This window comes from Petromyzon marinus, unplaced genomic scaffold (genome assembly GCF_048934315.1).
Source record: "Petromyzon marinus isolate PM22_M1 ecotype Great Lakes invasive population unplaced genomic scaffold, UKy_Petmar_22M1.pri1.0 PM_G_Scaffold_10, whole genome shotgun sequence".
In the NCBI taxonomy this organism is placed as follows: domain Eukaryota; kingdom Metazoa; phylum Chordata; class Hyperoartia; order Petromyzontiformes; family Petromyzontidae; genus Petromyzon; species Petromyzon marinus.
Window position 1 is genome coordinate 4,440,776 of NW_027422651.1, and position 144,179 is coordinate 4,584,954.

Here is a 144,179-nt window from a genome sequence, read left to right on the forward strand (position 1 = left end):
ACTTAGGCTTATTAAATAGGCATATTTCAGCAACTTAGGCTTATTAAATAGGCTCATTCAGCAACTTAGGCTTATTAAATAGGCTTATTTCAGCAACTTAGACTTATGAAATAGGCCTATTAAATAGGCTTATTAAATAGGCTTATTTCAGCAACTTAGACTTATTAAATAGGCCTATTAAATAGGCTTATTAAATAGGCTTATTTCAGCAAGTTAGGCTTATTAAATAGGCTTATTAAATAGGCTTATTTCAGCAATTTAGGCTTATTAAATAGGCTTATTTCAGCAACTTAGACTTATTAAATAGCCTTATTTCAGCAACTTACGCTTATTAAATAGGCTTATTTCAGCAACTTAGGCTTATTAAATAGCCTAATTAAGTAGGCTTATTTCAGCAACTTGGGCTTATTAAATAGGCCTATTTCAGCAACTTACGCTGATTAAAAAGGCTTATTTCAGCAACTTAGACTTATTAAATAGGCCTATTAAATAGGCTTAATAAATAGGCTTATTTCAGCAACTTAGACTTATTAAATAGGCCTATTAAATAGGCTTATTAAATAGACTTATTAAATAGGCTCATTAAATACTTATTAAATAGGCTTATTAAATAGGCTTATTAAATAGACTTATTAAATAGGCTCAATAAATAGGCATATTAAATAGGCTCAATAAATAGGCTCAATAAATAGGCTCATTAAATAGGCTTATTAAATAGGCTTATTAAATAGACTTATTAAATAGGCTTATTAAATAGGCTCAATAAATAGGCTTATTAAATAGGCTCAATAAATAGGCTTATTAAATAGGCTCAATAAATAGGCTTATTAAATAGGCTCAATAAATAGGCTTATTAAATAGGCTCATTAAATACTTATTAAATAGGCTTATTAAATAGACTTATTAAATAGACGTATTAAATAGGCTTATTAAATAGGCTTATTAAATAGGCTTAATAAATAGGCTTATTAAATAGACTTATTAAATAGCCTCATTAAATAGGCTTATTTTAGCAACTTAGGCTTATTAAATAGGTTTATTTCAGCAACTTAGACTTATTAAAGAGTCTTATTTAATAGGCTTATTTCAGCAACTTAGGCTTATCAAAAATAAGCTTATTTCAGCAACTTATGCTTATTAAATAGCCATATTAAACAGGTTTATTTCAGCAACTTAGGCTTATTAAATATCATTTTTAAATAGGTTTATTTCAGCAAACTTAGACTTATTAATTATACCTTTTTAAATAGGCTTAGTTCAGAAACTTATGCTTATTAAATAGGCTTATTTCAGCAACTTAGGCTCATTAAGTAGCCTTATTAAATAGGCTTATTTCAGCAAATTACGCTTATTAAATAGGCTTATTTCAGCAACTTAGGCTTATTAAATAGCCTAATTAAGTAGGCTTATTTCAGCAACTTGGGCTTATTAAATAGGCTTATTTCAGCAACTTACGCTGATTAAAAAGGCTTATTTCAGCAACTTAGACTTATTAAATAGCCTTATTTCAGCAACTTAGACTCATTAAATAGGCTTATTTCAGCAACTTATGCTTATTAAATAGGCTTATTTCAGGAACTTAGACTTATTAAATAACCTTATTTCAGCAACTTAGGCTTATTAAATCGGCTTATTTCAGCAACTTAGACTTATTAAATAGCCTTATTTCAGCAACTTACGCTTATTAAATAGGCTTATTTCAGCAACTTAGGCTTATTAAATAGGCCTATTAAAAAGGCTTATTAAATATGCTTATTTCAGCAACTTAGACTTATTAAATAGGCCTATCAAATAGGCTTATTAAATAGGCTTATTTCAGCAACTTAGGCTCATTAAATAGCCTTATTAAATAGGCTTATTAAATAGACTTATTAAATAGGCTAATTAAATACTTATTAAATAGGCTTATTAAATAGACTTATTAAATAGGCTCAATAAATAGGCTTATTAAATAGGCTTATTAAATAGGCTCAATAAATAGGCGTATTAAATAGGCTTATTAAATAGGCTTATTAAATAGACTTATTAAATAGGCTTATTAAATAGGCTCAATAAATAGGCTTATTAAATAGGCTCAATAAATAGGCTTATTAAATTATCTCAATAAATAGGCTTATTAAATAGGCTCAATAAATAGGCATATTAAATAGGCTCATTAAATACTTATTAAATAGGCTTATTAAATAGACTTATTAAATAGACTTATTAAATAGGTTTATTAAATAGGCTTATTAAATAGGCTTATTAAAAAGGCTTATTAAATAGACTTATTAAATAGGCTCATTAAATACTTATTAAATATGTTTATTAAATAGGCGTATTAAATAGGCTTATTAAATAGGCTTATTAAATAGGCTTAATAAATAGGCTTATTAAATAGACTTATTAAATAGCCTCATTAAATAGGCTTATTATAGCAACTTAGGCTTATTAAATAGGTTTATTTCAGCAACTTAGACTTATTAAATAGCCTTATTAAATAGGCTTATTTCAGCAACTTAGGCTTATTAAATAAGCTTATTTCAGCAACTTATGCTTATTAATTTGCCTTATTAAACAGGTTTATTTCAGCAACTTAGGCTTATTAAATTGCATTTTTAAATAGGTTTATTTCAGCGACTTAGACTTATTAAATATACCTTTTTAAATAGGCTTAGTTCAGAAACTTATGCTTATTAAATAGGCTTATTTCAGCAACTTAGGCTCAATAAGTAGCCTTATTAAATAGGCTTATTTCAGCAACTTAGGCTTATTAAATAGCCTTATTTCAGCAACTTAGGCTTATTAAATAGCCTTATTTCAGCAACTTAGACTTATTAAATAGGCTTCTTCAGCAACTTAGGCTTATTAAATAGCCTTATTAAATAGGCTTATTTCAGCAACTTAGACTTATTAAATAGGTTTATTCAGCAACTTAGGCTTATTAAATAGGCTCATTTAGCAACTTAGGCTTATTAAATAGGCTTATTTCAGCAACTTAGACTTATTAAATAGGCCTATTAAATAGGCTTATTAAATAGGCTTATTTCAGCAACTTAGACTTATTAAATAGGCCTATTAAATAGGCTTATTAAATAGGCTTATTAAATAGGCTTATTTCAGCAACTTAGGCTTAGTAGTTAGGCTTATTAAATAGGCTTATTTCAGCAACTTAGGCTTATTAAATAGGCTTATTTCAGCAACTTAGACTTATTAAATAGCCTTATTTCAGCAAATTACGCTTATTAAATAGGCTTATTTCAGCAACTTAGGCTTATTAAATAGCCTAATTAAGTAGGCTTATTTCAGCAACTTGGGCTTATTAAATAGGCTTATTTCAGCAACTTACGCTGATTAAAAAGGCTTATTTCAGCAACTTAGACTTATTAAATAGCCTTATTTCAGCAACTTAGACTCATTAAATAGGCTTATTTCAGCAACTTATGCTTATTAAATAGGCTTATTTCAGGAACTTAGACTTATTAAATAGCCTTATTTCAGCAACTTAGGCTTATTAAATCGGCTTATTTCAGCAACTTAGACTTATTAAATAGGTTTATTCAGCAACTTAGGCTTATTAAATAGGCTCATTTAGCAACTTAGGCTTATTAAATAGGCTTATTTCAGCAACTTAGACTTATTAAATAGGCCTATTAAATAGGCTTATTAAATAGGCTTATTTCAGCAACTTAGACTTATTAAATAGGCCTATTAAATAGGCTTATTAAATAGGCTTATTAAATAGGCTTATTTCAGCAACTTAGGCTTAGTAAATAGGCTTATTAAATAGGCTTATTTCAGCAACTTAGGCTTATTAAATAGGCTTATTTCATCAACTTAGACTTATTAAATAGCCTTATTTCAGCAAATTACGCTTATTAAATAGGCTTATTTCAGCAACTTAGGCTTATTAAATAGCCTAATTAAGTAGGCTTATTTCAGCAACTTGGGCTTATTAAATAGGCTTATTTCAGCAACTTACGCTGATTAAAAAGGCTTATTTCAGCAACTTAGACTTATTAAATAGCCTTATTTCAGCAACTTAGACTCATTAAATAGGCTTATTTCAGCAACTTAAGCTTATTAAATAGGCTTATTTCAGGAACTTAGACTTATTAAATAGCCTTATTTCAGCAACTTAGGCTTATTAAATAGGCTTATTTCAGCAACTTAGGCTTATTAAATAGGCTTATTCAGCAACTTAGGCTTATTAAATAGGCTTATTTCAGCAACTTAGGCTTATTAAATAGGCTCATTCAGAAACTTAGGCTTATTAAATAGGCTTATTTCAGCAACTTAGACTTATTAAATAGGCCTATTAAATAGGCTTATTAAATAGACTTATTCAATAGGCTCATTAAATACTTATTAAATAGGCTTATTAAATAGGCTTATTAAATAGACTTATTAAATAGGCTCAATAAATAGGCTTATTAAGTAGGCTTATTAAATAGGCTCAATAGATAGGCTTATTAAATAGGCTTATTAAATAGGCTTATTAAATAGACTTATTAAATAGGCTCAATAAATAGGCTTATTAAATAGGCTCAATAAATAGGCTTATTAAATAGGCTCAATAAATAGGATTATTAAATAGGCTCAATAAATAGGCTTATTAAATAGGCTCATTAAATACTTATTAAATAGGCTTATTAAATAGACTTATTAAATAGGCTTATTAAATAGGCTTATAAAATAAGCTTATTAAAAAGGCTTATTAAATAGACTTATTAAATAGGCTCATTAAATACTTATTAAATAGTTTTCTTAAATAGGCGTATTAAATAGGCTTATTAAATGGGCTTATTAAATAGGCTTATAAAATAAACTTATTAAATAGCCTCATTAAATAGGCTTATTTTAGCAACTTAGGCTTATTAAATAGGCTTATTTCAGCAACTTAGACTTATTAAATAGCCTTATTTCAGCAACTTAGGCTTATTAAATAGGCTTATTCAGCAACTTAGTCTTATTAAATAGGTTTATTCAGGAACTTAGGCTTATTAAATAAGCTTATTCAGCAACTTAGGCTTATTAAATAGGCTTATTTCAGCAACTTAGGCTTATTAAATTGGCTCATTCAGAAACTTAGGCTTATTAAATAGGCTTATTTCAGCAACTTAGACTTATTAAATAGGCCTATCAAATAGGCTTATTAAATAGGCTTATTTCAGCAACTTAGGCTCATTAAATAGCTTTATTAAATAGGCTTATTAAATAAACTTATTAAATAGGCTCATTAAATACTTATTAAATAGGCTTATTAAATAGACTTATTAAATAGGCTCAATAAATAGGCTTATTAAATAGGCTTATTAAATAGGCTCAATAAATAGGCGTATTAAAGAGGCTTATTAAATAGGCTTATTAAATAGACTTATTACATAGGCTTATTAAATAGGCTCAATAAATAGGCTTATTAAATAGGCTCAATAAATAGGCTTATTAAATAGGCTCAATAAGTAGGCTTATTAAATAGGCTCAATAAATAGGCTTATTAAATAGGCTCATTAAATACTTATTAAATAGGCTTATTAAATAGACTTATTAAATAGACTTATTAAATAGGCTTATTAAATAGGCTTATTAAATAGGCTTATTAAAAAGGCTTATTAAATAGACTTATTAAATAGGCTCATTAAATACTTATTAAATATGTTTATTAAATAGGCGTATTAAATAGGCTTATTAAATAGGCTTATTAAATAGGCTTAATAAATAGGCTTATTAAATAGACTGATTAAATAGCCTCATTAAATAGGCTTATTTTAGCAACTTAGGCTTATTAAATAGGTTTATTTCAGCAACTTAGACTTATTAAATAGCCTTATTAAATAGGCTTATTTCAGCAACTTAGGCTTATTAAATAAGCTTATTTCAGCAACTTATGCTTATTAAATAGCCTAATTAAACAGGTTTATTTCAGCAACTTAGGCTTATTAAATAGCATTTTTAAATAGGTTTATTTCAACGACTTAGACTTATTAAATATACCTTTTTAAATAGGCTTAGTTCAGAAACTTATGCTTATTAAATAGGCTTATTTCAGCAACTTAGGCTCATTAAGTAGCCTTATTAAATAGGCTTATTTCAGCAACTTAGGCTTATTAAATAGGCTTATTTCAGCAACTTAAACTTATTAAATAGCCTTGTTTCAGCAACTTAGACTTATTAAATAGGTTTATTCAGCAACTTAGGCTTATTAAATAGGCTTATTCAGCAACTTAGGCTTATTAAATAGGCATATTTCAGCAACTTAGGCTTATTAAATAGGCTCATTCAGCAACTTAGGCTTATTAAATAGGCTTATTTCAGCAACTTAGACTTATGAAATAGGCCTATTAAATAGGCTTATTAAATAGGCTTATTTCAGCAACTTAGACTTATTAAATAGGCCTATTAAATAGGCTTATTAAATAGGCTTATTTCAGCAAGTTAGGCTTATTAAATAGGCTTATTAAATAGGCTTATTTCAGCAATTTAGGCTTATTAAATAGGCTTATTTCAGCAACTTAGACTTATTAAATAGCCTTATTTCAGCAACTTACGCTTATTAAATAGGCTTATTTCAGCAACTTAGGCTTATTAAATAGCCTAATTAAGTAGGCTTATTTCAGCAACTTGGGCTTATTAAATAGGCCTATTTCAGCAACTTACGCTGATTAAAAAGGCTTATTTCAGCAACTTAGACTTATTAAATAGGCCTATTAAATAGGCTTAATAAATAGGCTTATTTCAGCAACTTAGACTTATTAAATAGGCCTATTAAATAGGCTTATTAAATAGACTTATTAAATAGGCTCATTAAATACTTATTAAATAGGCTTATTAAATAGGCTTATTAAATAGACTTATTAAATAGGCTCAATAAATAGGCATATTAAATAGGCTCAATAAATAGGCTCAATAAATAGGCTCATTAAATAGGCTTATTAAATAGGCTTATTAAATAGACTTATTAAATAGGCTTATTAAATAGGCTCAATAAATAGGCTTATTAAATAGGCTCAATAAATAGGCTTATTAAATAGGCTCAATAAATAGGCTTATTAAATAGGCTCAATAAATAGGCTTATTAAATAGGCTCATTAAATACTTATTAAATAGGCTTATTAAATAGACTTATTAAATAGACGTATTAAATAGGCTTATTAAATAGGCTTATTAAATAGGCTTAATAAATAGGCTTATTAAATAGACTTATTAAATAGCCTCATTAAATAGGCTTATTTTAGCAACTTAGGCTTATTAAATAGGTTTATTTCAGCAACTTAGACTTATTAAAGAGTCTTATTTAATAGGCTTATTTCAGCAACTTAGGCTTATCAAAAATAAGCTTATTTCAGCAACTTATGCTTATTAAATAGCCATATTAAACAGGTTTATTTCAGCAACTTAGGCTTATTAAATATCATTTTTAAATAGGTTTATTTCAGCAAACTTAGACTTATTAATTATACCTTTTTAAATAGGCTTAGTTCAGAAACTTATGCTTATTAAATAGGCTTATTTCAGCAACTTAGGCTCATTAAGTAGCCTTATTAAATAGGCTTATTTCAGCAAATTACGCTTATTAAATAGGCTTATTTCAGCAACTTAGGCTTATTAAATAGCCTAATTAAGTAGGCTTATTTCAGCAACTTGGGCTTATTAAATAGGCTTATTTCAGCAACTTACGCTGATTAAAAAGGCTTATTTCAGCAACTTAGACTTATTAAATAGCCTTATTTCAGCAACTTAGACTCATTAAATAGGCTTATTTCAGCAACTTATGCTTATTAAATAGGCTTATTTCAGGAACTTAGACTTATTAAATAACCTTATTTCAGCAACTTAGGCTTATTAAATCGGCTTATTTCAGCAACTTAGACTTATTAAATAGGTTTATTCAGCAACTTAGGCTTATTAAATAGGCTCATTTAGCAACTTAGGCTTATTAAATAGGCTTATTTCAGCAACTTAGACTTATTAAATAGGCCTATTAAATAGGCTTATTAAATAGGCTTATTTCAGCAACTTAGACTTATTAAATAGGCCTATTAAATAGGCTTATTAAATAGGCTTATTAAATAGGCTTATTTCAGCAACTTAGGCTTAGTAAATAGGCTTATTAAATAGGCTTATTTCAGCAACTTAGGCTTATTAAATAGGCTTATTTCATCAACTTAGACTTATTAAATAGCCTTATTTCAGCAAATTACGCTTATTAAATAGGCTTATTTCAGCAACTTAGGCTTATTAAATAGCCTAATTAAGTAGGCTTATTTCAGCAACTTGGGCTTATTAAATAGGCTTATTTCAGCAACTTACGCTGATTAAAAAGGCTTATTTCAGCAACTTAGACTTATTAAATAGCCTTATTTCAGCAACTTAGACTCATTAAATAGGCTTATTTCAGCAACTTAAGCTTATTAAATAGGCTTATTTCAGGAACTTAGACTTATTAAATAGCCTTATTTCAGCAACTTAGGCTTATTAAATAGGCTTATTTCAGCAACTTAGGCTTATTAAATAGGCTTATTCAGCAACTTAGGCTTATTAAATAGGCTTATTTCAGCAACTTAGGCTTATTAAATAGGCTCATTCAGAAACTTAGGCTTATTAAATAGGCTTATTTCAGCAACTTAGACTTATTAAATAGGCCTATTAAATAGGCTTATTAAATAGACTTATTAAATAGGCTCATTAAATACTTATTAAATAGGCTTATTAAATAGGCTTATTAAATAGACTTATTAAATAGGCTCAATAAATAGGCTTATTAAGTAGGCTTATTAAATAGGCTCAATAGATAGGCTTATTAAATAGGCTTATTAAATAGGCTTATTAAATAGACTTATTAAATAGGCTCAATAAATAGGCTTATTAAATAGGCTCAATAAATAGGCTTATTAAATAGGCTCAATAAATAGGATTATTAAATAGGCTCAATAAATAGGCTTATTAAATAGGCTCATTAAATACTTATTAAATAGGCTTATTAAATAGACTTATTAAATAGGCTTATTAAATAGGCTTATAAAATAAGCTTATTAAAAAGGCTTATTAAATAGACTTATTAAATAGGCTCATTAAATACTTATTAAATAGTTTTCTTAAATAGGCGTATTAAATAGGCTTATTAAATGGGCTTATTAAATAGGCTTATAAAATAAACGTATTAAATAGCCTCATTAAATAGGCTTATTTTAGCAACTTAGGCTTATTAAATAGGCTTATTTCAGCAACTTAGACTTATTAAATAGCCTTATTTCAGCAACTTAGGCTTATTAAATAGGCTTATTCAGCAACTTAGTCTTATTAAATAGGTTTATTCAGGAACTTAGGCTTATTAAATAGGCTTATTCAGCAACTTAGGCTTATTAAATAGGCTTATTTCAGCAACTTAGGCTTATTAAATTGGCTCATTCAGAAACTTAGGCTTATTAAATAGGCTTATTTCAGCAACTTAGACTTATTAAATAGGCCTATCAAATAGGCTTATTAATTAGGCTTATTTCAGCAACTTAGGCTCATTAAATAGCTTTATTAAATAGGCTTATTAAATAAACTTATTAAATAGGCTCATTAAATACTTATTAAATAGGCTTATTAAATAGACTTATTAAATAGGCTCAATAAATAGGCTTATTAAATAGGCTTATTAAATAGGCTCAATAAATAGGCGTATTAAAGAGGCTTATTAAATAGGCTTATTAAATAGACTTATTACATAGGCTTATTAAATAGGCTCAATAAATAGGCTTATTAAATAGGCTCAATAAATAGGCTTATTAAATAGGCTCAATAAGTAGGCTTATTAAATAGGCTCAATAAATAGGCTTATTAAATAGGCTCATTAAATACTTATTAAATAGGCTTATTAAATAGACTTATTAAATAGACTTATTAAATAGGCTTATTAAATAGGCTTATTAAATAGGCTTATTAAAAAGGCTTATTAAATAGACTTATTAAATAGGCTCATTAAATACTTATTAAATATGTTTATTAAATAGTCGTATTAAATAGGCTTATTAAATAGGCTTATTAAATAGGCTTAATAAATAGGCTTATTAAATAGACTGATTAAATAGCCTCATTAAATAGGCTTATTTTAGCAACTTAGGCTTATTAAATAGGTTTATTTCAGCAACTTAGACTTATTAAATAGCCTTATTAAATAGGCTTATTTCAGCAACTTAGGCTTATTAAATAAGCTTATTTCAGCAACTTATGCTTATTAAATAGCCTAATTAAACAGGTTTATTTCAGCAACTTAGGCTTATTAAATAGCATTTTTAAATAGGTTTATTTCAACGACTTAGACTTATTAAATATACCTTTTTAAATAGGCTTAGTTCAGAAACTTATGCTTATTAAATAGGCTTATTTCAGCAACTTAGGCTCATTAAGTAGCCTTATTAAATAGGCTTATTTCAGCAACTTAGGCTTATTAAATAGGCTTATTTCAGCAACTTAAACTTATTAAATAGCCTTGTTTCAGCAACTTAGACTTATTAAATAGGTTTATTCAGCAACTTAGGCTTATTAAATAGGCTTATTCAGCAACTTAGGCTTATTAAATAGGCATATTTCAGCAACTTAGGCTTATTAAATAGGCTCATTCAGCAACTTAGGCTTATTAAATAGGCTTATTTCAGCAACTTAGACTTATGAAATAGGCCTATTAAATAGGCTTATTAAATAGGCTTATTTCAGCAACTTAGACTTATTAAATAGGCCTATTAAATAGGCTTATTAAATAGGCTTATTTCAGCAAGTTAGGCTTATTAAATAGGCTTATTAAATAGGCTTATTTCAGCAATTTAGGCTTATTAAATAGGCTTATTTCAGCAACTTAGACTTATTAAATAGCCTTATTTCAGCAACTTACGCTTATTAAATAGGCTTATTTCAGCAACTTAGGCTTATTAAATAGCCTAATTAAGTAGGCTTATTTCAGCAACTTGGGCTTATTAAATAGGCCTATTTCAGCAACTTACGCTGATTAAAAAGGCTTATTTCAGCAACTTAGACTTATTAAATAGGCCTATTAAATAGGCTTAATAAATAGGCTTATTTCAGCAACTTAGACTTATTAAATAGGCCTATTAAATAGGCTTATTAAATAGACTTATTAAATAGGCTCATTAAATACTTATTAAATAGGCTTATTAAATAGGCTTATTAAATAGACTTATTAAATAGGCTCAATAAATAGGCATATTAAATAGGCTCAATAAATAGGCTCAATAAATAGGCTCATTAAATAGGCTTATTAAATAGGCTTATTAAATAGACTTATTAAATAGGCTTATTAAATAGGCTCAATAAATAGGCTTATTAAATAGGCTCAATAAATAGGCTTATTAAATAGGCTCAATAAATAGGCTTATTAAATAGGCTCAATAAATAGGCTTATTAAATAGGCTCATTAAATACTTATTAAATAGGCTTATTAAATAGACTTATTAAATAGACGTATTAAATAGGCTTATTAAATAGGCTTATTAAATAGGCTTAATAAATAGGCTTATTAAATAGACTTATTAAATAGCCTCATTAAATAGGCTTATTTTAGCAACTTAGGCTTATTAAATAGGTTTATTTCAGTAACTTAGACTTATTAAAGAGTCTTATTTAATAGGCTTATTTCAGCAACGTAGGCTTATCAAAAATAAGCTTATTTCAGCAACTTATGCTTATTAAATAGCCATATTAAACAGGTTTATTTCAGCAACTTAGGCTTATTAAATAGCATTTTTAAATAGGTTTATTTCAGCAACTTAGACTTATTAATTATACCTTTTTAAATAGGCTTAGTTCAGAAACTTATGCTTATTAAATAGGCTTATTTCAGCAACTTAGGCTCATTAAGTAGCCTTATTAAATAGGCTTATTTCAGCAACTTAGGCTTATTAAATAGGCTTATTTCAGCAACTTAAACTTATTAAATAGCCTTGTTTCAGCAACTTAGACTTATTAAATAGGTTTATTCAGCAACTTAGGCTTATTAAATAGGCTTATTCAGCAACTTAGGCTTATTAAATAGGCATATTTCAGCAACTTAGGCTTATTAAATAGGCTCATTCAGCAACTTAGGCTTATTAAATAGGCTTATTTCAGCAACTTAGACTTATGAAATAGGCCTATTAAATAGGCTTATTAAATAGGCTTATTTCAGCAACTTAGACTTATTAAATAGGCCTATTAAATAGGCTTATTAAATAGGCTTATTTCAGCAAGTTAGGCTTATTAAATAGGCTTATTAAATAGGCTTATTTCAGCAATTTAGGCTTATTAAATAGGCTTATTTCAGCAACTTAGACTTATTAAATAGCCTTATTTCAGCAACTTACGCTTATTAAATAGGCTTATTTCAGCAACTTAGGCTTATTAAATAGCCTAATTAAGTAGGCTTATTTCAGCAACTTGGGCTTATTAAATAGGCATATTTCAGCAACTTACGCTGATTAAAAAGGCTTATTTCAGCAACTTAAACTTATTAAATAGCCTTGTTTCAGCAACTTAGACTTATTAAATAGGTTTATTCAGCAACTTAGGCTTATTAAATAGGCTTATTCAGCAACTTAGGCTTATTAAATAGGCATATTTCAGCAACTTAGGCTTATTAAATAGGCTCATTCAGCAACTTAGGCTTATTAAATAGGCTTATTTCAGCAACTTAGAATTATGAAATAGGCCTATTAAATAGGCTTATTAAATAGGCTTATTTCAGCAACTTAGACTTATTAAATAGGCCTATTAAATAGGCTTATTAAATAGGCTTATTTCAGCAAGTTAGGCTTATTAAATAGGCTTATTAAATAGGCTTATTTCAGCAATTTAGGCTTATTAAATAGGCTTATTTCAGCAACTTAGACTTATTAAATAGCCTTATTTCAGCAACTTACGCTTATTAAATAGGCTTATTTCAGCAACTTAGGCTTATTAAATAGCCTAATTAAGTAGGCTTATTTCAGCAACTTGGGCTTATTAAATAGGCCTATTTCAGCAACTTACGCTGATTAAAAAGGCTTATTTCAGCAACTTAGACTTATTAAATAGGCCTATTAAATAGGCTTAATAAATAGGCTTATTTCAGCAACTTAGACTTATTAAATAGGCCTATTAAATAGGCTTATTAAATAGACTTATTAAATAGGCTCATTAAATACTTATTAAATAGGCTTATTAAATAGGCTTATTAAATAGACTTATTAAATAGGCTCAATAAATAGGCATATTAAATAGGCTCAATAAATAGGCTCAATAAATAGGCTCATTAAATAGGCTTATTAAATAGGCTTATTAAATAGACTTATTAAATAGGCTTATTAAATAGGCTCAATAAATAGGCTTATTAAATAGGCTCAATAAATAGGCTTATTAAATAGGCTCAATAAATAGGCTTATTAAATAGGCTCAATAAATAGGCTTATTAAATAGGCTCATTAAATACTTATTAAATAGGCTTATTAAATAGACTTATTAAATAGACGTATTAAATAGGCTTATTAAATAGGCTTATTAAATAGGCTTAATAAATAGGCTTATTAAATAGACTTATTAAATAGCCTCATTAAATAGGCTTATTTTAGCAACTTAGGCTTATTAAATAGGTTTATTTCAGCAACTTAGACTTATTAAAGAGTCTTATTTAATAGGCTTATTTCAGCAACTTAGGCTTATCAAAAATAAGCTTATTTCAGCAACTTATGCTTATTAAATAGCCATATTAAACAGGTTTATTTCAGCAACTTAGGCTTATTAAATAGCATTTTTAAATAGGTTTATTTCAGCAACTTAGACTTATTAATTATACCTTTTTAAATAGGCTTAGTTCAGAAACTTATGCTTATTAAATAGGCTTATTTCAGCAACTTAGGCTCATTAAGTAGCCTTATTAAATAGGCTTATTTCAGCAACTTAGGCGTATTAAATAGGCTTATTTCAGCAACTTAAACTTATTAAATAGCCTTGTTTCAGCAACTTAGACTTATTAAATAGGTTTATTCAGCAACTTAGGCTTATTAAATAGGCTTATTCAGCAACTTAGGCTTATTAAATAGGCATATTTCAGCAACTTAGGCTTATTAAATAGGCTCATTCAGCAACTTAGGCTTATTAAATAGGCTTATTTCAGCAACTTAGACTTATGAAATAGGCCTATTAAATAGGCTTATTAAATAGGCTTATTTCAGCAACTTAGACTTATTAAATAGGCCTATTAAATAGGCTTATTAAATAGGCTTATTTCAGCAAGTTAGGCTTATTAAATAGGCTTATTAAATAGGCTTATTTCAGCAATTTAGGCTTATTAAATAGGCTTATTTCAGCAACTTAGACTTATTAAATAGCCTTATTTCAGCAACTTACGCTTATTAAATAGGCTTATTTCAGCAACTTAGGCTTATTAAATAGCCTAATTAAGTAGGCTTATTTCAGCAACTTGGGCTTATTAAATAGGCATATTTCAGCAACTTACGCTGATTAAAAAGGCTTATTTCAGCAACTTAGACTTATTAAATAGGCCTATTAAATAGGCTTAATAAATAGGCTTATTTCAGCAACTTAGACTTATTAAATAGGCCTATTAAATAGGCTTATTAAATAGACTTATTAAATAGGCTCATTAAATACTTATTAAATAGGCTTATTAAATAGGCTTATTAAATAGACTTATTAAATAGGCTCAATAAATAGGCATATTAAATAGGCTCAATAAATAGGCTCAATAAATAGGCTCATTAAATAGGCTTATTAAATAGGCTTATTAAATAGACTTATTAAATAGGCTTATTAAATAGGCTCAATAAATAGGCTTATTAAATAGGCTCAATAAATAGGCTTATTAAATAGGCTCAATAAATAGGCTTATTAAATAGGCTCAATAAATAGGCTTATTAAATAGGCTCATTAAATACTTATTAAATAGGCTTATTAAATAGACTTATTAAATAGACGTATTAAATAGGCTTATTAAATAGGCTTATTAAATAGGCTTAATAAATAGGCTTATTAAATAGACTTATTAAATAGCCTCATTAAATAGGCTTATTTTAGCAACTTAGGCTTATTAAATAGGTTTATTTCAGCAACTTAGACTTATTAAAGAGTCTTATTTAATAGGCTTATTTCAGCAACTTAGGCTTATCAAAAATAAGCTTATTTCAGCAACTTATGCTTATTAAATAGCCATATTAAACAGGTTTATTTCAGCAACTTAGGCTTATTAAATAGCATTTTTAAATAGGTTTATTTCAGCAACTTAGACTTATTAATTATACCTTTTTAAATAGGCTTAGTTCAGAAACTTATGCTTATTAAATAGGCTTATTTCAGCAACTTAGGCTCATTAAGTAGCCTTATTAAATAGGCTTATTTCAGCAACTTAGGCTTATTAAATAGGCTTATTTCAGCAACTTAAACTCATTAAATAGCCTTGTTTCAGCAACTTAGACTTATTAAATAGGTTTATTCAGCAACTTAGGCTTATTAAATAGGCTTATTCAGCAACTTAGGATTATTAAATAGGCATATTTCAGCAACTTAGGCTTATTAAATAGGCTCATTCAGCAACTTAGGCTTATTAAATAGGCTTATTTCAGCAACTTAGACTTATGAAATAGGCCTATTAAATAGGCTTATTAAATAGGCTTATTTCAGCAACTTAGACTTATTAAATAGGCCTATTAAATAGGCTTATTTCAGCAAGTTAGGCTTATTAAATAGGCTTATTTCAGCAATTTAGGCTTATTAAATAGGCTTATTTCAGCAACTTAGACTTATTAAATAGCCTTATTTCAGCAACTTACGCTTATTAAATAGGTTTATTTCAGCAACTTAGACTTATTAAAGAGTCTTATTTAATAGGCTTATTTCAGCAACTTAGGCTTATCAAAAATAAGCTTATTTCAGCAACTTATGCTTATTAAATAGCCATATTAAACAGGTTTATTTCAGCAACTTAGGCTTATTAAATAGCATTTTTAAATAGGTTTATTTCAGCAACTTAGACTTATTAATTATACCTTATTAAATAGTCTTATTTCAGCAACTTAGGCTCATTAAATAGCCTTATTAAATAGGCTTATTAAATAGACTTATTAAATAGACGTATTAAATAGGCTTATTAAATAGGCTTATTAAATAGGCTTAATAAATAGGCTTATTAAATAGACTTATTAAATAGCCTCATTAAATAGGCTTATTTTAGCAACTTAGGCTTATTAAATAGGTTTATTTCAGTAACTTAGACTTATTAAAGAGTCTTATTTAATAGGCTTATTTCAGCAACTTAGGCTTATCAAAAATAAGCTTATTTCAGCAACTTATGCTTATTAAATAGCCATATTAAACAGGTTTATTTCAGCAACTTAGGCTTATTAAATAGCATTTTTAAATAGGTTTATTTCAGCAACTTAGACTTATTAATTATACCTTTTTAAATAGGCTTAGTTCAGAAACTTATGCTTATTAAATAGGCTTATTTCAGCAACTTAGGCTCATTAAGTAGCCTTATTAAATAGGCTTATTTCAGCAACTTAGGCTTATTAAATAGGCTTATTTCAGCAACTTAAACTTATTAAATAGCCTTGTTTCAGCAACTTAGACTTATTAAATAGGTTTATTCAGCAACTTAGGCTTATTAAATAGGCTTATTCAGCAACTTAGGCTTATTAAATAGGCATATTTCAGCAACTTAGGCTTATTAAATAGGCTCATTCAGCAACTTAGGCTTATTAAATAGGCTTATTTCAGCAACTTAGACTTATGAAATAGGCCTATTAAATAGGCTTATTAAATAGGCTTATTTCAGCAACTTAGACTTATTAAATAGGCCTATTAAATAGGCTTATTAAATAGGCTTATTTCAGCAAGTTAGGCTTATTAAATAGGCTTATTAAATAGGCTTATTTCAGCAATTTAGGCTTATTAAATAGGCTTATTTCAGCAACTTAGACTTATTAAATAGCCTTATTTCAGCAACTTACGCTTATTAAATAGGCTTATTTCAGCAACTTAGGCTTATTAAATAGCCTAATTAAGTAGGCTTATTTCAGCAACTTGGGCTTATTAAATAGGCATATTTCAGCAACTTACGCTGATTAAAAAGGCTTATTTCAGCAACTTAAACTTATTAAATAGCCTTGTTTCAGCAACTTAGACTTATTAAATAGGTTTATTCAGCAACTTAGGCTTATTAAATAGGCTTATTCAGCAACTTAGGCTTATTAAATAGGCATATTTCAGCAACTTAGGCTTATTAAATAGGCTCATTCAGCAACTTAGGCTTATTAAATAGGCTTATTTCAGCAACTTAGAATTATGAAATAGGCCTATTAAATAGGCTTATTAAATAGGCTTATTTCAGCAACTTAGACTTATTAAATAGGCCTATTAAATAGGCTTATTAAATAGGCTTATTTCAGCAAGTTAGGCTTATTAAATAGGCTTATTAAATAGGCTTATTTCAGCAATTTAGGCTTATTAAATAGGCTTATTTCAGCAACTTAGACTTATTAAATAGCCTTATTTCAGCAACTTACGCTTATTAAATAGGCTTATTTCAGCAACTTAGGCTTATTAAATAGCCTAATTAAGTAGGCTTATTTCAGCAACTTGGGCTTATTAAATAGGCCTATTTCAGCAACTTACGCTGATTAAAAAGGCTTATTTCAGCAACTTAGACTTATTAAATAGGCCTATTAAATAGGCTTAATAAATAGGCTTATTTCAGCAACTTAGACTTATTAAATAGGCCTATTAAATAGGCTTATTAAATAGACTTATTAAATAGGCTCATTAAATACTTATTAAATAGGCTTATTAAATAGGCTTATTAAATAGACTTATTAAATAGGCTCAATAAATAGGCATATTAAATAGGCTCAATAAATAGGCTCAATAAATAGGCTCATTAAATAGGCTTATTAAATAGGCTTATTAAATAGACTTATTAAATAGGCTTATTAAATAGGCTCAATAAATAGGCTTATTAAATAGGCTCAATAAATAGGCTTATTAAATAGGCTCAATAAATAGGCTTATTAAATAGGCTCAATAAATAGGCTTATTAAATAGGCTCATTAAATACTTATTAAATAGGCTTATTAAATAGACTTATTAAATAGACGTATTAAATAGGCTTATTAAATAGGCTTATTAAATAGGCTTAATAAATAGGCTTATTAAATAGACTTATTAAATAGCCTCATTAAATAGGCTTATTTTAGCAACTTAGGCTTATTAAATAGGTTTATTTCAGCAACTTAGACTTATTAAAGAGTCTTATTTAATAGGCTTATTTCAGCAACTTAGGCTTATCAAAAATAAGCTTATTTCAGCAACTTATGCTTATTAAATAGCCATATTAAACAGGTTTATTTCAGCAACTTAGGCTTATTAAATAGCATTTTTAAATAGGTTTATTTCAGCAACTTAGACTTATTAATTATACCTTTTTAAATAGGCTTAGTTCAGAAACTTATGCTTATTAAATAGGCTTATTTCAGCAACTTAGGCTCATTAAGTAGCCTTATTAAATAGGCTTATTTCAGCAACTTAGGCGTATTAAATAGGCTTATTTCAGCAACTTAAACTTATTAAATAGCCTTGTTTCAGCAACTTAGACTTATTAAATAGGTTTATTCAGCAACTTAGGCTTATTAAATAGGCTTATTCAGCAACTTAGGCTTATTAAATAGGCATATTTCAGCAACTTAGGCTTATTAAATAGGCTCATTCAGCAACTTAGGCTTATTAAATAGGCTTATTTCAGCAACTTAGACTTATGAAATAGGCCTATTAAATAGGCTTATTAAATAGGCTTATTTCAGCAACTTAGACTTATTAAATAGGCCTATTAAATAGGCTTATTAAATAGGCTTATTTCAGCAAGTTAGGCTTATTAAATAGGCTTATTAAATAGGCTTATTTCAGCAATTTAGGCTTATTAAATAGGCTTATTTCAGCAACTTAGACTTATTAAATAGCCTTATTTCAGCAACTTACGCTTATTAAATAGGCTTATTTCAGCAACTTAGGCTTATTAAATAGCCTAATTAAGTAGGCTTATTTCAGCAACTTGGGCTTATTAAATAGGCATATTTCAGCAACTTACGCTGATTAAAAAGGCTTATTTCAGCAACTTAGACTTATTAAATAGGCCTATTAAATAGGCTTAATAAATAGGCTTATTTCAGCAACTTAGACTTATTAAATAGGCCTATTAAATAGGCTTATTAAATAGACTTATTAAATAGGCTCATTAAATACTTATTAAATAGGCTTATTAAATAGGCTTATTAAATAGACTTATTAAATAGGCTCAATAAATAGGCATATTAAATAGGCTCAATAAATAGGCTCAATAAATAGGCTCATTAAATAGGCTTATTAAATAGGCTTATTAAATAGACTTATTAAATAGGCTTATTAAATAGGCTCAATAAATAGGCTTATTAAATAGGCTCAATAAATAGGCTTATTAAATAGGCTCAATAAATAGGCTTATTAAATAGGCTCAATAAATAGGCTTATTAAATAGGCTCATTAAATACTTATTAAATAGGCTTATTAAATAGACTTATTAAATAGACGTATTAAATAGGCTTATTAAATAGGCTTATTAAATAGGCTTAATAAATAGGCTTATTAAATAGACTTATTAAATAGCCTCATTAAATAGGCTTATTTTAGCAACTTAGGCTTATTAAATAGGTTTATTTCAGCAACTTAGACTTATTAAAGAGTCTTATTTAATAGGCTTATTTCAGCAACTTAGGCTTATCAAAAATAAGCTTATTTCAGCAACTTATGCTTATTAAATAGCCATATTAAACAGGTTTATTTCAGCAACTTAGGCTTATTAAATAGCATTTTTAAATAGGTTTATTTCAGCAACTTAGACTTATTAATTATACCTTTTTAAATAGGCTTAGTTCAGAAACTTATGCTTATTAAATAGGCTTATTTCAGCAACTTAGGCTCATTAAGTAGCCTTATTAAATAGGCTTATTTCAGCAACTTAGGCTTATTAAATAGGCTTATTTCAGCAACTTAAACTCATTAAATAGCCTTGTTTCAGCAACTTAGACTTATTAAATAGGTTTATTCAGCAACTTAGGCTTATTAAATAGGCTTATTCAGCAACTTAGGATTATTAAATAGGCATATTTCAGCAACTTAGGCTTATTAAATAGGCTCATTCAGCAACTTAGGCTTATTAAATAGGCTTATTTCAGCAACTTAGACTTATGAAATAGGCCTATTAAATAGGCTTATTAAATAGGCTTATTTCAGCAACTTAGACTTATTAAATAGGCCTATTAAATAGGCTTATTTCAGCAAGTTAGGCTTATTAAATAGGCTTATTTCAGCAATTTAGGCTTATTAAATAGGCTTATTTCAGCAACTTAGACTTATTAAATAGCCTTATTTCAGCAACTTACGCTTATTAAATAGGTTTATTTCAGCAACTTAGACTTATTAAAGAGTCTTATTTAATAGGCTTATTTCAGCAACTTAGGCTTATCAAAAATAAGCTTATTTCAGCAACTTATGCTTATTAAATAGCCATATTAAACAGGTTTATTTCAGCAACTTAGGCTTATTAAATAGCATTTTTAAATAGGTTTATTTCAGCAACTTAGACTTATTAATTATACCTTTTTAAATAGGCTTAGTTCAGAAACTTATGCTTATTAAATAGGCTTATTTCAGCAACTTAGGCTCATTAAGTAGCCTTATTAAATAGGCTTATTTCAGCAACTTAGGCTTATTAAATAGGCTTATTTCAGCAACTTAAACTTATTAAATAGCCTTGTTTCAGCAACTTAGACTTATTAAATAGGTTTATTCAGCAACTTAGGCTTATTAAATAGGCTTATTCAGCAACTTAGGCTTATTAAATAGGCATATTTCAGCAACTTAGGCTTATTAAATAGGCTCATTCAGCAACTTAGGCTTATTAAATAGGCTTATTTCAGCAACTTAGACTTATGAAATAGGCCTATTAAATAGGCTTATTAAATAGGCTTATTTCAGCAACTTAGACTTATTAAATAGGCCTATTAAATAGGCTTATTAAATAGGCTTATTTCAGCAAGTTAGGCTTATTAAATAGGCTTATTAAATAGGCTTATTTCAGCAATTTAGGCTTATTAAATAGGCTTATTTCAGCAACTTAGACTTATTAAATAGCCTTATTTCAGCAACTTACGCTTATTAAATAGGCTTATTTCAGCAACTTAGGCTTATTAAATAGCCTAATTAAGTAGGCTTATTTCAGCAACTTGGGCTTATTAAATAGGCATATTTCAGCAACTTACGCTGATTAAAAAGGCTTATTTCAGCAACTTAAACTTATTAAATAGCCTTGTTTCAGCAACTTAGACTTATTAAATAGGTTTATTCAGCAACTTAGGCTTATTAAATAGGCTTATTCAGCAACTTAGGCTTATTAAATAGGCATATTTCAGCAACTTAGGCTTATTAAATAGGCTCATTCAGCAACTTAGGCTTATTAAATAGGCTTATTTCAGCAACTTAGAATTATGAAATAGGCCTATTAAATAGGCTTATTAAATAGGCTTATTTCAGCAACTTAGACTTATTAAATAGGCCTATTAAATAGGCTTATTAAATAGGCTTATTTCAGCAAGTTAGGCTTATTAAATAGGCTTATTAAATAGGCTTATTTCAGCAATTTAGGCTTATTAAATAGGCTTATTTCAGCAACTTAGACTTATTAAATAGCCTTATTTCAGCAACTTACGCTTATTAAATAGGCTTATTTCAGCAACTTAGGCTTATTAAATAGCCTAATTAAGTAGGCTTATTTCAGCAACTTGGGCTTATTAAATAGGCCTATTTCAGCAACTTACGCTGATTAAAAAGGCTTATTTCAGCAACTTAGACTTATTAAATAGGCCTATTAAATAGGCTTAATAAATAGGCTTATTTCAGCAACTTAGACTTATTAAATAGGCCTATTAAATAGGCTTATTAAATAGACTTATTAAATAGGCTCATTAAATACTTATTAAATAGGCTTATTAAATAGGCTTATTAAATAGACTTATTAAATAGGCTCAATAAATAGGCATATTAAATAGGCTCAATAAATAGGCTCAATAAATAGGCTCATTAAATAGGCTTATTAAATAGGCTTATTAAATAGACTTATTAAATAGGCTTATTAAATAGGCTCAATAAATAGGCTTATTAAATAGGCTCAATAAATAGGCTTATTAAATAGGCTCAATAAATAGGCTTATTAAATAGGCTCAATAAATAGGCTTATTAAATAGGCTCATTAAATACTTATTAAATAGGCTTATTAAATAGACTTATTAAATAGACGTATTAAATAGGCTTATTAAATAGGCTTATTAAATAGGCTTAATAAATAGGCTTATTAAATAGACTTATTAAATAGCCTCATTAAATAGGCTTATTTTAGCAACTTAGGCTTATTAAATAGGTTTATTTCAGCAACTTAGACTTATTAAAGAGTCTTATTTAATAGGCTTATTTCAGCAACTTAGGCTTATCAAAAATAAGCTTATTTCAGCAACTTATGCTTATTAAATAGCCATATTAAACAGGTTTATTTCAGCAACTTAGGCTTATTAAATAGCATTTTTAAATAGGTTTATTTCAGCAACTTAGACTTATTAATTATACCTTTTTAAATAGGCTTAGTTCAGAAACTTATGCTTATTAAATAGGCTTATTTCAGCAACTTAGGCTCATTAAGTAGCCTTATTAAATAGGCTTATTTCAGCAACTTAGGCGTATTAAATAGGCTTATTTCAGCAACTTAAACTTATTAAATAGCCTTGTTTCAGCAACTTAGACTTATTAAATAGGTTTATTCAGCAACTTAGGCTTATTAAATAGGCTTATTCAGCAACTTAGGCTTATTAAATAGGCATATTTCAGCAACTTAGGCTTATTAAATAGGCTCATTCAGCAACTTAGGCTTATTAAATAGGCTTATTTCAGCAACTTAGACTTATGAAATAGGCCTATTAAATAGGCTTATTAAATAGGCTTATTTCAGCAACTTAGACTTATTAAATAGGCCTATTAAATAGGCTTATTAAATAGGCTTATTTCAGCAAGTTAGGCTTATTAAATAGGCTTATTAAATAGGCTTATTTCAGCAATTTAGGCTTATTAAATAGGCTTATTTCAGCAACTTAGACTTATTAAATAGCCTTATTTCAGCAACTTACGCTTATTAAATAGGCTTATTTCAGCAACTTACGCTTATTAAATAGGCTTATTTCAGCAACTTAGGCTTATTAAATAGCCTAATTAAGTAGGCTTATTTCAGCAACTTGGGCTTATTAAATAGGCATATTTCAGCAACTTACGCTGATTAAAAAGGCTTATTTCAGCAACTTAGACTTATTAAATAGGCCTATTAAATAGGCTTAATAAATAGGCTTATTTCAGCAACTTAGACTTATTAAATAGGCCTATTAAATAGGCTTATTAAATAGACTTATTAAATAGGCTCATTAAATACTTATTAAATAGGCTTATTAAATAGGCTTATTAAATAGACTTATTAAATAGGCTCAATAAATAGGCATATTAAATAGGCTCAATAAATAGGCTCAATAAATAGGCTCATTAAATAGGCTTATTAAATAGGCTTATTAAATAGACTTATTAAATAGGCTTATTAAATAGGCTCAATAAATAGGCTTATTAAATAGGCTCAATAAATAGGCTTATTAAATAGGCTCAATAAATAGGCTTATTAAATAGGCTCAATAAATAGGCTTATTAAATAGGCTCATTAAATACTTATTAAATAGGCTTATTAAATAGACTTATTAAATAGACGTATTAAATAGGCTTATTAAATAGGCTTATTAAATAGGCTTAATAAATAGGCTTATTAAATAGACTTATTAAATAGCCTCATTAAATAGGCTTATTTTAGCAACTTAGGCTTATTAAATAGGTTTATTTCAGCAACTTAGACTTATTAAAGAGTCTTATTTAATAGGCTTATTTCAGCAACTTAGGCTTATCAAAAATAAGCTTATTTCAGCAACTTATGCTTATTAAATAGCCATATTAAACAGGTTTATTTCAGCAACTTAGGCTTATTAAATAGCATTTTTAAATAGGTTTATTTCAGCAACTTAGACTTATTAATTATACCTTTTTAAATAGGCTTAGTTCAGAAACTTATGCTTATTAAATAGGCTTATTTCAGCAACTTAGGCTCATTAAGTAGCCTTATTAAATAGGCTTATTTCAGCAACTTAGGCTTATTAAATAGGCTTATTTCAGCAACTTAAACTCATTAAATAGCCTTGTTTCAGCAACTTAGACTTATTAAATAGGTTTATTCAGCAACTTAGGCTTATTAAATAGGCTTATTCAGCAACTTAGGATTATTAAATAGGCATATTTCAGCAACTTAGGCTTATTAAATAGGCTCATTCAGCAACTTAGGCTTATTAAATAGGCTTATTTCAGCAACTTAGACTTATGAAATAGGCCTATTAAATAGGCTTATTAAATAGGCTTATTTCAGCAACTTAGACTTATTAAATAGGCCTATTAAATAGGCTTATTTCAGCAAGTTAGGCTTATTAAATAGGCTTATTTCAGCAATTTAGGCTTATTAAATAGGCTTATTTCAGCAACTTAGACTTATTAAATAGCCTTATTTCAGCAACTTACGCTTATTAAATAGGTTTATTTCAGCAACTTAGACTTATTAAAGAGTCTTATTTAATAGGCTTATTTCAGCAACTTAGGCTTATCAAAAATAAGCTTATTTCAGCAACTTATGCTTATTAAATAGCCATATTAAACAGGTTTATTTCAGCAACTTAGGCTTATTAAATAGCATTTTTAAATAGGTTTATTTCAGCAACTTAGACTTATTAATTATACCTTATTAAATAGTCTTATTTCAGCAACTTAGGCTCATTAAATAGCCTTATTAAATAGGCTTATTCAGCAACTTAGGCTTATTAAATAGCCTTATTAAATAGGCTTATTTCAGCAACTTAGACTTATTAAATAGGTTTATTCAGCAACTTAGGCTTATTAAATAGGCTTATTAAATAGACTTATTAAATAGGCTCATTAAATACTTATTAAATAGGCTTATTAAATAGGCTTATTAAATAGACTTATTAAATAGGCTCAATAAATAGGCTTATTAAATAGGCTTATTAAATAGGCTCAATAAATAGGCTTATTAAATAGGCTTATTAAATAGGCTTATTAAATAGACTTATTAAATAGGCTTATTAAATAGGCTCAATAAATAGGCTTATTAAATAGGCTCAATAAATAGGCTTATTAAATAGGCTCAATAAATAGGCTTATTAAATAGGCTCAATAAATAGGCTTATTAAATAGGCTCATTAAATACTTATTAAATAGGCTTATTAAATAGACTTATTAAATAGACTTATTAAATAGGCTTATTAAATAGGCTTATTAAATAGGCTTATTAAATAGGCTTATTAAGTAGACTTATTAAATAGCCTCATTAAATAGGCTTATTTTAGCAACTTAGGCTTATTAAATAGGCTTATTTCAGCAACTTAGACTTATTAAATAGCCTTATTTCAGCAACTTACTCTTATTAAATAGGCTTATTTCAACAACTTATGCTTATTAAATATACTTATTAAACAGGTTTATTTCAGCAACTTAGACTTATTAAATATACCTTTTTAAATAGGCTTAGTTCAGAAACTTAGGCTTATTAAATAGGCTTATTTCAGCAACTTAGGCTCATTAAATAGCCTTATTAAATAGGCTTATTTCAGCAACTTAGGCTTATTAAATAGGCTTATTTCAGCAACTTAAACTTATTAAATAGCCTTATTTCAGCAACTTAGGCTTATTAAATAGCCTTATTTCAGCAACTTAGACTTATTAAATGGGCTTATTCAGCAACTTAGGCTTATTAAATAGCCTTATTAAATAGGCTTATTTCAGCAACTTAGACTTATTAAATAGGTTTATTCAGCAACTTAGGCTTATTAAATAGGCTTATTCAGCAACTTCGGCTTATTAAATAGGCTTATTTCAGCAACTTAGGCTTATTAATTAGGCTCATTCAGCACCTTAGGCTTATTAAATAGGCTTATTTCAGCAACTTAGACTTATTAAATAGGCCTATTAAATAGGCTTATTAAATCGGCTTATTTCAACAAATTAGACTTATTAAATAGGCCTATTAAATAGGCTTATTAAATAGGCTTATTTCAGCAACTTAGGCTTATTAAATAGGCTTATTAAATAGGCTTATTTCAGCAACTTAGGCTTATTAAATAGGCTTATTTCAGCAACTTAGACTTATTAAATAGCCTTATTTCAGCAACTTACGCTTATTAAATAGGCTTATTTCAGCAACTTAGGCTTATTAAATAGCCTAATTAAGTAGGCTTATTTCAGCAACTTGGGCTTATTAAATAGGCTTATTTCAGCAACTTACGCTGATTAAAAAGGCTTATTTCAGCAACTTAGACTTATTAAATAGGCGTATTAAATAGGCTGATTAAATAGGCTTATTTCAGCAACTTAGACTTATTAAATAGGCCTATTAAATAGGCTTATTAAATAGACTTATTAAATAGGCTCATTAAATATTTATTAAATAGGCTTATTAAACAGGCTTATTAAATAGACTTATTAAATAGGCTCAATAAATAGGCATATTAAATAGGCTTATTAAATAGGCTCAATAAATAGGCTTATTAAATAGGCATATTAAATAGGCTTATTAAAAAGACGTATTAAATAGGCTTATTAAATAGGCTCAATAAATAGGCTTATTAAATAGGCTCAATAAATAGGCTTATTAAATAGGCTCAATAAATAGGCTTATTAAATAGGCTCAATAAATAGGCTTATTAAATAGGCTCATTAAATACTTATTAAATAGGCTTATTAAATAGACTTATTAAATAGACGTATTAAATAGGCTTATTAAATAGACTTATTAAATAGGCTTTTTAAAAAGGCTTATTAAATAGACGTATTAAATAGGCTCATTAAATACTTATTAAATATGTTTATTAAATAGGCGATTTAAATAGGCTTATTAAATAGGCTTATTAAATAGGCTTATTAAATAGGCTTATTAAATAGACTTATTAAATAGCCTCATTAAATAGGCTTATTTTAGCAACTTAGGCTTATTAAATAGGTTTATTTCAGCAACTTAGACTTATTAAATAGCCTTATTAAATAGGCTTATTTCAGCAACTTAGGCTTATTAAATAAGCTTATTTCAGCAACTTATGCTTATTAAATATACTTATTAAACAGGTTTATTTCAGCAACTTAGACTTATTAAATATACCTTTTTAAATAGGCTTAGTTCAGAAACTTAGGCTTATTAAATAGGCTTATTTCAGCAACTTAGGCTCATTAAATAGCCTTATTAAATAGGCTTATTTCAGCAACTTAGGCTTATTAAATAGGCTTATTTCAGCAACTTAAACTTATTAAATAGCCTTATTTCAGCAACTTAGGCTTATTAAATAGCCTTATTTCAGCAACTTAGACTTATTAAATAGGCTTATTCAGCAACTTAGGCTTATTAAATAGCCTTATTAAATAGGCTTATTTCAGCAACTTAAACTTATTAAATAGCCTTGTTTCAGCAACTTAGACTTATTAAATAGGTTTATTCAGCAACTTAGGCTTATTAAATAGGCTTATTCAGCAACTTAGGATTATTAAATAGGCATATTTCAGCAACTTAGGCTTATTAAATAGGCTCATTCAGCAACTTAGGCTTATTAAATAGGCTTATTTCAGCAACTTAGACTTATGAAATAGGCCTATTAAATAGGCTTATTAAATAGGCTTATTTCAGCAACTTAGACTTATTAAATAGGCCTATTAAATAGGCTTATTAAATAGGCTTATTTCAGCAAGTTAGGCTTATTAAATAGGCTTATTTCAGCAATTTAGGCTTATTAAATAGGCTTATTTCAGCAACTTAGACTTATTAAATAGCCTTATTTCAGCAACTTACGCTTATTAAATAGGTTTATTTCAGCAACTTAGACTTATTAAAGAGTCTTATTTAATAGGCTTATTTCAGCAACTTAGGCTTATCAAAAATAAGCTTATTTCAGCAACTTATGCTTATTAAATAGCCATATTAAACAGGTTTATTTCAGCAACTTAGGCTTATTAAATAGCATTTTTAAATAGGTTTATTTCAGCAACTTAGACTTATTAATTATACCTTATTAAATAGTCTTATTTCAGCAACTTAGGCTCATTAAATAGCCTTATTAAATAGGCTTATTCAGCAACTTAGGCTTATTAAATAGCCTTATTAAATAGGCTTATTTCAGCAACTTAGACTTATTAAATAGGTTTATTCAGCAACTTAGGCTTATTAAATAGGCTTATTCAGCAAATTAGGCTTATTAAATAGGCTTATTTCAGCAACTTAGGCTTATTAAATAGGCTCATTCAGAAACTTAGGCTTATTACATAGGCTTATTTCAGCAACTTAGACTTATTAAATAGGCCTATTAAATAGGCTTATTAAATAGGCTTATTTCAGCAACTTAGGCTCATTAAATAGCTTATTAAATAGGCTTATTAAATAGACTTATTAAATAGGCTCATTAAATACTTATTAAATAGGCTTATTAAATAGGCTTATTAAATAGACTTATTAAATAGGCTCAATAAATAGGCTTATTAAATAGGCTTATTAAATAGGCTCAATAAATAGGCTTATTAAATAGGCTTATTAAATAGGCTTATTAAATAGACTTATTAAATAGGCTTATTAAATAGGCTCAATAAATAGGCTTATTAAATAGGCTCAATAAATAGGCTTATTAAATAGGCTCAATAAATAGGCTTATTAAATAGGCTCAATAAATAGGCTTATTAAATAGGCTCATTAAATACTTATTAAATAGGCTTATTAAATAGACTTATTAAATAGACTTATTAAATAGGCTTATTAAATAGGCTTATTAAATAGGCTTATTAAATAGGCTTATTAAGTAGACTTATTAAATAGCCTCATTAAATAGGCTTATTTTAGCAACTTAGGCTTATTAAATAGGTTTATTTCAGCAACTTAGACTTATTAAATAGCCTTATTAAATAGGCTTATTTCAGCAACTTAGACTTATTAAATAAGTTTATTTCAGCAACTTATGCTTATTAAATATACTTATTAAACAGGTTTATTTCAGCAACTTAGACTTATTAAATATACCTTTTTAAATAGGCTTAGTTCAGAAACTTAGGCTTATTAAATAGGCTTATTTCAGCAACTTAGGCTCATTAAATAGCCTTATTAAATAGTCTTATTTCAGCAACTTAGGCTTATTAAATAGGCTTATTTCAGCAACTTAAACTTATTAAATAGCCTTATTTCAGCAACTTAGGCTTATTAAATAGCCTTATTTCAGCAACTTAGACTTATTAAATGGGCTTATTCAGCAACTTAGGCTTATTAAATAGCCTTATTAAATAGGCTTATTTCAGCAACTTAGACTTATTAAATAGGTTTATTCAGCAACTTAGGCTTATTAAATAGGCTTATTCAGCAACTTCGGCTTATTAAATAGGCTTATTTCAGCAACTTAGGCTTATTAATTAGGCTCATTCAGCACCTTAGGCTTATTAAATAGGCTTATTTCAGCAACTTAGACTTATTAAATAGGCCTATTAAATAGGCTTATTAAATCGGCTTATTTCAACAAATTAGACTTATTAAATAGGCCTATTAAATAGGCTTATTAAATAGGCTTATTTCAGCAACTTAGGCTTATTAAATAGGCTTATTAAATAGGCTTATTTCAGCAACTTAGGCTTATTAAATAGGCTTATTTCAGCAACTTAGACTTATTAAATAGCCTTATTTCAGCAACTTACGCTTATTAAATAGGCTTATTTCAGCAACTTAGGCTTATTAAATAGCCTAATTAAGTAGGCTTATTTCAGCAACTTGGGCTTATTAAATAGGCTTATTTCAGCAACTTACGCTGATTAAAAAGGCTTATTTCAGCAACTTAGACTTATTAAATAGGCGTATTAAATAGGCTGATTAAATAGGCTTATTTCAGCAACTTAGACTTATTAAATAGGCCTATTAAATAGGCTTATTAAATAGACTTATTAAATAGGCTCATTAAATATTTATTAAATAGGCTTATTAAACAGGCTTATTAAATAGACTTATTAAATAGGCTCAATAAATAGGCATATTAAATAGGCTTATTAAATAGGCTCAATAAATAGGCTTATTAAATAGGCATATTAAATAGGCTTATTAAAAAGACGTATTAAATAGGCTTATTAAATAGGCTCAATAAATAGGCTTATTAAATAGGCTCAATAAATAGGCTTATTAAATAGGCTCAATAAATAGGCTTATTAAATAGGCTCAATAAATAGGCTTATTAAATAGGCTCATTAAATACTTATTAAATAGGCTTATTAAATAGACTTATTAAATAGACGTATTAAATAGGCTTATTAAATAGACTTATTAAATAGGCTTTTTAAAAAGGCTTATTAAATAGACGTATTAAATAGGCTCATTAAATACTTATTAAATATATTTATTAAATAGGCGATTTAAATAGGCTTATTAAATAGGCTTATTAAATAGGCTTATTAAATAGGCTTATTAAATAGACTTATTAAATAGCCTCATTAAATAGGCTTATTTTAGCAACTTAGGCTTATTAAATAGGTTTATTTCAGCAACTTAGACTTATTAAATAGCCTTATTAAATAGGCTTATTTCAGCAACTTAGGCTTATTAAATAAGCTTATTTCAGCAACTTATGCTTATTAAATATACTTATTAAACAGGTTTATTTCAGCAACTTAGACTTATTAAATATACCTTTTTAAATAGGCTTAGTTCAGAAACTTAGGCTTATTAAATAGGCTTATTTCAGCAACTTAGGCTCATTAAATAGCCTTATTAAATAGGCTTATTTCAGCAACTTAGGCTTATTAAATAGGCTTATTTCAGCAACTTAAACTTATTAAATAGCCTTATTTCAGCAACTTAGGCTTATTAAATAGCCTTATTTCAGCAACTTAGACTTATTAAATAGGCTTATTCAGCAACTTAGGCTTATTAAATAGCCTTATTAAATAGGCTTATTTCAGCAACTTAGACTTATTAAATAGGTTTATTCAGCAACTTAGGCTTATTAAATAGGCTTATTCAGCAACTTAGGCTTATTAAATAGGCTTATTTCAGCAACTTAGGCTTATTAATTAGGCTCATTCAGCACCTTAGGCTTATTAAATAGGCTTATTTCAGCAACTTAGACTTATTAAATAGGCCTATTAAATAGGCTTATTAAATAGGCTTATTTCAGCAAATTAGACTTATTAAATAGGCCTATTAAATAGGCTTATTAAATAGGCTTATTTCAGCAACTTAGGCTTATTAAATAGGCTTATTAAATAGGCTTATTTCAGCAACTTAGGCTTATTAAATAGGCTTATTTCAGCAACTTAGACTTATTAAATAGCCTTATTTCAGCAACTTAGACTTATTAAATAGCCTTATTTCAGCAACTTACACTTATTAAATAGGCTTATTTCAGCAACTTAGGCTTATTAAATAGCCTAATTAAGTAGGCTTATTTCAGCAACTTGGGCTTATTAAATAGGCTTATTTCAGCAACTTACGCTGATTAAAAAGGCTTATTTCAGCAACTTAGACTTATTAAATAGGCGTATTAAATAGGCTGATTAAATAGGCTTATTTCAGCAACTTAGACTTATTAAATAGGCCTATTACATAGGCTTATTAAATAGACTTATTAAATAGGCTCATTAAATATTTATTAAATAGGCTTATTAAACAGGCTTATTAAATAGACTTATTAAATAGGCTCAATAAATAGGCATATTAAATAGGCTTATTAAATAGGCTCAATAAATAGGCTTATTAAATAGGCTTATTAAATAGGCTTATTAAAAAGACGTATTAAATAGGCTTATTAAATAGGCTCAATAAATAGGCTTATTAAATAGGCTCAATAAATAGGCTTATTAAATAGGCTCAATAAATAGGCTTATTAAATAGGCTCAATAAATAGGCTTATTAAATAGGCTCATTAAATACTTATTAAATAGGCTTATTAAATAGACTTATTAAATAGACGTATTAAATAGGCTTATTAAATAGACTTATTAAATAGGCTTTTTAAAAAGGCTTATTAAATAGACGTATTAAATAGGCTCATTAAATACTTATTAAATATGTTTATTAAATAGGCGATTTAAATAGGCTTATTAAATAGGCTTATTAAATAGGCTTATTAAATAGGCTTATTAAATAGACTTATTAAATAGCCTCATTAAATAGGCTTATTTTAGCAACTTAGGCTTATTAAATAGGTTTATTTCAGCAACTTAGACTTATTAAATATCCTTATTAAATAGGCTTATTTCAGCAACTTAGGCTTATTAAATAAGCTTATTTCAGCAACTTATGCTTATTAAATATACTTATTAAACAGGTTTATTTCAGCAACTTAGACTTATTAAATATACCTTTTTAAATAGGCTTAGTTCAGAAACTTAGGCTTATTAAATAGGCTTATTTCAGCAACCTAAACTTATTAAATAGCCTTATTTCAGCAACTTAGGCTTATTAAATAGCCTTATTTCAGCAACTTAGACTTATTAAATAGGCTTATTCAGCAACTTAGGCTTATTAAATAGCCTTATTAAATAGGCTTATTTCAGCAACTTAGACTTATTAAATAGGTTTATTCAGCAACTTAGGCTTATTAAATAGGCTTATTCAGCAACTTAGGCTTATTAAATAGGCTTATTTCAGCAACTTAGGCTTATTAATTAGGCTCATTCAGCACCTTAGGCTTATTAAATAGGCTTATTTCAGCAACTTAGACTTATTAAATAGGCCTATTAAATAGGCTTATTAAATAGGCTTATTTCAGCAAATTAGACTTATTAAATAGGCCTATTAAATAGGCTTATTAAATAGGCTTATTTCAGCAACTTAGGCTTATTAAATAGGCTTATTAAATAGGCTTATTTCAGCAACTTAGGCTTATTAAATAGGCTTATTTCAGCAACTTAGACTTATTAAATAGCCTTATTTCAGCAACTTAGACTTATTAAATAGCCTTATTTCAGCAACTTACGCTTATTAAATAGGCTTATTTCAGCAACTTAGGCTTATTAAATAGCCTAATTAAGTAGGCTTATTTCAGCAACTTGGGCTTATTAAATAGGCTTATTTCAGCAACTTACGCTGATTAAAAAGGCTTATTTCAGCAACTTAGACTTATTAAATAGGCGTATTAAATAGGCTGATTAAATAGGCTTATTTCAGCAACTTAGACTTATTAAATAGGCCTATTAAATAGGCTTATTAAATAGACTTATTAAATAGGCTCATTAAATATTTATTAAATAGGCTTATTAAACAGGCTTATTAAATAGACTTATTAAATAGGCTCAATAAATAGGCATATTAAATAGGCTTATTAAATAGGCTCAATAAATAGGCTTATTAAATAGGCTTATTAAATAGGCTTATTAAAAAGACGTATTAAATAGGCTTATTAAATAGGCTCAATAAATAGGCTTATTAAATAGGCTCAATAAATAGGCTTATTAAATAGGCTCAATAAATAGGCTTATTAAATAGGCTCAATAAATAGGCTTATTAAATAGGCTCATTAAATACTTATTAAATAGGCTTATTAAATAGACTTATTAAATAGACGTATTAAATAGGCTTATTAAATAGACTTATTAAATAGGCTTTTTAAAAAGGCTTATTAAATAGACGTATTAAATAGGCTCATTAAATACTTATTAAATATGTTTATTAAATAGGCGATTTAAATAGGCTTATTAAATAGGCTTATTAAATAGGCTTATTAAATAGGCTTATTAAATAGACTTATTAAATAGCCTCATTAAATAGGCTTATTTTAGCAACTTAGGCTTATTAAATAGGTTTATTTCAGCAACTTAGACTTATTAAATATCCTTATTAAATAGGCTTATTTCAGCAACTTAGGCTTATTAAATAAGCTTATTTCAGCAACTTATGCTTATTAAATATACTTATTAAACAGGTTTATTTCAGCAACTTAGACTTATTAAATATACCTTTTTAAATAGGCTTAGTTCAGAAACTTAGGCTTATTAAATAGGCTTATTTCAGCAACTTAGGCTCATTAAATAGCCTTATTAAATAGGCTTATTTCAGCAACTTAGGCTTATTAAATAGGCTTATTTTAGCAACTTAAACTTATTAAATAGCCTTATTTCAGCAACTTAGGCTTATTAAATAGCCTTATTTCAGCAACTTAGACTTATTAAATAGGCTTATTCAGCAACTTAGGCTTATTAAATAGCTTATTAAATAGGCTTATTTCAGCAACTTAGACTTATTAAATAGGTTTATTCAGCAACTTAGGCTTATTAAATAGGCTTATTCAGCAACTTAGGCTTATTAAATAGGCTTATTTCAGCAACTTAGGCTTATTAATTAGGCTCATTCAGCACCTTAGGCTTATTAAATAGGCTTATTTCAGCAATATAGACTTATTAAATAGGCCTATTAAATAGGCTTATTAAATAGGCTTATTTCAGCAAATTAGACTTATTAAATAGGCCTATTAAATAGGCTTATTAAATAGGCTTATTTCAGCAACTTAGGCTTATTAAATAGGCTTATTAAATAGGCTTATTTCAGCAACTTAGGCTTATTAAATAGGCTTATTTCAGCAACTTAGACTTATTAAATAGCCTTATTTCAGCAACTTACGCTTATTAAATAGGCTTATTTCAGCAACTTAGGCTTATTAAATAGCCTAATTAAGTAGGCTTATTTCAGCAACTTGGGCTTATTAAATAGGCTTATTTCAGCAACTTACGCTGATTAAAAAGGCTTATTTCAGCAACTTAGACTTATTAAATAGGCGTATTAAATAGGCTGATTAAATAGGCTTATTTCAGCAACTTAGACTTATTAAATAGGCCTATTAAATAGGCTTATTAAATAGACTTATTAAATAGGCTCATTAAATATTTATTAAATAGGCTTATTAAACAGGCTTATTAAATAGACTTATTAAATAGGCTCAATAAATAGGCATATTAAATAGGCTTATTAAATAGGCTCAATAAATAGGCTTATTAAATAGGCTCAATAAATAGGCTTATTAAATAGGCTCAATAAATAGGCTTATTAAATAGGCTCAATAAATAGGCTTATTAAATAGGCTCATTAAATACTTATTAAATAGGCTTATTAAATAGACTTATTAAATAGATGTATTAAATAGGCTTATTAAATAGACTTATTAAATAGGCTTTTTAAAAAGGCTTATTAAATAGACGTATTAAATAGGCTCATTAAATACTTATTAAATATGTTTATTAAATAGGCGATTTAAATAGGCTTATTAAATAGGCTTATTAAATAGGCTTATTAAATAGGCTTATTAAATAGACTTATTAAATAGACTAATTAAATAGGCTTATTTTAGCAACTTAGGCTTATTAAATAGGTTTATTTCAGCAACTTAGACTTATTAAATAGCCTTATTAAATAGGCTTATTTCAGCAACTTAGGCTTATTAAATAAGCTTATTTCAGCAACTTATGCTTATTAAATAGCCTTATTAAACAGGTTTATTTCAGCAACTTAGGCTTATTAAATAGCATTTTTAAATAGGTTTATTTCAGCAACTTAGACTTATTAAATATACCTTTTTAAATAGTCTTAGTTCAGAAACTTAGGCTTATTAAATAGGCTTATTTCAGCAACTTAGGCTCATTAAATAGCCTCATTAAATAGGCTTATTTCAGCAACTTAGGCTTATTAAATAGGCTTATTTCAGCAACTTAAACTTATTAAATAGCCTTATTTCAGCAACGTAGGCTTATTAAATAGCCTTATTTCAGCAACTTAGACTTATTAAATAGACTTATTCAGCAACTTAGGCTTATTAAATAGCCTTATTAAATAGGCTTATTTCAGCAACTTAGACTTATTAAATAGGCTTATTCAGCAACTTAGGCTTATTAAATAGGCTTATTTCAGCAACTTAGGTTTATTAAATAGGCTCATTCAGCAACTTAGGCTTATTAAATAGGCTTATTTCAGCAACTTAGACTTATTAAATAGGCCTATTAAATAGGCTTATTAAATAGGCTTATTTCAGCAACTTAGACTTATTAAATAGGCCTATTAAATAGGCTTATTAAATAGGCTTATTAAATAGGCTTATTTCAGCAACTTAGGCTTAGTAAATAGGCTTATTAAATAGGCTTATTTCAGCAACTTAGGCTTATTAAATAGGCTTATTTCAGCAACTTAGACTTATTAAATAGCCTTATTTCAGCAACTTACGCTTATTAAATAGGCTTATTTCAGGAACTTAGGCTTATTAAATAGCCTAATTAAGTAGGCTCATTTCAGCAACTTGGGCTTATTAAATAGGCTTATTTCAGCAACTTACGCTGATTAAAAAGGCTTATTTCAGCAACTTATGCTTATTAAATATACTTATTTCAGCAACTTAGGCTTATTAAATAGGCTTATTTCAGCAACTTAGACTTATTAAATAGGCCTATTAAATAGGCTTATTAAATATACTTATTAAATAGGCTCATTAAATATTTATTAAATAGGCTTATTAAACAGGCTTATTAAATAGACTTATTAAATAGGCTCAATAAATAGGCATATTAAATAGGCTTATTAAATAGGCTCAATAAATAGGCTTATTAAATAGGCTTATTAAATAGGCTTATTAAAAAGACGTATTAAATAGGCTTATTAAATAGGCTCAATAAATAGGCTTATTAAATAGGCTCAATAAATAGGCTTATTAAATAGGCTCAATAAATAGGCTTATTAAATAGGCTCAATAAATAGGCTTATTAAATAGGCTCATTAAATACTTATTAAATAGGCTTATTAAATAGACTTATTAAATAGACGTATTAAATAGGCTTATTAAATCGACTTATTAAATAGGCTTTTTAAAAAGGCTTATTAAATAGACGTATTAAATAGGCTCATTAAATACTTATTAAATATGTTTATTAAATAGGCGATTTAAATAGGCTTATTAAATAGGCTTATTAAATAGGCTTATTAAATAGGCTTATTAAATAGACTTATTAAATAGACTAATTAAATAGGCTTATTTTAGCAACTTAGGCTTATTAAATAGGTTTATTTCAGCAACTTAGACTTATTAAATAGCCTTATTAAATAGGCTTATTTCAGCAACTTAGGCTTATTAAATAAGCTTATTTCAGCAACTTATGCTTATTAAATAGCCTTATTAAACAGGTTTATTTCAGCAACTTAGGCTTATTAAATAGCATTTTTAAATAGGTTTATTTCAGCAACTTAGACTTATTAAATATACCTTTTTAAATAGTCTTAGTTCAGAAACTTAGGCTTATTAAATAGGCTTATTTCAGCAACTTAAACTTATTAAATAGCCTTATTTCAGCAACGTAGGCTTATTAAAAAGCCTTATTTCAGCAACTTAGACTTATTAAATAGGCTTATTCAGCAACTTAGGCTTATTAAATAGCCTTATTAAATAGGCTTATTTCAGCAACTTAGACTTATTAAATAGGCTTATTCAGCAACTTAGGCTTATTAAATAGGTATATTTCAGCAACTTAGGTTTATTAAATAGGCTCATTCAGCAACTTAGGCTTATTAAATAGGCTTATTTCAGCAACTTAGACTTATTAAATAGGCCTATTAAATAGGCTTATTAAATAGGCTTATTAAATAGGCTTATTTCAGCAACTTAGGCTTAGTAAATAGGCGTATTAAATAGGCTTATTTCAGCAACTTAGGCTTATTAAATAGGCTTATTTCAGCAACTTAGACTTATTAAATAGCCTTATTTCAGCAACTTACGCTTATTAAATAGGCTTATTTCAGCAACTTAGGCTTATTAAATAGCCTAATTAAGTAGGCTCATTTCAGCAACTTGGGCTTATTAAATAGGCTTATTTCAGCAACTTACGCTGATTAAAAAGGCTTATTTCAGCAACTTATGCTTATTAAATATACTTATTTCAGCAACTTAGGCTTATTAAATAGGCTTATTTCAGGAACTTAGACTTATTAAATAGCCTTATTTCAGCAACTTAGGCTTATTAAATAGGCTTATTTCAGCAACTTAGGCTTATTAAATTGCCTCATTTCAGCAACTTAGACTTATTAAATAGGCTTATTTCAGCAACTTAGGCTTATTAAATAGGCTTATTCAGCAACTTAGGCTTATTAAATAGGCTTATTTCAGCAACTTAGGCTTATTAAATAGGCCTATTAAATAGGCTTATTAAATAGACTTATTAAATAGGCTCAATAAATACGCTTATTAAATAGGCTTATTAAATAGGCTCAATAGATAGGCTTATTAAATAGGCTTATTAAATAGGCTTATTAAATAGACTTATTAAATAGGCTTATTAAATAGGCTCAATAAATAGGCTTATTAAATAGGCTCAATAAATAGGCTTATTAAATAGGCTCAATAAATAGGCTTATTAAATAGGCTCAATAAATAGGCTTATTAAATAGGCTCATTAAATACTTATTAAATAGGCTTATTAAATAGACTTATTAAATAGGCTTATTAAATAGGCTTATTAAATAAGCTTATTAAAAATGCTTATTAAATAGACTTATAAAATAGGCTCATTAAATACTTATTAAATAGTTTTCTTAAATAGGCGTATTAAATAGGCCTTTTTAAATAGGCTTATTAAATAGGCTTATAAAATAGACTTATTAAATAGCCTCATTAAATAGGCTTATTTTAGCAACTTAGGCTTATTAAATAGGCTTATTTCAGCAACTTAGACTTATTAAATAGCCTTATTTCAGCAACTTAGGCTTATTAAATAGGCTTATTTCAGCAACTTAGGCTTATTAAATAGCCTTATTTCAGCAACTTAGACTTATTAAATAGGCTTATTTCAGCAACTTAGACTTATTAAATAGGTTTATTCAGCAACTTAGGCTTATTAACTAGGCTTATTCAGCAACTTAGGCTTATTAAATAGGCTTATTTCAGCAACTTAGGCTTGTTAAATAGGCTCATTCAGAAACTTAGGCTTATTAAATAGGCTTATTTAAGCAACTTAGACTTATTAAATAGGCCTATCAAATAGGCTTATTAAATAGGCTTATTTCAGCAACTTAGGCTCATTAAATAGGCTCATTAAATACTTATTAAATAGGATTATTAGATAGACTTATTAAATAGGCTCAATAAATAGGCTTATTAAATAGGCTTATTAAATAGGCTTATTAAATAGACTTATTAAATAGGCTTATTAAATAGGCTCAATAAATAGGCTTATTAAATAGGCTCAATAAATAGGCTTATTAAATAGGCTCAATAAATAGGCTTATTAAATAGGCTCAATAAATAGGCTTATTAAATAGGCTCATTAAATACTTATTAAATAGGCTTATTAAATAGACTTATTAAATAGACTTATTAAATAGGCTTATTAAATTGACTTATTAAATAGGCTTATTAAAAAGGCTTATTAAATAGACTTATTAAATAGGCCCATTAAATACTTATTAAATAGGTTTATTAAATAGGCGTATTAAATAGGCTTATTAAATAGGCTTATTAAATAGGCTTATTAAATATACTTATTAAATAGTCTCATTAAATAGGCTTATTTTAGCAACTTAGACTTATTAAATAGCCTTATTTCAGCAACTTAGGCTTATTAAATAGGCTTATTTCAGCAACTTAGGCTTATTAAATAGCCTTATTTCAGCAACTTAGACTTATTAAATAGGCTTATTTCAGCAACTTAGGCTTATTAAATAGGCTTATTCAGCAACTTAGGCTTATTAAATAGGCTTATTTCAGCAACTTAGGCTTATTAAATAGGCTCATTCAGAAATTTAGGCTTATTAAATAGGCTTATTCAGCAACTTAGACTTATTAAATAGGCCTATTAAATAGGCTTATTAAATAGGCTTATTTCAGCAACTTAGGCTTATTAAATAGCCTTATTTCAGCAACTTAGACTTATTAAATATGCTTATTTCAGCAACTTAGGCTTATTAAATAGGCTTATTCAGCAACTTAGGCTTATTAAATAGGCTTATTTCAGCAACTTAGGCTTATTAAATAGCCTTATTAAATAGGCTTATTAAATAGACGCATTAAATAGGCTCATTAAATACTTATTAAATAGGCTTATTAAATAGACTTATTAAATAGGCTCAATAAATAGGCTTATTAAATAGGCTTATTAAATAGGCTCAATAAATAGGCATATTAAATAGGCTTATTAAATAGGCTTATTAAATAGACTTATTAAATAGGCTTATTAAATAGGCTCAATAAATAGGCTTATTAAATAGGCTCAATAAATAGGCTTATTAAATAGGCTCAATAAATAGGCTTATTAAATAGGCTCAATAAATAGGCTTATTAAATAGGCTCTTTAAATACTTATTAAATAGGCTTATTAAATAGACTTATTAAATAGACTTATTAAATAGGCTTATTAAATAGACTTATTAAATAGGCTTATTAAATAGGCTTATTAAATAAGCTTATTAAAAATGCTTATTAAATAGACTTATAAAATAGGCTCATTAAATACTTATTAAATAGTTTTCTTAAATAGGCGTATTAAATAGGCCTTTTTAAATAGGCTTATTAAATAGGCTTATAAAATAGACTTATTAAATAGCCTCATTAAATAGGCTTATTTTAGCAACTTAGGCTTATTAAATAGGCTTATTTCAGCAACTTAGACTTATTAAATAGCCTTATTTCAGCAACTTAGGCTTATTAAATAGGCTTATTTCAGCAACTTAGGCTTATTAAATAGCCTTATTTCAGCAACTTAGACTTATTAAATAGGCTTATTTCAGCAACTTAGACTTATTAAATAGGTTTATTCAGCAACTTAGGCTTATTAACTAGGCTTATTCAGCAACTTAGGCTTATTAAATAGGCTTATTTCAGCAACTTAGGCTTGTTAAATAGGCTCATTCAGAAACTTAGGCTTATTAAATAGGCTTATTTAAGCAACTTAGACTTATTAAATAGGCCTATCAAATAGGCTTATTAACTAGGCTTATTTCAGCAACTTAGGCTCATTAAATAGGCTCATTAAATACTTATTAAATAGGATTATTAAATAGACTTATTAAATAGGCTCAATAAATAGGCTTATTAAATAGGCTTATTAAATAGGCTTATTAAATAGACTTATTAAATAGGCTTATTAAATAGGCTCAATAAATAGGCTTATTAAATAGGCTCAATAAATAGGCTTATTAAATAGGCTCAATAAATAGGCTTATTAAATAGGCTCAATAAATAGGCTTATTAAATAGGCTCATTAAATATTTATTAAATAGGCTTATTAAATAGACTTATTAAATAGACTTATTAAATAGGCTTATTAAATAGACTTATTAAATTGGCTTATTAAAAAGGCTTATTAAATAGACTTATTAAATAGGCCCATTAAATACTTATTAAATAGGTTTATTAAATAGGCGTATTAAATAGGCTTATTAAATAGGCTTATTAAATAGGCTTATTAAATATACTTATTAAATAGTCTCATTAAATAGGCTTATTTTAGCAACTTAGACTTATTAAATAGCCTTATTTCAGCAACTTAGGCTTATTAAATAGGCTTATTTCAGCAACTTAGGCTTATTAAATAGCCTTATTTCAGCAACTTAGACTTATTAAATAGGCTTATTTCAGCAACTTAGGCTTATTAAATAGGCTTATTCAGCAACTTAGGCTTATTAAATAGGCTTATTTCAGCAACTTAGGCTTATTAAATAGGCTCATTCAGAAATTTAGGCTTATTAAATAGGCTTATTCAGCAACTTAGACTTATTAAATAGGCCTATTAAATAGGCTTATTAAATAGGCTTATTTCAGCAACTTAGGCTTATTAAATAGCCTTATTTCAGCAACTTAGGCTTATTAAATAGCCTTATTTCAGCAACTTAGACTTATTAAATAGGCTTATTTCAGCAACTTAGGCTTATTAAATAGGCTAATTCAGCAACTTAGGCTTATTAAATAGGCTTATTTCAGCAACTTAGGCTTATTAAATAGGCTCATTCAGAAATTTAGGCTTATTAAATAGGCTTATTCAGCAACTTAGACTTATTAAATAGGCCTATTAAATAGGCTTATTAAATAGGCTTATTTCAGCAACTTAGGCTTATTAAATAGCCTTATTTCAGCAACTTAGACTTATTAAATATGCTTATTTCAGCAACTTAGGCTTATTAAATAGGCTTATTCAGCAACTTAGGCTTATTAAATAGGCTTATTTCAGCAACTTAGGCTTATTAAATAGCCTTATTAAATAGGCTTATTAAATAGACGCATTAAATAGGCTCATTAAATACTTATTAAATAGGCTTATTAAATAGACTTATTAAATAGGCTCAATAAATAGGCTTATTAAATAGGCTTATTAAATAGGCTCAATAAATAGGCATATTAAATAGGCTTATTAAATAGGCTTATTAAATAGACTTATTAAATAGGCTTATTAAATAGGCTCAATAAATAGGCTTATTAAATAGGCTCAATAAATAGGCTTATTAAATAGGCTCAATAAATAGGCTTATTAAATAGGCTCAATAAATAGGCTTATTAAATAGGCTCTTTAAATACTTATTAAATAGGCTTATTAAATAGACTTATTAAATAGACTTATTAAATAGGCTTATTAAATAGACTTATTAAATAGGCTTATTAAATAGGCTTATTAAATAAGCTTATTAAAAATGCTTATTAAATAGACTTATAAAATAGGCTCATTAAATACTTATTAAATAGTTTTCTTAAATAGGCGTATTAAATAGGCCTTTTTAAATAGGCTTATTAAATAGGCTTATAAAATAGACTTATTAAATAGCCTCATTAAATAGGCTTATTTTAGCAACTTAGGCTTATTAAATAGGCTTATTTCAGCAACTTAGACTTATTAAATAGCCTTATTTCAGCAACTTAGGCTTATTAAATAGGCTTATTTCAGCAACTTAGGCTTATTAAATAGCCTTATTTCAGCAACTTAGACTTATTAAATAGGCTTATTTCAGCAACTTAGACTTATTAAATAGGTTTATTCAGCAACTTAGGCTTATTAACTAGGCTTATTCAGCAACTTAGGCTTATTAAATAGGCTTATTTCAGCAACTTAGGCTTGTTAAATAGGCTCATTCAGAAACTTAGGCTTATTAAATAGGCTTATTTAAGCAACTTAGACTTATTAAATAGGCCTATCAAATAGGCTTATTAAATAGGCTTATTTCAGCAACTTAGGCTCATTAAATAGGCTCATTAAATACTTATTAAATAGGATTATTAAATAGACTTATTAAATAGGCTCAATAAATAGGCTTATTAAATAGGCTTATTAAATAGGCTTATTAAATAGACTTATTAAATAGGCTTATTAAATAGGCTCAATAAATAGGCTTATTAAATAGGCTCAATAAATAGGCTTATTAAATAGGCTCAATAAATAGGCTTATTAAATAGGCTCAATAAATAGGCTTATTAAATAGGCTCATTAAATATTTATTAAATAGGCTTATTAAATAGACTTATTAAATAGACTTATTAAATAGGCTTATTAAATAGACTTATTAAATAGGCTTATTAAAAAGGCTTATTAAATAGACTTATTAAATAGGCCCATTAAATACTTATTAAATAGGTTTATTAAATAGGCGTATTAAATAGGCTTATTAAATAGGCTTATTAAATAGGCTTACTAAATATACTTATTAAATAGTCTCATTAAATAGGCTTATTTTAGCAACTTAGACTTATTAAATAGCCTTATTTCAGCAACTTAGGCTTATTAAATAGGCTTATTTCAGCAACTTAGGCTTATTAAATAGCCTTATTTCAGCAACTTAGACTTATTAAATAGGCTTATTTCAGCAACTTAGGCTTATTAAATAGGCTTATTCAGCAACTTAGGCTTATTAAATAGGCTTATTTCAGCAACTTAGGCTTATTAAATAGGCTCATTCAGAAATTTAGGCTTATTAAATAGGCTTATTCAGCAACTTAGACTTATTAAATAGGCCTATTAAATAGGCTTATTAAATAGGCTTATTTCAGCAACTTAGGCTTATTAAATAGCCTTATTTCAGCAACTTAGACTTATTAAATATGCTTATTTCAGCAACTTAGGCTTATTAAATAGGCTTATTCAGCAACTTAGGCTTATTAAATAGGCTTATTTCAGCAACTTAGGCTTATTAAATAGCCTTATTAAATAGGCTTATTAAATAGACGCATTAAATAGGCTCATTAAATACTTATTAAATAGGCTAATTAAATAGACTTATTAAATAGGCTCAATAAATAGGCTCAATAAATAGGCTTATTAAATAGGCTCAATAAATAGGCTTATTAAATAGGCTCATTAAATACTTATTAAATAGGCTTATTAAATAGACTTATTAAATAGACTTATTAAATAGGCTTATTAAATAGACTTATTAAATAGGCTTATTAAAAAGGCTTATTAAATAGACTTATTAAATAGGCCCATTAAATACTTATTAAATAGGTTTATTAAATAGGCGTATTAAATAGGCTTATTAAATAGGCTTATTAAATAGGCTTATTAAATATACTTATTAAATAGTCTCATTAAATAGGCTTATTTTAGCAACTTAGACTTATTAAATAGCCTTATTTCAGCAACTTAGGCTTATTAAATAGGCTTATTTCAGCAACTTAGGCTTATTAAATAGCCTTATTTCAGCAACTTAGACTTATTAAATAGGCTTATTTCAGCAACTTAGGCTTATTAAATAGGCTTATTCAGCAACTTAGGCTTATTAAATAGGCTTATTTCAGCAACTTAAGCTTATTAAATAGGCTCATTCAGAAATTTAGGCTTATTAAATAGGCTTATTCAGCAACTTAGACTTATTAAATAGGCCTATTAAATAGGCTTATTAAATAGGCTTATTTCAGCAACTTAGGCTTATTAAATAGCCTTATTTCAGCAACTTAGACTTATTAAATATGCTTATTTCAGCAACTTAGGCTTATTAAATAGGCTTATTCAGCAACTTAGGCTTATTAAATAGGCTTATTTCAGCAACTTAGGCTTATTAAATAGCCTTATTAAATAGGCTTATTAAATAGACGCATTAAATAGGCTCATTAAATACTTATTAAATAGGCTTATTAAATAGACTTATTAAATAGGCTCAATAAATAGGCTTATTAAATAGGCTTATTAAATAGGCTCAATAAATAGGCATATTAAATAGGCTTATTAAATAGGCTTATTAAATAGACTTATTAAATAGGCTTATTAAATAGGCTCAATAAATAGGCTTATTAAATAGGCTCAATAAATAGGCTTATTAAATAGGCTCAATAAATAGGCTTATTAAATAGGCTCAATAAATAGGCTTATTAAATAGGCTCTTTAAATACTTATTAAATAGGCTTATTAAATAGACTTATTAAATAGACTTATTAAATAGGCTTATTAAATAGACTTATTAAATAGGCTTATTAAATAGGCTTATTAAATAAGCTTATTAAAAATGCTTATTAAATATACTTATAAAATAGGCTCATTAAATACTTATTAAATAGTTTTCTTAAATAGGCGTATTAAATAGGCCTTTTTAAATAGGCTTATTAAATAGGCTTATAAAATAGACTTATTAAATAGCCTCATTAAATAGGCTTATTTTAGCAACTTAGGCTTATTTCAGCAACTTAGACTTATTAAATAGCCTTATTTCAGCAACTTAGGCTTATTAAATAGGCTTATTTCAGCAACTTAGGCTTATTAAATAGCCTTATTTCAGCAACTTAGACTTATTAAATAGGCTTATTTCAGCAACTTAGACTTATTAAATAGGTTTATTCAGCAACTTAGGCTTATTAACTAGGCTTATTCAGCAACTTAGGCTTATTAAATAGGCTTATTTCAGCAACTTAGACTTATTAAATAGGCCTATCAAATAGGCTTATTAAATAGGCTTATTTCAGCAACTTAGGCTCATTAAATAGGCTCATTAAATACTTATTAAATAGGATTATTAAATAGACTTATTAAATAGGCTCAATAAATAGGCTTATTAAATAGGCTTATTAAATAGGCTTATTAAATAGACTTATTAAATAGGCTTATTAAATAGGCTCAATAAATAGGCTTATTAAATAGGCTCAATAAATAGGCTTATTAAATAGGCTCAATAAATAGGCTTATTAAATAGGCTCAATAAATAGGCTTATTAAATAGGCTCATTAAATACTTATTAAATAGGCTTATTAAATAGACTTATTAAATAGACTTATTAAATAGGCTTATTAAATAGACTTATTAAATAGGCTTATTAAAAAGGCTTATTAAATAGACTTATTAAATAGGCCCATTAAATACTTATTAAATAGGTTTATTAAATAGGCGTATTAAATAGGCTTATTAAATAGGCTTATTAAATAGGCTTATTAAATATACTTATTAAATAGCCTCATTAAATAGGTTTATTTTAGCAACTTTGACTTATTAAATAGCCTTATTTCAGCAACTTAGGCTTATTAAATAGGCTTATTTCAGCAACTTAGGCTTATTAAATAGCCTTATTTCAGCAACTTAGACTTATTAAATAGGCTTATTTCAGCAACTTAGGCTTATTAAATAGGCTTATTCAGCAACTTAGGCTTATTAAATAGGCTTATTTCAGCAACTTAGGCTTATTAAATAGGCTCATTCAGAAATTTAGGCTTATTAAATAGGCTTATTCAGCAACTTAGACTTATTAAATAGGCCTATTAAATAGGCTTATTAAATAGGCTTATTTCAGCAACTTAGGCTTATTAAATAGCCTTATTTCAGCAACTTAGACTTATTAAATATGCTTATTTCAGCAACTTAGGCTTATTAAATAGGCTTATTCAGCAACTTAGGCTTATTAAATAGGCTTATTTCAGCAACTTAGGCTTATTAAATAGCCTTATTAAATAGGCTTATTAAATAGACGCATTAAATAGGCTCATTAAATACTTTTAAATAGGCTTATTAAATAGACTTATTAAATAGGCTCAATAAATAGGCTTATTAAATAGGCTTATTAAATAGGCTCAATAAATAGGCATATTAAATAGGCTTATTAAATAGGCTTATTAAATAGACTTATTAAATAGGCTTATTAAATAGGCTCAATAAATAGGCTTATTAAATAGGCTCAATAAATAGGCTTATTAAATAGGCTCAATAAATAGGCTTATTAAATAGGCTCAATAAATAGGCTTATTAAATAGGCTCTTTAAATACTTATTAAATAGGCTTATTAAATAGACTTATTAAATAGACTTATTAAATAGGCTTATTAAATAGACTTATTAAATAGGCTTATTAAATAGGCTTATTAAATAAGCTTATTAAAAATGCTTATTAAATAGACTTATAAAATAGGCTCATTAAATACTTATTAAATAGTTTTCTTAAATAGGCGTATTAAATAGGCCTTTTTAAATAGGCTTATTAAATAGGCTTATAAAATAGACTTATTAAATAGCCTCATTAAATAGGCTTATTTTAGCAACTTAGGCTTATTAAATAGGCTTATTTCAGCAACTTAGACTTATTAAATAGCCTTATTTCAGCAACTTAGGCTTATTAAATAGGCTTATTTCAGCAACTTAGGCTTATTAAATAGCCTTATTTCAGCAACTTAGACTTATTAAATAGGCTTATTTCAGCAACTTAGACTTATTAAATAGGTTTATTCAGCAACTTAGGCTTATTAACTAGGCTTATTCAGCAACTTAGGCTTATTAAATAGGCTTATTTCAGCAACTTAGACTTATTAAATAGGTTTATTCAGCAACTTAGGCTTATTAACTAGGCTTATTCAGCAACTTAGGCTTATTAAATAGGCTTATTTCAGCAACTTAGGCTTGTTAAATAGGCTCATTCAGAAACTTAGGCTTATTAAATAGGCTTATTTAAGCAACTTAGACTTATTAAATAGGCCTATCAAATAGGCTTATTAAATAGGCTTATTTCAGCAACTTAGGCTCATTAAATAGGCTCATTAAATACTTATTAAATAGGATTATTAAATAGACTTATTAAATAGGCTCAATAAATAGGCTTATTAAATAGGCTTATTAAATAGGCTTATTAAATAGACTTATTAAATAGGCTTATTAAATAGGCTCAATAAATAGGCTTATTAAATAGGCTCAATAAATAGGCTTATTAAATAGGCTCAATAAATAGGCTTATTAAATAGGCTCATTAAATATTTATTAAATAGGCTTATTAAATAGACTTATTAAATAGACTTATTAAATAGGCTTATTAAATAGACTTATTAAATAGGCTTATTAAAAAGGCTTATTAAATAGACTTATTAAATAGGCCCATTAAATACTTATTAAATAGGTTTATTAAATAGGCGTATTAAATAGGCTTATTAAATAGGCTTATTAAATAGGCTTATTAAATATACTTATTAAATAGTCTCATTAAATAGGCTTATTTTAGCAACTTAGACTTATTAAATAGCCTTATTTCAGCAACTTAGGCTTATTAAATAGGCTTATTTCAGCAACTTAGGCTTATTAAATAGCCTTATTTCAGCAACTTAGACTTATTAAATAGGCTTATTTCAGCAACTTAGGCTTATTAAATAGGCTTATTCAGCAACTTAGGCTTATTAAATAGGCTTATTTCAGCAACTTAGGCTTATTAAATAGGCTCATTCAGAAATTTAGGCTTATTAAATAGGCTTATTCAGCAACTTAGACTTATTAAATAGGCCTATTAAATAGGCTTATTAAATAGGCTTATTTCAGCAACTTAGGCTTATTAAATAGCCTTATTTCAGCAACTTAGGCTTATTAAATAGCCTTATTTCAGCAACTTAGACTTATTAAATAGGCTTATTTCAGCAACTTAGGCTTATTAAATAGGCTAATTCAGCAACTTAGGCTTATTAAATAGGCTTATTTCAGCAACTTAGGCTTATTAAATAGGCTCATTCAGAAATTTAGGCTTATTAAATAGGCTTATTCAGCAACTTAGACGTATTAAATAGGCCTATTAAATAGGCTTATTAAATAGGCTTATTTCAGCAACTTAGGCTTATTAAATAGCCTTATTTCAGCAACTTAGACTTATTAAATATGCTTATTTCAGCAACTTAGGCTTATTAAATAGGCTTATTCAGCAACTTAGGCTTATTAAATAGGCTTATTTCAGCAACTTAGGCTTATTAAATAGCCTTATTAAATAGGCTTATTAAATAGACGCATTAAATAGGCTCATTAAATACTTATTAAATAGGCTTATTAAATAGACTTATTAAATAGGCTCAATAAATAGGCTTATTAAATAGGCTTATTAAATAGGCTCAATAAATAGGCATATTAAATAGGCTTATTAAATAGGCTTATTAAATAGACTTATTAAATAGGCTTATTAAATAGGCTCAATAAATAGGCTTATTAAATAGGCTCAATAAATAGGCTTATTAAATAGGCTCAATAAATAGGCTTATTAAATAGGCTCAATAAATAGGCTTATTAAATAGGCTCTTTAAATACTTATAAAAATAGGCTTATTAAATAGACTTATTAAATAGACTTATTAAATAGGCTTATTAAATAGACTTATTAAATAGGCTTATTAAATAGGCTTATTAAATAAGCTTATTAAAAATGCTTATTAAATAGACTTATAAAATAGGCTCATTAAATACTTATTAAATAGTTTTCTTAAATAGGCGTATTAAATAGGCCTTTTTAAATAGGCTTATTAAATAGGCTTATAAAATAGACTTATTAAATAGCCTCATTAAATAGGCTTATTTTAGCAACTTAGGCTTATTAAATAGGCTTATTTCAGCAACTTAGACTTATTAAATAGCCTTATTTCAGCAACTTAGGCTTATTAAATAGGCTTATTTCAGCAACTTAGGCTTATTAAATAGCCTTATTTCAGCAACTTAGACTTATTAAATAGGCTTATTTCAGCAACTTAGACTTATTAAATAGGTTTATTCAGCAACTTAGGCTTATTAACTAGGCTTATTCAGCAACTTAGGCTTATTAAATAGGCTTATTTCAGCAACTTAGGCTTGTTAAATAGGCTCATTCAGAAACTTAGGCTTATTAAATAGGCTTATTTAAGCAACTTAGACTTATTAAATAGGCCTATCAAATAGGCTTATTAAATAGGCTTATTTCAGCAACTTAGGCTCATTAAATAGGCTCATTAAATACTTATTAAATAGGATTATTAAATAGACTTATTAAATAGGCTCAATAAATAGGCTTATTAAATAGGCTTATTAAATAGGCTTATTAAATAGACTTATTAAATAGGCTTATTAAATAGGCTCAATAAATAGGCTTATTAAATAGGCTCAATAAATAGGCTTATTAAATAGGCTCAATAAATAGGCTTATTAAATAGGCTCAATAAATAGGCTTATTAAATAGGCTCATTAAATACTTATTAAATAGGCTTATTAAATAGACTTATTAAATAGACTTATTAAATAGGCTTATTAAATAGACTTATTAAATAGGCTTATTAAAAAGGCTTATTAAATAGACTTATTAAATAGGCCCATTAAATACTTATTAAATAGGTTTATTAAATAGGCGTATTAAATAGGCTTATTAAATAGGCTTATTAAATAGGCTTATTAAATATACTTATTAAATAGCCTCATTAAATAGGTTTATTTTAGCAACTTAGACTTATTAAATAGCCTTATTTCAGCAACTTAGGCTTATTAAATAGGCTTATTTCAGCAACTTAGGCTTATTAAATAGCCTTATTTCAGCAACTTAGACTTATTAAATAGGCTTATTTCAGCAACTTAGGCTTATTAAATAGGCTTATTCAGCAACTTAGGCTTATTAAATAGGCTTATTTCAGCAACTTAGGCTTATTAAATAGGCTCATTCAGAAATTTAGGCTTATTAAATAGGCTTATTCAGCAACTTAGACTTATTAAATAGGCCTATTAAATAGGCTTATTAAATAGGCTTATTTCAGCAACTTAGGCTTATTAAATAGCCTTATTTCAGCAACTTAGACTTATTAAATATGCTTATTTCAGCAACTTAGGCTTATTAAATAGGCTTATTCAGCAACTTAGGCTTATTAAATAGGCTTATTTCAGCAACTTAGGCTTATTAAATAGCCTTATTAAATAGGCTTATTAAATAGACGCATTAAATAGGCTCATTAAATACTTATTAAATAGGCTTATTAAATAGACTTATTAAATAGGCTCAATAAATAGGCTTATTAAATAGGCTTATTAAATAGGCTCAATAAATAGGCATATTAAATAGGCTTATTAAATAGGCTTATTAAATAGACTTATTAAATAGGCTTATTAAATAGGCTCAATAAATAGGCTTATTAAATAGGCTCAATAAATAGGCTTATTAAATAGGCTCAATAAATAGGCTTATTAAATAGGCTCAATAAATAGGCTTATTAAATAGGCTCTTTAAATACTTATTAAATAGGCTTATTAAATAGACTTATTAAATAGACTTATTAAATAGGCTTATTAAATAGACTTATTAAATAGGCTTATTAAATAGGCTTATTAAATAAGCTTATTAAAAATGCTTATTAAATAGACTTATAAAATAGGCTCATTAAATACTTATTAAATAGTTTTCTTAAATAGGCGTATTAAATAGGCCTTTTTAAATAGGCTTATTAAATAGGCTTATAAAATAGACTTATTAAATAGCCTCATTAAATAGGCTTATTTTAGCAACTTAGGCTTATTTCAGCAACTTAGACTTATTAAATAGCCTTATTTCAGCAACTTAGGCTTATTAAATAGGCTTATTTCAGCAACTTAGGCTTATTAAATAGCCTTATTTCAGCAACTTAGACTTATTAAATAGGCTTATTTCAGCAACTTAGACTTATTAAATAGGTTTATTCAGCAACTTAGGCTTATTAACTAGGCTTATTCAGCAACTTAGGCTTATTAAATAGGCTTATTTCAGCAACTTAGACTTATTAAATAGGCCTATCAAATAGGCTTATTAAATAGGCTTATTTCAGCAACTTAGGCTCATTAAATAGGCTCATTAAATACTTATTAAATAGGATTATTAAATAGACTTATTAAATAGGCTCAATAAATAGGCTTATTAAATAGGCTTATTAAATAGGCTTATTAAATAGACTTATTAAATAGGCTTATTAAATAGGCTCAATAAATAGGCTTATTAAATAGGCTCAATAAATAGGCTTATTAAATAGGCTCAATAAATAGGCTTATTAAATAGGCTCAATAAATAGGCTTATTAAATAGGCTCATTAAATACTTATTAAATAGGCTTATTAAATAGACTTATTAAATAGACTTATTAAATAGGCTTATTAAATAGACTTATTAAATAGGCTTATTAAAAAGGCTTATTAAATAGACTTATTAAATAGGCCCATTAAATACTTATTAAATAGGTTTATTAAATAGGCGTATTAAATAGGCTTATTAAATAGGCTTATTAAATAGGCTTATTAAATATACTTATTAAATAGCCTCATTAAATAGGTTTATTTTAGCAACTTAGACTTATTAAATAGCCTTATTTCAGCAACTTAGGCTTATTAAATAGGCTTATTTCAGCAACTTAGGCTTATTAAATAGCCTTATTTCAGCAACTTAGACTTATTAAATAGGCTTATTTCAGCAACTTAGGCTTATTAAATAGGCTTATTCAGCAACTTAGGCTTATTAAATAGGCTTATTTCAGCAACTTAGGCTTATTAAATAGGCTCATTCAGAAATTTAGGCTTATTAAATAGGCTTATTCAGCAACTTAGACTTATTAAATAGGCCTATTAAATAGGCTTATTAAATAGGCTTATTTCAGCAACTTAGGCTTATTAAATAGCCTTATTTCAGCAACTTAGACTTATTAAATATGCTTATTTCAGCAACTTAGGCTTATTAAATAGGCTTATTCAGCAACTTAGGCTTATTAAATAGGCTTATTTCAGCAACTTAGGCTTATTAAATAGCCTTATTAAATAGGCTTATTAAATAGACGCATTAAATAGGCTCATTAAATACTTATTAAATAGGCTTATTAAATAGACTTATTAAATAGGCTCAATAAATAGGCTTATTAAATAGGCTTATTAAATAGGCTCAATAAATAGGCATATTAAATAGGCTTATTAAATAGGCTTATTAAATAGACTTATTAAATAGGCTTATTAAATAGGCTCAATAAATAGGCTTATTAAATAGGCTCAATAAATAGGCTTATTAAATAGGCTCAATAAATAGGCTTATTAAATAGGCTCAATAAATAGGCTTATTAAATAGGCTCTTTAAATACTTATTAAATAGGCTTATTAAATAGACTTATTAAATAGACTTATTAAATAGGCTTATTAAATAGACTTATTAAATAGGCTTATTAAATAGGCTTATTAAATAAGCTTATTAAAAATGCTTATTAAATAGACTTATAAAATAGGCTCATTAAATACTTATTAAATAGTTTTCTTAAATAGGCGTATTAAATAGGCCTTTTTAAATAGGCTTATTAAATAGGCTTATAAAATAGACTTATTAAATAGCCTCATTAAATAGGCTTATTTTAGCAACTTAGGCTTATTAAATAGGCTTATTTCAGCAACTTAGACTTATTAAATAGCCTTATTTCAGCAACTTAGGCTTATTAAATAGGCTTATTTCAGCAACTTAGGCTTATTAAATAGCCTTATTTCAGCAACTTAGACTTATTAAATAGGCTTATTTCAGCAACTTAGACTTATTAAATAGGTTTATTCAGCAACTTAGGCTTATTAACTAGGCTTATTCAGCAACTTAGGCTTATTAAATAGGCTTATTTCAGCAACTTAGGCTTGTTAAATAGGCTCATTCAGAAACTTAGGCTTATTAAATAGGCTTATTTAAGCAACTTAGACTTATTAAATAGGCCTATCAAATAGGCTTATTAAATAGGCTTATTTCAGCAACTTAGGCTCATTAAATAGGCTCATTAAATACTTATTAAATAGGATTATTAAATAGACTTATTAAATAGGCTCAATAAATAGGCTTATTAAATAGGCTTATTAAATAGGCTTATTAAATAGACTTATTAAATAGGCTTATTAAATAGGCTCAATAAATAGGCTTATTAAATAGGCTCAATAAATAGGCTTATTAAATAGGCTCAATAAATAGGCTTATTAAATAGGCTCAATAAATAGGCTTATTAAATAGGCTCATTAAATATTTATTAAATAGGCTTATTAAATAGACTTATTAAATAGACTTATTAAATAGGCTTATTAAATAGACTTATTAAATAGGCTTATTAAAAAGGCTTATTAAATAGACTTATTAAATAGGCCCATTAAATACTTATTAAATAGGTTTATTAAATAGGCGTATTAAATAGGCTTATTAAATAGGCTTATTAAATAGGCTTATTAAATATACTTATTAAATAGTCTCATTAAATAGGCTTATTTTAGCAACTTAGACTTATTAAATAGCCTTATTTCAGCAACTTAGGCTTATTAAATAGGCTTATTTCAGCAACTTAGGCTTATTAAATAGCCTTATTTCAGCAACTTAGACTTATTAAATAGGCTTATTTCAGCAACTTAGACTTATTAAATAGGTTTATTCAGCAACTTAGGCTTATTAACTAGGCTTATTCAGCAACTTAGGCTTATTAAATAGGCTTATTTCAGCAACTTAGGCTTATTAAATAGGCTCATTCAGAAATTTAGGCTTATTAAATAGGCTTATTCAGCAACTTAGACTTATTAAATAGGCCTATTAAATAGGCTTATTAAATAGGCTTATTTCAGCAACTTAGGCTTATTAAATAGCCTTATTTCAGCAACTTAGGCTTATTAAATAGCCTTATTTCAGCAACTTAGACTTATTAAATAGGCTTATTTCAGCAACTTAGGCTTATTAAATAGGCTAATTCAGCAACTTAGGCTTATTAAATAGGCTTATTTCAGCAACTTAGGCTTATTAAATAGGCTCATTCAGAAATTTAGGCTTATTAAATAGGCTTATTCAGCAACTTAGACTTATTAAATAGGCCTATTAAATAGGCTTATTAAATAGGCTTATTTCAGCAACTTAGGCTTATTAAATAGCCTTATTTCAGCAACTTAGACTTATTAAATATGCTTATTTCAGCAACTTAGGCTTATTAAATAGGCTTATTCAGCAACTTAGGCTTATTAAATAGGCTTATTTCAGCAACTTAGGCTTATTAAATAGCCTTATTAAATAGGCTTATTAAATAGACGCATTAAATAGGCTCATTAAATACTTATTAAATAGGCCTATTAAATAGACTTATTAAATAGGCTCAATAAATAGGCTTATTAAATAGGCTTATTAAATAGGCTCAATAAATAGGCATATTAAATAGGCTTATTAAATAGGCTTATTAAATAGACTTATTAAATAGGCTTATTAAATAGGCTCAATAAATAGGCTTATTAAATAGGCTCAATAAATAGGCTTATTAAATAGGCTCAATAAATAGGCTTATTAAATAGGCTCAATAAATAGGCTTATTAAATAGGCTCTTTAAATACTTATTAAATAGGCTTATTAAATAGACTTATTAAATAGACTTATTAAATAGGCTTATTAAATAGACTTATTAAATAGGCTTATTAAATAGGCTTATTAAATAAGCTTATTAAAAATGCTTATTAAATAGACTTATAAAATAGGCTCATTAAATACTTATTAAATAGTTTTCTTAAATAGGCGTATTAAATAGGCCTTTTTAAATAGGCTTATTAAATAGGCTTATAAAATAGACTTATTAAATAGCCTCATTAAATAGGCTTATTTTAGCAACTTAGGCTTATTAAATAGGCTTATTTCAGCAACTTAGACTTATTAAATAGCCTTATTTCAGCAACTTAGGCTTATTAAATAGGCTTATTTCAGCAACTTAGGCTTATTAAATAGCCTTATTTCAGCAACTTAGACTTATTAAATAGGCTTATTTCAGCAACTTAGACTTATTAAATAGGTTTATTCAGCAACTTAGGCTTATTAACTAGGCTTATTCAGCAACTTAGGCTTATTAAATAGGCTTATTTCAGCAACTTAGGCTTGTTAAATAGGCTCATTCAGAAACTTAGGCTTATTAAATAGGCTTATTTAAGCAACTTAGACTTATTAAATAGGCCTATCAAATAGGCTTATTAAATAGGCTTATTTCAGCAACTTAGGCTCATTAAATAGGCTCATTAAATACTTATTAAATAGGATTATTAAATAGACTTATTAAATAGGCTCAATAAATAGGCTTATTAAATAGGCTTATTAAATAGGCTTATTAAATAGACTTATTAAATAGGCTTATTAAATAGGCTCAATAAATAGGCTTATTAAATAGGCTCAATAAATAGGCTTATTAAATAGGCTCAATAAATAGGCTTATTAAATAGGCTCAATAAATAGGCTTATTAAATAGGCTCATTAAATATTTATTAAATAGGCTTATTAAATAGACTTATTAAATAGACTTATTAAATAGGCTTATTAAATAGACTTATTAAATAGGCTTATTAAAAAGGCTTATTAAATAGACTTATTAAATAGGCCCATTAAATACTTATTAAATAGGTTTATTAAATAGGCGTATTAAATAGGCTTATTAAATAGGCTTATTAAATAGGCTTACTAAATATACTTATTAAATAGTCTCATTAAATAGGCTTATTTTAGCAACTTAGACTTATTAAATAGCCTTATTTCAGCAACTTAGGCTTATTAAATAGGCTTATTTCAGCAACTTAGGCTTATTAAATAGCCTTATTTCAGCAACTTAGACTTATTAAATAGGCTTATTTCAGCAACTTAGGCTTATTAAATAGGCTTATTCAGCAACTTAGGCTTATTAAATAGGCTTATTTCAGCAACTTAGGCTTATTAAATAGGCTCATTCAGAAATTTAGGCTTATTAAATAGGCTTATTCAGCAACTTAGACTTATTAAATAGGCCTATTAAATAGGCTTATTAAATAGGCTTATTTCAGCAACTTAGGCTTATTAAATAGGTTTATTCAGCAACTTAGGCTTATTAACTAGGCTTATTCAGCAACTTAGGCTTATTAAATAGGCTTATTTCAGCAACTTAGGCTTGTTAAATAGGCTCATTCAGAAACTTAGGCTTATTAAATAGGCTTATTTAAGCAACTTAGACTTATTAAATAGGCCTATCAAATAGGCTTATTAAATAGGCTTATTTCAGCAACTTAGGCTCATTAAATAGGCTCATTAAATACTTATTAAATAGGATTATTAAATAGACTTATTAAATAGGCTCAATAAATAGGCTTATTAAATAGGCTTATTAAATAGGCTTATTAAATAGACTTATTAAATAGGCTTATTAAATAGGCTCAATAAATAGGCTTATTAAATAGGCTCAATAAATAGGCTTATTAAATAGGCTCAATAAATAGGCTTATTAAATAGGCTCAATAAATAGGCTTATTAAATAGGCTCAATAAATAGGCTTATTAAATAGGCTCATTAAATATTTATTAAATAGGCTTATTAAATAGACTTATTAAATAGACTTATTAAATAGGCTTATTAAATAGACTTATTAAATAGGCTTATTAAAAAGGCTTATTAAATAGACTTATTAAATAGGCCCATTAAATACTTATTAAATAGGTTTATTAAATAGGCGTATTAAATAGGCTTATTAAATAGGCTTATTAAATAGGCTTACTAAATATACTTATTAAATAGTCTCATTAAATAGGCTTATTTTAGCAACTTAGACTTATTAAATAGCCTTATTTCAGCAACTTAGGCTTATTAAATAGGCTTATTTCAGCAACTTAGGCTTATTAAATAGCCTTATTTCAGCAACTTAGACTTATTAAATAGGCTTATTTCAGCAACTTAGGCTTATTAAATAGGCTTATTCAGCAACTTAGGCTTATTAAATAGGCTTATTTCAGCAACTTAGGCTTATTAAATAGGCTCATTCAGAAATTTAGGCTTATTAAATAGGCTTATTCAGCAACTTAGACTTATTAAATAGGCCTATTAAATAGGCTTATTAAATAGGCTTATTTCAGCAACTTAGGCTTATTAAATAGGTTTATTCAGCAACTTAGGCTTATTAACTAGGCTTATTCAGCAACTTAGGCTTATTAAATAGGCTTATTTCAGCAACTTAGGCTTGTTAAATAGGCTCATTCAGAAACTTAGGCTTATTAAATAGGCTTATTTAAGCAACTTAGACTTATTAAATAGGCCTATCAAATAGGCTTATTAAATAGGCTTATTTCAGCAACTTAGGCTCATTAAATAGGCTCATTAAATACTTATTAAATAGGATTATTAAATAGACTTATTAAATAGGCTCAATAAATAGGCTTATTAAATAGGCTTATTAAATAGGCTTATTAAATAGACTTATTAAATAGGCTTATTAAATAGGCTCAATAAATAGGCTTATTAAATAGGCTCAATAAATAGGCTTATTAAATAGGCTCAATAAATAGGCTTATTAAATAGGCTCAATAAATAGGCTTATTAAATAGGCTCATTAAATATTTATTAAATAGGCTTATTAAATAGACTTATTAAATAGACTTATTAAATAGGCTTATTAAATAGACTTATTAAATAGGCTTATTAAAAAGGCTTATTAAATAGACTTATTAAATAGGCCCATTAAATACTTATTAAATAGGTTTATTAAATAGGCGTATTAAATAGGCTTATTAAATAGGCTTATTAAATAGGCTTATTAAATATACTTATTAAATAGTCTCATTAAATAGGCTTATTTTAGCAACTTAGACTTATTAAATAGCCTTATTTCAGCAACTTAGGCTTATTAAATAGGCTTATTTCAGCAACTTAGGCTTATTAAATAGCCTTATTTCAGCAACTTAGACTTATTAAATAGGCTTATTTCAGCAACTTAGGCTTATTAAATAGGCTTATTCAGCAACTTAGGCTTATTAAATAGGCTTATTTCAGCAACTTAGGCTTATTAAATAGGCTCATTCAGAAATTTAGGCTTATTAAATAGGCTTATTCAGCAACTTAGACTTATTAAATAGGCCTATTAAATAGGCTTATTAAATAGGCTTATTTCAGCAACTTAGGCTTATTAAATAGCCTTATTTCAGCAACTTAGGCTTATTAAATAGCCTTATTTCAGCAACTTAGACTTATTAAATAGGCTTATTTCAGCAACTTAGGCTTATTAAATAGGCTAATTCAGCAACTTAGGCTTATTAAATAGGCTTATTTCAGCAACTTAGGCTTATTAAATAGGCTCATTCAGAAATTTAGGCTTATTAAATAGGCTTATTCAGCAACTTAGACTTATTAAATAGGCCTATTAAATAGGCTTATTAAATAGGCTTATTTCAGCAACTTAGGCTTATTAAATAGCCTTATTTCAGCAACTTAGACTTATTAAATATGCTTATTTCAGCAACTTAGGCTTATTAAATAGGCTTATTCAGCAACTTAGGCTTATTAAATAGGCTTATTTCAGCAACTTAGGCTTATTAAATAGCCTTATTAAATAGGCTTATTAAATAGACGCATTAAATAGGCTCATTAAATACTTATTAAATAGGCTTATTAAATAGACTTATTAAATAGGCTCAATAAATAGGCTTATTAAATAGGCTTATTAAATAGGCTCAATAAATAGGCATATTAAATAGGCTTATTAAATAGGCTTATTAAATAGACTTATTAAATAGGCTTATTAAATAGGCTCAATAAATAGGCTTATTAAATAGGCTCAATAAATAGGCTTATTAAATAGGCTCAATAAATAGGCTTATTAAATAGGCTCAATAAATAGGCTTATTAAATAGGCTCTTTAAATACTTATTAAATAGGCTTATTAAATAGACTTATTAAATAGACTTATTAAATAGGCTTATTAAATAGACTTATTAAATAGGCTTATTAAATAGGCTTATTAAATAAGCTTATTAAAAATGCTTATTAAATAGACTTATAAAATAGGCTCATTAAATACTTATTAAATAGTTTTCTTAAATAGGCGTATTAAATAGGCCTTTTTAAATAGGCTTATTAAATAGGCTTATAAAATAGACTTATTAAATAGCCTCATTAAATAGGCTTATTTTAGCAACTTAGGCTTATTAAATAGGCTTATTTCAGCAACTTAGACTTATTAAATAGCCTTATTTCAGCAACTTAGGCTTATTAAATAGGCTTATTTCAGCAACTTAGGCTTATTAAATAGCCTTATTTCAGCAACTTAGACTTATTAAATAGGCTTATTTCAGCAACTTAGACTTATTAAATAGGTTTATTCAGCAACTTAGGCTTATTAACTAGGCTTATTCAGCAACTTAGGCTTATTAAATAGGCTTATTTCAGCAACTTAGGCTTGTTAAATAGGCTCATTCAGAAACTTAGGCTTATTAAATAGGCTTATTTAAGCAACTTAGACTTATTAAATAGGCCTATCAAATAGGCTTATTAAATAGGCTTATTTCAGCAACTTAGGCTCATTAAATAGGCTCATTAAATACTTATTAAATAGGATTATTAAATAGACTTATTAAATAGGCTCAATAAATAGGCTTATTAAATAGGCTTATTAAATAGGCTTATTAAATAGACTTATTAAATAGGCTTATTAAATAGGCTCAATAAATAGGCTTATTAAATAGGCTCAATAAATAGGCTTATTAAATAGGCTCAATAAATAGGCTTATTAAATAGGCTCAATAAATAGGCTTATTAAATAGGCTCATTAAATATTTATTAAATAGGCTTATTAAATAGACTTATTAAATAGACTTATTAAATAGGCTTATTAAATAGACTTATTAAATAGGCTTATTAAAAAGGCTTATTAAATAGACTTATTAAATAGGCCCATTAAATACTTATTAAATAGGTTTATTAAATAGGCGTATTAAATAGGCTTATTAAATAGGCTTATTAAATAGGCTTACTAAATATACTTATTAAATAGTCTCATTAAATAGGCTTATTTTAGCAACTTAGGCTTATTAAATAGGCTTATTTCAGCAACTTAGGCTTATTAAATAGCCTTATTTCAGCAACTTAGACTTATTAAATAGGCTTATTTCAGCAACTTAGGCTTATTAAATAGGCTTATTCAGCAACTTAGGCTTATTAAATAGGCTTATTTCAGCAACTTAGGCTTATTAAATAGGCTCATTCAGAAATTTAGGCTTATTAAATAGGCTTATTCAGCAACTTAGACTTATTAAATAGGCCTATTAAATAGGCTTATTAAATAGGCTTATTTCAGCAACTTAGGCTTATTAAATAGCCTTATTTCAGCAACTTAGACTTATTAAATATGCTTATTTCAGCAACTTAGGCTTATTAAATAGGCTTATTCAGCAACTTAGGCTTATTAAATAGGCTTATTTCAGCAACTTAGGCTTATTAAATAGCCTTATTAAATAGGCTTATTAAATAGACGCATTAAATAGGCTCATTAAATACTTATTAAATAGGCTAATTAAATAGACTTATTAAATAGGCTCAATAAATAGGCTCAATAAATAGGCTTATTAAATAGGCTCAATAAATAGGCTTATTAAATAGGCTCATTAAATACTTATTAAATGGGCTTATTAAATAGACTTATTAAATAGACTTATTAAATAGGCTTATTAAATAGACTTATTAAATAGGCTTATTAAAAAGGCTTATTAAATAGACTTATTAAATAGGCCCATTAAATACTTATTAAATAGGTTTATTAAATAGGCGTATTAAATAGGCTTATTAAATAGGCTTATTAAATAGGCTTATTAAATATACTTATTAAATAGTCTCATTAAATAGGCTTATTTTAGCAACTTAGACTTATTAAATAGCCTTATTTCAGCAACTTAGGCTTATTAAATAGGCTTATTTCAGCAACTTAGGCTTATTAAATAGCCTTATTTCAGCAACTTAGACTTATTAAATAGGCTTATTTCAGCAACTTAGGCTTATTAAATAGGCTTATTCAGCAACTTAGGCTTATTAAATAGGCTTATTTCAGCAACTTAAGCTTATTAAATAGGCTCATTCAGAAATTTAGGCTTATTAAATAGGCTTATTCAGCAACTTAGACTTATTAAATAGGCCTATTAAATAGGCTTATTAAATAGGCTTATTTCAGCAACTTAGGCTTATTAAATAGCCTTATTTCAGCAACTTAGACTTATTAAATATGCTTATTTCAGCAACTTAGGCTTATTAAATAGGCTTATTCAGCAACTTAGGCTTATTAAATAGGCTTATTTCAGCAACTTAGGCTTATTAAATAGCCTTATTAAATAGGCTTATTAAATAGACGCATTAAATAGGCTCATTAAATACTTATTAAATAGGCTTATTAAATAGACTTATTAAATAGGCTCAATAAATAGGCTTATTAAATAGGCTTATTAAATAGGCTCAATAAATAGGCATATTAAATAGGCTTATTAAATAGGCTTATTAAATAGACTTATTAAATAGGCTTATTAAATAGGCTCAATAAATAGGCTTATTAAATAGGCTCAATAAATAGGCTTATTAAATAGGCTCAATAAATAGGCTTATTAAATAGGCTCAATAAATAGGCTTATTAAATAGGCTCTTTAAATACTTATTAAATAGGCTTATTAAATAGACTTATTAAATAGACTTATTAAATAGGCTTATTAAATAGACTTATTAAATAGGCTTATTAAATAGGCTTATTAAATAAGCTTATTAAAAATGCTTATTAAATAGACTTATAAAATAGGCTCATTAAATACTTATTAAATAGTTTTCTTAAATAGGCGTATTAAATAGGCCTTTTTAAATAGGCTTATTAAATAGGCTTATAAAATAGACTTATTAAATAGCCTCATTAAATAGGCTTATTTTAGCAACTTAGGCTTATTTCAGCAACTTAGACTTATTAAATAGCCTTATTTCAGCAACTTAGGCTTATTAAATAGGCTTATTTCAGCAACTTAGGCTTATTAAATAGCCTTATTTCAGCAACTTAGACTTATTAAATAGGCTTATTTCAGCAACTTAGACTTATTAAATAGGTTTATTCAGCAACTTAGGCTTATTAACTAGGCTTATTCAGCAACTTAGGCTTATTAAATAGGCTTATTTCAGCAACTTAGACTTATTAAATAGGCCTATCAAATAGGCTTATTAAATAGGCTTATTTCAGCAACTTAGGCTCATTAAATAGGCTCATTAAATACTTATTAAATAGGATTATTAAATAGACTTATTAAATAGGCTCAATAAATAGGCTTATTAAATAGGCTTATTAAATAGGCTTATTAAATAGACTTATTAAATAGGCTTATTAAATAGGCTCAATAAATAGGCTTATTAAATAGGCTCAATAAATAGGCTTATTAAATAGGCTCAATAAATAGGCTTATTAAATAGGCTCAATAAATAGGCTTATTAAATAGGCTCATTAAATACTTATTAAATAGGCTTATTAAATAGACTTATTAAATAGACTTATTAAATAGGCTTATTAAATAGACTTATTAAATAGGCTTATTAAAAAGGCTTATTAAATAGACTTATTAAATAGGCCCATTAAATACTTATTAAATAGGTTTATTAAATAGGCGTATTAAATAGGCTTATTAAATAGGCTTATTAAATAGGCTTATTAAATATACTTATTAAATAGCCTCATTAAATAGGCTTATTTTAGCAACTTAGACTTATTAAATAGCCTTATTTCAGCAACTTAGGCTTATTAAATAGGCTTATTTCAGCAACTTAGGCTTATTAAATAGCCTTATTTCAGCAACTTAGACTTATTAAATAGGCTTATTTCAGCAACTTAGGCTTATTAAATAGGCTTATTCAGCAACTTAGGCTTATTAAATAGGCTTATTTCAGCAACTTAGGCTTATTAAATAGGCTCATTCAGAAATTTAGGCTTATTAAATAGGCTTATTCAGCAACTTAGACTTATTAAATAGGCCTATTAAATAGGCTTATTAAATAGGCTTATTTCAGCAACTTAGGCTTATTAAATAGCCTTATTTCAGCAACTTAGACTTATTAAATATGCTTATTTCAGCAACTTAGGCTTATTAAATAGGCTTATTCAGCAACTTAGGCTTATTAAATAGGCTTATTTCAGCAACTTAGGCTTATTAAATAGCCTTATTAAATAGGCTTATTAAATAGACGCATTAAATAGGCTCATTAAATACTTATTAAATAGGCTTATTAAATAGACTTATTAAATAGCCTCAATAAATAGGCTTATTAAATAGGCTTATTAAATAGGCTCAATAAATAGGCATATTAAATAGGCTTATTAAATAGGCTTATTAAATAGACTTATTAAATAGGCTTATTAAATAGGCTCAATAAATAGGCTTATTAAATAGGCTCAATAAATAGGCTTATTAAATAGGCTCAATAAATAGGCTTATTAAATAGGCTCAATAAATAGGCTTATTAAATAGGCTCTTTAAATACTTATTAAATAGGCTTATTAAATAGACTTATTAAATAGACTTATTAAATAGGCTTATTAAATAGACTTATTAAATAGGCTTATTAAAAAGGCTTATTAAATAGACTTAATAAATAGGCCCATTAAATACTTATTAAATAGGTTTATTAAATAGGCGTATTAAATAGGCTTATTAAATAGGCTTATTAAATAGGCTTATTAAATAGGCTTATTAAATATACTTATTAAATAGCCTCATTAAATAGGCTTATTTTAGCAACTTAGGCTTATTAAATAGGCTTATTTCAGCAACTTAGACTTATTAAATAGCCTTATTTCAGCAACTTAGGCTTATTAAATAGGCTTATTTCAGCAACTTAGGCTTATTAAATAGCCTTATTTCAGCAACTTAGACTTATTAAATAGGCTTATTTCAGCAACTTAGGCTTATTAAATAGGCTTATTCAGCAACTTAGGCTTATTAAATAGGCTTATTTCAGCAACTTAGGCTTATTAAATAGGCTCATTCAGAAACTTAGGCTTATTAAATAGGCTTATTCAGCAACTTAGACTTATTAAATAGGCCTATTAAATAGGCTTATTAAATAGGCTTATTTCAGCAACTTAGGCTTATTAAATAGCCTTATTTCAGCAACTTAGACTTATTAAATAGGCTTATTTCAGCAACTTAGGCTTATTAAATAGGCTTATTCAGCAACTTCGGCTTATTAAATAGGCTTATTTCAGCAACTTAGGCTTATTAAATAGGCTCATTCAGAAACTTAGGCTTATTAAATAGGCTTATTCAGCAACTTAGACTTATTAAATTGGCCTATTAAATAGGCTTATTAAATAGGCTTATTTCAGCAACTTAGACTTATTAAATAGGCCTATTAAATAGGCTTATTAAATAGACTTATTAAATTGGCTCATTAAATACTCGTTAAATAGGCTTATTAAATAGGCTTATTAAATAGACTTATTAAATAGGCTCAATAAATAAGCTTATTAAATGGGCTTATTAAATAGGCTCAATAAATAGGCTTATTAAATAGGCTTATTAAATAGGCTTATTAAATAGACTTATTAAATGGGCTTATTAAATAGGCTCAATAAATAGGCTAATTAAATAGGCTCAATAAATAGGCTTATTAAATAGGCTCATTAAATACTTATTAAATAGGCTTATTAAATAGACTTATTAAATAGGCTTATTAAATAGGCTTATTAAATAAGCTTATTAAAAATGCTTATTAAATAGACTTATTAAATAGGCTCATTAAATACGTATTAAATAGTTTTCTTAAATAGGCGTATTAAATAGGCTTATTAAATAGGCTTATTAAATAGGCTTATAAAATAGACTTATTAAATAGCCTCATTAAATAGGCTTATTTTAGCAACTTATGCTTATTAAATAGGCTTATTTCAGCAACTTAGACTTATTAAATAGCCTTATTTCAGCAACTTAGGCTTATTAAATAGGCTTATTTCAGCAACTTAGGCTTATTAAATAGCCTTATTTCAGCAACTTAGACTTATTAAATAGGCTTATTTCAGCAACTTAGGCTTATTAAATAGGCTTATTCAGCAACTTAGACGTATTAAATAGGTTTATTCAGCAACTTAGGCTTATTAACTAGGCATATTCAGCAACTTAGGCTTATTAAATAGGCTTATTTCAGCAACTTAGGCTTATTAAATAGGCTCATTCAGAAACTTAGGCTTATTAAATAGGCTTTTTTCAGCAACTTAGACTTATTAAATAGGCCTATCAAATAGGCTTATTAAATAGGCTTATTTCAGCAACTTAGGCTCATTAAATAGCCTTATTAAATAGGCTTATTAAATAGATGCATTAAATAGGCTCATTAAATACTTATTAAATAGGCTTATTAAATAGACTTATTAAATAGACTTATTAAATAGGCTTATTAAATAGACTTATTAAATAGGCTTATTAAAAAGGCTTATTAAATAGACTTATTAAATATGCCCATTAAATACTTATTAAATAGGTTTATTAAATAGGCGTATTAAATAGGCTTATTAAATAGGCTTATTAAATAGGCTTATTAAATATACTCATTAAATAGCCTCATTAAATAGGCTTATTTTAGCAACTTAGGCTTATTAAATAGGCTTATTTCAGCAACTTAGACTTATTAAATAGCCTTATTTCAGCAACTTAGGCTTATTAAATAGGCTTATTTCAGCAACTTAGGCTTATTAAGTAGCCTTATTTCAGCAACTTAGACTTATTAAATAGGCTTATTTCAGCAACTTAGGCTTATTAAATAGGCTTATTCAGCAACTTAGGCTTATTAAATAGGCTTATTTCAGCAACTTAGGCTTATTAAATAGGCTCATTCAGAAACTTAGGCTTATTAAATAGGCTTATTCAGCAACTTAGACTTATTAAATAGGCCTATTAAATAGGCTTATTAAATAGGCTTATTTCAGCAACTTAGGCTTATTAAATAGCCTTATTTCAGCAACTTAGACTTATTAAATAGGCTTATTTCAGCAACTTAGGCTTATTAAATAGGCTTATTCAGCAACTTAGGCTTATTAAATAGGCTTATTTCAGCAACTTAGGCTTATTAAATAGGCTCATTCAGAAACTTAGGCTTATTAAATAGGCTTATTCAGCAACTTAGACTTATAAAATTGGCCTATTAAATAGGCTTATTAAATAGGCTTATTTCAGCAACTTAGACTTATTAAATAGGCCTATTAAATAGGCTTATTAAATAGACTTATTAAATTGGCTCATTAAATACTTATTAAATAGGCTTATTAAATAGGCTTATTAAATAGACTCATTAAATAGGCTCAATAAATAAGCTTATTAAATGGGCTTATTAAATAGGCTCAATAAATAGGCTTATTAAATAGGCTTATTAAATAGGCTTATTAAATAGACTTATTAAATGGGCTTATTAAATAGGCTCAATAAATAGGCTAATTAAATAGGCTCAATAAATAGGCTTATTAAATAGGTTCATTAAATACTTATTAAATAGGCTTATTAAATAGACTTCTTAAATAGGCTTATTAAATAGGCTTATTAAATAAGCTTATTAAAAATGCTTATTAAATAGACTTATTAAATAGGCTCATTAAATACGTATTAAATAGTTTTCTTAAATAGGCGTATTAAATAGGCTTATTAAATAGGCTTATTAAATAGGCTTATAAAATAGACTTATTAAATAGCCTCATTAAATAGGCTTATTTTAGCAACTTAGGCTTATTAAATAGGCTTATTTCAGCAACTTAGACTTATTAAATAGCCTTATTTCAGCAACTTAGGCTTATTAAATAGGCTTATTTCAGCAACTTAGGCTTATTAAATAGCCTTATTTCAGCAACTTAGACTTATTAAATAGGCTTATTTCAGCAACTTAGGCTTATTAAATAGGCTTATTCAGCAACTTAGACTTATTAAATAGGTTTATTCAGCAACTTAGGCTTATTAACTAGGCTTATTCAGCAACTTAGGCTTATTAAATAGGCTTATTTCAGCAACTTAGGCTTATTAAATAGGCTCATTCAGAAACTTAGGCTTATTAAATAGGCTTATCAAATAGGCTTATTAAATAGGCTTATTTCAGCAACTTAGGCTCATTAAATAGCCTTATTAAATAGGCTTATTAAATAGATGCATTAAATAGGCTCATTAAATACTTATTAAATAGGCTTATTAAATAGGCTCAATATATAGGCTTATTAAATAGGCTTATTAAATAGGCTTATTAAATAGGCTTATTAAATAGGCTTATTAAATAGGCTCAATAAATAGGCTTATTAAATAGGCTCAATAAATAGGCTTATTGAATAGGCTCATAAATAGGCTTATTAAATAGGCTCAATAAATAGGCTTATTAAATAGGCTCATTAAATACTTATTAAATAGGCTTATTAAATAGACTTATTAAATAGACTTATTAAATAGGCTTATTAAATAGACTTATTAAATAGGCTTATTAAAAAGGCTCATTAAATAGACTTATTAAATAGGCTCGTTAAATACTTATTAAATATGTTTATTAAATAGGCGTATTAAATAGGCTTATTAAATAGGCTTATTAAATAGGCTTATTAAATAGACTTATTAAATAGCCTCATTAAATAGGCTTATTTTAGCAACTTAGGCTTATTAAATAGGTTTATTTCAGCAACTTAGGGTTATTAAATAGCCTTATTAAATAGGCTTATTTCAGCAACTTAGGCTTATTAAATAAGCTCATTTCAGCAACTTATGCTTATTAAATAGCCTTATTAAACAGGATTATTTCAGCAACTTAGGCTTATTAAATATCATTTTTAAATAGGTTTATTTCAGGAACTTAGACTTATTAAATATACCTTTTTAAATAGGCTTAGTTCAGAAACTTAGGCTTATTAAATAGGCTTATTTCAGCAACTTAGGCTCATTAAATAGCCTCATTAAATAGGCTTATTTCAGCAACTTAGGCTTATTAAATAGGCTTATTTCAGCAACTTAAACTTATTAAATAGCCTTATTTCAGCAACTTAGGCTTATTAAATGGCCTTATTTCAGCAACTTAGACTTATTAAATAGGCTTATTCAGCAACTTAGGCTTATTAAATAGCCTTATTAAATAGGCTTATTTCAGCAACTTAGACTTATTAAATAGGTTTATTCAGCAACTTAGGCTTATTAAATAGGCTTATTCAGCAACTTAGGCTTATTAAATAGGCTTATTTCAGCAACTTAGGCTTATTAAATAGGCTCATTCAGCAACTTAGGCTTATTAAATAGGCTTATTTCAGCAACTTAGACTTATTAAATAGGCCTATTAAATAGGCTTATTAAATAGGCTTATTTCACCAAATTAGACTTATTAAATAGGCCTATTAAATTGGCTTATTAAATAGGCTTATTTCAGCAACTTAGGCTTATTAAATAGGCTTATTTCAGCAACTTAGACTTATTAAATAGCCTTTTTCAGCAACTTACGCTTATTAAATAGGCTTATTTCAGCAACTTAGGCTTATTAAATAGCCTAATTAAGTAGGCTTATTTCAGCAACTTGGGCTTATTAAATAGGCTTATTTCAGCAACTTAGACTTATTAAATAGCCTAATTTAAGTAGGCTTATTTCAGCAACTTAGGCTTATTAAATAGGCTTATTTCAGCAACTTAGACTTATTAAATAGGCTTATTTCAGCAACTTACGCTGATTAAAAAGGCTTATTTCAGCAACTTAGACTTATTAAATAGGCGTATTAAATAGGCTGATTAAATAGGCGTATTTCAGCAACTTAGACTTATTAAATAGGCTTATTTCAGCAACTTAAACTTATTAAATAGCCTTATTTCAGCAACTTAGGCTTATTAAATGGCCTTATTTCAGCAACTTAGACTTATTAAATAGGCTTATTCAGCAACTTAGGCTTATTAAATAGCCTTATTAAATAGGCTTATTTCAGCAACTTAGAATTATTAAATAGGTTTATTCAGCAACTTAGGCTTATTAAATAGGCTTATTTCAGCAACTTAGGCTCATTAAATAGCCTCATTAAATAGGCTTATTTCAGCAACTTAGGCTCATTAAATAGCCTTATTAAATAGGCTTATGTCAGCAACTTAGACTTATTAAATAGGTTTATTCAGCAACTTAGGCTTATTAAATAGGCTTATTCAGCAACTTAGGCTTATTAAATAGGCTTATTTCAGCAACTTAGGCTTATTAAATAGGCTCATTCAGCAACTTAGGCATATTAAATAGGCTTATTTCAGCAACATAGACTTATTAAATAGGCCTATTAAATAGGCGTATTAAATAGGCTTATTTCAGCAAATTAGACTTATTAAATAGGCCTATTAAATAGGCTTATTAAATAGGCTTATTTCAGCAACTTAGGCTTATTAAATAGGCTTATTTCAGCAACTTAGACTTATTAAATAGCCTTTTTCAGCAACTTACGCTTATTAAATAGGCTTATTTCAGCAACTTAGGCTTATTAAATAGCCTAATTAAGTAGGCTTATTTCAGCAACTTGGGCTTATTAATTAGGCTTATTTCAGCAACTTAGACTTATTAAATAGGCGTATTAAATAGGCTTATTAAATAGGCTTATTTCAGCAACTTAGACTTATTAAATAGGCCTATTAAATAGGCTTATTAAATAGACGTATTAAATAGGCTCATTAAATACTTATTAAATAAGCTTATTAAATAGGCTTATTAAATAGACTTATTAAATAGGCTCAATAAATAGGCTCAATAAATAGTCTTATTAAATAGGCTCAATAAATAGGCTTATTAAATAGGCTCAATAAATAGGCTTATTAAATAGGCTCAATAAATAGGCTTATTAAATAGGCTCATTAAATACTTATTAAATAGGCTTATTAAATAGACTTATTAAATAGACGTATTAAATAGGCTTATTAAATAGACTTATTAAATAGGCTTTTTAAAAAGGCTTATTAAATAGGCTTATTAAATAGGCTTATTAAATAGGCTTATTAAATAGACTTATTAAATAGACTAATAAAATAGGCTTATTTTAGCAACTTAGGCTTATTAAATAGGTTTATTTCAGCAACTTAGACTTATTAAATAGCCTTATTAAATAGGCTTATTTCAGCAACTTAGGCTTATTAAATAAGCTTATTTCAGCAACTTATGCTTATTAAATAGCCTTATTAAACAGGTTTATTTCAGCAACTTAGGCTTATTAAATAGCATTTTTAAATAGGTTTATTTCAGCAACTTAGACTTATTAAATATACCTTTTTAAATAGGCTTAGTTCAGAAACTTAGGCTTATTAAATAGGCTTATTTCAGCAACTTAGGCTCATTAAATAGCCTCATTAAATAGGCTTATTTCAGCAACTTAGGCTTATTAATTAGGCTTATTTCAGCAACTTAAACTTATTAAATAGCCTTATTTCAGCAACGTAGGCTTATTAAATAGCCTTATTTCAGCAACTTAGACTTATTAAATAGGCTTATTCAACAACTTAGGCTTATTAAATAGCCTTATTAAACAGGTTTATTTCATCAACTTAGGCTTATTAAATATCATTTTTAAATAGGTTTATTTCAGCAACTTAGACTTATTAAATATACCTTTTTAAATAGGCTTAGTTCAGAAACTTAGGCTTATTAAATAGGCTTATTTCAGCAACTTAGGCTCATTAAATAGCCTCATTAAATAGGCTTATTTCAGCAACTTAGGCTTATTAAATAGGCTTATTTCAGCAACTTAAACTTATTAAATAGCCTTATTTCAGCAACTTAGGCTTATTAAATGGCCTTATTTCAGCAACTTAGACTTATTAAATAGGCTTATTCAGCAACTTAGACTTATTAAATAGGTTTATTCAGCAACTTAGGCTTATTAAATAGGCTTATTCAGCAACTTAGGCTTATTAAATAGGCTTATTTCAGCAACTTAGCCTTATTAAATAGGCTCATTCAGCAACTTAGGCTTATTAAATAGGCTTATTTCAGCAACTTAGACTTATTAAATAGGCCTATTAAATAGGCTTATTAAATAGGCTTATTTCAGCAAATTAGACTTATTAAATAGGCCTATTAAATAGGCTTATTAAATAGGCTTATTTCAGCAACTTAGGCTTATTAAATAGGCTTATTTCAGCAACTTAGGCTTATTAAATAGCCTAATTAAGTAGGCTTATTTCAGCAACTTGGGCTTATTAAATAGGCTTATTTCAGCAACTTACGCTGATTAAAAAGGCTTATTTCAGCAACTTAGACTTATTAAATAGGCGTATTAAATAGGCTGATTAAATAGGCTTATTTCAGCAACTTAGACTTATTAAATAGGCCTATTAAATAGGCTTATTAAATAGACGTATTAAATAGGCTCATTAAATACTTATTAAATAGGCTTATTAAATAGACTTATTAAATAGGCTCAATAAATAGGCTTATTAAATAGGCTCAATAAATAGGCTTATTAAATAGGCTTATTAAATAGGCTTATTAAATAGGCTTATTAAATAGGCTTATGAAATAGGCTTATTAAATAGGCTCAATAAATAGGCTTATTAAATAGGCTCAATAAATAGGCTTATTGAATAGGCTCAATAAATAGGCTTATTAAATAGATGTATTAAATAGGCTCATTAAATACTTATTAAATAGGCTTATTAAATAGACTTATTAAATAGGCTCATTAAATACTTATTAAATAGGCTTATTAAATAGGCTTATTAAATAGACTTATTAAATAGGCTCAATAAATAGGCTTATTAAATAGGCTTATTAAATAGGCTCAATAAATAGGCTTATTAAATAGGCTTATTAAATAGGCTTATTAAATAGGCTTATGAAATAGGCTTATTAAATAGGCTCAATAAATAGGCTTATTAAATAGGCTCAATAAATAGGCTTATTGAATAGGCTCAATAAATAGGCTTATTAAATAGGCTCAATAAATAGGCTTATTAAATAGGCTCATTAAATACTTATTAAATAGGCTTATTAAATAGACTTATTAAATAGATTTATTAAATAGGCTTATTAAATAAACTTATTAAATAGGCTTATTAAAAAGGCTTATTAAATAGACTTATTAAATAGGCTCATTAAATACTTATTAAATATGTTTATTAAATAGGCATATTAAATAGGCTTATTAAATAGGCTTATTAAATAGGCTTATTAAATAGACTTATTAAATAGCCTCATTACATAGGCTTATTTTAGCAACTTAGGCTTATTAAATAGGTTTATTTCAGCAACTTAGGCTCATTAAATAGCCTTATTAAATAGGCTTATTTCAGCAACTTAGGCTTATTAAATAGGCTTATTTCAGCAAATTAAACTTATTAAATAGCCTTATTTCAGCAACTTAAGCTTATTAAATGGCCTTATTTCAGCAACTTAGACTTATTAAATAGGCTTATTCAGCAACTTAGGCTTATTAAATAGCCTTATTAAATAGGCTTATTTCAGCAACTTAGACTTATTAAATAGGTTTATTCAGCAACTTAGGCTTATTAAACAGGCTTATTCAGCAACTTAGGCTTATTAAATAGGCTCATTCAGCAACTTAGGCTTATTAAATAGGCTTATTTCAGCAACTTAGACTTATTAAATAGGCCTATTAAATAGGCTTATTAAATAGGCTTATTTCAGCAAATTAGACTTATTAAATAGGCCTATTAAATAGGCTTATTAAATAGGCTTATTTCAGCAACTTACGCTTATTAAATAGGCTTATTTCAGCAACTTAGACTTATTAAATAGCCTTTTTCAGCAACTTACGCTTATTAAATAGGCTTATTTCAGCAACTTAGGCTTATTAAATAGCCTAATTAAGTAGGCTTATTTCAGCAACTTGGGCTTATTAATTAGGCTTATTTCAGCAACTTAGACTTATTAAATAGGCGTATTAAATAGGCTGATTAAATAGGCTTATTTCAGCAACTTAGACTTATTAAATAGGCCTATTAAATAGGCTTATTAAATAGACATATTAAATAGGCTCATTAAATACTTATTAAATAGGCTTATTAAATAGGCTTATTAAATAGACTTATTAAATAGGCTCAATAAATAGGCTCAATAAATAGTCTTATTCAATAGGCTCAATAAATAGGCTTATTAAATAGGCTCAATAAATAGGCTTATTAAATAGACTTATTAAATAGACGTATTAAATAGGCTTATTAAATAGACTTATTAAATAGGCTTTTTAAAAAGGCTTATTAAATAGACGTATTAAATAGGCTCATTAAATACTTATTAAATATGTTTATTAAATAGGTGATTTAAATAGGCTTATTAAATAGGCTTATTAAATAGGCTTATTAAATAGGCTTATTAAATAGACTTATTAAATAGACTAATTAAATAGGCTTATTTTAGCAACTTAGGCTTATTAAATAGGTTTATTTCAGCAACTTAGACTTATTAAATAGCCTTATTAAATAGGCTTATTTCAGCAACTTAGGCTTATTAAATAAGCTTATTTCAGCAACTTATGCTTATTAAATAGCCTTATTAAACAGGTTTATTTCAGCAACTTAGGCTTATTAAATAGCATTTTTAAATAGGTTTATTTCAGCAACTTAGACTTATTAAATATACCTTTTTAAATAGGCTTAGTTCAGAAACTTAGGCTTATTAAATAGGCTTATTTCAGCAACTTAGGCTCATTAAATAGCCTCATTAAATAGGCTTATTTCAGCAACTTAGGCTTATTAATTAGGCTTATTTCAGCAACTTAAACTTATTAAATAGCCTTATTTCAGCAACGTAGGCTTATTAAATAGCCTTATTTCAGCAACTTAGACTTATTAAATAGGCTTATTCAGCAACTTAGGCTTATTAAATAGCCTTATTAAACAGGTTTATTTCAGCAACTTAGGCTTATTAAATATCATTTTTAAATAGGTTTATTTCAGCAACTTAGACTTATTAAATATACATTTTTAAATAGGCTCAGTTCAGAAACTTAGGCTTATTAAATAGGCTTATTTCAGCAACTTAGGCTCATTAAATAGCCTCATTAAATAGGCTTATTTCAGCAACTTAGGCTTATTAAATAGGCTTATTTCAGCAACTTAAACTTATTAAATAGCCTTATTTCAGCAACTTAGGCTTATTAAATGGCCTTATTTCAGCAACTTAGACTTATTAAATAGGCTTATTCAGCAACTTAGGCTTATTAAATAGCCTTATTAAATAGGCTTATTTCAGCAACTTAGACTTATTAAATAGGTTTATTCAGCAACTTAGGCTTATTAAATAGGCTTATTCAGCAACTTAGGCTTATTAAATAGGCTTATTTCAGCAACTTAGACTTATTAAATAGGCCTATTAAATAGGCTTATTAAATAGGCTTATTTCAGCAAATTAGACTTATTAAATAGGCCTATTAAATAGGCTTATTAAATAGGCTTATTTCAGCAACTTAGGCTTATTAAATAGGCTTATTTCAGCAACTTAGACTTATTAAATAGCCTTTTTCAGCAACTTACGCATATTAAATAGGCTTATTTCAGCAACTTAGGCTTATTAAATAGCCTAATTAAGTAGGCTTATTTCAGCAACTTGGGCTTATTAAATAGGCTTATTTCAGCAACTTAGACTTATTAAATAGCCTAATTAAGTAGGCTTATTTCAGCAACTTAGGCTTATTAAATAGGCTTATTTCAGCAACTTAGACTTATTAAATAGGCTTATTTCAGCAACTTACGCTGATTAAAAAGGATTATTTCAGCAACTTAGACTTATTAAATAGGCGTATTAAATAGGCTGATTAAATAGGCTTATTTCAGCAACTTAGACTTATTAAATAGGCTTATTTCAGCAACTTAAACTTATTAAATAGCCTTATTTTAGCAACTTAGGCTTTTTAAATGGCCTTATTTCAGCAACTTAGACTTATTAAATAGCTTATTCAGCAACTTAGGCTTATTAAATAGCCTTATTAAATAGGCTTATTTCAGCAACTTAGACTTATTAAATAGGTTTATTCAGCAACTTAGGCTTATTAAATAGGCTTATTTCAGCAACTTAGGCTTATTAAATAGGCTTATTTCAGCAACTTAGGCTTATTAAATAGGCTCATTCAGCAACTTAGGCTTATTAAATAGGCTTATTTCAGCAACATAGACTTATTAAATAGGCCTATTAAATAGGCGTATTAAATAGGCTTATTTCAGCAAATTAGACTTATTAAATAGGCCTATTAAATAGGCTTATTAAATAGGCTTATTTCAGCAACTTAGGCTTATTAAATAGGCTTATTTCAGCAACTTAGACTTATTAAATAGCCTTTTTCAGCAACTTACGCTTATTAAATAGGCTTATTTCAGCAACTTAGGCTTATTAAATAGCCTAATTAAGTAGGCTTATTTCAGCAACTTGGGCTTATTAATTAGGCTTATTTCAGCAACTTAGACTTATTAAATAGGCGTATTAAATAGGCTGATTAAATAGGCTTATTTCAGCAACTTAGACTTATTAAATAGGCCTATTAAATAGGCTTATTAAATAGACATATTAAATAGGCTCATTAAATACTTATTAAATAGGCTTATTAAATAGGCTTATTAAATAGACTTATTAAATAGGCTCAATAAATAGGCTCAATAAATAGTCTTATTAAATAGGCTCAATAAATAGGCTTATTAAATAGGCTCAATAAATAGGCGTATTAAATAGGCTCAATAAATAGGCTTATTAAATAGGCTCATTAAATACTTATTAAATAGGCTTATTAAATAGACTTATTAAATAGACGTATTAAATAGGCTTATTAAATAGACTTATTAAATAGGCTTTTTAAAAAGGCTTATTAAATAGGCTTATTAAATAGGCTTATTAAATAGGCTTATTAAATAGACTTATTAAATAGACTAATTAAATAGGCTTATTTTAGCAACTTAGGCTTATTAAATAGGTTTATTTCAGCAACTTAGACTTATTAAATAGCCTTATTAAATAGGCTTATTTCAGCAACTTAGGCTCATTAAATAAGCTTATTTCAGCAACTTATGCTTATTAAATAGCCTTATTAAACAGGTTTATTTCAGCAACTTAGGCTTATTAAATAGCATTTTTAAATAGGTTTATTTCAGCAACTTAGACTTATTAAATATACCTTTTTAAATAGGCTTAGTTCAGAAACTTAGGCTTATTAAATAGGCTTATTTCAGCAACTTAGGCTCATTAAATAGCCTCATTAAATAGGCTTATTTCAGCAACTTAGGCTTATTAATTAAGCTTTTTTCAGCAACTTAAACTTATTAAATAGCCTTATTTCAGCAACGTAGGCTTATTAAGTAGCCTTATTTCAGCAACTTAGACTTATTAAATAGGCTTATTCAGCAACTTAGGCTTATTAAATAGCCTTATTAAACAGGTTTATTTCAGCAACTTAGGCTTATTAAATATCATTTTTAAATAGGTTTATTTCAGCAACTTAGACTTATTAAATATACCTTTTTAAATAGGCTTAGTTCAGAAACTTAGGCTTATTTCAGCAACTTAGGCTCATTAAATAGCCTCATTAAATAGGCTTATTTCAGCAACTTAGGCTTATTAAATAGGCTTATTTCAGCAACTTAAACTTATTAAATAGCCTTTTTCAGCAACTTACGCTTATTAAATAGGCTTATTTCAGCAACTTAGGCTTATTAAATAGCCTAATTAAGTAGGCTTATTTCAGCAACTTGGGCTTATTAATTAGGCTTATTTCAGCAACTTAGACTTATTAAATAGGCGTATTAAATAGGCTTATTAAATAGGCTTATTTCAGCAACTTAGACTTATTAAATAGGCCTATTAAATAGGCTTATTAAATAGACGTATTAAATAGGCTCATTAAATACTTATTAAATAAGCTTATTAAATAGGCTTATTAAATAGACTTATTAAATAGGCTCAATAAATAGGCTCAATAAATAGTCTTATTAAATAGGCTCAATAAATAGGCTTATTAAATAGGCTCAATAAATAGGCTTATTAAATAGGCTCAATAAATAGGCTTATTAAATAGGCTCATTAAATACTTATTAAATAGGCTTATTAAATAGACTTATTAAATAGACGTATTAAATAGGCTTATTAAATAGACTTATTAAATAGGCTTTTTAAAAAGGCTTATTAAATAGGCTTATTAAATAGGCTTATTAAATAGGCTTATTAAATAGACTTATTAAATAGACTAATAAAATAGGCTTATTTTAGCAACTTAGGCTTATTAAATAGGTTTATTTCAGCAACTTAGACTTATTAAATAGCCTTATTAAATAGGCTTATTTCAGCAACTTAGGCTTATTAAATAAGCTTATTTCAGCAACTTATGCTTATTAAATAGCCTTATTAAACAGGTTTATTTCAGCAACTTAGGCTTATTAAATAGCATTTTTAAATAGGTTTATTTCAGCAACTTAGACTTATTAAATATACCTTTTTAAATAGGCTTAGTTCAGAAACTTAGGCTTATTAAATAGGCTTATTTCAGCAACTTAGGCTCATTAAATAGCCTCATTAAATAGGCTTATTTCAGCAACTTAGGCTTATTAATTAGGCTTATTTCAGCAACTTAAACTTATTAAATAGCCTTATTTCAGCAACGTAGGCTTATTAAATAGCCTTATTTCAGCAACTTAGACTTATTAAATAGGCTTATTCAACAACTTAGGCTTATTAAATAGCCTTATTAAACAGGTTTATTTCATCAACTTAGGCTTATTAAATATCATTTTTAAATAGGTTTATTTCAGCAACTTAGACTTATTAAATATACCTTTTTAAATAGGCTTAGTTCAGAAACTTAGGCTTATTAAATAGGCTTATTTCAGCAACTTAGGCTCATTAAATAGCCTCATTAAATAGGCTTATTTCAGCAACTTAGGCTTATTAAATAGGCTTATTTCAGCAACTTAAACTTATTAAATAGCCTTATTTCAGCAACTTAGGCTTATTAAATGGCCTTATTTCAGCAACTTAGACTTATTAAATAGGCTTATTCAGCAACTTAGACTTATTAAATAGGTTTATTCAGCAACTTAGGCTTATTAAATAGGCTTATTCAGCAACTTAGGCTTATTAAATAGGCTTATTTCAGCAACTTAGCCTTATTAAATAGGCTCATTCAGCAACTTAGGCTTATTAAATAGGCTTATTTCAGCAACTTAGACTTATTAAATAGGCCTATTAAATAGGCTTATTAAATAGGCTTATTTCAGCAAATTAGACTTATTAAATAGGCCTATTAAATAGGCTTATTAAATAGGCTTATTTCAGCAACTTAGGCTTATTAAATAGGCTTGTTTCAGCAACTTAGACTTATTAAATAGACTTTTTCAGCAACTTATGCTTATTAAATAGGCTTATTTCAGCAACTTAGGCTTATTAAATAGCCTAATTAAGTAGGCTTATTTCAGCAACTTGGGCTTATTAAATAGGCTTATTTCAGCAACTTACGCTGATTAAAAAGGCTTATTTCAGCAACTTAGACTTATTAAATAGGCGTATTAAATAGGCTGATTAAATAGGCTTATTTCAGCAACTTAGACTTATTAAATAGGCCTATTAAATAGGCTTATTAAATAGACGTATTAAATAGGCTCATTAAATACTTATTAAATAGGCTTATTAAATAGACTTATTAAATAGGCTCAATAAATAGGCTTATTAAATAGGCTCAATAAATAGGCTTATTAAATAGGCTTATTAAATAGGCTTATTAAATAGGCTTATTAAATAGGCTTATGAAATAGGCTTATTAAATAGGCTCAATAAATAGGCTTATTAAATAGGCTCAATAAATAGGCTTATTGAATAGGCTCAATAAATAGGCTTATTAAATAGATGTATTAAATAGGCTCATTAAATACTTATTAAATAGGCTTATTAAATAGACTTATTAAATAGGCTCATTAAATAGGCTCAATAAATAGGCTTATTAAATAGGCTTATTAAATAGGCTCAATAAATAGGCTTATTAAATAGGCTTATTAAATAGGCTTATTAAATAGGCTTATGAAATAGGCTTATTAAATAGGCTCAATAAATAGGCTTATTAAATAGGCTCAATAAATAGGCTTATTGAATAGGCTCAATAAATAGGCTTATTAAATAGGCTCAATAAATAGGCTTATTAAATAGGCTCATTAAATACTTATTAAATAGGCTTATTAAATAGACTTATTAAATAGATTTATTAAATAGGCTTATTAAATAAACTTATTAAATAGGCTTATTAAAAAGGCTTATTAAATAGACTTATTAAATAGGCTCATTAAATACTTATTAAATATGTTTATTAAATAGGCATATTAAATAGGCTTATTAAATAGGCTTATTAAATAGGCTTATTAAATAGACTTATTAAATAGCCTCATTACATAGGCTTATTTTAGCAACTTAGGCTTATTAAATAGGTTTATTTCAGCAACTTAGGCTCATTAAATAGCCTTATTAAATAGGCTTATTTCAGCAACTTAGGCTTATTAAATAGGCTTATTTCAGCAAATTAAACTTATTAAATAGCCTTATTTCAGCAACTTAAGCTTATTAAATGGCCTTATTTCAGCAACTTAGACTTATTAAATAGGCTTATTCAGCAACTTAGGCTTATTAAATAGCCTTATTAAATATGCTTATTTCAGCAACTTAGACTTATTAAATAGGTTTATTCAGCAACTTAGGCTTATTAAACAGGCTTATTCAGCAACTTAGGCTTATTAAATAGGCTCATTCAGCAACTTAGGCTTATTAAATAGGCTTATTTCAGCAACTTAGACTTATTAAATAGGCCTATTAAATAGGCTTATTAAATAGGCTTATTTCAGCAAATTAGACTTATTAAATAGGCCTATTAAATAGGCTTATTAAATAGGCTTATTTCAGCAACTTACGCTTATTAAATAGGCTTATTTCAGCAACTTAGACTTATTAAATAGCCTTTTTCAGCAACTTACGCTTATTAAATAGGCTTATTTCAGCAACTTAGGCTTATTAAATAGCCTAATTAAGTAGGCTTATTTCAGCAACTTGGGCTTATTAATTAGGCTTATTTCAGCAACTTAGACTTATTAAATAGGCGTATTAAATAGGCTGATTAAATAGGCTTATTTCAGCAACTTAGACTTATTAAATAGGCCTATTAAATAGGCTTATTAAATAGACATATTAAATAGGCTCATTAAATACTTATTAAATAGGCTTATTAAATAGGCTTATTAAATAGACTTATTAAATAGGCTCAATAAATAGGCTCAATAAATAGTCTTATTCAATAGGCTCAATAAATAGGCTTATTAAATAGGCTCAATAAATAGGCTTATTAAATAGACTTATTAAATAGACGTATTAAATAGGCTTATTAAATAGACTTATTAAATAGGCTTTTTAAAAAGGCTTATTAAATAGACGTATTAAATAGGCTCATTAAATACTTATTAAATATGTTTATTAAATAGGTGATTTAAATAGGCTTATTAAATAGGCTTATTAAATAGGCTTATTAAATAGGCTTATTAAATAGACTTATTAAATAGACTAATTAAATAGGCTTATTTTAGCAACTTAGGCTTATTAAATAGGTTTATTTCAGCAACTTAGACTTATTAAATAGCCTTATTAAATAGGCTTATTTCAGCAACTTAGGCTTATTAAATAAGCTTATTTCAGCAACTTATGCTTATTAAATAGCCTTATTAAACAGGTTTATTTCAGCAACTTAGGCTTATTAAATAGCATTTTTAAATAGGTTTATTTCAGCAACTTAGACTTATTAAATATACCTTTTTAAATAGGCTTAGTTCAGAAACTTAGGCTTATTAAATAGGCTTATTTCAGCAACTTAGGCTCATTAAATAGCCTCATTAAATAGGCTTATTTCAGCAACTTAGGCTTATTAATTAGGCTTATTTCAGCAACTTAAACTTATTAAATAGCCTTATTTCAGCAACGTAGGCTTATTAAATAGCCTTATTTCAGCAACTTAGACTTATTAAATAGGCTTATTCAGCAACTTAGGCTTATTAAATAGCCTTATTAAACAGGTTTATTTCAGCAACTTAGGCTTATTAAATATCATTTTTAAATAGGTTTATTTCAGCAACTTAGACTTATTAAATATACATTTTTAAATAGGCTTAGTTCAGAAACTTAGGCTTATTAAATAGGCTTATTTCAGCAACTTAGGCTCATTAAATAGCCTCATTAAATAGGCTTATTTCAGCAACTTAGGCTTATTAAATAGGCTTATTTCAGCAACTTAAACTTATTAAATAGCCTTATTTCAGCAACTTAGGCTTATTAAATGGCCTTATTTCAGCAACTTAGACTTATTAAATAGGCTTATTCAGCAACTTAGGCTTATTAAATAGCCTTATTAAATAGGCTTATTTCAGCAACTTAGACTTATTAAATAGGTTTATTCAGCAACTTAGGCTTATTAAATAGGCTTATTCAGCAACTTAGGCTTATTAAATAGGCTTATTTCAGCAACTTAGACTTATTAAATAGGCCTATTAAATAGGCTTATTAAATAGGCTTATTTCAGCAAATTAGACTTATTAAATAGGCCTATTAAATAGGCTTATTAAATAGGCTTATTTCAGCAACTTAGGCTTATTAAATAGGCTTATTTCAGCAACTTAGACTTATTAAATAGCCTTTTTCAGCAACTTACGCATATTAAATAGGCTTATTTCAGCAACTTAGGCTTATTAAATAGCCTAATTAAGTAGGCTTATTTCAGCAACTTGGGCTTATTAAATAGGCTTATTTCAGCAACTTAGACTTATTAAATAGCCTAATTAAGTAGGCTTATTTCAGCAACTTAGGCTTATTAAATAGGCTTATTTCAGCAACTTAGACTTATTAAATAGGCTTATTTCAGCAACTTACGCTGATTAAAAAGGATTATTTCAGCAACTTAGACTTATTAAATAGGCGTATTAAATAGGCTGATTAAATAGGCTTATTTCAGCAACTTAGACTTATTAAATAGGCTTATTTCAGCAACTTAAACTTATTAAATAGCCTTATTTTAGCAACTTAGGCTTTTTAAATGGCCTTATTTCAGCAACTTAGACTTATTAAATAGCTTATTCAGCAACTTAGGCTTATTAAATAGCCTTATTAAATAGGCTTATTTCAGCAACTTAGACTTATTAAATAGGTTTATTCAGCAACTTAGGCTTATTAAATAGGCTTATTTCAGCAACTTAGGCTTATTAAATAGGCTTATTTCAGCAACTTAGGCTTATTAAATAGGCTCATTCAGCAACTTAGGCTTATTAAATAGGCTTATTTCAGCAACATAGACTTATTAAATAGGCCTATTAAATAGGCGTATTAAATAGGCTTATTTCAGCAAATTAGACTTATTAAATAGGCCTATTAAATAGGCTTATTAAATAGGCTTATTTCAGCAACTTAGGCTTATTAAATAGGCTTATTTCAGCAACTTAGACTTATTAAATAGCCTTTTTCAGCAACTTACGCTTATTAAATAGGCTTATTTCAGCAACTTAGGCTTATTAAATAGCCTAATTAAGTAGGCTTATTTCAGCAACTTGGGCTTATTAATTAGGCTTATTTCAGCAACTTAGACTTATTAAATAGGCGTATTAAATAGGCTGATTAAATAGGCTTATTTCAGCAACTTAGACTTATTAAATAGGCCTATTAAATAGGCTTATTAAATAGACATATTAAATAGGCTCATTAAATACTTATTAAATAGGCTTATTAAATAGGCTTATTAAATAGACTTATTAAATAGGCTCAATAAATAGGCTCAATAAATAGTCTTATTAAATAGGCTCAATAAATAGGCTTATTAAATAGGCTCAATAAATAGGCGTATTAAATAGGCTCAATAAATAGGCTTATTAAATAGGCTCATTAAATACTTATTAAATAGGCTTATTAAATAGACTTATTAAATAGACGTATTAAATAGGCTTATTAAATAGACTTATTAAATAGGCTTTTTAAAAAGGCTTATTAAATAGGCTTATTAAATAGGCTTATTAAATAGGCTTATTAAATAGACTTATTAAATAGACTAATTAAATAGGCTTATTTTAGCAACTTAGGCTTATTAAATAGGTTTATTTCAGCAACTTAGACTTATTAAATAGCCTTATTAAATAGGCTTATTTCAGCAACTTAGGCTCATTAAATAAGCTTATTTCAGCAACTTATGCTTATTAAATAGCCTTATTAAACAGGTTTATTTCAGCAACTTAGGCTTATTAAATAGCATTTTTAAATAGGTTTATTTCAGCAACTTAGACTTATTAAATATACCTTTTTAAATAGGCTTAGTTCAGAAACTTAGGCTTATTAAATAGGCTTATTTCAGCAACTTAGGCTCATTAAATAGCCTCATTAAATAGGCTTATTTCAGCAACTTAGGCTTATTAATTAAGCTTTTTTCAGCAACTTAAACTTATTAAATAGCCTTATTTCAGCAACGTAGGCTTATTAAGTAGCCTTATTTCAGCAACTTAGACTTATTAAATAGGCTTATTCAGCAACTTAGGCTTATTAAATAGCCTTATTAAACAGGTTTATTTCAGCAACTTAGGCTTATTAAATATCATTTTTAAATAGGTTTATTTCAGCAACTTAGACTTATTAAATATACCTTTTTAAATAGGCTTAGTTCAGAAACTTAGGCTTATTTCAGCAACTTAGGCTCATTAAATAGCCTCATTAAATAGGCTTATTTCAGCAACTTAGGCTTATTAAATAGGCTTATTTCAGCAACTTAAACTTATTAAATAGCCTTATTTCAGCAACTTAGGCTTATTAAATGGCCTTATTTCAGCAACTTAGACTTATTAAATAGGCTTATTCAGCAACTTAGGCTTATTAAATAGCCTTATTAAATAGGCTTATTTCAGCAACTTAGACTTATTAAATAGGTTTATTCAGCAACTTAGGCTTATTAAATAGGCTTATTCAGCAACTTAGGCGTATTAAATAGGCTTATTTCAGCAACTTAGCCTTATTAAATAGGCTCATTCAGCAACTTAGGCTTATTAAATAGGCTTATTTCAGCAACTTAGACTTATTAAATAGGCCTATTAAATAGGCTTATTAAATAGGCTTATTTCAGCAAATTAGACTTATTAAATAGGCCTATTAAATAGGCTTATTAAATAGGCTTATTTCAGCAACTTAGGCTTATTAAATAGGCTTGTTTCAGCAACTTAGACTTATTAAATAGACTTTTTCAGCAACTTACGCTTATTAAATAGGCTTATTTCAGCAACTTAGGCTTATTAAATAGCCTAATTAAGTAGGCTTATTTCAGCAACTTGGTCTTATTAAATAGGCTTATTTCAGCAACTTACGCTGATTAAAAAGGCTTATTTCAGCAACTTAGACTTATTAAATAGGCGTATTAAATAGGCTGATTAAATAGGCTTATTTCAGCAACTTAGACTTATTAAATAGGCCTATTAAATAGGCTTATTAAATAGACATATTAAATAGGCTCATTAAATACTTATTAAATAGGCTTATTAAATAGGCTTATTAAATAGACTTATTAAATAGGCTCAATAAATAGGCTCAATAAATAGTCTTATTCAATAGGCTCAATAAATAGGCTTATTAAATAGGCTCAATAAATAGGCTTATTAAATAGACTTATTAAATAGACGTATTAAATAGGCTTATTAAATAGACTTATTAAATAGGCTTTTTAAAAAGGCTTATTAAATAGACGTATTAAATAGGCTCATTAAATACTTATTAAATATGTTTATTAAATAGGTGATTTAAATAGGCTTATTAAATAGGCTTATTAAATAGGCTTATTAAATAGGCTTATTAAATAGACTTATTAAATAGACTAATTAAATAGGCTTATTTTAGCAACTTAGGCTTATTAAATAGGTTTATTTCAGCAACTTAGACTTATTAAATAGCCTTATTAAATAGGCTTATTTCAGCAACTTAGGCTTATTAAATAAGCTTATTTCAGCAACTTATGCTTATTAAATAGCCTTATTAAACAGGTTTATTTCAGCAACTTAGGCTTATTAAATAGCATTTTTAAATAGGTTTATTTCAGCAACTTAGACTTATTAAATATACCTTTTTAAATAGGCTTAGTTCAGAAACTTAGGCTTATTAAATAGGCTTATTTCAGCAACTTAGGCTCATTAAATAGCCTCATTAAATAGGCTTATTTCAGCAACTTAGGCTTATTAATTAGGCTTATTTCAGCAACTTAAACTTATTAAATAGCCTTATTTCAGCAACGTAGGCTTATTAAATAGCCTTATTTCAGCAACTTAGACTTATTAAATAGGCTTATTCAGCAACTTAGGCTTATTAAATAGCCTTATTAAACAGGTTTATTTCAGCAACTTAGGCTTATTAAATATCATTTTTAAATAGGTTTATTTCAGCAACTTAGACTTATTAAATATACATTTTTAAATAGGCTTAGTTCAGAAACTTAGGCTTATTAAATAGGCTTATTTCAGCAACTTAGGCTCATTAAATAGCCTCATTAAATAGGCTTATTTCAGCAACTTAGGCTTATTAAATAGGCTTATTTCAGCAACTTAAACTTATTAAATAACCTTATTTCAGCAACTTAGGCTTATTAAATGGCCTTATTTCAGCAACTTAGACTTATTAAATAGGCTTATTCAGCAACTTAGGCTTATTAAATAGCCTTATTAAATAGGCTTATTTCAGCAACTTAGACTTATTAAATAGGTTTATTCAGCAACTTAGGCTTATTAAATAGGCTTATTCAGCAACTTAGGCTTATTAAATAGGCTTATTTCAGCAACTTAGACTTATTAAATAGGCCTATTAAATAGGCTTATTAAATAGGCTTATTTCAGCAAATTAGACTTATTAAATAGGCCTATTAAATAGGCTTATTAAATAGGCTTATTTCAGCAACTTAGGCTTATTAAATAGGCTTATTTCAGCAACTTAGACTTATTAAATAGCCTTTTTCAGCAACTTACGCATATTAAATAGGCTTATTTCAGCAACTTAGGCTTATTAAATAGCCTAATTAAGTAGGCTTATTTCAGCAACTTGGGCTTATTAAATAGGCTTATTTCAGCAACTTAGACTTATTAAATAGCCTAATTAAGTAGGCTTATTTCAGCAACTTAGGCTTATTAAATAGGCTTATTTCAGCAACTTAGACTTATTAAATAGGCTTATTTCAGCAACTTACGCTGATTAAAAAGGATTATTTCAGCAACTTAGACTTATTAAATAGGCGTATTAAATAGGCTGATTAAATAGGCTTATTTCAGCAACTTAGACTTATTAAATAGGCTTATTTCAGCAACTTAAACTTATTAAATAGCCTTATTTTAGCAACTTAGGCTTTTTAAATGGCCTTATTTCAGCAACTTAGACTTATTAAATAGCTTATTCAGCAACTTAGGCTTATTAAATAGCCTTATTAAATAGGCTTATTTCAGCAACTTAGACTTATTAAATAGGTTTATTCAGCAACTTAGGCTTATTAAATAGGCTTATTTCAGCAACTTAGGCTTATTAAATAGGCTTATTTCAGCAACTTAGGCTTATTAAATAGGCTCATTCAGCAACTTAGGCTTATTAAATAGGCTTATTTCAGCAACATAGACTTATTAAATAGGCCTATTAAATAGGCGTATTAAATAGGCTTATTTCAGCAAATTAGACTTATTAAATAGGCCTATTAAATACGCTTATTAAATAGGCTTATTTCAGCAACTTAGGCTTATTAAATAGGCTTATTTCAGCAACTTAGACTTATTAAATAGCCTTTTTCAGCAACTTACGCTTATTAAATAGGCTTATTTCAGCAACTTAGGCTTATTAAATAGCCTAATTAAGTAGGCTTATTTCAGCAACTTGGGCTTATTAATTAGGCTTATTTCAGCAACTTAGACTTATTAAATAGGCGTATTAAATAGGCTGATTAAATAGGCTTATTTCAGCAACTTAGACTTATTAAATAGGCCTATTAAATAGGCTTATTAAATAGACATATTAAATAGGCTCATTAAATACTTATTAAATAGGCTTATTAAATAGGCTTATTAAATAGACTTATTAAATAGGCTCAATAAATAGGCTCAATAAATAGTCTTATTAAATAGGCTCAATAAATAGGCTTATTAAATAGGCTCAATAAATAGGCGTATTAAATAGGCTCAATAAATAGGCTTATTAAATAGGCTCATTAAATACTTATTAAATAGGCTTATTAAATAGACTTATTAAATAGACGTATTAAATAGGCTTATTAAATAGACTTATTAAATAGGCTTTTTAAAAAGGCTTATTAAATAGGCTTATTAAATAGGCTTATTAAATAGGCTTATTAAATAGACTTATTAAATAGACTAATTAAATAGGCTTATTTTAGCAACTTAGGCTTATTAAATAGGTTTATTTCAGCAACTTAGACTTATTAAATAGCCTTATTAAATAGGCTTATTTCAGCAACTTAGGCTCATTAAATAAGCTTATTTCAGCAACTTATGCTTATTAAATAGCCTTATTAAACAGGTTTATTTCAGCAACTTAGGCTTATTAAATAGCATTTTTAAATAGGTTTATTTCAGCAACTTAGACTTATTAAATATACCTTTTTAAATAGGCTTAGTTCAGAAACTTAGGCTTATTAAATAGGCTTATTTCAGCAACTTAGGCTCATTAAATAGCCTCATTAAATAGGCTTATTTCAGCAACTTAGGCTTATTAATTAAGCTTTTTTCAGCAACTTAAACTTATTAAATAGCCTTATTTCAGCAACGTAGGCTTATTAAATAGCCTTATTTCAGCAACTTAGACTTATTAAATAGGCTTATTCAGCAACTTAGGCTTATTAAATAGCCTTATTAAACAGGTTTATTTCAGCAACTTAGGCTTATTAAATATCATTTTTAAATAGGTTTATTTCAGCAACTTAGACTTATTAAATATACCTTTTTAAATAGGCTTAGTTCAGAAACTTAGGCTTATTTCAGCAACTTAGGCTCATTAAATAGCCTCATTAAATAGGCTTATTTCAGCAACTTAGGCTTATTAAATAGGCTTATTTCAGCAACTTAAACTTATTAAATAGCCTTATTTCAGCAACTTAGGCTTATTAAATGGCCTTATTTCAGCAACTTAGACTTATTAAATAGGCTTATTCAGCAACTTAGGCTTATTAAATAGCCTTATTAAATAGGCTTATTTCAGCAACTTAGACTTATTAAATAGGTTTATTCAGCAACTTAGGCTTATTAAATAGGCTTATTCAGCAACTTAGGCGTATTAAATAGGCTTATTTCAGCAACTTAGCCTTATTAAATAGGCTCATTCAGCAACTTAGGCTTATTAAATAGGCTTATTTCAGCAACTTAGACTTATTAAATAGGCCTATTAAATAGGCTTATTAAATAGGCTTATTTCAGCAAATTAGACTTATTAAATAGGCCTATTAAATAGGCTTATTAAATAGGCTTATTTCAGCAACTTAGGCTTATTAAATAGGCTTGTTTCAGCAACTTAGACTTATTAAATAGACTTTTTCAGCAACTTACGCTTATTAAATAGGCTTATTTCAGCAACTTAGGCTTATTAAATAGCCTAATTAAGTAGGCTTATTTCAGCAGCTTGGGCTTATTAAATAGGCTTATTTCAGCAACTTACGCTGATTAAAAAGGCTTATTTCAGCAACTTAGACTTATTAAATAGGCGTATTAAATAGGCTGATTAAAAAGGCTTATTTCAGCAACTTAGACTTATTAAATAGGCTTATTTCAGCAACTTAAACTTATTAAATAGCCTTATTTTAGCAACTTAGGCTTTTTAAATGGCCTTATTTCAGCAACTTAGACTTATTAAATAGCTTATTCAGCAACTTAGGCTTATTAAATAGCCTTATTAAATAGGCTTATTTCAGCAACTTAGACTTATTAAATAGGTTTATTCAGCAACTTAGGCTTATTAAATAGGCTTATTTCAGCAACTTAGGCTTATTAAATAGGCTTATTTCAGCAACTTAGGCTTATTAAATAGGCTCATTCAGCAACTTAGGCTTATTAAATAGGCTTATTTCAGCAACATAGACTTATTAAATAGGCCTATTAAATAGGCGTATTAAATAGGCTTATTTCAGCAAATTAGACTTATTAAATAGGCCTATTAAATAGGCTTATTAAATAGGCTTATTTCAGCAACTTAGGCTTATTAAATAGGCTTATTTCAGCAACTTAGACTTATTAAATAGCCTTTTTCAGCAACTTACGCTTATTAAATAGGCTTATTTCAGCAACTTAGGCTTATTAAATAGCCTAATTAAGTAGGCTTATTTCAGCAACTTGGGCTTATTAATTAGGCTTATTTCAGCAACTTAGACTTATTAAATAGGCGTATTAAATAGGCTGATTAAATAGGCTTATTTCAGCAACTTAGACTTATTAAATAGGCCTATTAAATAGGCTTATTAAATAGACATATTAAATAGGCTCATTAAATACTTATTAAATAGGCTTATTAAATAGGCTTATTAAATAGACTTATTAAATAGGCTCAATAAATAGGCTCAATAAATAGTCTTATTAAATAGGCTCAATAAATAGGCTTATTAAATAGGCTCAATAAATAGGCGTATTAAATAGGCTCAATAAATAGGCTTATTAAATAGGCTCATTAAATACTTATTAAATAGGCTTATTAAATAGACTTATTAAATAGACGTATTAAATAGGCTTATTAAATAGACTTATTAAATAGGCTTTTTAAAAAGGCTTATTAAATAGGCTTATTAAATAGGCTTATTAAATAGGCTTATTAAATAGACTTATTAAATAGACTAATTAAATAGGCTTATTTTAGCAACTTAGGCTTATTAAATAGGTTTATTTCAGCAACTTAGACTTATTAAATAGCCTTATTAAATAGGCTTATTTCAGCAACTTAGGCTCATTAAATAAGCTTATTTCAGCAACTTATGCTTATTAAATAGCCTTATTAAACAGGTTTATTTCAGCAACTTAGGCTTATTAAATAGCATTTTTAAATAGGTTTATTTCAGCAACTTAGACTTATTAAATATACCTTTTTAAATAGGCTTAGTTCAGAAACTTAGGCTTATTAAATAGGCTTATTTCAGCAACTTAGGCTCATTAAATAGCCTCATTAAATAGGCTTATTTCAGCAACTTAGGCTTATTAATTAAGCTTTTTTCAGCAACTTAAACTTATTAAATAGCCTTATTTCAGCAACGTAGGCTTATTAAATAGCCTTATTTCAGCAACTTAGACTTATTAAATAGGCTTATTCAGCAACTTAGGCTTATTAAATAGCCTTATTAAACAGGTTTATTTCAGCAACTTAGGCTTATTAAATATCATTTTTAAATAGGTTTATTTCAGCAACTTAGACTTATTAAATATACCTTTTTAAATAGGCTTAGTTCAGAAACTTAGGCTTATTTCAGCAACTTAGGCTCATTAAATAGCCTCATTAAATAGGCTTATTTCAGCAACTTAGGCTTATTAAATAGGCTTATTTCAGCAACTTAAACTTATTAAATAGCCTTATTTCAGCAACTTAGGCTTATTAAATGGCCTTATTTCAGCAACTTAGACTTATTAAATAGGCTTATTCAGCAACTTAGGCTTATTAAATAGCCTTATTAAATAGGCTTATTTCAGCAACTTAGACTTATTAAATAGGTTTATTCAGCAACTTAGGCTTATTAAATAGGCTTATTCAGCAACTTAGGCGTATTAAATAGGCTTATTTCAGCAACTTAGCCTTATTAAATAGGCTCATTCAGCAACTTAGGCTTATTAAATAGGCTTATTTCAGCAACTTAGACTTATTAAATAGGCCTATTAAATAGGCTTATTAAATAGGCTTATTTCAGCAAATTAGACTTATTAAATAGGCCTATTAAATAGGCTTATTAAATAGGCTTATTTCAGCAACTTAGGCTTATTAAATAGGCTTGTTTCAGCAACTTAGACTTATTAAATAGACTTTTTCAGCAACTTACGCTTATTAAATAGGCTTATTTCAGCAACTTAGGCTTATTAAATAGCCTAATTAAGTAGGCTTATTTCAGCAACTTGGGCTTATTAAATAGGCTTATTTCAGCAACTTACGCTGATTAAAAAGGCTTATTTCAGCAACTTAGACTTATTAAATAGGCGTATTAAATAGGCTGATTAAAAAGGCTTATTTCAGCAACTTAGACTTATTAAATAGGCTTATTTCAGCAACTTAAACTTATTAAATAGCCTTATTTTAGCAACTTAGGCTTTTTAAATGGCCTTATTTCAGCAACTTAGACTTATTAAATAGCTTATTCAGCAACTTAGGCTTATTAAATAGCCTTATTAAATAGGCTTATTTCAGCAACTTAGACTTATTAAATAGGTTTATTCAGCAACTTAGGCTTATTAAATAGGCTTATTTCAGCAACTTAGGCTTATTAAATAGGCTTATTTCAGCAACTTAGGCTTATTAAATAGGCTCATTCAGCAACTTAGGCTTATTAAATAGGCTTATTTCAGCAACATAGACTTATTAAATAGGCCTATTAAATAGGCGTATTAAATAGGCTTATTTCAGCAAATTAGACTTATTAAATAGGCCTATTAAATAGGCTTATTAAATAGGCTTATTTCAGCAACTTAGGCTTATTAAATAGGCTTATTTCAGCAACTTAGACTTATTAAATAGCCTTTTTCAGCAACTTACGCTTATTAAATAGGCTTATTTCAGCAACTTAGGCTTATTAAATAGCCTAATTAAGTAGGCTTATTTCAGCAACTTGGGCTTATTAATTAGGCTTATTTCAGCAACTTAGACTTATTAAATAGGCGTATTAAATAGGCTGATTAAATAGGCTTATTTCAGCAACTTAGACTTATTAAATAGGCCTATTAAATAGGCTTATTAAATAGACATATTAAATAGGCTCATTAAATACTTATTAAATAGGCTTATTAAATAGGCTTATTAAATAGACTTATTAAATAGGCTCAATAAATAGGCTCAATAAATAGTCTTATTAAATAGGCTCAATAAATAGGCTTATTAAATAGGCTCAATAAATAGGCGTATTAAATAGGCTCAATAAATAGGCTTATTAAATAGGCTCATTAAATACTTATTAAATAGGCTTATTAAATAGACTTATTAAATAGACGTATTAAATAGGCTTATTAAATAGACTTATTAAATAGGCTTTTTAAAAAGGCTTATTAAATAGGCTTATTAAATAGGCTTATTAAATAGGCTTATTAAATAGACTTATTAAATAGACTAATTAAATAGGCTTATTTTAGCAACTTAGGCTTATTAAATAGGTTTATTTCAGCAACTTAGACTTATTAAATAGCCTTATTAAATAGGCTTATTTCAGCAACTTAGGCTCATTAAATAAGCTTATTTCAGCAACTTATGCTTATTAAATAGCCTTATTAAACAGGTTTATTTCAGCAACTTAGGCTTATTAAATAGCATTTTTAAATAAGTTTATTTCAGCAACTTAGACTTATTAAATATACCTTTTTAAATAGGCTTAGTTCAGAAACTTAGGCTTATTAAATAGGCTTATTTCAGCAACTTAGGCTCATTAAATAGCCTCATTAAATAGGCTTATTTCAGCAACTTAGGCTTATTAATTAAGCTTTTTTCAGCAACTTAAACTTATTAAATAGCCTTATTTCAGCAACGTAGGCTTATTAAATAGCCTTATTTCAGCAACTTAGACTTATTAAATAGGCTTATTCAGCAACTTAGGCTTATTAAATAGCCTTATTAAACAGGTTTATTTCAGCAACTTAGGCTTATTAAATATCATTTTTAAATAGGTTTATTTCAGCAACTTAGACTTATTAAATATACCTTTTTAAATAGGCTTAGTTCAGAAACTTAGGCTTATTTCAGCAACTTAGGCTCATTAAATAGCCTCATTAAATAGGCTTATTTCAGCAACTTAGGCTTATTAAATAGGCTTATTTCAGCAACTTAAACTTATTAAATAGCCTTATTTCAGCAACTTAGGCTTATTAAATGGCCTTATTTCAGCAACTTAGACTTATTAAATAGGCTTATTCAGCAACTTAGGCTTATTAAATAGCCTTATTAAATAGGCTTATTTCAGCAACTTAGACTTATTAAATAGGTTTATTCAGCAACTTAGGCTTATTAAATAGGCTTATTCAGCAACTTAGGCGTATTAAATAGGCTTATTTCAGCAACTTAGCCTTATTAAATAGGCTCATTCAGCAACTTAGGCTTATTAAATAGGCTTATTTCAGCAACTTAGACTTATTAAATAGGCCTATTAAATAGGCTTATTAAATAGGCTTATTTCAGCAAATTAGACTTATTAAATAGGCCTATTAAATAGGCTTATTAAATAGGCTTATTTCAGCAACTTAGGCTTATTAAATAGGCTTGTTTCAGCAACTTAGACTTATTAAATAGACTTTTTCAGCAACTTACGCTTATTAAATAGGCTTATTTCAGCAACTTAGGCTTATTAAATAGCCTAATTAAGTAGGCTTATTTCAGCAACTTGGGCTTATTAAATAGGCTTATTTCAGCAACTTACGCTGATTAAAAAGGCTTATTTCAGCAACTTAGACTTATTAAATAGGCGTATTAAATAGGCTGATTAAATAGGCTTATTTCAGCAACTTAGACTTATTAAATAGGCCTATTAAATAGGCTTATTAAATAGACGTATTAAATAGGCTCATTAAATACTTATTAAATAGGCTTATTAAATAGGCTTATTAAATAGACTTATTAAATAGGCTCAATAAATAGGCTCAATAAATAGGCTTATTAAATAGGCTCAATAAATAGGCTTATTAAATAGGCTTATTAAATAGGCTTATTAAATAGGCTTATTAAATAGGCTTATGAAATAGGCTTATTAAATAGGCTCAATAAATAGGCTTATTAAATAGGCTCAATAAATAGGCTTATTGAATAGGCTCAATAAATAGGCTTATTAAATAGACGTATTAAATAGGCTCATTAAATACTTATTAAATAGGCTTATTAAATAGGCTTATTAAATAGACTTATTAAATAGGCTCAATAAATAGGCTTATTAAATAGGCTTATTAAATAGGCTCAATAAATAGGCTTATTAAATAGGCTTATTAAATAGGCTTATTAAATAGGCTTATGAAATAGGCTTATTAAATAGGCTCAATAAATAGGCTTATTAAATAGGCTCAATAAATAGGCTTATTGAATAGGCTCAATAAATAGGCTTATTAAATAGGCTCAATAAATAGGCTTATTAAATAGGCTCATTAAATACTTATTAAATAGGCTTATTAAATAGACTTATATAATAGACTTATTAAATAGGCTTATTAAATAAACTTATTAAATAGGCTTATTAAAAAGGCTTATTAAATAGACTTATTAAATAGGCTCATTAAATACTTATTAAATATGTTTATTAAATAGGCGTATTAAATAGGTTTATTAAATAGGCTTATTAAATAGGCTTATTAAATAGACTTATTAAATAGCCTCATTAAATAGGCTTATTTTAGCAACTTAGGCTTATTAAATAGGTTTATTTCAGCAACTTAGGCTTATTAAATAGCCTTATTAAATAGGCTTATTTCAGCAACTTAGGCTTATTAAATAAGCTTATTTCAGCAAACTTATGCTTATTAAATAGCCTTATTAAACAGGTTTGTTTCAGCAACTTAGGCTTATTAAATATCATTTTTAAATAGGTTTATTTCAGCAACTTAGACTTATTAAATATACATTTTTAAATAGGCTTAGTTCAGAAACTTAGGCTTATTAAATAGGCTTATTTCAGCAACTTAGGCTCATTAAATAGCCTCATTAAATAGGCTTATTTCAGCAACTTAGGCTTATTAAATAGGCTTATTTCAGCAACTTAAACTTATTAAATAGCCTTATTTCAGCAACTTAGGCTTATTAAATGGCCTTATTTCAGCAACTTAGACTTATTAAATAGGCTTATTCAGCAACTTAGGCTTATTAAATAGCCTTATTAAATAGGCTTATTTCAGCAACTTAGACTTATTAAATAGGTTTATTCAGCAACTTAGACTTATTAGATAGGTTTATTCATCAACTTAGGCTTATTAAATAGGCTTATTTCAGCAACTTAGGCTCATTAAATAGGCTTATTTCAGCAACTTAGACTTATTAAATAGGCCTATTAAATAGGCTTATTAAATAGGCTTATTTCAGCAAATTAGACTTATTAAATATGCCTATTAAATAGGCTTATTAAATAGGCTTATTTCAGCAACTTAAGCTTATTAAATAGGCTTATTTCAGCAACTTAGACTTATTAAATAGCCTTTTTCAGCAACTTACGCTTATTAAATAGGCTTATTTCAGCAACTTAGGCTTATTAAATAGCCTAATTAAGTAGGCTTATTTCAGCAACTTGGGCTTATTAATTAGGCTTATTTCAGCAACTTAGACTTATTAAATAGGCATATTAAATAGGCTGATTAAATAGGCTTATTTCAGCAACTTAGACTTATTAAATAGGCCTATTAAATAGGCTTATTAAATAGACGTATTAAATAGGCTCATTAAATACTTATTAAATAGGCTTATTAAATAGGCTTATTAAATAGACTTATTAAATAGGCTCAATAAATAGGCTCAATAAATAGTCTTATTAAATAGGCTCAATAAATAGGCTTATTAAATAGACGTATTAAATAGACTAATTAAATAGGCTTATTTTAGCAACTTAGGCTTATTAAATAGGTTTATTTCAGCAACTTAGACTTATTAAATAGCCTTATTAAATAGGCTTATTTCAGCAACTTAGGCTTATTAAATAAGCTTATTTCAGCAACTTATGCTTATTAAATAGCCTTATTAAACATGTTTATTTCAGCAACTTAGGCTTATTAAATAGCATTTTTAAATAGGTTTATTTCAGCAACTTAGACTTATTAAATATACCTTTTTAAATAGGCTTAGTTCAGAAACTTAGGCTTATTAAATAGGCTTATTTCAGCAACTTAGGCTCATTAAATAGCCTCATTAAATAGGCTTATTTCAGCAACTTAGGCTTATTAATTAGGCTTATTTCAGCAACTTAAACTTATTAAATAGCCTTATTTCAGCAACGTAGGCTTATTACATAGCCTTATTTCAGCAACTTAGACTTATTAAATAGGCTTATTCAGCAACTTAGGCTTATTAAATAGCCTTATTAAACAGGTTTATTTCAGCAACTTAGGCTTATTAAATATAATTTTTAAATAGGTTTATTTCAGCAACTTAGACTTATTAAATATACCTTTTTAAATAGGCTTAGTTCAGAAACTTAGGCTTATTAAATAGGCTTATTTCAGCAACTTAGGCTCATTAAATAGCCTCATTAAATAGGCTTATTTCAGCAACTTAGGCTTATTAAATAGGCTTATTTCAGCAACTTAAACTTATTAAATAGCCTTATTTCAGCAACTTAGGCTTATTAAATGGCCTTATTTCAGCAACTTAGACTTATTAAATAGGCTTATTCAGCAACTTAGGCTTATTAAATAGCCTTATTAAATAGGCTTATTTCAGCAACTTAGACTTATTAAATAGGTTTATTCAGCAACTTAAGCTTATTAAATAGGCTTATTCAGCAACTTAGGCTTATTAAATAGGCTTATTTCAGCAACTTAGGCTTATTAAATAGGCTTATTTCAGCAACTTAGACTTATTAAATAGGCTTATTTCAGCAACTTAGACTTAATAAATAGGCCTATTAAATAGGCTTATTAAATAGGCTTATTTCAGCAAATTAGACTTATTAAATAGGCCTATTAAATAGGCTTATTAAATAGGCTTATTTCAGCAACTTAGACTTATTAAATAGCCTTTTTCAGCAACTTACGCTTATTAAATAGGCTTATTTCAGCAACTAAGGCTTATTAAATAGCCTAATTAAGTAGGCTTATTTCAGCAAATTGGGCTTATTAAATAGGCTTATTTCAGCAACTTACGCTGATTAAAAAGGCTTATTTCAGCAACTTAGACTTATTAAATAGGCGTATTAAATAGGCTGATTAAATAGGCTTATTTCAGCAACTTAGACTTATTAAATAGGCCTATTAAATAGGCTTATTAAATAGACGTATTAAATAGGCTCATTAAATACTTATTAAATAGGCTTATTAAATAGGCTTATTAAATAGACTTATTAAATAGGTGCAATAAATAGGCTCAATAAATACTTATTAAATAGGCTTATTAAATAGACTTATTAAATAGGCTCATTAAATACTTATTAAATAGGCTTATTAAATAGGCTTATTAAATAGACTTATTAAATAGGCTCAATAAATAGGCTTATTAAATAGGCTTATTAAATAGGCTCAATAAATAGGCTTATTAAATAGGCTTATGAAATAGGCTTATTAAATAGGCTCAATAAATAGGCTTATTAAATAGGCTCAATAAATAGGCTTATTGAATAGGCTCAATAAATAGGCTTATTAAATAGGCTCAATAAATAGGCTTATTAAATAGGCTCATTAAATACTTATTAAATAGGCTTATTAAATAGACTTATTAAATAGACTTATTAAATAGGCTTATTAAATAAACTTATTAAATAGTTTTATTAAAAAGGCTTATTAAATAGACTTATTAAATAGGCTCATTAAATACTTATTAAATATGTTTATTAAATAGGCGTATTAAATAGGCTTATTAAATAGGCTTATTAAATAGGCTTATTAAATAGACTTATTAAATAGCCTTATTAAATAGGCTTATTTTAGCAACTTAGACTTATTAAATAGGTTTATTCAGCAACTTAGGCTTATTAAATAGGCTTATTCAGCAACTTAGGCTTATTAAATAGGCTTATTTCAGCAACTTAGGCTTATTAAATAGGCTCATTCAGCAACTTAGGCTTATTAAATAGGCTTATTTCAGCAACTTAGACTTATTAAATAGGCCTATTAAATAGGCTTATTAAATAGGCTTATTTCAGCAACTTAGGCTTATTAAATAGGCTTATTTCAGCAACTTCGACTTATTAAATAGCCTTTTTAGCAACTTACGCTTATTAAATAGGCTTATTTCAGCAACTTAGGCTTATTAAATAGCCTAATTAAGTAGGCTTATTTCAGCAACTTGGGCTTATTAAATAGGCTTATTTCAGCCACTTACGCTGATTAAAAAGGCTTATTTCAGCAACTTAGACTTATTAAATAGGCGTATTAAATAGGCTGATTAAATAGGCTTATTTCAGCAACTTAGACTTATTAAATAGGCCTATTAAATAGGCTTATTAAATAGACGTATTAAATAGGCTCATTAAATACTTATTAAATAGGCTTATTAAATAGGCTTATTAAATTGACTTATTAAATAGGCTCAATAAATAGGCTCAATAAATAGGCTTATTAAATAGGCTCAATAAATAGGCTTATTAAATAGGCTTATTAAATAGGCTTATTAAATAGGCTTATTAAATAGGCTTATGAAATAGGCTTATTAAATAGGCTCAATAAATAGGCTTATTAAATAGGCTCAATAAATAGGCTTATTGAATAGGCTCAATAAATAGGATTATTAAATAGACGTATTAAATAGGCTCATTAAATACTTATTAAATAGGCTTATTAAATAGACTTATTAAATAGGCTCATTAAATACTTATTAAATAGGGTTATTAAATAGGCTTATTAAATAGACTTATTAAATAGGCTCAATAAATAGGCTTATTAAATAGGCTTATTAAATAGGCTTATTAAATAGGCTTATGAAATAGGCTTATTAAATAGGCTCAATAAATAGGCTTATTAAATAGGCTCAATAAATAGGCTTATTGAATAGGCTCAATAAATAGGCTTATTAAATAGGCTCAATAAATAGGCTTATTAAATAGGCTCATTAAATACTTATTAAATAGGCTTATTAAATAGACTTATTAAATAGACTTATTAAATAGGCTTATTAAATAAACTTATTAAATAGGCTTATGAAAAAGGCTTATTAAATAGACTTATTAAATAGGCTCATTAAATACTTATTAAATATGTTTATTAAATAGGCGTATTAAATAGGCTTATTAAATAGGCTTATTAAATAGGCTTATTAAATAGACTTATTAAATAGCCTCATTAAATAGGCTTATTTTAGCAACTTAGGCTTATTAAATAGGTTTATTTCAGCAACTTAGGCTTATTAAATAGCCTTATTAAATAGGCTTATTTCAGCAACTTAGGCTTATTAAATAAGCTTATTTCAGCAACTTATGCTTATTAAATAGCCTTAATGAACAGGTTTGTTTCAGCAACTTAGGCTTATTAAATATCATTTTTAAATAGGTTTATTTCAGCAACTTAGACTTATTAAATATACCTTTTTAAATAGGCTTAGTTCAGAAACTTAGGCTTATTAAATAGGCTTATTTCAGCAACTTAGGCTCATTAAATAGCCTCATTAAATAGGCTTATTTCAGCAACTTAGGCTTATTAATTAGGCTTATTTCAGCAACTTAAACTTATTAAATAGCCTTATTTCAGCAACGTAGGCTTATTACATAGCCTTATTTCAGCAACTTAGACTTATTAAATAGGCTTATTCAGCAACTTAGGCTTATTAAATAGCCTTATTAAACAGGTTTATTTCAGCAACTTAGGCTTATTAAATATAATTTTTAAATAGGTTTATTTCAGCAACTTAGACTTATTAAATATACCTTTTTAAATAGGCTTAGTTCAGAAACTTAGGCTTATTAAATAGGCTTATTTCAGCAACTTAGGCTCATTAAATAGCCTCATTAAATAGGCTTATTTCAGCAACTTAGGCTTATTAAATAGGCTTATTTCAGCAACTTAAACTTATTAAATAGCCTTATTTCAGCAACTTAGGCTTATTAAATGGCCTTATTTCAGCAACTTAGACTTATTAAATAGGCTTATTCAGCAACTTAGGCTTATTAAATAGCCTTATTAAATAGGCTTATTTCAGCAACTTAGACTTATTAAATAGGTTTATTCAGCAACTTAAGCTTATTAAATAGGCTTATTCAGCAACTTAGGCTTATTAAATAGGCTTATTTCAGCAACTTAGGCTTATTAAATAGGCTTATTTCAGCAACTTAGACTTATTAAATAGGCTTATTTCAGCAACTTAGACTTAATAAATAGGCCTATTAAATAGGCTTATTAAATAGGCTTATTTCAGCAAATTAGACTTATTAAATAGGCCTATTAAATAGGCTTATTAAATAGGCTTATTTCAGCAACTTAGACTTATTAAATAGCCTTTTTCAGCAACTTACGCTTATTAAATAGGCTTATTTCAGCAACTAAGGCTTATTAAATAGCCTAATTAAGTAGGCTTATTTCAGCAAATTGGGCTTATTAAATAGGCTTATTTCAGCAACTTACGCTGATTAAAAAGGCTTATTTCAGCAACTTAGACTTATTAAATAGGCGTATTAAATAGGCTGATTAAATAGGCTTATTTCAGCAACTTAGACTTATTAAATAGGCCTATTAAATAGACTTATTAAATAGACGTATTAAATAGGCTCATTAAATACTTATTAAATAGGCTTATTAAATAGGCTTATTAAATAGACTTATTAAATAGGTGCAATAAATAGGCTCAATAAATACTATTAAATAGGCTTATTAAATAGACTTATTAAATAGGCTCATTAAATACTTATTAAATAGGCTTATTAAATAGGCTTATTAAATAGACTTATTAAATAGGCTCAATAAATAGGCTTATTAAATAGGCTTATTAAATAGGCTCAATAAATAGGCTTATTAAATAGGCTTATGAAATAGGCTTATTAAATAGGCTCAATAAATAGGCTTATTAAATAGGCTCAATAAATAGGCTTATTGAATAGGCTCAATAAATAGGCTTATTAAATAGGCTCAATAAATAGGCTTATTAAATAGGCTCATTAAATACTTATTAAATAGGCTTATTAAATAGACTTATTAAATAGACTTATTAAATAGGCTTATTAAATAAACTTATTAAATAGTTTTATTAAAAAGGCTTATTAAATAGACTTATTAAATAGGCTCATTAAATACTTATTAAATATGTTTATTAAATAGGCGTATTAAATAGGCTTATTAAATAGGCTTATTAAATAGGCTTATTAAATAGACTTATTAAATAGCCTTATTAAATAGGCTTATTTTAGCAACTTAGACTTATTAAATAGGTTTATTCAGCAACTTAGGCTTATTAAATAGGCTTATTCAGCAACTTAGGCTTATTAAATAGGCTTATTTCAGCAACTTAGGCTTATTAAATAGGCTCATTCAGCAACTTAGGCTTATTAAATAGGCTTATTTCAGCAACTTAGACTTATTAAATAGGCCTATTAAATAGGCTTATTAAATAGGCTTATTTCAGCAACTTAGGCTTATTAAATAGGCTTATTTCAGCAACTTAGACTTATTAAATAGCCTTTTTAGCAACTTACGCTTATTAAATAGGCTTATTTCAGCAACTTAGGCTTATTAAATAGCCTAATTAAGTAGGCTTATTTCAGCAACTTGGGCTTATTAAATAGGCTTATTTCAGCAACTTACGCTGATTAAAAAGGCTTATTTCAGCAACTTAGACTTATTAAATAGGCGTATTAAATAGGCTGATTAAATAGGCTTATTTCAGCAACTTAGACTTATTAAATAGGCCTATTAAATAGGCTTATTAAATAGACGTATTAAATAGGCTCATTAAATACTTATTAAATAGGCTTATTAAATAGGCTTATTAAATGGACTTATTAAATAGGCTCAATAAATAGGCTCAATAAATAGGCTTATTAAATAGGCTCAATAAATAGGCTTATTAAATAGGCTTATTAAATAGGCTTATTAAATAGGCTTATTAAATAGGCTTATGAAATAGGCTTATTAAATAGGCTCAATAAATAGGCTTATTAAATAGGCTCAATAAATAGGCTTATTGAATAGGCTCAATAAATAGGATTATTAAATAGACGTATTAAATAGGCTCATTAAATACTTATTAAATAGGCTTATTAAATAGACTTATTAAATAGGCTCATTAAATACTTATTAAATAGGGTTATTAAATAGGCTTATTAAATAGACTTATTAAATAGGCTCAATAAATAGGCTTATTAAATAGGCTTATTAAATAGGCTTATTAAATAGGCTTATGAAATAGGCTTATTAAATAGGCTCAATAAATAGGCTTATTAAATAGGCTCAATAAATAGGCTTATTGAATAGGCTCAATAAATAGGCTTATTAAATAGGCTCAATAAATAGGCTTATTAAATAGGCTCATTAAATACTTATTAAATAGGCTTATTAAATAGACTTATTAAATAGACTTATTAAATAGGCTTATTAAATAAACTTATTAAATAGGCTTATGAAAAAGGCTTATTAAATAGACTTATTAAATAGGCTCATTAAATACTTATTAAATATGTTTATTAAATAGGCGTATTAAATAGGCTTATTAAATAGGCTTATTAAATAGGCTTATTAAATAGACTTATTAAATAGCCTCATTAAATAGGCTTATTTTAGCAACTTAGGCTTATTAAATAGGTTTATTTCAGCAACTTAGGCTTATTAAATAGCCTTATTAAATAGGCTTATTTCAGCAACTTAGGCTTATTAAATAAGCTTATTTCAGCAACTTATGCTTATTAAATAGCCTTAATAAACAGGTTTGTTTCAGCAACTTAGGCTTATTAAATATCATTTTTAAATAGGTTTATTTCAGCAACTTAGACTTATTAAATATACCTTTTTAAATAGGCTTAGTTCAGAAACTTAGGCTTATTAAATAGGCTTATTTCAGCAACTTAGGCTCATTAAATAGCCTCATTAAATAGGCTTATTTCAGCAACTTAGGCTTATTAAATAGGCTTATTTCAGCAACTTAAACTTATTAAATAGCCTTATTTCAGCAACTTAGGCTTATTAAATGGCCTTATTTCAGCAACTTAGACTTATTAAATAGGCTTATTCAGCAACTTAGGCTTATTAAATAGCCTTATTAAATAGGCTTATTTCAGCAACTTAGACTTATTAAATAGGTTTATTCAGCAACTTAGGCTTATTAAATAGGCTTATTCAGCAACTTAGGCTTATTAAATAGGCTTATTTCAGCAACTTAGGCTTATTAAATAGGCTCATTCAGCAACTTAGGCTTATTAAATAGGCTTATTTCAGCAACTTAGACTTATTAAATAGGCCTATTAAATAGGCTTATTAAATAGGCTTATTTCAGCAAATTAGACTTATTAAATAGGCCTATTAAATAGGCTTATTAAATAGGCTTATTTCAGCAACTTAGGCTTATTAAATAGGCTTATTTCAGCAACTTAGACTTATTAAATAGCCTTTTTCAGCAACTAATGCTTATTAAATAGGCTTATTTCAGCAACTTAGGCTTATTAAATAGCCTAATTAAGTAGGCTTATTTCAGCAACTTGGGCTTATTAATTAGGCTTATTTCAGCAACTTCGACTTATTAAATAGGCGTATTAAATAGGCTGATTAAATGGGCTTATTTCAGCAACTTAGACTTATTAAATAGGCCTATTAAATAGGCTTATTAAATAGGCTCATTAAATACTTATTAAATAGGCTTATTAAATAGGCTTATTAAATAGACGTATTAAATAGGCTTATTAAATAGGCTCAATAAATAGGCTTATTAAATAGGCTTATTAAATAGGCTTATGAAATAGGCTTATTAAATAGGCTCAATAAATAGGCTTATTAAATAGGCTCAATAAATAGGCTTATTGAATAGGCTCAATAAATAGGCTTATTAAATAGGCTCAATAAATAGGCTTATTAAATAGGCTCATTAAATACTTATTAAATAGGCTTATTAAATAGACTTATTAAATAGACTTATTAAATAGGCTTATTAAATAAACTTATTAAATAGGCTTATTAAAAAGGCTTATTAAATAGACTTATTAAATAGGCTTATTTCAGCAACTTAGACTTATTAAATAGGTTTATTCAGCAACTTAGGCTTATTAAATAGGCTTATTCAGCAACTTCGGCTTATTAAATAGGCTTATTTCAGCAACTTAGGCTTATTAAATAGCCTAATTAAGTAGGCTTATTTCAGCAACTTGGGCTTATTAAATAGGCTTATTTCAGCAACTTACGCTGATTAAAAAGGCTTATTTCAGCAACTTAGACTTATTAAATAGGCGTATTAAATAGGCTGATTAAATAGGCTTATTTCAGCAACTTAGACTTATTAAATAGGCCTATTAAATAGGCTTATTAAATAGACGTATTAAATAGGCTCATTAAATACTTATTAAATAGGCTTATTAAATAGGCTTATTAAATGGACTTATTAAATAGGCTCAATAAATAGGCTCAATAAATAGGCTTATTAAATAGGCTCAATAAATAGGCTTATTAAATAGGCTTATTAAATAGGCTTATTAAATAGGCTTATTAAATAGGCTTATGAAATAGGCTTATTAAATAGGCTCAATAAATAGGCTTATTAAATAGGCTCAATAAATAGGCTTATTGAATAGGCTCAATAAATAGGATTATTAAATAGACGTATTAAATAGGCTCATTAAATACTTATTAAATAGGCTTATTAAATAGACTTATTAAATAGGCTCATTAAATACTTATTAAATAGGGTTATTAAATAGGCTTATTAAATAGACTTATTAAATAGGCTCAATAAATAGGCTTATTAAATAGGCTTATTAAATAGGCTTATTAAATAGGCTTATGAAATAGGCTTATTAAATAGGCTCAATAAATAGGCTTATTAAATAGGCTCAATAAATAGGCTTATTGAATAGGCTCAATAAATAGGCTTATTAAATAGGCTCAATAAATAGGCTTATTAAATAGGCTCATTAAATACTTATTAAATAGGCTTATTAAATAGACTTATTAAATAGACTTATTAAATAGGCTTATTAAATAAACTTATTAAATAGGCTTATGAAAAAGGCTTATTAAATAGACTTATTAAATAGGCTCATTAAATACTTATTAAATATGTTTATTAAATAGGCGTATTAAATAGGCTTATTAAATAGGCTTATTAAATAGGCTTATTAAATAGACTTATTAAATAGCCTCATTAAATAGGCTTATTTTAGCAACTTAGGCTTATTAAATAGGTTTATTTCAGCAACTTAGGCTTATTAAATAGCCTTATTAAATAGGCTTATTTCAGCAACTTAGGCTTATTAAATAAGCTTATTTCAGCAACTTATGCTTATTAAATAGCCTTAATAAACAGGTTTGTTTCAGCAACTTAGGCTTATTAAATATCATTTTTAAATAGGTTTATTTCAGCAACTTAGACTTATTAAACATACCTTTTTAAATAGGCTTAGTTCAGAAACTTAGGCTTATTAAATAGGCTTATTTCAGCAACTTAGGCTCATTAAATAGCCTCATTAAATAGGCTTATTTCAGCAACTTAGGCTTATTAAATAGGCTTATTTCAGCAACTTAAACTTATTAAATAGCCTTATTTCAGCAACTTAGGCTTATTAAATGGCCTTATTTCAGCAACTTAGACTTATTAAATAGGCTTATTCAGCAACTTAGGCTTATTAAATAGCCTTATTAAATAGGCTTATTTCAGCAACTTAGACTTATTAAATAGGTTTATTCAGCAACTTAGGCTTATTAAATAGGCTTATTCAGCAACTTAGGCTTATTAAATAGGCTTATTTCAGCAACTTAGGCTTATTAAATAGGCTCATTCAGCAACTTAGGCTTATTAAATAGGCTTATTTCAGCAACTTAGACTTATTAAATAGGCCTATTAAATAGGCTTATTAAATAGGCTTATTTCAGCAAATTAGACTTATTAAATAGGCCTATTAAATAGGCTTATTAAATAGGCTTATTTCAGCAACTTAGGCTTATTAAATAGGCTTATTTCAGCAACTTAGACTTATTAAATAGCCTTTTTCAGCAACTAATGCTTATTAAATAGGCTTATTTCAGCAACTTAGGCTTATTAAATAGCCTAATTAAGTAGGCTTATTTCAGCAACTTGGGCTTATTAATTAGGCTTATTTCAGCAACTTTGACTTATTAAATAGGCGTATTAAATAGGCTGATTAAATGGGCTTATTTCAGCAACTTAGACTTATTAAATAGGCCTATTAAATAGGCTTATTAAATAGACGTATTAAATAGGCTCATTAAATACTTATTAAATAGGCTTATTAAATAGGCTTATTAAATAGACGTATTAAATAGGCTTATTAAATAGGCTCAATAAATAGGCTTATTAAATAGGCTTATTAAATAGGCTTATGAAATAGGCTTATTAAATAGGCTCAATAAATAGGCTTATTAAATAGGCTCAATAAATAGGCTTATTAAATAGGCTCAATAAATAGGCTTATTGAATAGGCTCAATAAATAGGCTTATTAAATAGGCTCAATAAATAGGCTTATTAAATAGGCTCATTAAATACTTATTAAATAGGCTTATTAAATAGACTTATTAAATAGACTTATTAAATAGGCTTATTAAATAAACTTATTAAATAGGCTTATTAAAAAGGCTTATTAAATAGACTTATTAAATAGGCTCATTAAATACTTATTAAATATGTTTATTAAATAGGCGTATTAAATAGGTTTATTAAATAGGCTTATTAAATAGGCTTATTAAATAGACTTATTAAATAGCCTCATTAAATAGGCTTATTTTAGCAACTTAGGCTTATTAAATAGGTTTATTTCAGCAACTTAGGCTTATTAAATAGCCTTATTAAATAGGCTTATTTCAGCAACTTAGGCTTATTAAATAAGCTTATTTCAGCAAACTTATGCTTATTAAATAGCCTTATTAAACAGGTTTGTTTCAGCAACTTAGGCTTATTAAATATCATTTTTAAATAGGTTTATTTCAGCAACTTAGACTTATTAAATATACATTTTTAAATAGGCTTAGTTCAGAAACTTAGGCTTATTAAATAGGCTTATTTCAGCAACTTAGGCTCATTAAATAGCCTCATTAAATAGGCTTATTTCAGCAACTTAGGCTTATTAAATAGGCTTATTTCAGCAACTTAAACTTATTAAATAGCCTTATTTCAGCAACTTAGGCTTATTAAATGGCCTTATTTCAGCAACTTAGACTTATTAAATAGGCTTATTCAGCAACTTAGGCTTATTAAATAGCCTTATTAAATAGGCTTATTTCAGCAACTTAGACTTATTAAATAGGTTTATTCAGCAACTTAACTTATTAGATAGGTTTATTCAGCAACTTAGGCTTATTAAATAGGCTTATTTCAGCAACTTAGGCTTATTAAATAGGCTTATTTCAGCAACTTAAACTTATTAAATATGCCTATTAAATAGGCTTATTAAATAGGCTTATTTCAGCAAATTAGACTTATTAAATATGCCTATTAAATAGGCTTATTAAATAGGCTTATTTCAGCAACTTAGGCTTATTAAATAGGCTTATTTCAGCAACTTAGACTTATTAAATAGCCTTTTTCAGCAACTTACGCTTATTAAATAGGCTTATTTCAGCAACTTAGGCTTATTAAATAGCCTAATTAAGTAGGCTTATTTCAGCAACTTGGGCTTATTAATTAGGCTTATTTCAGCAACTTAGACTTATTAAATAGGCGTATTAAATAGGCTGATTAAATAGGCTTATTTCAGCAACTTAGACTTATTAAATAGGCCTATTAAATAGGCTTATTAAATAGACGTATTAAATAGGCTAATTAAATACTTATTAAATAGGCTTATTAAATAGGCTTATTAAATAGACTTATTAAATAGGCTCAATAAATAGGCTCAATAAATAGTCTTATTAAATAGGCTCAATAAATAGGCTAATTAAATAGGCTCAATAAATAGGCTTATTAAATAGGCTCAATAAATAGGCTTATTAAATAGGCTCATTAAATACTTATTAAATAGGCTTATTAAATAGACTTATTAAATAGACGTATTAAATAGGCTTATTAAATAGACTTATTAAATAGGCTTTTTAAAAAGGCTTATTAAATAGACGTATTAAATAGACTAATTAAATAGGCTTATTTTAGCAACTTAGGCTTATTAAATAGGTTTATTTCAGCAACTTAGACTTATTAAATAGCCTTATTAAATAGGCTTATTTCAGCAACTTAGGCTTATTAAATAAGCTTATTTCAGCAACTTATGCTTATTAAATAGCCTTATTAAACAGGTTTATTTCAGCAACTTAGGCTTATTAAATAGCATTTTTAAATAGGTTTATTTCAGCAACTTAGACTTATTAAATATACCTTTTTAAATAGGCTTAGTTCAGAAACTTAGGCTTATTAAATAGGCTTATTTCAGCAACTTAGGCTCATTAAATAGCCTCATTAAATAGGCTTATTTCAGCAACTTAGGCTTATTAATTAGGCTTATTTCAGCAACTTAAACTTATTAAATAGCCTTATTTCAGCAACGTAGGCTTATTACATAGCCTTATTTCAGCAACTTAGACTTATTAAATAGGCTTATTCAGCAACTTAGGCTTATTAAATAGCCTTATTAAACAGGTTTATTTCAGCAACTTAGGCTTATTAAATATCATTTTTAAATAGGTTTATTTCAGCAACTTAGACTTATTAAAAATACCTTTTTAAATAGGCTTAGTTCAGAAACTTAGGCTTATTAAATAGGCTTATTTCAGCAACTTAGGCTCATTAAATAGCCTCATTAAATAGGCTTATTTCAGCAACTTAGGCTTATTAAATAGGCTTATTTCAGCAACTTAAACTTATTAAATAGCCTTATTTCAGCAACTTAGGCTTATTAAATGGCCTTATTTCAGCAACTTAGACTTATTAAATAGGCTTATTCAGCAACTTAGGCTTATTAAATAGCCTTATTAAATAGGCTTATTTCAGCAACTTAGACTTATTAAATAGGTTTATTCAGCAACTTAAGCTTATTAAATAGGCTTATTCAGCAACTTAGGCTTATTAAATAGGCTTATTTCAGCAACTTAGGCTTATTAAATAGGCTCATTCAGCAACTTAGGCTTATTAAATAGGCTTATTTCAGCAACTTAGACTTATTAAATAGGCCTATTAAATAGGCTTATTAAATAGGCTTATTTCAGCAAATTAGACTTATTAAATAGGCCTATTAAATAGGCTTATTAAATAGGCTTATTTCAGCAACTTAGACTTATTAAATAGCCTTTTTCAGCAACTTACGCTTATTAAATATGCTTATTTCAGCAACTAAGGCTTATTAAATAGCCTAATTAAGTAGGCTTATTTCAGCAACTTACGCTGATTAAAAAGGCTTATTTCAGCAACTTAGACGTATTAAATAGGGGTATTAAATAGGCTGATTAAATAGGCTTATTTCAGCAACTTAGACTTATTAAATAGGCCTATTAATTAGGCTTATTAAATAGACGTATTAAATAGGCTCATTAAATACTTATTAAATAGGCTTATTAAATAGGCTTATTAAATAGACTTATTAAATAGGTGCAATAAATAGGCTCAATAAATACTTATTAAATAGGCTTATTAAATAGACTTATTAAATAGGCTCATTAAATACTTATTAAATAGGCTTATTAAATAGGCTTATTAAATAGACTTATTAAATAGGCTCAATAAATAGGCTTATTAAATAGGCTTATTAAATAGGCTCAATAAATAGGCTTATTAAATAGGCTTATTAAATAGGCTTATTAAATAGGCTTATGAAATAGGCTTATTAAATAGGCTTATTAAATAAACTTATTAAATAGTCTTGTTAAAAAGGCTTATTAAATAGACTTATTAAATAGGCTCATTAAATACTTATTAAATATGTTTATTAAATAGGCGTATTAAATAGGCTTATTAAATAGGCTTATTAAATAGGCTTATTAAATAGACTTATTAAATAGCCTCATTAAATAGGCTTATTTTAGCAACTTAGGCTTATTAAATAGGTTTATTTCAGCAACTTAGGCTTATTAAATAGCCTTATTAAATAGGCTTATTTCAGCAACTTAGACTTATTAAATAGGTTTATTCAGCAACTTAGGCTTATTAAATAGGCTTATTCAGCAACTTAGGCTTATTAAATAGGCTTATTTCAGCAACTTAGGCTTATTAAATAGGCTCATTCAGCAACTTAGGCTTATTAAATAGGCTTATTTCAGCAACTTAGACTTATTAAATAGGCCTATTAAATAGGCTTATTAAATAGGCTTATTTCAGCAAATTAGACTTATTAAATAGGCCTATTAAATAGGCTTATTAAATAGGCTTATTTCAGCAACTTAGGCTTATTAAATAGGCTTATTTCAGCAACTTAGACTTATTAAATAGCCTTTTTAGCAACTTACGCTTATTAAATAGGCTTATTTCAGCAACTTAGGCTTATTAAATAGCCTAATTAAGTAGGCTTATTTCAGCAACTTGGGCTTATTAAATAGGCTTATTTCAGCAACTTACGCTGATTAAAAAGGCTTATTTCAGCAACTTAGACTTATTAAATAGGCGTATTAAATAGGCTGATTAAATAGGCTTATTTCAGCAACTTAGACTTATTAAATAGGCCTATTAAATAGGCTTATTAAATAGACGTATTAAATAGGCTCATTAAATACTTATTAAATAGGCTTATTAAATAGGCTTATTAAATAGACTTATTAAATAGGCTCAATAAATAGGCTCAATAAATAGGCTTATTAAATAGGCTCAATAAATAGGCTTATTAAATAGGCTCAATAAATAGGCTTATTAAATAGGCTTATTTCAGCAACTTAGACTTATTAAATAGCCTTTTTCAGCAACTTACGGTTATTAAATAGGCTTATTTCAGCAACTTAGGCTTATTAAATAGCCTAATTAAGTAGGCTTATTTCAGCAACTTGGGCTTATTAATTAGGCTTATTTCAGCAACTTCGACTTATTAAATAGGCGTGTTAAATAGGCTGATTAAATGGGCTTATTTCAGCAACTTAGACTTATTAAATAGGCCTATTAAATAGGCTTATTAAATAGACGTATTAAATAGGCTCATTAAATACTTATTAAATAGGCTTATTAAATAGGCTTATTAAATAGACGTATTAAATAGGCTCAATAAATAGGCTCAATAAATAGTCTTATTAAATAGGCTCAATAAATAGGCTTATTAAATAGGCTCAATAAATAGGCTTATTAAATAGGCTCAATAAATAGGCTTATTAAATAGACTCATTAAATACTTATTAAATAGGCTTATTAAATAGACTTATTAAATAGACGTATTAAATAGGCTTATTAAATAGACTTATTAAATAGGCTTTTTAAAAAGGCTTATTAAATAGACGTATTAAATAGGCTCATTAAATACTTATTAAATATGTTTATTAAATAGGCGATTTAAATAGGCTTATTAAATAGGCTTATTAAATAGGCTTATTAAATAGACTTATTAAATAGACTAATTAAATAGGCTTATTTTAGCAACTTAGGCTTATTAAATAGGTTTATTTCAGCAACTTAGACTTATTAAATAGCCTTATTAAATAGGCTTATTTCAGCAACTTAGGCTTATTAAATAAGCTTACTTCAGCAACTTATGCTTATTAAATAGCCTTATTAAACAGGTTTATTTCAGCAACTTAGGCTTATTAAATAGCATTTTTAAATAGGTTTATTTCAGCAACTTAGACTTATTAAATATACCTTTTTAAATAGGCTTAGTTCAGAAACTTAGGCTTATTAAATAGGCTTATTTCAGCAACTTAGGCTCATTAAATAGCCTCATTAAATAGGCTTATTTCAGCAACTTAGGCTTATTAAATAGGCTTATTTCAGCAACTTAGGCTCATTAAATAGCCTCATTAAATAGGCTTATTTCGGCAACTTAGGCTTATTAATTAGGCTTATTTCACCAACTTAAACTTATTAAATAGCCTTATTTCAGCAACGTAGGCTTATTAAATAGCCTTATTTCAGCAACTTTGACTTATTAAATAGGCTTATTCAGCAACTTAGACTTATTAAATAACCTTATTAAATAGGCTTATTTCAGCAACTTAGACTTATTAAATAGGCTTATTCAGCAACTTAGGCTTATTAAATAGGCTTATTTCAGCAACTTAGGCTTATTAAATAGGCTCATTCAGCAATTTAGGCTTATCAAATAGGCTTATTTCTGCAACTTAGACTTATTAAATAGGCCTATTAAATAGGCTTATTAAATAGGCTTATTTCAGCAACTTAGACTTATTAAATAGGCCTATTAAATAGGCTTATTAAATAGGCTTATTAAATAGGCTTATTTCAGCAACTTAGGCTTATTAAATAGGCTTATTTCAGCAACTTAGACTTATTAAATAGCCTTATTTCAGCAACTTACGCTTATTAAATAGGCTTATTTCAGCAACTTAGGCTTATTAAATAGCCTAATTAAGTAGGCTTATTTCAGCAACTTGGGCTTATTAAATAGGCTTATTTCAGCAACTTACGCTGATTAAAAAGGCTTATTTCAGCAACTTAGACTTATTAAATAGCCTTATTTCAGCAACTTAGACTCATTAAATAGTCTTATTTCAGCAACTTATGCGTATTAAATATACTTATTTCAGCAACTTGGCCTTATTAAATAGGCTTTTTCAGCAACTTAGGCTTATTAAATAGGCTTATTCAGCAACTTAGACTTATTAAATGGGCCTATTAAATAGGCTTATTAAATAGACTTATTAAATAGGCTCATTAAATACTTATTAAATAGGCTTATTAAATAGACTTATTAAATAGACTTATTAAATAGGCTTATTTTAGCAACTTAGGCTTATTAAATAGGTTTATTTCAGCAACTTAGACTTATTAAATAGCCTTATTAAATAGGCTTATTTCAGCAACTTAGGCTTATTAAATAAGCTTACTTCAGCAACTTATGCTTATTAAATAGCCTTATTAAACAGGTTTATTTCAGCAACTTAGGCTTATTAAATAGCATTTTTAAATAGGTTTATTTCAGCAACTTAGACTTATTAAATATACCTTTTTAAATAGGCTTAGTTCAGAAACTTAGGCTTATTAAATAGGCTTATTTCAGCAACTTAGGCTCATTAAATAGCCTCATTAAATAGGCTTATTTCAGCAACTTAGGCTTATTAATTAGGCTTATTTCACCAACTTAAACTTATTAAATAGCCTTATTTCAGCAACGTAGGCTTATTAAATAGCCTTATTTCAGCAACTTTGACTTATTAAATAGGCTTATTCAGCAACTTAGACTTATTAAATAACCTTATTAAATAGGCTTATTTCAGCAACTTAGACTTATTAAATAGGCTTATTCAGCAACTTAGGCTTATTAAATAGGCTTATTTCAGCAACTTAGGCTTATTAAATAGGCTCATTCAGCAATTTAGGCTTATCAAATAGGCTTATTTCTGCAACTTAGACTTATTAAATAGGCCTATTAAATAGGCTTATTAAATAGGCTTATTTCAGCAACTTAGACTTATTAAATAGGCCTATTAAATAGGCTTATTAAATAGGCTTATTAAATAGGCTTATTTCAGCAACTTAGGCTTATTAAATATGCTTATTTCAGCAACTTAGACTTATTAAATAGCCTTATTTCAGCAACTTACGCTTATTAAATAGGCTTATTTCAGCAACTTAGGCTTATTAAATAGCCTAATTAAGTAGGCTTATTTCAGCAACTTGGGCTTATTAAATAGGCTTATTTCAGCAACTTACGCTGATTAAAAAGGCTTATTTCAGCAACTTAGACTTATTAAATAGCCTTATTTCAGCAACTTAGACTCATTAAATAGTCTTATTTCAGCAACTTATGCTTATTAAATATACTTATTTCAGCAACTTGGCCTTATTAAATAGGCTTTTTCAGCAACTTAGGCTTATTAAATAGGCTTATTCAGCAACTTAGACTTATTAAATGGGCCTATTAAATAGGCTTATTAAATAGACTTATTAAATAGGCTCATTAAATACTTATTAAATAGGCTTATTAAATAGGCTTATTAAATAGACTTATTAAATAGGCTCAATAAATAGGCTTATTAAATAGGCTTATTAAATAGGCTCAATAGATAGGCTTATTAAATAGGCTTATTAAATAGGCTCATTAAATACTTATTAAATAGGCTTATTAAATAGACTTATTAAATAGGCTTATTAAATAGGCTTATTAAATAAGCTTATTAAAAAGGCTTATTAAATAGACTTATTAAATAGGCTCATTAAATACTTATTAAATAGTTTTCTTAAATAGGCGTATTAAATAGGCTTATTAAATAGGCTTATAAAATAGACTTATTAAATAGCCTCATTAAATAGGCTTATTTTAGCAACTTAGGCTGATTAAATAGACTTATTTCAGCAACTTAGACTTATTAAATAGGCCTATTAAATAGGCTTATTAAATAGACGTATTAAATAGGCTCATTAAATACTTATTAAATAGGCTTATTAAATAGGCTTATTAAATAGACTTATTAAATAGGCTCAGTAAATAGGCTCAATAAATAGGCTTATTAAATAGGCTCATTAAATAGGCTTATTGAATAGGCTCAATAAATAGGCTTATTAAATAGACGTATTAAATAGGCTCATTAAATACTTATTAAATAGGCTTATTAAATAGACTTATTAAATAGGCTCATTAAATACTTATTAAATAGGGTTATTAAATAGGCTTATTAAATAGACTTATTAAATAGGCTCAATAAATAGGCTTATTAAATAGGCTTATTAAATAGGCTCAATAAATAGGCTTATTAAATAGGCTTATTAAATAGGCTTATTAAATAGGCTTATGAAATAGGCTTATTAAATAGGCTCAATAAATAGGCTTATTAAATAGGCTCAATAAATAGGCTTATTAAATAGGCTCAATAAATAGGCTTATTAAATAGGCTCAATAAATAGGCTTATTAAATAGACTCATTAAATACTTATTAAATAGGCTTATTAAATATACTTATTAAATAGGCTCAGTAAATAGGCTCAATAAATAGACTTATTAAATAGGCTCATTAAATACTTATTAAATATGTTTATTAAATAGGCTTATTAAATAGACTTATTAAATAGGCTCAATAAATAGGCTTATTAAATAGGCTTATTAAATAGGCTCAATAGATAGGCTTATTAAATAGGCTTATTAAATAGGCTCATTAAATACTTATTAAATAGGCTTATTAAATAGACTTATTAAATAGGCTTATTAAATAGGCTTATTAAATAAGCTTATTAAAAAGGCTTATTAAATAGACTTATTAAATAGGCTCATTAAATACTTATTAAATAGTTTTCTTAAATAGGCGTATTAAATAGGCTTATTAAATAGGCTTATAAAATAGACTTATTAAATAGCCTCATTAAATAGGCTTATTTTAGCAACTTAGGCTTATTAAATAGGCTTATTTCAGCAACTTAGACTTATTAAATAGGCGTATTAAATAGGCTGATTAAATAGGCTTATTTCAGCAACTTAGACTTATTAAATAGGCCTATTAAATAGGCTTATTAAATAGACATATTAAATAGGCTCATTAAATACTTATTAAATAGGCTTATTAAATAGGCTTATTAAATAGACTTATTAAATAGGCTCAGTAAATAGGCTCAATAAATAGGCTTATTAAATAGGCTCAATAAATAGGCTTATTAAATAGACTCATTAAATACTTATTAAATAGGCTTATTAAATAGACTTATTAAATAGGCTCAGTAAATAGGCTCAATAAATAGACTTATTAAATAGGCTCATTAAATACTTATTAAATATGTTTATTAAATAGGCTTATTAAATAGACTTATTAAATAGGCTCAATAAATAGGCTTATTAAATAGGCTTATTAAATAGGCTCAATAGATAGGCTTATTAAATAGGCTTATTAAATAGGCTCATTAAATACTTATTAAATAGGCTTATTAAATAGACTCATTAAATAGGCTTATTAAATAGGCTTATTAAATAAGCTTATTAAAAAGGCTTATTAAATAGACTTATTAAATAGGCTCATTAAATACTTATTAAATAGTTTTCTTAAATAGGCGTATTAAATAGGCTTATTAAATAGGCTTATAAAATAGACTTATTAAATAGCCTCATTAAATAGGCTTATTTTAGCAACTTAGGCTTATTAAATAGGCTTATTTCAGCAACTTAGACTTATTAAATAGGCGTATTAAATAGGCTGATTAAATAGGCTTATTTCAGCAACTTAGACTTATTAAATAGGCCTATTAAATAGGCTTATTAAATAGACGTATTAAATAGGCTCATTAAATACTTATTAAATAGGCTTATTAAATAGGCTTATTAAATAGACTTATTAAATAGGCTCAGTAAATAGGCTCAATAAATAGGCTTATTAAATAGGCTCAATAAATAGGCTTATTGAATAGGCTCAATAAATAGGCTTATTAAATAGACGTATTAAATAGGCTCATTAAATACTTATTAAATAGGCTTATTAAATAGACTTATTAAATAGGCTCATTAAATACTTATTAAATAGGGTTATTAAATAGGCGTATTAAATAGACTTATTAAATAGGCTCAATAAATAGGCTTATTAAATAGGCTTATTAAATAGGCTCAATAAATAGGCTTATTGAATAGGCTCAATAAATAGGCTTATTAAATAGGCTCAATAAATAGGCTTATTAAATAGGCTCATTAAATACTTATTAAATAGGCTTATTAAATAGACTTATTAAATAGACTTATTAAATAAGCTTATTAAATAAACTTATTAAATAGGCTTATTAAAAAGGCTTATTAAATAGACTTATTAAATAGGCTCATTAAATACTTATTAAATATGTTTATTGAATAGGCGTATTAAATAGGCTTATTAAATAGGCTTATTAAATAGGATTATTAAATAGACTTATTAAATAGCCTCATTAAATAGGCTTATTTTAGCAACTTAGGCTTATTAAATAGGTTTATTTCAGCAACTTAGGCTTATTAAATAGCCTTATTAAATAGGCTTATTTCAGCAACTTAGGCTTATTAAATAAGCTTATTTCAGCAACTTATGCTTATTAAATAGCCTTAATAAACAGGTTTGTTTCAGCAACTTAGGCTTATTAAATATCATTTTTAAATAGGTTTATTTCAGCAACTTAGACTTATTAAATATACCTTTTTAAATAGGCTTAGTTCAGAAACTTAGGCTTATTAAATAGGCTTATTTCAGCAACTTAGGCTCATTAAATAGCCTCATTAAATAGTCTTATTTCAGCAACTTAGGCTTATTAAATAGGCTTATTTCAGCAACTTAAACTTATTAAATAGCCTTATTTCAGCAACTTAGGCTTATTAAATGGCCTTATTTCAGCAACTTAGACTTATTAAATAGGCTTATTCAGCAACTTAGGCTTATTAAATAGCCTTATTAAATAGGCTTATTTCAGCAACTTAGACTTATTAAATAGGTTTATTCAGCAACTTAGGCTTATTAAATTGGCTTATTCAGCAACTTAGGCTTATTAAATAGGCTTATTTCAGCAACTTAGACTTATTACATAGGCCTATTAAATAGGCTTATTAAATAGGCTTATTTCAGCAAATTAGACTTATTAAATAGGCCTATTAAATAGGCTTATTAATTAGGCTTATTTCAGCAACTTAGGCTTATTAAATAGGCTTATTTCAGCAACTTAGACTTATTAAATAGCCTTTTTCAGCAACTTACGCTTATTAAATAGGCTTATTTCAGCAACTTAGGCTTATTAAATAGCCTAATTAAGTAGGCTTATTTCAGCAACTTGGGCTTATTAATTAGGCTTATTTCAGCAACTTCGACTTATTAAATAGGCGTATTAAATAGGCTGATTAAATGGGCTTATTTCAGCAACTTAGACTTATTAAATAGGCCTATTAAATAGGCTTATTAAATAGACATATTAAATAGGCTCATTAAATACTTATTAAATAGGCTTATTAAATAGGCTTATTAAATAGACGTATTAAATAGGCTCAATAAATAGGCTCAATAAATAGTCTTATTAAATAGGCTCAATAAATAGGCTTATTGAATAGGCTCAATAAATAGGCTTATTAAATAGACGTATTAAATAGGCTCATTAAATACTTATTAAATATGTTTATTAAATAGGCTTATTAAATAGACTTATTAAATAGGCTCAATAAATAGGCTTATTAAATAGGCTTATTAAATAGGCTCAATAGATAGGCTTATTAAATAGGCTTATTTAATAGGCTCATTAAATACTTATTAAATAGGCTTATTAAATAGACTTATTAAATAGGCTTATTAAATAGGCTTATTAAATAAGCTTATTAAAAAGGCTTATTAAATAGACTTATTAAATAGGCTCATTAAATACTTATTAAATAGTTTTCTTAAATAGGCGTATTAAATAGGCTTATTAAATAGGCTTATAAAATAGACTTATTAAATAGCCTCATTAAATAGGCTTATTTTAGCAACTTAGGCTTATTAAATAGGCTTATTTCAGCAACTTAGACTTATTAAATAGGCGTATTAAATAGGCTGATTAAATAGGCTTATTTCAGCAACTTAGACTTATTAAATAGGCCTATTAAATAGGCTTATTAAATAGACATATTAAATAGGCTCATTAAATACTTATTAAATAGGCTTATTAAATAGGCTTATTAAATAGACTTATTAAATAGGCTCAGTAAATAGGCTCAATAAATAGGCTTATTAAATAGGCTCAATAAATAGGCTTATTAAATAGACTCATTAAATACTTATTAAATAGGCTTATTAAATAGACTTATTAAATAGGCTCAGTAAATAGGCTCAATAAATAGACTTATTAAATAGGCTCATTAAATACTTATTAAATATGTTTATTAAATAGGCTTATTAAATAGACTTATTAAATAGGCTCAATAAATAGGCTTATTAAATAGGCTTATTAAATAGGCTCAATAGATAGGCTTATTAAATAGGCTTATTAAATAGGCTCATTAAATACTTATTAAATAGGCTTATTAAATAGACTCATTAAATAGGCTTATTAAATAGGCTTATTAAATAAGCTTATTAAAAAGGCTTATTAAATAGACTTATTAAATAGGCTCATTAAATACTTATTAAATAGTTTTCTTAAATAGGCGTATTAAATAGGCTTATTAAATAGGCTTATAAAATAGACTTATTAAATAGCCTCATTAAATAGGCTTATTTTAGCAACTTAGGCTTATTAAATAGGCTTATTTCAGCAACTTAGACTTATTAAATAGGCGTATTAAATAGGCTGATTAAATAGGCTTATTTCAGCAACTTAGACTTATTAAATAGGCCTATTAAATAGGCTTATTAAATAGACGTATTAAATAGGCTCATTAAATACTTATTAAATAGGCTTATTAAATAGGCTTATTAAATAGACTTATTAAATAGGCTCAGTAAATAGGCTCAATAAATAGGCTTATTAAATAGGCTCAATAAATAGGCTTATTGAATAGGCTCAATAAATAGGCTTATTAAATAGACGTATTAAATAGGCTCATTAAATACTTATTAAATAGGCTTATTAAATAGACTTATTAAATAGGCTCATTAAATACTTATTAAATAGGGTTATTAAATAGGCGTATTAAATAGACTTATTAAATAGGCTCAATAAATAGGCTTATTAAATAGGCTTATTAAATAGGCTCAATAAATAGGCTTATTAAATAGGCTTATTAAATAGGCTTATTAAATAGGCTTATGAAATAGGCTTATTAAATAGGCTCAATAAATAGGCTTATTAAATAGGCTCAATAAATAGGCTTATTGAATAGGCTCAATAAATAGGCTTATTAAATAGGCTCAATAAATAGGCTTATTAAATAGGCTCATTAAATACTTATTAAATAGGCTTATTAAATAGACTTATTAAATAGACTTATTAAATAAGCTTATTAAATAAACTTATTAAATAGGCTTATTAAAAAGGCTTATTAAATAGACTTATTAAATAGGCTCATTAAATACTTATTAAATATGTTTATTGAATAGGCGTATTAAATAGGCTTATTAAATAGGCTTATTAAATAGGATTATTAAATAGACTTATTAAATAGCCTCATTAAATAGGCTTATTTTAGCAACTTAGGCTTATTAAATAGGTTTATTTCAGCAACTTAGGCTTATTAAATAGCCTTATTAAATAGGCTTATTTCAGCAACTTAGGCTTATTAAATAAGCTTATTTCAGCAACTTATGCTTATTAAATAGCCTTAATAAACAGGTTTGTTTCAGCAACTTAGGCTTATTAAATATCATTTTTAAATAGGTTTATTTCAGCAACTTAGACTTATTAAATATACCTTTTTAAATAGGCTTAGTTCAGAAACTTAGGCTTATTAAATAGGCTTATTTCAGCAACTTAGGCTCATTAAATAGCCTCATTAAATAGTCTTATTTCAGCAACTTAGGCTTATTAAATAGGCTTATTTCAGCAACTTAAACTTATTAAATAGCCTTATTTCAGCAACTTAGGCTTATTAAATGGCCTTATTTCAGCAACTTAGACTTATTAAATAGGCTTATTCAGCAACTTAGGCTTATTAAATAGCCTTATTAAATAGGCTTATTTCAGCAACTTAGACTTATTAAATAGGTTTATTCAGCAACTTAGGCTTATTAAATTGGCTTATTCAGCAACTTAGGCTTATTAAATAGGCTTATTTCAGCAACTTAGACTTATTACATAGGCCTATTAAATAGGCTTATTAAATAGGCTTATTTCAGCAAATTAGACTTATTAAATAGGCCTATTAAATAGGCTTATTAATTAGGCTTATTTCAGCAACTTAGGCTTATTAAATAGGCTTATTTCAGCAACTTAGACTTATTAAATAGCCTTTTTCAGCAACTTACGCTTATTAAATAGGCTTATTTCAGCAACTTAGGCTTATTAAATAGCCTAATTAAGTAGGCTTATTTCAGCAACTTGGGCTTATTAATTAGGCTTATTTCAGCAACTTCGACTTATTAAATAGGCGTATTAAATAGGCTGATTAAATGGGCTTATTTCAGCAACTTAGACTTATTAAATAGGCCTATTAAATAGGCTTATTAAATAGACATATTAAATAGGCTCATTAAATACTTATTAAATAGGCTTATTAAATAGGCTTATTAAATAGACGTATTAAATAGGCTCAATAAATAGGCTCAATAAATAGTCTTATTAAATAGGCTCAATAAATAAGCTTATTAAATAGGCTCAATAAATAGGCTTATTAAATAGGCTCAATAAATAGGCTTATTAAATAGGCTCATTAAATACTTATTAAATAGGCTTATTAAATAGACTTATTAAATAGACGTATTAAATAGGCTTATTAAATAGACTTATTAAATAGGCTTTTTAAAAAGGCTTATTAAATAGACGTATTAAATAGGCTCATTAAATACTTATTAAATATGTTTATTAAATAGGCGATTTAAATAGGCTTATTAAATAGGCTTATTAAATAGGCTTATTAAATAGACTTATTAAATAGACTAATTAAATAGGCTTATTTTAGCAACTTAGGCTTATTAAATAGGTTTATTTCAGCAACTTAGACTTATTAAATAGCCTTATTAAATAGGCTTATTTCAGCAACTTAGGCTTATTAAATAAGCTTACTTCAGCAACTTATGCTTATTAAATAGCCTTATTAAACAGGTTTATTTCAGCAACTTAGGCTTATTAAATAGCATTTTTAAATAGGTTTATTTCAGCAACTTAGACTTATTAAATATACCTTTTTAAATAGGCTTAGTTCAGAAACTTAGGCTTATTAAATAGGCTTATTTCAGCAACTTAGGCTCATTAAATAGCCTCATTAAATAGGCTTATTTCAGCAACTTAGGCTTATTAATTAGGCTTATTTCACCAACTTAAACTTATTAAATAGCCTTATTTCAGCAACGTAGGCTTATTAAATAGCCTTATTTCAGCAACTTTGACTTATTAAATAGGCTTATTCAGCAACTTAGACTTATTAAATAACCTTATTAAATAGGCTTATTTCAGCAACTTATACTTATTAAATAGGCTTATTCAGCAACTTAGGCTTATTAAATAGGCTTATTTCAGCAACTTAGGCTTATTAAATAGGCTCATTCAGCAATTTAGGCTTATCAAAAAGGCTTATTTCTGCAACTTAGACTTATTAAATAGGCCTATTAAATAGGCTTATTAAATAGGCTTATTTCAGCAACTTAGACTTATTAAATAGGCCTATTAAATAGGCTTATTAAATAGGCTTATTAAATAGGCTTATTTCAGCAACTTAGGCTTATTAAATAGGCTTATTTCAGCAACTTAGACTTATTAAATAGCCTTATTTCAGCAACTTACGCTTATTAAATAGGCTTATTTCAGCAACTTAGGCTTATTAAATAGCCTAATTAAGTAGGCTTATTTCAGCAACTTGGGCTTATTAAATAGGCTTATTTCAGCAACTTACGCTGATTAAAAAGGCTTATTTCAGCAACTTAGACTTATTAAATAGCCTTATTTCAGCAAGTTAGACTCATTAAATAGTCTTATTTCAGCAACTTATGCTTATTAAATATACTTATTTCAGCAACTTGGCCTTATTAAATAGGCTTTTTCAGCAACTTAGGCTTATTAAATAGGCTTATTCAGCAACTTAGACTTATTAAATGGGCCTATTAAATAGGCTTATTAAATAGACTTATTAAATAGGCTCATTAAATACTTATTAAATAGGCTTATTAAATAGGCTTATTAAATAGACTTATTAAATAGGCTCAATAAATAGGCTTATTAAATAGGCTTATTAAATAGGCTCAATAGATAGGCTTATTAAATAGGCTTATTAAATAGGCTCATTAAATTCTTATTAAATAGGCTTATTAAATAGACTTAATAAATAGGCTTATTAAATAGGCTTATTAAATAAGCTTATTAAAAAGGCATATTATATAGACTTATTAAATAGGCTCATTAAATACTTATTAAATAGTTTTCTTAAATAGGCGTATTAAATAGGCTTATTAAATAGGCTTATAAAATAGACTTATTAAATAGCCTCATTAAATAGGCTTATTTTAGCAACTTAGGCTTATTAAATAGGCTTATTTCAGCAACTTAGACTTATTAAATAGGCGTATTAAATACGCTGATTAAATAGGCTTATTTCAGCAACTTAGACTTATTAAATAGGCCTATTAAATAGGCTTATTAAATAGACGTATTAAATAGGCTCATTAAATACTTATTAAATAGGCTTATTAAATAGGCTTATTAAATAGACTTATTAAATAGGCTCAATAAATAGGCTCAATAAATAGGCTTATTAAATAGGCTCAATAAATAGGCTTATTGAATAGGCTCAATAAATAGGCTTATTAAATAGACGTATTAAATAGGCTCATTAAATACTTATTAAATAGGCTTATTAAATAGACTTATTAAATAGGCTCATTAAATACTTATTAAATAGGGTTATTAAATAGGCTTATTAAATAGACTTATTAAATAGGCTCAATAAATAGGCTTATTAAATAGGCTTATTAAATAGGCTCAATAAATAGGCTTATTAAATAGGCTTATTAAATAGGCTTATTAAATAGGCTTATGAAATAGGCTTATTAAATGGGCTCAATAAATAGGCTTATTAAATAGGCTCAATAAATAGGCTTATTGAATAGGCTCAATAAATAGGCTTATTAAATAGGCTCAATAAATAGGCTTATTAAATAGGCTCATTAAATACTTATTAAATAGGCTTATTAAATAGACTTATTAAATAGACTTATTAAATAAGCTTATTAAATAAACTTATTAAATAGGCTTATTAAAAAGGCTTATTAAATAGACTTATTAAATAGGCTCATTAAATACTTATTAAATATGTTTATTAAATAGGCGTATTAAATAGGCTTATTAAATAGGCTTATTAAATAGGCTTATTAAATAGACTTATTAAATAGCCTCATTAAATAGGCTTATTTTAGCAACTTAGGCTTATTAAATAGGTTTATTTCAGCAACTTAGGCTTATTAAATAGCCTTATTAAATAGGCTTATTTCAGCAACTTAGGCTTATTAAATAAGCTTATTTCAGCAACTTATGCTTATTAAATAGCCTTAATAAACAGGTTTGTTTCAGCAACTTAGGCTTATTAAATATCATTTTTAAATAGGTTTATTTCAGCAACTTAGACTTATTAAATATACCTTTTTAAATAGGCTTAGTTCAGAAACTTAGGCTTATTAAATAGGCTTATTTCAGCAACTTAGGCTCATTAAATAGCCTCATTAAATAGGCTTATTTCAGCAACTTAGACTTATTAAATAGGCTTATTCAGCAACTTAGGCTTATTAAATAGCCTTATTAAATAGGCTTATTTCAGCAACTTAGACTTATTAAATAGGTTTATTCAGCAACTTAGGCTTATTAAATTGGCTTATTCAGCAACTTAGGCTTATTAAATAGGCTTATTTCAGCAACTTAGGCTTATTAAATAGGCTCATTCAGCAACTTAGGCTTATTAAATAGGCTTATTTCAGCAACTTAGACTTATTACATAGGCCTATTAAATAGGCTTATTAAATAGGCTTATTTCAGCAAATTAGACTTATTAAATAGGCCTATTAAATAGGCTTATTAATTAGGCTTATTTCAGCAACTTAGGCTTATTAAATAGGCTTATTTCAGCAACTTAGACTTATTAAATAGCCTTTTTCAGCAAATTACGCTTATTAAATAGGCTTATTTCAGCAACTTAGGCTTATTAAAAAGCCTAATTAAGTAGGCTTATTTCAGCAACTTGGGATTATTAATTAGGCTTATTTCAGCAACTTCGACTTATTAAATAGGCGTATTAAATAGGCTGATTAAATGGGCTTATTTCAGCAACTTAGACTTATTAAATAGGCCTATTAAATAGGCTTATTAAATAGACGTATTAAATAGGCTCATTAAATACTTATTAAATAGGCTTATTAAATAGGCTTATTAAATAGACGTATTAAATAGGCTCAATAAATAGGCTCAATAAATAGGCTTATTAAATAGGCTCAATAAATAGGCTTATTAAATAGGCTCAATAAATAGGCTTATTAAATAGGCTCATTAAATACTTATTAAATAGGCTTATTAAATAGACTTATTAAATAGACGTATTAAATAGGCTTATTAAATAGACTTATTAAATAGGCTTTTTAAAAAGGCTTATTAAATAGACGTATTAATTAGGCTCATTAAATACTTATTAAATATGTTTATTAAATAGGCGATTTAAATAGGCTTATTAAATAGGCTTATTAAATAGGCTTATTAAATAGACTTATTAAATAGACTAATTAAATAGGCTTATTTTAGCAACTTAGGCTTATTAAATAGGTTTATTTCAGCAACTTAGACTTATTAAATAGCCTTATTAAATAGGCTTATTTCAGCAACTTAGGCTTATTAAATAAGCTTATTTCAGCAACTTATGCTTATTAAAAAGCCTTATTAAACAGGTTTATTTCAGCAACTTAGGCTTATTAAATAGCATTTTCAAATAGGTTTATTTCAGCAACTTAGACTTATTAAATATACCTTTTTAAATAGGCTTAGTTCAGAAACTTAGGCTTATTAAATAGGCTTATTTCAGCAACTTAGGCTCATTAAATAGCCTCATTAAATAGGCTTATTTCAGCAACTTAGGCTTATTAATTAGGCTTATTTCAGCAACTTAAACTTATTAAATAGCCTTATTTCAGCAACGTAGGCTTATTAAATAGCCTTATTTCAGCAACTTTGACTTATTAAATAGGCTTATTCAGCAACTTAGACTTATTAAATAACCTTATTAAATAGGCTTATTTCAGCAACTTAGACTTATTAAATAGGCTTATTCAGCAACTTAGGCTTATTAAATAGGCTTATTTCAGCAACTTAGGCTTATTAAATAGGCTCATTCAGCAACTTAGGCTTATTAAATAGGCTTATTTCAGCAACTTAGACTTATTACATAGGCCTATTAAATAGGCTTATTAAATAGGCTTATTTCAGCAAATTAGACTTATTAAATAGGCCTATTAAATAGGCTTATTAATTAGGCTTATTTCAGTAACTTAGGCTTATTAAATAGGCTTGTTTCAGCAACTTAGACTTATTAAATAGCCTTTTTCAGCAAATTACGCTTATTAAATAGGCTTATTTCAGCAACTTAGGCTTATTAAATAGCCTAATTAAGTAGGCTTATTTCAGCAACTTGGGATTATTAATTAGGCTTATTTCAGCAACTTCGACTTATTAAATAGGCGTATTAAATAGGCTGATTAAATGGGCTTATTTCAGCAACTTAGACTTATTAAATAGGCCTATTAAATAGGCTTATTAAATAGACATATTAAATAGGCTCATTAAATACTTATTAAATAGGCTTATGAAATAGGCTTATTAAATAGACGTATTAAATAGGCTCAATAAATAGGCTCAATAAATAGTCTTATTAAATAGGCTCAATAAATAGGCTTATTAAATAGGCTCAATAAATAGGCTTATTAAATAGGCTCAATAAATAGGCTTATTAAATAGGCTCATTAAATACTTATTAAATAGGCTTATTAAATAGACTTATTAAATAGACGTATTAAATAGGCTTATTAAATAGACTTATTAAATAGGCTTTTTAAAAAGGCTTATTAAATAGACGTATTAAATAGGCTCATTAAATACTTATTAAATATGTTTATTAAATAGGCGATTTAAATAGGCTTATTAAATAGGCTTATTAAATAGGCTTATTAAATAGACTTATTAAATAGACTAATTAAATAGGCTTATTTTAGCAACTTAGGCTTATTAAATAGGTTTATTTCAGCAACTTAGACTTATTAAATAGCCTTATTAAATAGGCTTATTTCAGCAACTTAGGCTTATTAAATAAGCTTATTTCAGCAACTTATGCTTATTAAAAAGCCTTATTAAACAGGTTTATTTCAGCAACTTAGGCTTATTAAATAGCATTTTTAAATAGGTTTATTTCAGCAACTTAGACTTATTAAATATACCTTTTTAAATAGGCTTAGTTCAGAAACTTAGGCTTATTAAATAGGCTTATTTCAGCAACTTAGGCTCATTAAATAGCCTCATTAAATAGGCTTATTTCAGCAACTTAGGCTTATTAATTAGGCTTATTTCAGCAACTTAAACTTATTAAATAGCCTTATTTCAGCAACGTAGGCTTATTAAATAGCCTTATTTCAGCAACTTAGATTTATTAAATAGGCTTATTCAGCAACTTAGGCGTATTAAATAACCTTATTAAATAGGCTTATTTCAGCAACTTAGACTTATTAAATAGGCTTATTCAGCAACTTAGGCTTATTAAATAGGCTTATTTCAGCAACTTAGGCTTATTAAATAGGCTCATTCAGCAACTTAGGCTTATAAAATAGGCTTATTTCTGCAACTTAGACTTATTAAATAGGCCTATTAAATAGGCTTATTAAATAGGCTTATTTCAGCAACTTAGACTTATTAAATAGGCCTATTAAATAGGCTTATTAAATAGGCTTATTAAATAGGCTTATTTCAGCAACTTAGGCTTATTAAATAGGCTGATTTCAGCAACTTAGACTTATTAAATAGCCTTATTTCAGCAACTTACGCTTATTAAATAGGCTTATTTCAGCAACTTAGGCTTATTAAATAGCCTAATTAAGTAGGCTTATTTCAGCAACTTGGGCTTATTAAATAGGCTTATTTCAGCAACTTACGCTGATTAAAAAGGCTTATTTCAGCAACTTAGACTTATTAAATAGCCTTATTTCAGCAACTTAGACTCATTAAATAGTCTTATTTCAGCAACTTATGCTTATTAAATATACTTATTTCAGCAACTTAGCCTTATTAAATAGACTTTTTCAGCAACTTAGGCTTATTAAATAGGCTTATTCAGCAACTTAGACTTATTAAATAGGCCTATTAAATAGGCTTATTAAATAGACTTATTAAATAGGCTCATTAAATACTTATTAAATAGGCTTATTAAATAGGCTTATTAAATAGACTTATTAAATAGGCTCAATAAATAGGCTTATTAAATAGGCTTATTAAATAGGCTCAATAGATAGGCTTATTAAATAGGCTTATTAAATAGGCTCATTAAATACTTATTAAATAGGCTTATTAAATAGACTTATTAAATAGGCTTATTAAATAGGCTTATTAAATAAGCTTATTAAAAAGGCTTATTAAATAGACTTATTAAATAGGCTCATTAAATACTTATTAAATAGTTTTCTTAAATAGGCGTATTAAATAGGCTTATTAAATAGGCTTATTAAATAGGCTTATAAAATAGACTTATTAAATAGCCTCATTAAATAGGCTTATTTTAGCAACTTAGGCTTATTAAATAGGCTTATTTCAGCAACTTAGACTCATTAAATAGCCTTATTTCAGCAACTTAGGCTTATTAAATAGGCTTATTTCAGCAACTTAGGCTTATTAAATAGCCTTATTTCAGCAACTTAGACTTATTAAATAGGCTTATTTCAGCAACTTAGGCTTATTAAATAGGCTTATTCAGCAACTTAGACTTATTAAATAGGCTTATTTCAGCAACTTAGGCTTATTAAATAGGCTCAATAAATAGGCTTATTAAATAGGCTCATTAAATACTTATTAAATAGGCTTATTAAGTAGACTTATTAAATAGACTCATTAAAAAGGCTTATTAAATAGGCTTATTTCAGCAACTTAGGCTTATTAAATAAGCTTATTTCAGCAACTTATGCTTATTAAATAGCCTTATTAAACAGGTTTATTTCAGCAACTTAGACTTATTAAATAGCATTTTTAAATAGGCTTAGTTCAGAAACTTAGGCTTATTAAATAGTCTTATTACAGCAACTTAGGCTCATTAAATAGCCTTATTAAATAGGCTTATTCATCAACTTAGGCTTATTAAATAGCCTTATTAAATAGGCTTATTTCAGCAACTTAAACTTATTAAATAGGTTTATTCAGCAACTTAGACTTATTAAATAGGCCTATTAAATAGGCTTATTAAATAGACTTATTAAATAGGCTCATTAAATACTTATTAAATAGGCTTATTAAATAGGCTTATTAAATATACTTATTAAATAGGCTCAATAAATAGGCTTATTAAATAGGCTTATTAAATAGGCTCAATAGATAGGCTTATTAAATAGGCTTATTAAATAGGCTCATTAAATACTTATTAAATAGGCTTATTAAATAGACTTATTAAATAGGCTTATTAAATAAGCTTATTAAATAAGCTTATTAAAAAGGCTTATTAAATAGACTTATTAAATAGGCTCATTAAATACTTATTAAATAGTTTTCTTAAATAGGCGTATTAAATAGGCTTATTAAATAGGCTTATTAAATGGGCTTATAAAATAGACTTATTAAATAGCCTCATTAAATAGGCTTATTTGAGCAACTTATGCTTATTAAATAGGCTTATTTCAGCAACTTAGACTTATTAAATAGCCTTATTTCAGCAACTTAGGCTTATTAAATAGGCTTATTTCAGCAACTTAGGCTTATTAAATAGCCTTATTTCAGCAACTTAGACTTATTAAATAGGCTTATTTCAGCAACTTAGGCTTATTAAATAGGCTTATTCAGCAACTTAGACTTATTAAATAGGCTTATTTCAGCAACTTAGGCTTATTAAATAGGCTCAATAAATAGGCTTATTAAATAGGCTCATTAAATACTTATTAAATAGGCTTATTAAATAGACTTATTAAATAGACTCATTAAAAAGGCTTATTAAATAGGCTTATTTCAGCAACTTAGGCTTATTAAATAAGCCTATTTCAGCAACTTATGCTTATTAAATAGCCTTATTAAACAGGTTAATTTCAGCAACTTAGGCTTATTAAATAGCATTTTTAAATAGGTTTATTTCAGCAACTTAGACTTATTAAATATACCTTTTTAAATAGGCTTAGTTCAGAAACTTAGGCTCATTAAATAGCCTTATTAAATAGGCTTATTCAGCAACTTAGGCTTATTAAATAGCCTTATTAAATAGGCTTATTTCAGCAACTTAAACTTATTAAATAGGTTTATTCAGCAACTTAGGCTTATTAAATAGGCTTATTCAGCAACTTAGGCTTATTAAATAGGCTTATTTCAGCAACTTAGGCTTATTAAATAGGCTCATTCAGAAACTTAGGCTTATTAAATAGGCTTATTTCAGCAACTTAGACTTATTAAATAGGCCTATTAAATAAGATTATTAAATAGGCTTATTTCAGCAACTTAGACTTATTAAATAGGCCTATTAAATAGGCTTATTAAATAGACTTATTAAATAGGCTCATTAAATACTTATTAAATAGGCTTATTAAATAGGCTTATTAAATAGACTTATTAAATAGGCTCAATAAATAGGCTTATTAAATAGGCTTATTAAATAGGCTCAATAGATAGGCTTATTAAATAGGCTTATTAAATAGGCTCATTAAATACTTATTAAATAGGCTTATTAAATAGACTTATTAAATAGGCTTATTAAATAGGCTTATTAAATAAGCTTATTAAAAAGGCTTATTAAATAGACTTATTAAATAGGCTCATTAAATACTTATTAAATAGTTTTCTTAAATAGGCGTATTAAATAGGCTTATTAAATAGGCTTATTAAATAGGCTTATAAAATAGACTTATTAAACAGCCTAATTAAATAGGCTTATTTTAGCAACTTAGGCTTATTAAATAGGCTAATTTCAGCAACTTAGACTTATTAAATAGCCTTATTTCAGCAACTTAGGCTTATTAAATAGGCTTATTTCAGCAACTTAGGCTTATTAAATAGCCTTATTTCAGCAACTTAGACTTATTAAATAGGCTTATTTCAGCAACTTAGGCTTATTAAATAGGCTTATTCAGCAACTTAGACTTATTAAATAGGCTTATTTCAGCAACTTAGGTTTATTAAATAGGCTCAATAAATAGGCTTATTAAATAGGCTCATTAAATACTTATTAAATAGGCTTATTAAATAGACTTATTAAATAGACTCATTAAAAAGGCTTATTAAATAGGCTTATTTCAGCAACTTAGGCTTATTAAATAAGCTTATTTCAGCAACTTATGCTTATTAAATAGCCTTATTAAACAGGTTTATTTCAGCAACTTAGACTTATTAAATAGCATTTTTAAATAGGCTTAGTTCAGAAACTTAGGCTTATTAAATAGTCTTATTACAGCAACTTAGGCTCATTAAATAGCCTTATTAAATAGGCTTATTCAGTAACTTAGGCTTATTAAATAGCCTTATTAAATAGGCTTATTTCAGCAACTTAAACTTATTAAATAGGTTTATTCAGCAACTTAGACTTATTAAATAGGCTTATTAAATAGGCTTATTAAATAGACTTATTAAATAGGCTCAATAAATAGGCTTATTAAATAGGCTTATTAAATAGGCTCAATAGATAGGCTTATTAAATAGACTTATTAAATAGGCTTATTAAATAGGCTTATTAAATAAGCTTATTAAAAAGGCTTATTAAATAGACTTATTAAATAGGCTCATTAAATACTTATTAAATAGTTTTCTTAAATAGGCGTATTAAATAGGCTTATTAAATAGGCTTATTAAATGGGCTTATAAAATAGACTTATTAAATAGCCTCATTAAATAGGCTTATTTTAGCAACTTATGCTTATTAAATAGGCTTATTTCAGCAACTTAGACTTATTAAATAGCCTTATTTCAGCAACTTAGGCTTATTAAATAGGCTTATTTCAGCAACTTAGGCTTATTAAATAGCCATATTTCAGCAACTTAGACTTATTAAATAGGCTTATTTCAGCAACTTAGGCTTATTAAATAGGCTTATTCAGCAACTTAGACTTATTAAATAGGCTTATTTCAGCAACTTAGGCTTATTAAATAGGCTCAATAAATAGGCTTATTAAATAGGCTCATTAAATACTTATTAAATAGGCTTATTAAATAGACTTATTAAATAGACTCATTAAAAAGGCTTATTAAATAGGCTTATTTCAGCAACTTAGGCTTATTAAATAAGCTTATTTCAGCAACTTATGCTTATTAAATAGCCTTATTAAACAGGTTAATTTCAGCAACTTAGACTTATTAAATAGCATTTTTAAATAGGCTTAGTTCAGAAACTTAGGCTTATTAAATAGTCTTATTACAGCAACTTAGGCTCATTAAATAGCCTTATTAAATAGGCTTATTCAGTAACTTAGGCTTATTAAATAGCCTTATTAAATAGGCTTATTTCAGCAACTTAAACTTATTAAATAGGTTTATTCAGCAACTTAGACTTATTAAATAGGCTTATTAAATAGGCTTATTAAATAGACTTATTAAATAGGCTCAATAAATAGGCTTATTAAATAGGCTTATTAAATAGGCTCAATAGATAGGCTTATTAAATAGACTTATTAAATAGGCTTATTAAATAGGCTTATTAAATAAGCTTATTAAAAAGGCTTATTAAATAGACTTATTAAATAGGCTCATTAAATACTTATTAAATAGTTTTCTTAAATAGGCGTATTAAATAGGCTTATTAAATAGGCTTATTAAATGGGCTTATAAAATAGACTTATTAAATAGCCTCATTAAATAGGCTTATTTTAGCAACTTATGCTTATTAAATAGGCTTATTTCAGCAACTTAGACTTATTAAATAGCCTTATTTCAGCAACTTAGGCTTATTAAATAGGCTTATTTCAGCAACTTAGGCTTATTAAATAGCCATATTTCAGCAACTTAGACTTATTAAATAGGCTTATTTCAGCAAGTTAGGCTTATTAAATAGGCTTATTCAGCAACTTAGACTTATTAAATAGGCTTATTTCAGCAACTTAGGCTTATTAAATAGGCTCAATAAATAGGCTTATTAAATAGGCTCATTAAATACTTATTAAATAGGCTTATTAAATAGACTTATTAAATAGACTCATTAAAAAGGCTTATTAAATAGGCTTATTTCAGCAACTTAGGCTTATTAAATAAGCTTATTTCAGCAACTTATGCTTATTAAATAGCCTTATTAAACAGGTTAATTTCAGCAACTTAGGCTTATTAAATAGCATTTTTAAATAGGTTTATTTCAGCAACTTAGACTTATTAAATAGCATTTTTAAATAGGCTTAGTTCAGAAACTTAGGCTTATTAAATAGTCTTATTACAGCAACTTAGGCTCATTAAATAGCCTTATTAAATAGGCTTATTCAGTAACTTAGGCTTATTAAATAGCCTTATTAAATAGGCTTATTTCAGCAACTTAAACTTATTAAATAGGTTTATTCAGCAACTTAGACTTATTAAATAGGCTTATTAAATAGGCTTATTAAATAGACTTATTAAATAGGCTCAATAAATAGGCTTATTAAATAGGCTTATTAAATAGGCTCAATAGATAGGCTTATTAAATAGACTTATTAAATAGGCTTATTAAATAGGCTTATTAAATAAGCTTATTAAAAAGGCTTATTAAATAGACTTATTAAATAGGCTCATTAAATACTTATTAAATAGTTTTCTTAAATAGGCGTATTAAATAGGCTTATTAAATAGGCTTATTAAATGGGCTTATAAAATAGACTTATTAAATAGCCTCATTAAATAGGCTTATTTTAGCAACTTATGCTTATTAAATAGGCTTATTTCAGCAACTTAGACTTATTAAATAGCCTTATTTCAGCAACTTAGGCTTATTAAATAGGCTTATTTCAGCAACTTAGGCTTATTAAATAGCCATATTTCAGCAACTTAGACGTATTAAATAGGCTTATTTCAGCAACTTAGGCTTATTAAATAGGCTTATTCAGCAACTTAGACTTATTAAATAGGCTTATTTCAGCAACTTAGGCTTATTAAATAGGCTCAATAAATAGGCTTATTAAATAGGCTCATTAAATACTTATTAAATAGGCTTATTAAATAGACTTATTAAATAGACTCATTAAAAAGACTTATTAAATAGGCTTATTTCAGCAACTTAGGCTTATTAAATAAGCTTATTTCAGCAACTTATGCTTATTAAATAGCCTTATTAAACAGGTTAATTTCAGCAACTTAGGCTTATTAAATAGCATTTTTAAATAGGTTTATTTCAGCAACTTAGACTTATTAAATATACCTTTTTAAATAGGCTTAGTTCAGAAACTTAGGCTTATTAAATAGTCTTATTACAGCAACTTAGGCTCATTAAATAGCCTTATTAAATAGGCTTATTCAGCAACTTAGGCTTATTAAATAGCCTTATTAAATAGGCTTATTTCAGCAACTTAAACTTATTAAATAGGTTTATTCAGCAACTTAGGCTTATTAAATAGGCTTATTTCAGCAACTTAGGCTTATTAAATAGGCTCATTCAGAAACTTAGGCTTATTAAATAGGCTTATTTCAGCAACTTAGACTTATTAAATAGGCCTATTAAATAGGATTATTAAATAGGCTTATTTCAGCAACTTAGACTTATTAAATAGGCCTATTAAATAGGCTTATTAAATAGACTTATTAAATAGGCTCATTAAATACTTATTAAATAGGCTTATTAAATAGGCTTATTAAATAGACTTATTAAAAAGGCTCAATAAATAGGCTTATTAAATTGGCTTATTAAATAGGCTCAATAAATAGGCTTATTAAATAGGCTTATTAAATAGGCTTATTAAATAGACGTATTAAATAGGCTTATTAAATAGGCTCAATAAATAGGCTTATTAAATAGGCTCAATAAATAGGCTTATTAAATAGGCTCAATAAATAGGCGCATTAAATAGGCTCAATAAATAGGCTTATTAAATAGGCTCATTAAATACTTATTAAATAGGCTTATTAAATAGACTTATTAAATAGACTTATTAAACAGGCTTATTAAATAGACTTATTAAATAGGCTTATTAAACAGGCTTATTAAATAGACTTATTAAATAGGCTCATTAAATACTTATTAAATATGTTTATTAAATAGGCGTATTAAATAGGCTTATTAAATAGGCTTATTAAATAGGCTTATTAAATAGGCTTATTAAATAGACTTATTAAATAGCCTCATTAAATAGGCTTATTTTAGCAACGTAGGCTTATTAAATAGGTTTATTTCAGCAACTTAGACTTATTAAAGAGCCTTATTAAATAGGATTATTTCAGCAACTTAGGCTTATTAAATAAGCTTATTTCAGCAACTTATGCTTATTAAATAGCCTTATTAAACAGGTTAATTTCAGCAACTTAGGCTTACTAAATAGCATTTTTAAATAGGTTTATTTCAGCAACTTAGACTTATTAAATATACCTTTTTAAATAGGCTTAGTTCAGAAACTTAGGCTTATTAAATAGTCTTATTTCAGCAACTTAGGCTCATTAAATAGCCTTATTAAATAGGCTTATTCAGCAACGTAGGCTTATTAAATAGCCTTATTAAATAGGCTTATTTCAGCAACTTAGACTTATTAGATAGGTTTATTCAGCAACTTAGGGTTATTAAATAGGCTTATTTCAGCAACTTAGGCTTATTAAATAGGCTCATTCAGAAACTTAGGCTTATTAAATAGGCTTATTTCAGCAACTTAGACTTATTAAATAGGCCTATTAAATAGGCTTATTAAATAGCCTTATTTCAGCAACTTAGACTTATTAAATAGGCCTATTAAATAGGCTTATTAAATAGACTTATTAAATAGGCTCATTAAATACTTATTAAATAGGCTTATTAAATAGGCTTATTAAATAGACTTATTAAAAAGGCTCAATGAATAGACTTATTAAATTGGCTTATTAAATAGGCTCAATAAATAGGCTTATTAAATAGGCTTATTAAATAGGCTTATTAAATAGACTTATTAAATAGGCTCAATAAATAGGCTTATTAAATAGGCTCAATAAATAGGCTTATTAAATAGGCTCAATAAATAGGCTCATTAAATAGGCTCAATAAATAGGCTTATTAAATAGGCTCATTAAATACTTATTAAATAGGCTTATTAAATAAACTTCTTAAATAGACTTATTAAATAGGCTTATTAAATAGACTTATTAAATAGGCTTATTAAACAGGCTTATTAAATAGACTTATTAAATAGGCTCATTAAATACTTATTAAATATGTTTATTAAATAGGTGTATTAAATAGGCTTATTAAATAGGCTTATTAAATAGGCTTATTAAATAGCCTCATTAAATACTTATTAAATAGGCTTATTGAATAGGCTTATTAAATAGGCTTATTTCAGCAACTTAGGCTTATTAAATAGCCTTATTAAATAGGCTTATTTCAGCAACTTAGACTTATTAAATAGGTTTATTCAGCAACTTAGGCTTATTAAATAGGCTTATTCAGCAACTTGGGCTTATTAAATAGGCTTATTTCAGCAACTTAGGCTTATTAAATAGGATCATTCAGAAACTTAGGCTTATTAAATAGGCTTATTTCAGCAACTTAGACTTATTAAATAGGCCTATTAAATGGGCTTATTAAATAGGCTTATTTCAGCAACTTAGACTTTTTAAATAGGCCTATTAAATAGGCTTATTAAATAGACTTATTAAATAGGCTCAGTAAATACTTATTAAATAGGCTTCTTAAATAGGCTTATTAAATAGACTTATTAAATAGGCTCAATAAATAGGCATATTAAATAGACTTATTAAATAGGCTCAATAAATAGGCTTATTAAATAGGCTTATTAAATAGGCTTATTAAATAGGCTTATGAAATAGGCTTATTAAATAGGCTCAATAAATATGCTTATTAAATAGGCTCAATAAATAGGCTTATTAAATAGGCTCAATAAATAGGCTTATTAAATAGGCTCAATAAATAGGCTTATTAAATAGGCTCATTAAATACTTATTAAATAGGCTTATTAAATAGACTTATTAAATAGACTCATTAAATAGGCTTATTAAATAGGCTTATTAAATAGACTTATTAAATAGCCTCATTAAATAGGCTTATTTTAGCAACGTAGGCTTATTAAATAGGTTTATTTCAGCAACTTAGACTTATTAAAGAGCCTTATTAAATAGGCTTATTTCAGCAACTTAGGCTTATTAAATAAGCTTATTTCAGCAACTTATGCTTATTAAATAGCCTTATTAAACAGGTTAATTTCACAAACTTAGGCTTATTAAATAGCATTTTTAAATAGGTTTATTTCAGCAACTTAGACTTATTAAATATACCTTTTTAAATAGGCTTGGTTCAGAAACTTAGGCTTATTAAATAGGCTTATTTCAGCAACTTAGGCTCATTAAATAGCCTTATTAAATAGGCTTATTCAGCAACTTAGGCTTATTAAATAGCCTTATTAAATAGTCTTATTTCAGCAACTTAGACTTATTAGATAGGTTTATTCAGCAACTTAGGCTTATTAAATAGGCTTATTCAGCAACTTAGGTTTATTAAATAGGCTTATTTCAGCAACTTAGGCTTATTAAATAGGCTCATTCAGAAACTTAGGCTTATTAAATAGGCTTATTTCAGCAACTTAGACTTATTAAATAGGCCTATTAAATAGGCTTATTAAATAGGCTTATTTCAGCAACTTAGACTTATTAAATAGGCCTATTAAATAGGCTTATTAAATAGACTTATTAAATAGGCTCATTAAATACGTATTAAATAGGCTTATTAAATAGGCTTATTAAATAGACTTATTAAAAAGGCTCAATAAATAGACTTATTATATTGGCTTATTAAATAGGCTCAATAAATAGGCTTATTAAATAGGCTTATTAAATAGGCTTATTAAATAGACTTATTAAATAGGCTTATTAAATAGGCTCAATAAATAGGCTTAAAAAATAGGCTCAATAAATAGGCTTATTAAATAGGCTCAATAAATAGGCTCATTAAATAGGCTCAATAAATAGGCTTATTAAATAGGCTCATTAAATACTTATTAAATAGGCTTATTGAATAGGCTTATTAAATAGGCTTATTTCAGCAACTTAGGCTTATTATATAGCCTTATTAAATAGGCTTATTTCAGCAACTTAGACTTATTAAATAGGTTTATTCAGCAACTTAGGCTTATTAAATAGGCTTATTCAGCAACTTTGGCTTATTAAATAGGCTTATTTCAGCAACTTAGGCTTATTAAATAGGATCATTCAGAAACTTAGGCTTATTAAATAGGCTTATTTCAGCAACTTAGGCTTATTAAATAGCCTTATTAAATAGGCTTATTTCAGCAACTTAGACTTATTAAATAGGTTTATTCAGCAACTTAGGCTTATTAAATAGGCTTATTCAGCAACTTAGGCTTATTAAATAGGCTTATTTCAGCAACTTAGGCTTATTAAATAGGATCATTCAGAAACTTAGGCTTATTAAATAGGCTTATTTCAGCAACTTAGACTTATTAAATAGGCCTATTAAATGGGCTTATTAAATAGGCTTATTTCAGCAACTTAGACTTTTTAAATAGGCCTATTAAATAGGCTTATTAAATAGACTTATTAAATAGGCTCATTAAATACTTATTAAATAGGCTTATTAAATAGGCTTATTAAATAGACTTATTAAATAGGCTCAATAAATAGGCATATTAAATAGACTTATTAAATAGGCTCAATAAATAGGCTTATTAAATAGGCTTATTAAATAGGCTTATGAAATAGGCTTATTAAATAGGCTCAATAAATAGGCTTATTAAATAGGCTCAATAAATAGGCTTATTAAATAGGCTCAATAAATAGGCTTATTAAATAGGCTCAATAAATAGGCTTATTAAATAGGCTCATTAAATACTTATTAAATAGGCTTATTAAATAGACTTATTAAATAGACTCATTAAATAGGCTTATTAAATAGGCTTATTAAATAGACTTATTAAATAGCCTCATTAAATAGGCTTATTTTAGCAACGTAGGCTTATTAAATAGGTTTATTTCAGCAACTTAGACTTATTAAAGAGCCTTATTAAATAGGCTTATTTCAGCAACTTAGGCTTATTAAATAAGCTTATTTCAGCAACTTATGCTTATTAAATAGCCTTATTAAACAGGTTAATTTCACAAACTTAGGCTTATTAAATAGCATTTTTAAATAGGTTTATTTCAGCAACTTAGACTTATTAAATATACCTTTTTAAATAGGCTTGGTTCAGAAACTTAGGCTTATTAAATAGTCTTATTTCAGCAACTTAGGCTCATTAAATAGCCTTATTAAATAGGCTTATTCAGCAACTTAGGCTTATTAAATAGCCTTATTAAATAGGCTTATTTCAGCAACTTAGACTTATTAGATAGGTTTATTCAGCAACTTAGGCTTATTAAATAGGCTTATTCAGCAACTTAGGCTTATTAAATAGGCTTATTTCAGCAACTTAGGCTTATTAAATAGGCTCATTCAGAAACTTAGGCTTATTAAATAGGCTTATTTCAGCAACTTAGACTTATTAAATAGGCCTATTAAATAGGCTTATTGAATAGGCTTATTTCAGCAACTTAGGCTTATTAAATAGCCTTATTAAATAGGCTTATTTCAGCAACTTAGACTTATTAAATAGGTTTATTCAGCAACTTAGGCTTATTAAATAGGCTTATTCAGCAACTTAGGCTTATTAAATAGGCTTATTTCAGCAACTTAGGCTTATTAAATAGGATCATTCAGAAACTTAGGCTTATTAAATAGGCTTATTTCAGCAACTTAGGCTTATTAAATAGCCTTATTAAATAGGCTTATTTCAGCAACTTAGACTTATTAAATAGGTTTATTCAGCAACTTAGGCTTATTAAATAGGCTTATTCAGCAACTTAGGCTTATTAAATAGGCTTATTTCAGCAACTTAGGCTTATTAAATAGGATCATTCAGAAACTTAGGCTTATTAAATAGGCTTATTTCAGCAACTTAGACTTATTAAATAGGCCTATTAAATGGGCTTATTAAATAGGCTTATTTCAGCAACTTAGACTTTTTAAATAGGCCTATTAAATAGGCTTATTAAATAGACTTATTAAATAGACTCATTAAATAGGCTCAATAAATAGGCTTATTAAATAGGCTCATTAAATACTTATTAAATAGGCTTATTAAATAGACTTATTAAATAGACTCATTAAATAGGCTTATTAAATAGGCTTATTAAATAGACTTATTAAATAGCCTCATTAAATAGGCTTATTTTAGCAACGTAGGCTTATTAAATAGGTTTATTTCAGCAACTTAGACTTATTAAAGAGCCTTATTAAATAGGCTTATTTCAGCAACTTAGGCTTATTAAATAAGCTTATTTCAGCAACTTATGCTTATTAAATAGCCTTATTAAACAGGTTAATTTCACAAACTTAGGCTTATTAAATAGCATTTTTAAATAGGTTTATTTCAGCAACTTAGACTTATTAAATATACCTTTTTAAATAGGCTTGGTTCAGAAACTTAGGCTTATTAAATAGTCTTATTTCAGCAACTTAGGCTCATTAAATAGCCTTATTAAATAGGCTTATTCAGCAACTTAGGCTTATTAAATAGCCTTATTAAATAGGCTTATTTCAGCAACTTAGACTTATTAGATAGGTTTATTCAGCAACTTAGGCTTATTAAATAGGCTTATTCAGCAACTTAGGCTTATTAAATAGGCTTATTTCAGCAACTTAGGCTTATTAAATAGGCTCATTCAGAAACTTAGGCTTATTAAATAGGCTTATTTCAGCAACTTAGACTTATTAAATAGGCCTATTAAATAGGCTTATTAAATAGGCTTATTTCAGCAACTTAGGCTTATTAAATAGCCTTATTAAATAGGCTTATTTCAGCAACTTAGACTTATTAAATAGGTTTATTCAGCAACTTAGGCTTATTAAATAGGCTTATTCAGCAACTTAGGCTTATTAAATAGGCTTATTTCAGCAACTTAGGCTTATTAAATAGGATCATTCAGAAACTTAGGCTTATTAAATAGGCTTATTTCAGCAACTTAGGCTTATTAAATAGCCTTATTAAATAGGCTTATTTCAGCAACTTAGACTTATTAAATAGGTTTATTCAGCAACTTAGGCTTATTAAATAGGCTTATTCAGCAACTTAGGCTTATTAAATAGGCTTATTTCAGCAACTTAGGCTTATTAAATAGGATCATTCAGAAACTTAGGCTTATTAAATAGGCTTATTTCAGCAACTTAGACTTATTAAATAGGCCTATTAAATGGGCTTATTAAATAGGCTTATTTCAGCAACTTAGACTTTTTAAATAGGCCTATTAAATAGGCTTATTAAATAGACTTATTAAATAGGCTCATTAAATACTTATTAAATAGGCTTATTAAATAGACTTATTAAATAGACTCATTAAATAGGCTCAATAAATAGGCTTATTAAATAGGCTCATTAAATACTTATTAAATAGGCTTATTAAATAGACTTATTAAATAGACTCATTAAATAGGCTTATTAAATAGGCTTATTAAATAGACTTATTAAATAGCCTCATTAAATAGGCTTATTTTAGCAACGTAGGCTTATTAAATAGGTTTATTTCAGCAACTTAGACTTATTAAAGAGCCTTATTAAATAGGCTTATTTCAGCAACTTAGGCTTATTAAATAAGCTTATTTCAGCAACTTATGCTTATTAAATAGCCTTATTAAACAGGTTAATTTCACAAACTTAGGCTTATTAAATAGCCTTATTAAATAGGCTTATTCAGCAACTTAGGCTTATTAAATAGCCTTATTAAATAGGCTTATTTCAGCAACTTAGACTTATTAGATAGGTTTATTCAGCAACTTAGGCTTATTAAATAGGCTTATTCAGCAACTTAGGCTTATTAAATAGGCTTATTTCAGCAACTTAGGCTTATTAAATAGGCTCATTCAGAAACTTAGGCTTATTAAATAGGCTTATTTCAGCAACTTAGACTTAATAAATAGGCCTATTAAATAGGCTTATTAAATAGGCTTATTTCAGCAACTTAGACTGATTAAATAGGCCTATTAAATAGGCTTATTAAATAGACTTATTAAATAGGCTCATTAAATACTTATTAAATAGGCTTATTAAATAGGCTTATTAAATAGACTTATTAAAAAGGCTCAATAAATAGACTTATTATATTGGCTTATTAAATAGGCTCAATAAATAGGCTTATTAAATAGGCTTATTAAATAGGCTTATTAAATAGACTTATTAAATAGGCTTATTAAATAGGCTCAATAAATAGGCTTATTAAATAGGCTCAATAAATAGGCTCATTAAATAGGCTCAATAAATAGGCTTATTAAATAGGCTCATTAAATACTTTTTAAATAGGCTTATTGAATATGCTTTTTAAATAGGCTTATTTCAGCAACTTAGGCTTATTAAATAGCCTTATTAAATAGGCTTATTTCAGCAACTTAGACTTATTAAATAGGTTTATTCAGCAACTTAGGCTTATTAAATAGGCTTATTCAGCAACTTAGGCTTATTAAATAGGCTTATTTCAGCAACTTAGGCTTATTAAATAGGATCATTCAGAAACTTAGGCTTATTAAATAGGCTTATTTCAGCAACTTAGGCTTATTAAATAGCCTTATTAAATAGGCTTATTTCAGCAACTTAGACTTATTAAATAGGTTTATTCAGCAACTTAGGCTTATTAAATAGGCTTATTCAGCAACTTAGGCTTATTAAATAGGCTTATTTCAGCAACTTAGGCTTATTAAATAGGATCATTCAGAAACTTAGGCTTATTAAATAGGCTTATTTCAGCAACTTAGACTTATTAAATAGGCCTATTAAATGGGCTTATTAAATAGGCTTATTTCAGCAACTTAGACTTTTAAATAGGCCTATTAAATAGGCTTATTAAATAGACTTATTAAATAGGCTCATTAAATACTTATTAAATAGGCTTATTAAATAGGCTTATTAAATAGACTTATTAAATAGGCTCAATAAATAGGCATATTAAATAGACTTATTAAATAGGCTCAATAAATAGGCTTATTAAATAGGCTTATTAAATAGGCTTATTAAATAGGCTTATGAAATAGGCTTATTAAATAGGCTCAATAAATAGGCTTATTAAATAGGCTCAATAAATAGGCTTATTAAATAGGCTCAATAAATAGGCTTATTAAATAGGCTCAATAAATAGGCTTATTAAATAGGCTCATTAAATACTTATTAAATA